Below are 114,966 nucleotides of genomic sequence, written 5' to 3'. Positions count from 1 at the left end.
AACATCGATTCAGCTGCTTCCTGCACACTCCCTACTGGGGATGTGCCCGCAACCAAGATACATGCCCTTGGCCGGAATCGAACCTGGCATCCTTCAGTCCGCAGGCCGACGCTCTATCCTCTGAGCCAAACCGGTCAGGGCAAGGACTTGAAGTTTTTATTCCAGGTGTGATGGGCAGCCTTTTCCAGTGAGGCCTTTCCCAACCTACTAGCATTGTCAGGTACTTTTACATGGTAATTGTGGCTGATTTACCAGGAGAAATAAAGGCAGTGTGCACTCAGAAACCAGTGTGTGGAGTCAGTGATGAAACCTACGGACATCTGTGCCTGGGTAGGCTGAGGTGTTCGCTTCTTCAAAAGATGATTAGCTGTGTACTTGGCTTCCTGTATCTTGCTTCTTTCTTTTCTTTCTCTTTTATTAGAGGCAGTTTTATAGACCAAGGAAATTTATGGCTAGTAATGCAAGCTTTAAAAGAGGGTATTTTAATTGAGGTCATATCAGTGAATCAGCAGAAGATAAAATCTCTTTCCAAAAATTAGACTATTTTGGTGATGTTGTTGAGAGAGGAGTAGATGAGGATCACTTTATAGGTATGTATAGGGTTGGCTCAACCTCAATTAGTAATAGAAGGTAGCCTGGTCTGAATCAAGAAAGCCATTGCAGTGTTTTTGAAGACTTTTGTGAAAACCTTAGCGGGCAGTTAGAATCAGTCCCAAGGAGCCAAAGCAAGTGCATGAGGAACAGTCTTCGCTCTCAACTTCCACAGACTTTTTTTTTTTTTAAACAAGGATTATTTGTTGCTTTTTGAAAGAAAGTTGGCATCATTTGAAAAGAAACCTAAAGCATGTCTAAAGTGGGGTTAGGAAGATCCCACACTCCCCACCCGAAGCCATAAGATTTTCCAAAATAATAAGGACATTTAAAGGATCCAGAAGAAGCTGGGTGTTGCTTAATTTAGAAGCCGCATTTGCTTTTAAAAGTTGATTTTAATGGAATGTTTGGCAAATTATCATACTTTGGGGTGGAATTTTTAACATTGGTCCTTCAAAAACTTCAACTTGTGGGAGCAAAAATGAACCTGAAGAAAAAAACAAGCCTTTATTTTTCAGCTCTGTCTTAGAGTAGTCCTGCCTGGACATACCGTGGCCTCGGGGGCCCCTGGGCCTCTGCTCTTGAACACTCCAGCACGTCCTGTGAATGGATGAGGATTCTGAGTGAGGACGAGGTCCCTGGGGGTGACTTCGTGGCCACAGGCTTGCGGGCATTGAGGGTGGAACCTTGCTCTTAAAAGATTTGAAGGCGTACTTATTAATTTAGGTGAGAAATAAAGCTGTCACAGACGGACAAGACATTAACATTGGAGGCCCATCACTTTCCCCCCCAAGCCTCCACTGTGCAATGGCCTCACCGTGATTATCATATTCTTTTTTGTATATGCGCTAATGTGTTCAGTGAAGCACAGTGCTGTCCTGGCTGGGGAAATGGTGTGTTTATAAGGTGTTTGCATATCTCTGCTTTGGCTTAATCAAAGGAGGCCGATCGATTCCTAAGTTCTTGGAGATGAGGCAGCTCTGTTGCTTCCAGTGACCACTGCACCCTCTTTCTCACATTCTCATTTTCTGAAGGTATGGAACATGCTTTAAGAATTTGTTCTCATGTGCTGAGTAATAAAAAAAAACAAACCCAAAAAACAACAAACTTTTTTAAGCCTATGATCTTCCAAAGTTTTGAGTAACTTAGAATAAGAATAAACACTTTGCTTTTCAAATCCTTTTTTGCAGTGTCTTGTGCGGGAATGTTCTATTCCGTGTTTGAGAATATAATGCTAATAGCTAACACTTCTGTACATACTTTGTTCCAGATTCTGTACTAGGCACTTTACATGCATTAACGCATGCAATCCTTGCAACAACCCCAGGGTTAAGAACTGTTATTACCTCTGTAATACAGATGGGGAAGTAGGCCCAAGGAGGTGGACAAATTTTCCCAGTATCACAAGGCTAGGAAATGGCAAAGCCAGGATTTCATTCCAGGCAGCCTGGCTCCAGGATCCAGCCAGTTAGCCACTGTTTGAAGGCCTCCAAGTCCAAGGATAAATTCAAGGACTTCTAGTATTCTTAAAAAGGACAAGATCTCTCACTGTAATGGTCAATATTATTTTATATTAGTTTAAGGTGTACATCATAGTGGTTAGACAATCATATACTTTACAAAGTGTCCCCGCTGTATTTCCAGTACTCACCTGGCACCAGGGGTTGGCTTTTGACTGGGAAAAACCTGCCATCATGTATCAGTTCTAATTTTTCAGTAATATATCTACCGAAGTGATGCAGCAGTGATATTCTTTCAATATTGTAAACCTCTCTTTTAAAGATGACATTGCTTTATGATCACCACAAATATTTTTGTAAGCATCATGGCTTCATTTTTCTTCAAAGAATTTCATAATCTCTTTGATGCTTCCGAAAGTATTATGCACAATGAATTTTGACCCCTGCCTCTTTTTGCTGATACTATTAATTTTATTTTTAAAATCACACAAGTACTATAGGGTAAATACATTTAAAAGTTATTATTGTTTTTTTTCAAGTAACATTTGGCCTGCTTTTGAAGCATGATAAATTCTGCAAATCTTTGAACTTATTTTTACTCTTTATTTTTTCATCACTAAAGACTTTCAGATATAGAATAAAAAATACTAAGAGGCAGAAAAAATAACAAGATTTATAGATTTTTTCCCCCAGCATTCTGTCATGTGTGACAAATTTCCAAAACATTGTATTAGTAAGGTGTTTTGGAAAATCTATTTTTAATTCAGGTGGATAGTTTTGAACAAGAATATATAATTAAAAAACATATTATATGGTCATATACCTGAATTGGTTGGAAGTACATTTGGCTTATACCATTTAATGATCACATTATTAACTATTAGTCATTTAATGGCAGTTGTCACAATGAAAATATTTGTAGATTTAAATGTGCAATTCAAAGACACCAACCATTCTGTATAATAAACAAACATCAGATCATACAAACTGCAATATGAATGTCAAGTTTAATCAGTGACAGGTTGCCATGGAATGCAGACGGTTTTTGTTCTTCATAGTAGTTATGTTCTATAAAGTTGCTTCAAACACTACTTTAGCAAATCCTGAACGATTGCTGCTGGGGGAGATACAGTGTTTGCCTTTGGTCACAGCATTTTCATTAACTGATCAATATAGAACCTTGTTCTATGTGCATTTCTGTTTAAAGATACTTTAATATTTATTGTAGATTCAATAACGTTGAACTCACAGCCAGCAGCACTAAACCCAGGCCTCAGTGCAGCTTCTCTAACACACTGTTTTCTCCATGACATACATCGCAGCCTTATTATGCTTAGGAACACTAGCCAGAACTTCAGCACTAAGAATGGAGTCATTTTAAACAGTGAAATCACTCCCTCCTGCAGAAAAAGCACAAAAATGCAAAAAAAGAAGTTGCACTTAATAGACCTTGAACCAGACCCTTGTTTACAATAGAAACTGAAACCAGAAGGCAGAGTGTCGCCTTGTGGGACCTCAGCTGGGGACGTGCATGCCAATGACTCAGATCTTTCACCACTCTGTGCATCGGCGATTGACCGAGAAAGCATTGTGAGTATTGGCCTGGGGGTTGCAATTAAATTTCAGTGAGTAGGTGAATTCACAAGTATGGAATTCACAAAGATATGTGCTGATCAGAAAACCATTTTTTTAAAAAAATTTAGAAACTTAAGTTGCTCTATTTTATCAAGTTTTGTTTACTTTTTAATTACAGTTGACATTCTATATTATATTAGTTTCAGGTGTACAGCATAGTGGTTAGACATTTATATAACTTACGAAGTGAACCCCTGATGAGTCTTGCGTTCACCTGGCACCATACATAGTCATTACAATATTAGTGACTATATTTCCTAAGCTGTACTTTACATCCCCATGACTGTTTTGTAACTGCCAATTTGTACTTAATCTTTTCCCCTTTTTCACCCAACCGCTCAACACCTCTCCCATCTGGTGACTGTTAGTTTGTTCTCTGTATCTATGAGTGTGTTTCTGTTTTGTGTGTTTATTTAGATTCCATATGCAACTGAAATCATATGGTTTTTGTCTTTCTCTGTCCGACTTATTTTACTTAGCATAATACCCTTTATGTCCTCCCATGTTGTCGCAAATGATAATATTTCATTCTTTTTATGCTGAGTAATAGTCCATGGTATATATGTAGTACCACAGCTTTTTTAGCCACTCGTCTATTGATGGGCACTTGGGTTGCTTCCATAGCTTGGCTATTATAAATAATGCTACAGTGAACATAGGGAAGCATATATCTTTTTGAATTTGGATTTCTTCGGGTAAATACCCGGAAGCATTTGTTATTGATATTATCACACTGCCAGAGTGTCTCAAACATTGAACTCATCCACTCTGCCGGGTGTGTTACCCTGTGCAATCCCAGAAGTAGGATTGCTGGGTCATATGGCAGTTCTATTTTTAATTTTTTGAGGAACCTCCATACTGTTTCTTATAGTGGCTGCACCAATTTGCAGTCCCACCAATAGTGCACAAAGGTTCCCTTTTCTCCATATCCTTGCCCACTTTTTCCTACTGCATAAATCCAAGCAACTGGTATGTATTGAACCTTTTAGAAAAGACACTTTAGTCATATAAGTTGAAAAAATGTCATAATAAGTGTATAAATCCCACATCTTCGAAAATCAACAAAAGTGTAATAAATATACAAAGAAATTTCAAAATAGCAAAAAGGTCTCTATTGTGAATGGAGGCCTTTGAAATGTAGTGCGCTGTGCAGGGCACCACCTGACCAATCGTATCTGGCAGTCTGGACCAGGGGTGGGCAAACTTTTTGACTCGAGGGCCACAATGGGTTCTTAAACTGGACCGGAGGGCCGGAACAAAAGCATGGATGGAGTGTTTGTGTGAACTAATATGAATTCAAAGTAAACATCATTACATAAAAGGGTACGGTCTTTTTTTTTTTTTTTTAGTTTTATTCATTTCAAACTGGCCGGATCCGGCCCGCGGGCCGTAGTTTGCCCACGGCTGGTCTGGACTGAGCATAGGTTGCACAGGGTAACACACCCGGCAGAGTGGAAGGGTTCAGTTTTTGAGACACTCTGGCAGTGTGATAATTTCAATAACCAAGAACTTGGAGGCCTCACTTGAAAGACCTGTACTGCCATTTATATGGTGTGAACATGAGCGAGCTCCCTCGCTGAACTGTAGTTTTCAATTTGTAATAAGAGGATAATAATGTCCACCCCAAAGAGTTGATTTGAGGAGGAAAAATAATAACCTCTGAAAATTATTTCTTAAAAAAAATGAGGTCTATGATGTTAAGATTTTTCCTCTTTTCCAATAAACAGTGGGGTTTCCTTGAAAGTTTTAGAACAGAAGTAATCTGATCAGGTTTAGAAAAACAATTCTTGCATGGGTTTGAAAATAGATTAGCTAGCTGCGAGGGGATGTGGAGGGGAGAGGAATCAAGGACGACCTTTAGGGCACTTGCTTCACCTCAGACTTTCCATAATCCTCCTGATTAGTGATTTCTTGTTTTTTTTTGTTTCGTTTTTTTTTAAGAGACACATGGGGAGGTGGTGGTTCTGACAGTTTGCCAGAAGGTGTTCTCTCCCCTTGGAATCGAAAAATATTAATATCGATTGTCCAGTTAATCCTTCTAAGTTTTTCCTAAAATATTAAACTATTTTAAACCTGAAAGTTTACAACTGAAAGATCACTTCGGTAAGGCTATGAAGGATGGTATTATGTACAACACATCTTTTTGACTAGTTGAGGAAATGTAGATGAAAACTTGTTGAATTTAAAGTAAAATAAAGTCCAGAAAATATATTTTCATGGATGTTTTTCAGGAAATTATATTTACTCAGCTAAAATATTTTTAAAGTACTTTCAATTTTTGATAAGGATTTTGCTCTTGAAAAGAACAACCTGTAATTTAACAATGAAACCCAAGGTCCTTGAGCTGGTTATTTTCCATGTAGCCAGGTATCAGTGGTTCTCTAAGCTTATTAGCCTATAGGAAAGTTATGAAATGGATCACACTTACTTTAGGTATAAAAACTATTGGAACAGTCATATGTATGGGGAAATAAAAGAAACTAGACTTTAAAAGTAAGTGTCTGTAAATTTATGTAGATTTTTGGAAGTGACACTGGTAAATTGTTTTGCAACTAGCTGTGTTGTCTTATTAGAACAAATAAAGGACTGGATTTGTTGTAGGACGAATTGATAAAACTAAAATCATTGCTAAAGACTCTTTTCTTCAAGAGATCAAATAGAGATCAGCAAAACTCCTGAACCAAGTCCAAGCAAGGGTTGAGAGTGGCTCTGAGGACGCTTCAGTGCTGTGTCAGTTATGGAAGCAGTAGAGTTTGGTGGTCTGTATTTCACCAAAGAATCTTCCGTTAGACAACTGAAGTCGTTGTTTGCTGTCTTTGGCAGCATTTCATTCAGTTGCTAAGGAAAATATGTCAATCAAACATAGTCGTCTAAAACCATCTGTAGACAACTAAAATGTCATAGGAGTGGTTTCAGTGACAGGTTTCTAAATATAAGTAAAAGCCCCAGAGTCGTTGTCATATTGTAAGTTTTCTTATGAGAAACATGTATACTGGCAAGACAAACAAGCAAACAAGAAAGCCCCGAAATAAAAGCCCAAGGGCCAGAAGAGAGATGGTCTTTGCTGCCTCTCCCAGCTACGCAGGAGGCATTTTTATCTGGTCTCTGATATGTTTGTGTAACACACATGTCAGCAAGCCAGCTTCATAAACATATTTCAGGATAAAATTTAACATGGTAGCAGAACGAGCTGGAAATTCTGGTTTCAGCTGGATATGCACAGGGCTCCCTGTTCCCAAACTGTAAAATATGTTTGCTTTCCCCTATCAGCGCCTCAGACTAAATTTGTCCCAAATTGAACTCTCTTCTGTCTCCACTGCTTTATCTCCTCGCTGCCTTTCAGGCCTCAGCAGGCTTCCAGCTGGCTGGGAACCTCAGACCCAGGTTGATTCCACCTCGAAATCATCCCCTTCCCACCATCACCACCGCCACTCCCACCTGTCCCTGCTCTCACCTGGCCTGTGACAGCCCTTCCTGCAGGCCTGCTCGTTCTCCCCGTCTCCTCCAACACCCCCCCCACCAAACCCCACCCCCAAAGGTTGCCCTGCCATCTTCCTTTGGGTCCGCATTCATAATGTTGCTCTTCAAATGCTTGGCCAGCAGAAGAGTTCCTGCACCCCATGATCCAAACTCAGCCTGGCATCCAATGAGGAACATCCCTCTTCCATAAAGAAGTAGTTGGAGGTGTATTTGGTCCTACAGCGGGTAGCTTCCTGAACTGAGGTATTATGGGTCATCATATATTGCCCACATGAGCGGTTTGGGGAGAAATCTGGCTGGAGCATCTTTGTGCATTTTTACTTCCCTCCCCTGCTTAAACTGTCATCATACTCAGGGTTTCCCCCACTGCCAGCCTGTATGCTCTACCATCATAGTGCAGGCTAGTCCCAAATTGTAGTCCCCTCCAGGGTCCACGCAGACATACATCCATAGCCAGAGTGCTCTTTCTCGGCTCTCCAAGGCACACCACCAGTTGCTGCCTTGAAGAGTCACGTGGCTCATGTCTTAACGTCCCAGAAAGTTCAAAGGCATCTGGGCAGGAGTCAGGCCAATCACTTTTTCTGTTGCTACTCAACACGAAAGTACACTGCTTGCACTAGAGAAAAACCTGTTTAGCACCGATTAACATTTTTCTCTATTGTGTGTGTTTTTTCAGCTTTATTGAGGTATAACCGACAAATGAAATGGTAAGATATGTAAAATGTGCATAGTGATGACTTGAGATGCACTGTGGAAGGATTCCTCCCATCCACTTAATAAACACGTCCATCATCAACACCAGTGTTGTAAGCCTGCAAAGTCATATGTTCTGTTGCCATGAAGAAGAGTGATAAGGCTGACCGGAATGACTAGACTTAGACTTTATAAAATTGAATTCTAGAACAGTCGGATGTTGAGTTAACAGAGAAGGGACTTTCTCAGGGTGGTTCTCTTCCAGGGACCTTGAGTTTCACCAGCGGTTGTGATGTGTCTCCTCTAGTGGTGCCATTTCATTGACAATTTAACAAACTCATTGTGATTCTGCTGCAAGGAGAAAGTGCAACCTGGCAACATTTACTACAAACCATACTATTAATAGGAGAGTTACGAAAGTCTTAGTTTCCACTAAGGACTCTTTTCCTTTTTTTTTCTTTTTTTAAGAACTGCGTGAAGTGAAAGCATTGAGGTGATTCTGGCGTGGGTATGTGGCAATGTTGCTGTCAAATCAAAAGCCGTCAAGGCCGAGGAGTTCTCAGACGTACGGTGGACGCTTGTAGGTGATGCTTGGATGGAATCCAAGAAAAGCTGCCTCATGTCTGAGTTTGAACTGGGCAAAGTCAGGTGAATGTGGGTTCCATCTTTAGCTTCTGCTACAAATTGTGGGGTTGCTCACCTTCTCTGTGCTTGAGTTTTATGGTCTGGGGTCTGACCCTTTGTCTCTGCCAAGCTGTACACCCTTGGATAATATATTTTCTTTCTCTGGGACCGGTAATTCATCTGAAAAAGACCCAATCCTAATATCCACTTCATAATCTTGTTTTAGTTGCGGTCAGCCATGGGAAACACAGCACAGCTCTTAAAAGGACGCACGTGTTTCATGAGAGGCTATGGCTCTTACTAACGGTGTTGCGATTAGGTGCATTTCCCGCAGCCTTGCTGGGAAAGTTAAGCGAGAGCACGCCCCCAGGACAGGCCGCACAACCAGGGGAGCCCAAACCCAATGAAAACGCACTGCGCTCGGTTCCCAGATCAGCATGAGCTTAAATCCTTAACCATCGCCCCCCTCCCTACCCCGCAACCGCACAGGCTTCGAGACCACGAAGCTGGCCCTGGAGCTTGGAGCAGAAGCATTTGCACACAGTAAGTGCTGCATAATTGCTCCTTCACCTTTGCGTCAACACGCGCCTCCACCTCGCGCACGCCAGCACCGCTCACACTGGCCACTGGCTGTCACTTGTCCCCCAACACAAGCGGAATCTCCGTGAAGATCACCTCCAACCCCCGCTGTCCCCCAGGCGCTCTGGCAAGTGTCCGTCGCTCAGCCAAGCCTCGGCCTGGCCAGATGGGGCCCTGGAAGCCAGGAGACACCCTCGGGAGGATTGGGGTCGACCCCGGGTGCTCGGGTGCTCGGGCGGAAGGCAGCCGGGGTCACCAGGGCGCCGCCGGCGCCCGGTCTCGCTGTCGCCCGCGTGTTTACCGGTTGCCCCGGGAGACGCGCCACCCGCTCCCCGCGCCGCAGCCTGGCTGTGGAGTCCGGGCGGTGCGCGCCTCGGGCTCGGGTCGGCATGAGCCGGGCAGCATCCTCCGGCCGCCCCAGGCGCCTGGACCCGACCGGCGACGCCTCGTCGCCCGCGCCCGAGGTACGGTCCCAGCCGCGGGTGCGCGCGGGGGTGGCGGGCCGCCTCTCCCTGCGCGGGGAGAGCCCCGGGCGTGGAGGCCCCGCGCGCGAACTTGGCGGGGAGGTCGGAGTCGGTGCGTTCTCGCCCTGCACGTGGACTGGAATTGCCAGCGGGCGGTTCATCTTAGGAAGTTCGGGGCTGGGCCTGAGTCTGTGGAGTGCGTCTGAGTTTAGGTTGTACCAGTTTGCTTCTCTGACCTTTTGTTTGAACAGTGTGTCCCTCTCCTGTAGACCCTCCCAACCCTCCTGCCCCCCCCCCCCCATAGCAAATAATACTTTCATTTACCTTACACTACTTAGCTACTAAGACATGATTTAGAGCAATTTCTTTAAAATCGGATGGGGTAGGGTTAATCTCAGTCCTGAGCAAGGTCTCTGTCCTTTTGGTTGCTAATTACCCCAGGCATGTTGTTAATTCAGTTGTCATTGGATTCATTTACTCGTTAATTTCCCAGGAGGTACTTAGGGTAATTTTCGGGCATCAGGTATGTAATCACACACACACACACACACACACACACACACACACCCATCCCTGGCTCAGCCTGTTATTTCTCTCTCTCTCTCTCTCTCACACGCACACACACACACACACACACACCCATCCCAGGCTCAGCCTATGTAATCACTCTCACACACACACACACACACACACACACACCCATCCCAGGCTCAGCCTATGTAATCACACACACACACACACACACACACACACACACACGCACACACACGCACACACACGGCTGGCTCAGCCTAGGTTAGTCCCCTTCTGGATGTGGCATCAGGATCCCATCAAGCACAGTGTGTGTCGGTGGTGGTTGCTGGAGACCGGGGAGCTGTGTTCAGCTGAATTTCTAACACGGAGATGTTCTCAGCTTAGCCACACTGACCACAAAAATCCCTGGGGACGCTCTTACATTCAAAACATGGAGTGGGTTCTCCAACATGCTACAGGACTGCTAATATTCCGCTGTGAATGTTGCCTTAGTGTCATCTGCCCTATGTGCAGATTTCTCTGATTCTTGGCATGTTTGTGGAAAACTAATACTTGTACAAATGAAAGTATTTTTTCTTCCATTTTATATATGCATATTTTATCCCAGTGTGGTGTCCTCTGTGAGTTAAGAATGTTAGCCCATGCATAATTATGTAATATTTTTTATATTATTTATATTTGTTTGGAGAACCAATTGAAAGTAAATTACAGACATCATGGCGCTTTATCTCTAAATACTCTGTTGCAGTGGTCGGCAAACTGTGGCTCTGCAAATTGCGGCTCACGAGCCACATGCGGCTCTTTGGCCCCTATTTTGTGGCTCTTCCACAAAATACCGACTTCTGCGCATGGGCCACGAAGTTTCAGTCGCACTGTATGTGCGCGCCTGCACGTGATATTTTGTGGAAAAGCCACACTCAAGGGGCCAAAGAGCCGAATGTGGCTCGCGAGCAGCAGTTTGCCGACCACAGTTCTAGTGTATCTTTCTTAAGAACACAATATAATGATCAGATTTAGGATGCTTAACCTTGTTGCAATACTGTTATCTAATGTACATTATCTACTAAAATTTTGCCAATTGTCCCAATAATGCCGTTTACTGCAAATTCTTCTTTTTATTTCAGGATCAGACTTTGTACTTGGTTGTTATGTGTCTTTAGTCTCTGTAACCTGGAGTAGCCAGTCCCTCCACCTTTCTTTGTCTTAGATGATACTGCTGGTTTTGCAGAGTCTGGTCATTCGTTTTGTAGAATAGGCTTACCTGATTGTTTTCCATGTTTAGGTTTTGGGAAGAGCACTGTGTCAGTGATGTGGCTCACTCGGTGCATCCCACCGGGAGGCACGTGCCGTCAGTCTGTCCCACTGTTGGTGATGTTTCTAATGAGTTCTATCTGCCAGAGTTTTCACTGTAAATGTGGAAAAATAAGTTTTAGCAGTAAATAAGTGATCATGTTGCATAATTTTATAGATTCACATTGATATTTTTAGATACATTTTACTGTCTACATAAAGGAAAATATCCACCACACCCAAGATTTCAGTTGACCTGGAAGACCTAAATATTATTGAGAATAAAAGTAGAAGCAGGAAGGCCAGCATTTATTACAATTACTTTTCCAGTTTGGAAAGTAACTTCACCTGAGACAGTCCTGTAAGTCATGTAGGCAAGACAGGAATTTCCCATTATGTAGATGATGAAATTCTTGCTTAATTAGCTAATGATGGAGTGGGGACTTAAAAATCTTTCTTTTGAAAGTTTAGTACTTTTCCTAGCACTCCATGATGCACTGAAAAGCAGAATAAAATTCAAAGCAGGGATAGTATGTAACTATATGAAGATGTAAAGTACTGCAGGGACTTATTCTTGGGTTCAAGCAGTCCTAGTGATATCACTTATCTGCATGACACCTTGGGTAAAAAAAATTTTACTTAATGTCTCAGAACTTTAGTTTCTTCTGAAAATGGGATCATAATATGTATCACTTAGTGTAGTTTTGGGACTTCACAGTTAAATGTAAAGCACCCATAGAGTCACAGAATAAGTGCTTATTAATATTTACTATTATTCTTTTATTGATTTCAGATAGGAAGGGAGAGAATCATTGATTGGCTGCCTCCTGCATACCCCCTACTGGGGATCGAGCCTGTAACCTGGGCATGTGCCCTGACTGGGAATTGAACCCCGACCTCCTAGTTCATAGGTCTTCAGATAGAGTCACTATAATGATACAAATTATATTTCTATTTCATAATAATAAAAAATTTCATTCATAAGAAAGTTGTAACAATTCTAAATGTATATGCATGTAAAAATATAGCCCCAAAATATATAAAATAAAAATTGACAGAAGCAAAAATCTATAAAGAGATATAGGCAAATTCATAATCAGAGCAAAACATTTTTTAACACACTTCTGTTAGTATCTGATAGCCAGATAAAAATTTGTAAAGGGAGACAGTAAAAGAGATAAAAATACAAACTTGGTTAAGCCATTGTGAGGAAGAAAAGTACATGAAAATTGGGAATAAGGCTATAAAACATTGGTTCTCAACCTTCCTAACGCCGCAACTCTTTAATACAGTTCCTCATGTTGTGGTGACCCCCAATTTCCTTGTTACAAATTGAACATAATTAAAGCATAGTGATTAATCACAAAAACAATATGTAATTATATATGTGTTTTCCGATGGTCTTAGGCGACCCCTGTGAAAGGGTTGTTCGACTCCCAAGTTGAGAACCGCTGCTATAAAAGTTACTAGGATGACATTTCCCCCTTGCCCAAGGAGATAAATACCTTTAGACTATGAACTAATAATTACTTGGACAAAATCCTACAAACTGTGCTCTATTGGTCAGGATTGAACTAGAAAAGTAATTAGATGTTTTCCCATTGTTTTAAATAAAAAAGGGCTTTAAGCTATCCAAAATAAATGATGACCATCTAATCATGAGAAAACACTAGACAAACCCACCTTGCAGGATTTTCTACAAATAACTGCACAGTATCAAGGTTGCGATTGGAGGAAACATGACAACTAAGTGCATTGTGGGGGTTTAGATTGACTCCTGGACCAGAAAAAGGACATTAATGGAAAAACTGGTGGAATTTGAATAGGCCTGTAGTTTAGTTAATAGTATTGTACCAATGTTAAATTCCTGGTTTTAATAAATGTACCTTAGTTATGCAAGTTATTAACCTTAGGGGCAGCTGGAAAGGATGCAGAAACTCCTTGTTCTAATTTTGCAACTTTTGTCTGTCAAAAATTATTTCAATTAAAAAGTTAAAAAATTAATAACCAGCTAATTTATTTATACACCCAATCTTATTTAACTGCAACACTTGGTTTCTCTTGGTACCTAATTATTCCTGGACCATCTGGCTTTAGAATGCAGCATGGGAGAAAGCATTAAAAAAAACAGGAAGAAGCAAAGAACTTTTGAACACCAATCAGAGAGCAGGTTTTCCTTTGTGTCTTTTTAAAAGGTTGTGTGTGATTTACTTAATGTTGCTAAGTATAACGTGTAGCCTTTCTGAAACAACTGTGAATGCTCCTTGGTTTGTACTTGCATTAAGTTGACTAAAGACTTACTTTTTCTGTGTTCAAGGACAACTTAAATTTTTTTAATTGAAAAAGAGAGTAACATTTGCTGCACAGGAATTATTTACACTATGTCCTTTACCCAAGGTTTCTTTTTCCTTTGTTTCACTTCCAATTTTTTCCCTTTGAAATTGTTGCTTTGATCTGAGGCAAAGAAGTTCAAATGCATTGCTGAGGTTGACCAGTAGCACCGCTCTCTGACTTACACCAGCTCAACTACTGATTATGGTTCCTATAGCTACATGTGTAGTGTTGAATAAACTATTTTAAATATTGTTTATAAAAATAAATATTTGAATTCTATTTCCAGGTGACTGAAATAACTTCCTTTTCATTGACTGAATTTGCTCTGTGATTTTTCCCTCTTGAACCTCCCTGTCAGCTTTGTAGGGAAATGTATTTTTTAGCATATTCATGTCATCATAGTCTATCTCAATATCTGTGCAAAGGGGAACAATTTAAGACCTTACTATAATGATCACATTTCCCTAAGTCTCTTTTACTTCAGAGTAAATGAAATAGGTAGTAGTGGAGAATTCCAAAGGAAGTCTATTTATTATTTGTGTGTTTATTTATTTACCAATCACAGTTGACATACAATATTATTTTAGTTTCAGGTGTACAACATAGTGATTAGACATTTATATAATGATCACCCCAATAAGTCTAGTACCCATCTGACACCATACATCTTGGAAAAAATTCACTTTAAAGTAATTTATCGCCGAAACCGGTTTGGCTCAGTGGATAGAGCGTCGGCCTGCGGACTGAAGGGTCCCGGGTTCGAGTCCGGTCAAGGGCATGTACCTGGGTTGCGGGCACATCCCCAGTGGGAGATGTGCAGGAGGCAGCTGGTCGATGTTTCTCTCTCATCGATGTTTCTGACTCTCTATCTCTCTCCCTTCCTCTCTGTAAAAAATCAATAAAATATATTTTAAAAAAAAGTAATTTATCAAGTGCTTTATAATTGATGAAGTGGAAAAATCCCATTTGGGAAGAGTTTTAGAATTTCTAACATGTGAAAAGACATGTTAAAGAGGATACTGATGAAGAAAATGTCCAATCTAGTTATCAACAGAGATTTTTGTTTCCACCATTCCTCTCACAGAGCCATTCCATATGTGACAATGTTCCCAAATCTGCATTCATCATTAGCCTTGACAGTCCTACACCCAATACCTCCCATGGAGATATAGCCAATATAAATCCCGAAACACTGCTTATCACTTAAAATAGGACCTGAAGTTAATTAATTTGCCTGTGCCTTTGTTTGCATCCAGCCTAAGAAGTTATCTTGCTAATGTGAACAGATTAAGAAAAATACTTCAAAGATCTTTATATTTAATTAAAATAGAAGCTTCTAATGTGACCCAAGTTGTACAACAGTTATGGACTTATAGAAAACAGGAGGAATCTTCCAAAAAGTGGTTGGAAAGAGATTTATGAATCTTATTGAAGTTAAATTTTTTGAACTTAACATTAGTTATGGAAATTCAACTCATTACAACAGCCAGACTTACAGGCAGCAATATTGAAGGTCATAAAGTAATTCAATTTATGGAGAAATGATAGTTTTAACATTTAACCAGATATATATGGGACAATAACATAGTGAATAAAAAACATGAGAGCCAGACAGGCTTTGGCTTGAATTCTGGCTGTGCCTTTTCTTCCATTCCTTCATTTATTCCAGAGATATTTACTGACACCCAGTTAGTGGGGACACAGTGGTGAACAAAGCAGGCATTTTCCTACCTCTAGGGACATCATAGCTAGTGGGGGATGTACGAAGTATGAATAATCATACAATTAAAAATCATACAATTAAAAAATAGTTACTGTTGGTGATTATATGAAAGATAAGAGTTGGGAACATGAGAGCAAATAACACAAGAACCTAATTTAAATAGATTGAGGGTTTGGGAAGGTCAAGTTAAGGACTGAAAGCAGGCCATGTGATGGCTGGGTAGAGTCAGCCAGAGTAAGAGAGGTTAGCATTGAGATAAGATGAGGGGAGAGGCAAGGAGAGGAGGGAAGGAGAGGGGAGAGGAGGAGAGCCAAAAAACACAGCTGTGAGATTTGATCAAATGCTTATCCTCTTTGAAACAGAATTTCCTTTTTATGCAATGTGGATAGTAACAGCTTCAGGTGGTTGCTCTCAGAATTAAGTGGCATTGCATTTGAATCAGGCTTAATACAGACCTAGCATAATAAGTATTTATTACCTGGTGGCTATAAATAATAATGTCTTTTTGGAGTTTACGTTCTGGTGAGGTGATAATATCTACCTCAAGAAAGGAAATAAGCAAAGAGAGGCTGATAGTTGTTTAAAGAGCATTAGAGAAAAATTCCACATTTATGCTAATTTTAGAAACAGATTATTTACTGCAGTCACAACTGAAGGAAGAGGTAAGACAAAACATCTTAATGTTGCCTGATCAACAAGCAAACTCAAGTGACATATATCAGCAAGGTTACAGAAGAAAGATATGGAGGTTATAGAGTGCGAATTAATGTAATTTTCCATAACATACATCTGGCATGTAAACCTTGAGAACACGATTAGCTGTTAGACAAGGGATGACAAGGACAGGAAGTTTCTAAAGAGAGGATGAGTTAAAGAAACAATTGCAAACTTATTAGCCGAGATATTTTCATAGCAAGATACAGAATAATCTATACAAATAGATAGGAAGGGACCTTTAACGAGGATGAAGGCTTTTAATTTTGGTCCCTTCAAGGTAAATATTTGATAGATGTGTTAAAGTTTTCTCCTTATCTAACAAGACGTGGATGAATCATTCATGGCCTTGCCTCCCCAGTGTATCTGGGCCAACTATCTCCCATCTTCTCCAGCATCTTCTAAAGCTCATATCTACAGTATGTTCTAGGTTGATTTCTAGCCAGGGCTAATTTTAAAAATATGCATTATTTTCTGTTTTTACAAGAGGGGAGTGAAATTCCACCTATACTTGTCCCAACATGCCTTTGTTTAGCAGTAGTAAGGTGTTATTATAATAAAGTAAGTTCAGCCAGGTGTTTTATCTTTGATATGCTAACCCTAAACTGTGACCAGAGGGGAAGAAGCCTTTGCATTCTGTTCATTCATGTACTCATCCATCTGTGTCCACCCATCTATCATCCATCCATCATTCATTAATTTGTTTCACAAACATTGATGGGTATCTATTGAGGAGACATTGATAGGGATGTTCATCATGTGTAGGCAAATGCTTGGTGCTAGGGATACAAATATAATTGATTCTCTGTTTTGCCCTGAAACCCACAACCTTGTAGCTGAATCATTCATCTATTAATATCCAACATGTATTTCATGAGTGCCTACTCTGTGCCAATAAAAACAGACACAGAGCCTGTCCTCAGGGAGCGTACATGGGTGGTAGACATAATCTAGTGTGGAAGGGAAGGGCTGTGCTTTCTAAAATGGGCTTGTGGCTACAGAGGGCATGCACAATGATTAATGAGAGGTTCAGGAAGGAAACACTTGAATTTTTATTTATCTTCATCTCAGCTTACTTCATATTTTTGGTATATTTGATAATGTGCCTAATATATACAGTAGTACATGTGTACCAATTATACATAAATAATAATTGAGTTTATCCCACCAATCCATACTCATAAGGTTCCATAAACAAAAACATTTGCAGACTTCAAGGTAAAAGGATGGACGTGGGATCAGCTAAACTTGTGAGTTTGAGGTTGGTTTCCGTTGCTCCCTGCCTGTGGGCCCTTGGCCAGCTCCTCCTCATCCTTCACAAGAATTGATCTAAGGATTGAGTGCAATAACGTTAGTAAAGTGCTTATGTTGTGTCTGTTATATCAAGTCCTCAAAAATGACTAATGTTAATATTATTATTCATGTGATAAATATTAAAATTAAGGCATCTTCCAGGTTATATAGAAAATATTGAGACGGGACTGATGAAGCAATGACCCTTAATGTCATAAATCATTGGTGGGGATGTAACTTGGTGCTACTTTATGTGTAATATGTACCAAGATCCTTAAAAATTTTAAGTCACTTTAACCCAGTTGTCTCCCTTTCAGGAATTTATTCTAAAGAAAAAATTGTAAATTTCAACACATTTATAATACTGACAAGTTGGAAAAAGAACTAAATGTCCAAAGGTAGAATGGTCAGATTAATTTACAGCTTTATAATGGAATATTGTGCATCTCTTAACGTTTTAGAGACTAGTGGGAACATATCCATATTTCGTGAAGAAGATAGGATACAAAGTTATAGCGTGGCCCCAATTATGTTTTCTTTTCTTTTTTTTTCTTTTTTAAACACACACTGTTGCATCAGTCTACACTTAATTTTGGATGAAGTTTTGGCAGAACCATTTTCAATCCTGATGTGGAAATGCTTTAAAAGTATTAAATCAGCTTAGAATATATGACATTTGAGAGCTTGGTAAGTTGGTTAGATATATGAGGTCGCTGCTCTTGCCTAACAGGACATATTTCACTGGTCTGAGCAGGAAGCTGGGTCCAGATGATGAGGAATGCAGGCTTCAAACCCGGACCAGAGGTCCCAGAAATGTGTTTCTGATATTAACTTAGTTAATGTTGTCAAATAATATTCAGAGGATCGGCCAATGAACAGGCATCAATTCCTTCTGTGCTCTACTTCCAAATTATCCTAGAAAAGCCAGAATCCTGGGGAGATGTCTGCTTGGACTCCATGGTTTTGATCTTGCTACGGAAGTGTTTTTGCTGAACAAGGACTTAGCATTACTCGTTGGATTACATCTCAGGTTTTGAAATATTGTCATGATTTCCTGTAGTGAGTAGGTGTGCTGTTACTGAGACGTTAGTTGGCTTTACCCTGTGGATTGTGTGACCCATGTTGATCTGCTTGGAAGGTCAAACTGCGGCCCGCCTCTAGCAAGAGCTCAGACACTTGCTGCTTCTTATTCTTAGCTCTTAAGTTTTTTTTTTCTTTACTGCCATTTGTTTACTTCCTTTTTGTTGTTCTTGTTTCATTTATTTATTTATATATGTGTGCATTTATTTATTTACTTAGTTGTTTATTTTTTGGTTAATCCTCACCCAAGGATATAATTCCATTGATCTTTTAGAGAGAATGGAAGAGAGAGGGAAAGATAGAGAGAAACACATCGATTGGTTGCCTCCTGCATGTGCCCGGACCAGGGCCCAGTCGGGGAGGAGCCTGCAACCGAGATATGTGCCCTTGACCGGAATCGAACCTGGGACCCTTTGGTCCACAAGCTGACGCTCTGTCTACCGAGCCAGATAGTCTAGGCCTGTTGTTCTTGGTTTGACATAGGATAAGCAATAAACCTTAAACTCTGGATGGACGTTAAAGTCATCCTCTGAAATCTAGATCTTTGGTAGACTGTAAAGATTAAAGGGAACCCTAGCAGGGTGGCGTGGGGACTTACCTTTAGTTTCTGATCCTGCCATGGTAGAGGAAAAGCTATTCAGTTATTGGAAAGGATGTTCCAGAACTCCCACAGAGGCAAAGGGAAGGCAACTCTGTCCTGTGGGGACTGATGGTTATGGGATGTATCCATGGTTGCTGGTTTGTCAGTGCTTCGGGACAGGGGCAGGCTGAGACGGGGCAGAGTGGGAGAACGTGTGGGCTTTCACAGTGGGCAACACATCACAGTGTAGAGGGCCTCAGGAGACATCAGCCAGCGCTAGGGACTGATGGCACTTGATACGACAGATGAGGATGGGATGCGAGCGTGGAGTGGATCAAACGGAGGGCTAAGATAATAGTCAAAAGCGCATCCATCCATCCATTCATCTACAAATGGTTATTTGCATCGTGAGGTCCTGAGAGTGGCTGTGAGGTATGATGTCGTGAACGTCACAGTCTTCTGACGGAGTGAGACATCAAATGCTTAATTACCCATAGACTTTGTTCCTCACCATTGTGTTTGGTGTTGTGCTCTGAGAGGGTATTTGAAAGTTAGCTGGGTGGTCAGTGGGAGTCCTGATTGATCAGGTTCTAAAGGAAACTGGGCTGAGGAAAATGAATTTAGAAGACTTATTAAAAAGGGTTTTTGTTTTTCAATTACAGTTGACATTCAGAATTACATTAGTTAACAGGTATATGGCATAGTGGTTAGACATTCCTATAACTTACAAAGTGATTCCCCTGATAAGCGGATTGGGAAGACTTTTAAACTGTAACTAGAAGAGGGAGAGGGTTACCACTGAGGTGTATACACTGGCTTAGCTGATTTTCTTGTTGGCCTTTGACCCTTCTCTGATCTTCCCCAGATGCCTCCCTCCGTGTTTGTTCTTCATGAGAATGGGATGCAAGTCATGGGGGAAGAGAGAGTGAGCTCTGATGATGAAGGAGCTATGGGTTCTGTCCTTCAAAAGGAAGGGTCGTAAGCAGGAGTCTGCCCACTGGAGTCTGTCCTGTTGAGCGAGCTGAGGGAATTCTTATTGTTTTCCTGTAATGAAAGTTGCTAAGCACTACAGTTTAAAGTTTGAAATCTGCCTTTAATCCTATTTATTCTGGACACAAAGGAGAAACCTTAATTTTTGTTGTCTTCTTGCAAGTATTCTTAGAAGAGTTTGCAAATTATTTGACTTCTTTGTAAAGTGAAACCTCCAGATTACACGTTACTAACGTTTCCTACTGTTTTCTCATTTTTTCTAAGACGGGCCTCTGGGAAGGCGTAGCATCAGCAGTGTGTGGGCTGGATGTCAGGCCTTCCTGCTAATGGAAGACATGCTACCAGATATGATGACTCAGTGTCATTTCTATTGAGTTTTCTTTTTTAAAAATATATTTTATTGATTTCAGAGAAAAAGGGAGAAGGAGAGAAAGAAACATTAATGATGAGAGAGAATCATTGATCGGCTGCCTCCAGCATGTCCCACACTGGGGGTTGAGCCCGCAACCCGGGCATGTGCCCTGACCGAGAATCAAACCGTGACTTCCTGGTCTTGTCAACCACTGAGCCACACCAGCCGGGCTCTATTGAGTTTTCTATGGGCAGAGCTAAGGGCCACGTTGGCAGAGAAAGCAGGGATTTAATGCAACACAGAAGTTACTTAGGTCCTTTCCTCTCTCTCTGGCTTGTCTTTGGATAATTGGAGATCCTTTTTCACAGTTAATAAAGACATTAAAAAATCATTGAATTGTTTTAATTTTTGAAGATTCTTACTATTTTGGCTATAATATTATTTATATTCCTTTTATTTTAATGGTGAACTTTCTGTCCCAAACGTAGTCAAAACGTTGTAGTTGCACAAAAAACACATTCCAAGTATTGCTGAAACTCGGATTCTTTCTGCTTCTGCCTCCCTTGTGATGCTGAGGTTCAAGTTCAGGGTTTCCTGCCGCCTCTGCAGCTAGGAAGGAATTAGAAAACATGGAATTCAGTTTCTTAAGGTGGCACACTAGGAAATGGAAATGGAGAATCTAGTAATTGGACTCTTCAAACATGCTTTCAGTTGTCTTTTGCTTAATTAATTAAAAATTAATTTTAATATTAAGAATAGTCACTTCAGAGGCAATGAAGTTTGGCAGATATCCTTCAGACCATTAAACTTACTTTTTGGCCCTCGCTGATTTGGCTCAGAGATAGAACATTGGCCTGAGGACTGAAGGGTCCCAGGTTCAGTTCCGGTCAAGGGCACATCCCCAGTAGGGGGTGTGCAGAAGGCAGCCGATCAATGATTCTCTTTCACCATTGATGTTTCTATCTCTCTCCCTCTCCCTTCCTCTCTCTGAAGTTAATAAAAATATTTAAAAAACCCCCAAAACATAACAAACATACCTTTTGTGTTCATACTTATGCCTATAGAAAATATATTATTTTGTTTAACATGTATTTTAAGAACATAAATGGTATCATGCTGTTAGTTTTGTTCTGTAATTTACTTTATTTAAAAAAATAGTATATTTATGAGATCTATCCATGTTGCTTCAAACAGTTCAGTTCCTTTACATACTTTCTAGATTCCTCTCTTATGGATGGGACTGTGTGGATATTCAATAGTTGAACAACCAATGGACACTAACAGTCATGAACATCATGCAGAATTAGGAGTGGAATTGGGGGTCATAGGGTATATGCCCAAGTGCCCGTGGCAGTGGAGGTACATAGTACATACCCATTCTTTAAACACACTTAAGCTTACTTTAAACTGATACAGCATAGAAAAGCAATTGTTGTTTTCAGACCCACTACTAGTTGTTTGATATTTGGTAATGTAATTTTTAAAAAATATATTTTATTGATTTTTTATAGAGAGGAAGGGAAAGGGAGAGGGATAGAGTGTTTGAAACATCGATGAGAGGAACATTGACCAGCTACCTCCTGCACATCCCCCACTGGGGATGTGCCCGCAACCAAGGTACATGCCCTTGACCGGAATCGAACCTAGGACCCTTCAGTCCACAGGCTGACACTCTATCCACTGAGCCAAACCGGTTAGGGCTGGTAATGTAATCTTATTTAGGCCTAACTGGTCTCATTTTTTAGTTGAGGAGATAAAAACCATCTCTACTCATAGGATTGTTAATTCCTCCCCACCCAATGAAAAGAACCCTTAATTTCTTTTAGTAGAGCAATTATATTAAGAATCTTTTGGAATGCTGTATTTTTTTTCCAATAGAGATATTGAATCAGAAGGGTTTTTAGGTGAATAAGAGTAATACCCAAGACAAAAGGACTGGGAAAATAGTGTAAAAATAATAGACCAGCTTTCCAACAAAACTTGATTTTATGCTGAAATGTCTTCTTCCAAACCTTTCCCCACAACTGCTAAGATGTAGATGCTTAGATTAATTTTCTGGATCCCACAACCCATCACACATTCCCTGCAGGCATTAGGGAGCCGCTGAAACAAATGCAGATATCAGGGAAAAAAGCAGGAGGGGCCAGGAAAGTCCTTCAAAGCAGGAGAACTGATGAGTAGTCAAAATGGGCTGGAACAGGATGAGGTCGGAGCAGTACATTGTTCAGGAGTTGATTTATGCACTGCAAATTATGGGAGAAACTTTGCTTGGTGGAAAGAAGTTGGAGGCCAGGGAGGAGGTTCTTAGAAGGGATTGCTTACTGGGGCAGCACAGGAAGCCTGAAGAAGGAGGAAGGGAAGGAGAGGGAGAGGAAGAGAGAGGAGGGGAGGATGGGGAAGGGGGAAGACTAGGCAGAGAAGGAAAAGGGGGTGGAGGAGGGAGGCGGGGGAGACGGGGGGGGGGGCGGGGGGGGGTGGGCGGGTGGGGAGAGATTCCATAATGGGAGAGCCTTGGTCATACAATTGTGCACTGCAGTATGGAAAAAGGCTGGAACAAAGGCAAAGTGCTTATAGGATAGAAAGATAGGAGTGGACTTAGGAGATTTTGTGTGCCAGAGGTAGGCAGTCATTTTCTTCTTCTTTTTTTTTGTCCCTGGGATAATAAGACAACCAAATACCGTAGTAGCAAGACTGGCCCCAAGACATTGTCCCTAGGTCAGATAATTGGGCACATTGTGTACTAAATTATGAATACGCTTATCTCTTCTTTCTGCCATTGAGCTTTGAAGCCGTCCTTTATTCTGAAAAGACTATGAGCCACCCAGTGAGACAATTTCCATCATTATCATAATAATATCAGCAGCAGAATCAAATCATGTGTAGCTGGCTTTCTAAAATTAACATAAAATTGCTTTATGGGTTAGCTGAAAGATACCTAATAACTTAGATTGTGCTCATGTGAGGACAAATGGATGAGTTTTTAATCGTGCCACTTTGAAAAGGGTAAAATTAGTTTTTTTAAAAAGTGAAGATTGTTTATTACTTATAGAAAAAGTTGAAGAATTTTCAAAAGATATTACAAATTTCAGGAGGCTTGATTAAGAGAACCGGATGTGTCTGTGCTCACATGCGTTCAAGTCCTCTGTGCTACCTGGGCTGTTTCTTTGTCCACATGTTCTTCATAAAGACATTGCATAGCAGAATTTGTCATTTTTTGTACATTTTAACCTTGTACTTGCTACTCTTCTTTAATTTAAGGGGATAATGTTTATTCTTCTGAATATGAAAGTAATACATGGTCATTGTAAAGGGTTTGGAAAATATAGAAACACATAATAAAGAAGAAAATAAAATCTAGTCCTATAACTAAAAGATAATACAGTTAACATTCTCTTTCCAGTATTTTTTATTTTATTTTTTAAAATATATTTTATTGATTTTTTTACAGAGAGGAAGGGAGAAGGAGAGGAATAGAGAGTTAGAAACATCAATGAGAGAGAAATATCGATTCAGCTGCTTCCTGCACATTCCCTACTGGGGATGTGCCTGCAACCAAGGTATATGCCCTTGACTGGAATCGAACCCGGAACCCTTCAGTCCGCAGGCCAACGCTCTATCCACTGAGCCAAACCGGTCAGGGCGGTATTTTTTATTTTAAATGATATTTAATTTTACAGTTAATGCTAAATATATACTTTAAAAATATTTTTATTGATTTCAGAGAGGAAGGGAGAGGGAGAGAAAGATAGAAACAACAATGATAGAGAATTATTGATTGGCTGTCTCCTGCACGCCCCACACTGGGGATTGATGGAGCCTGCAACCTGGGCATATTCACACTGTGACCTCTGGGTTCAGATTTTTGTTGTTGAGCCTAATTGTTCCTAAGTTTTTGCTATTGCAGATTTTGGGGGAAAATTTTGCTAAAGAATGCCTTTCTGAATATTTTTGTATTTAATCATTGGGTATGTTTTCATTTCCTTAGATAAGTTTATAAGTAGGACAAATAGTGTTAACTTTTAAAGTCTATTAATCCATACTACCAAATTCCTTTCTAGAAATTTTGTACCATGTTCCTTTCTATGAGCACTGTGTTAACATGTCTTTCTCATAGAACTCTCTCTTAATACACTTGATTATTAAGTATACCTCAAATGTTGCTAAGTTTAAAGATCAGAAATACTATTGCACTGATATTATAATTTGTATTTAATTGATGACCAGTGAGGTAGGATACTTTTCACTGTATTAGCCGTTTATAGTACTGCCAATAATTGTTAGTTTTTCTGTATAAATTTTCTTTTCGGGCATGGTTTGTTATTGGTTTGAGTAGATTCTTTGTATATTAAGGTTTTGACTATATTACTTTTGCCAATGTTTTTCCAGTTTGATCTTTCACTTTAATTTCTGTTTACACATTTCTAATATATAGGTTTTACATTTTTGTTGTCTTCTGTGATTTTTTGGACATTTTTCTATTGTTTCTCTGCTTAGAAAATCCTTTTGAGACAAGATAACTATGAATTTATAGTACTTTCTATTATTGCATTTTAAAAGAAACTTCTATTATTAGTTAACCAATTAACTAATTAATTTTGTTAATCCTCACCGGAGGATTTTTCATTGTTTTTTTGTTTGTTTTTTTTGGGGAAAGTAAGGGAATGGGAGAGACACACAGAGAGAAACATTGGTATGAGAGAGACACATTGATTAGTTGTCTCCTGCATGGGCGCTGGATGGAGCCTGCAACCGTAGTACGCACCCTGGATCAGAACTGAACCTGGGATCCTTCAGTCTGGAGGCTGAGGCTCTAACCATGGAGAAAACCGGCCAAGGCTGCATTTTTATAGTCAGTATTTTAAGTCTAAAATTTATTTTGGTTTATAGTGGGTAATGCAGCTCTAATCTTTCTTTTTTCTTTAGAAATTAACTTCACTATTTATTGACCAATATCTTCTTTCCCTACTTTCTGATGCACCTGTTTTTATCCACTAAATTCTGCCGGGGAATAGAGACCAAGGACTCTTCCTGAGGGTCTATTGATCATCTTGTTAATTTCCTGCTGAGCATCACATTGTTTTAATTAGATAGTTTTCAAAATGAGATTTTTTTAAAAAGGGCATTTTAAATGCCTCTCAGCCACCAAAGGGCCATTTAGTTAAAAATAAAAATCTATCTCATTGCTTCTAGTTTAAAATGGCAACAGAGAGTTAGCACTTCTCCCTTCTGTTCTTGGAAACTAGCTACAAGCAACAAAGAAAATGAGAAACAAACTCCATTTTTAAAAATATATATATTTTATTGATTTTTTATAGAGAGCTAGAAACATCCACGAGAGAGAAAGAAACATCGATCAGCTGCCTCCTGCACACCCCGCACTGGGGATGTTGCCCACAACCAAGGTACATGCCCTTGACTGGAATCAAACCTGGGACCTTTCAGTCCGCAGGCCAACGATCTATCCACTGATCCAAAGCGGTTAGGGCCAAACTCCATTTTTTGATGTAACCAAGAGATGGCTGAAATCCTAAGTCACAAAATAAGTGTAAATTCTTCCCAAAGCAGCAGAGGCTGCGTGCATGCCGGGGCTCCCCAGCTGCAGAGAGTGGAAGAAGCCGGGGAAGCTCCTTTTCCCAGTGACAGTGGCAAACCCAGGGAAGCCCAACAGAAATCGCATGTTTGTAAGAGAAGATGGAGGGGTGTGGACTGGCGGTGGGAGCTTTCCTGCACCTCCCCGGTTCCAAAAAAGCAGGAGCAGGAGAGTGAAATAACAATCACTCCGCAAGCCAGATTGGTAGGTCGCTCCGGGGCAGTGGGTTCATGGAAGGTCTGCATTGCGATAAACCCTCCAGTCGCTTCTCTCCATGGGCTGGAATGACATATGGGTCAAATAAAGTTACAAAGCCCCGTGTCTTAGGGAAACTTCTGCTTGGTTGGAACACAAATGACCCTACTTTCTCATCCCTGTTTGCACACACACCTTTTCCACAGCTGGTGCAGCAAAAACTCACCTGCTCAGCAATCTGAAGGAAACAGCACAGGAATTCCTAGTATTTGAGGCTATGACAGCAGCAGTAGCAAAAACACCACCAACAAGAAAGGGATGGGGGGGTAAGGAACAGGACAAATACGACAGGTGAAGAATATCTGCCAGAAACCGTTGCTATGATGCAAGAAGAAATGGTGACCGAACATTTCATTGTGAATAAAATAATTGAAAGAAATCAATGCTTATCTGAAGCATGTTCAGATGGCAGAGACCTAGGACCTCAAGGAAGACATGGCAAGGCAAGAAAAGGAGATGAAATGTGATCTGGCAGAGCTCAGTAAAGAAAGAGACAAAAACAGTGAAACTATCACAGAAATAATAGCAGGATTGTAAGGTACACAGGCAGATAGGCAGGCATAGAGAAGAAATGAGAAGGAGAAAAATGACAGGACAATAAATAATGAAAAAGGAATAGGCAGAAAACAAACGAAATGGAATACATGCAAAAGAGATTAAGCATCTGTGTATTTAGAGCCCCCTGAAGAGAAAACTACTAGCATAAGAGGAAGGAAGGTGAGAGGTAGCATAAGCATTTTTATTTTTCTCATCTAATAATTTACAGCTACAGTTGCAAGGGAAGTACTGAAAATGAAAGTATGAAGATAAAAAATTAGAAGTTGGAAGCGGGGCATAAAAGGGATAAGGAAGAGGAGATATGCCATTGTAGTGAATTAGTGGATATTATCTAAAGAAATAGAGGGATGAAATGTATCCAAAAGGTATTATTTAAAGTTATAGTTATAAAGTTGAAACTAGAAGAAAAATACAGACCTTCCTAATTATCAGATGAAACACAAAACATAGCAGAGCAAACAGACACCGTAGTGAAAGATTTTGAAAGAGCAGTAAAGAAGCATAACATGAAACAATGCAGCAGAACTAAGACCAAGATTATCTGTCATATTAGCAAATGTAATTGTAGTAAAGTCATCCAGTAAGGGAAAAAGAAATTTAGAATGGACCGCAAAGCCAAACCCAACTTTATTTATATACTAGAGACCCAGTGCACGAAATTCGTGCATGGGTAGGGTCCCTAGCGGCTACTGGCTGCCAGCCGGGGCCTTCCTTCGTTCCCCGCTGCCTCCTCGTGGTCAGCGCATGTCATAGTGAGCGATTGAACTCCTGGTCGTCGAACTCCTGAGGGGACACTTTGCATATTACGCTTTTATATATATAGATGAGACTCCTGAAACAAAGTGATATGGAAAAGTTGAAAATAAAAAGATGGGGTTGGCCAGTATGGCTCAGTAGTTGAGCATCATCCCATGCACCAAGAGATCACCAGTTCAAATCCCAGTCAGGGCACATGCCCAGGTTGCTGGCTCGATCCCCAGTAGCGGGTGTGCAGGAGGCAGCCAATTGATGTTCTCTCTCATCGATGTTTGTCTCTCTCTCCCTCTCCCTCCCTCTGTATTTGAAAAATCAATTTAACAAACATACTTAAAAAAAGAAAATAAGAAGATGGAACAAAGGTATACATAGTCAGATGCAACCAAAAAGAAACCAGGGATCATGATCTCAATATCAGAAAAGGTTGAACTCTGAGCAGAAAGGATGAAGCGAGACAAATAAAGGCATGTTCTGATGCTGCATGGTACAATTCACAAGGAAGATGTGGAAGTTCTGAACTGCACCAAGTGAAACAGCACCAGCATGTCTGAGGCAAGAATACAACTGCTATAAGGTGATAGAGAATTATGTAGTAACTAGAGGCCTGGTGCACAAAATTCGTGCACTCAGGGGTTCCCTCAGCCCGGCCTTCATCCTCTGGCAGTCCAGGAGCCTCGGGAGATATCTGACTGATGGCTTAGGCCCATTCCCTGCAGGGAGCAGGCCTAAGCCGGCAGTCGGACATCCTTAAGCACAGAGGCAGGAGAGGTTCCTGCCACCACTACTGCGCTCTCCAGCCATGATCCCGGCTTCTGGCTGAGCGGCGCTTCCCCTGTGGGAGCTCACTGACCACCATGGGGCAGCTCCTGCATTGAGTGTCTGCCCCTTGGTGGTCAGTGCGCATCATAGCAACCAGTCATTCCACTGCTCAGTCAATTTGCATATTAGCCTTTTATTATATAGGATAGGAGACTTGACCTCAGCCCGGAAGACAGAGACTACACCTTCCATTTCAGTGCCCCTGGGGCACTCATAAAATTGAGCATTCATAGAAGCCTCAATAAATTTCCTGAAGTAGGAATAACATAGGAAGGATGACGGTGCAAATACACAATGGCTGGTACCTAAGGGCACTTTCCCGTCTGGGTGGGCCCAGCTCTGCACGGACGGTGGGCAGCCACACTGGTGTACAGCAGTGACTGTCATTCCTGAATGCTGATGGTGTGCTCTGAGCACAGTGCTATGTCACAGAAATCCATAACAGACCCAGAAAACAAAGGGTCACCAGCGCCACAAAGCTCTTAACTCAGGTCCAAGAAGTCCAAGCCAAATTGAAGACTGTCTGGAAGACAGCCACGAAGAAGACTCCGTGAGCCTGTATGGGGTAGAAAGGAAGGGCTACGAGGAAAAGCTCAGCCGTGAATAAATACACTCCTGTGTTCTTTCAGCTTTTTAAAGAAAGAGATTTAGGATAAGGAATTGGCTCCTGCAATAATGGAAGCTGTGAAGTCCTAAGATCTGCCTTTGGTGGGCTGGAGACTTGGGGGAGCCGATGGGTAAGTTCCACCCTGAGTCTGAGTCTAACGTCAGAAAGAGAGAGTGAATTCTCTTGCTCAGCCTTTTTGTCCTATGCAACCTTCAGTGGGTTGGATGAGGCCCACCCCCTGTGGGAAGGGCAATCTGTTTTACTCAGTCAACCATTGCAAATGTCAGTCTCATCCAGAAACACCCTCACAGACACACCCAGAATCATGTTTAACCAAGTATCTGGATACCCTGTGACTCAGTCAAGTATACACATAAAATTAATCATCATAGCTAAGGGACATATAAATCGTGAACAAATGGAAAAAATGATTTTATTTAGAATACTCAACATTTAAAAGATGTCAATTTTCCTTAAATTTATTTATAAAATTAACACAGTCCCAATAAAAAAACGAACAGGGTTTTTGGGAATTTGACAAGCTGACTCTGAATTTCACATGGTAAAATGCACAAGTAGGAGTAGCCAGAATATTCTGAAAAAGAAGCCCTATCGTGTCCTACAATGGATGAATGAGCTCCCAGCAGCCTTAGCAGCCCTGCCCCCACTGTCCTTTATCTGTTTTTGTCCTTCAACCTCACTGCCTTCTCTCAGACCCTTGAGAGTGACACAGGGTATACGTCTGCCACAGGACCGCTGCTTGTACTTTTTGCTGTTGGGATGATGTGTGTTGCTCCTGCTTCAGTACACTTTGCCTTTTTAATTCCTACCTAATCCTCGCTGTTTTAGGGAAATCTTTCCTTTCTACTTCCTGAGCCTTAAGCCACTGTCCTTTGTTATCTGCTTCATGCTTTCCTTCCTTGCATTCATTTCAGTTTGTAATTATTCAGTCAGTAATGTGGTTGTGTGAGGAATGATGTTTTTCTTATGAGACAGGAAGCTCGGTGCCTGACCCAGAGTAGGCCTTCAGTAAATATTTATTGATAGATACTCTCCAGTCTGCTGGTCATTGACGTGGCCATGGTCTTCTAAACCCATTCATCTAGTCTTCTTAATTTAGGTCCTGACCCAGTATCAGCAGCAGTGACATCTCCATGTGTAGTTTCTTTCACCAATGGACATTTGAAGATGTTAATGCTTCTGGTAGTGTCTGCATTAGATTGTAACCTCCTACAATGAAGGGCCATGTCTGAACTGTCTTCTGTGGCTCTCAATATTATGTTCAATGGACACAATATATTTTCATAAGAAGGAAATGTAAAATTTTGGTATACTATTCCATTGCCTGAAAAATGATACTAGTCACTGGAAGAAATAATCATCGCTATTGAAGAACTTACTTTCTTTCTGTTGTTTTTTAAAATACGTTTTTATTGATTTTTAGAGAGACAGAAAGGGAGAGGGAGAGAGAGGAGAAACATTGATGAAAGAGGAACATCATTGATCAGCTGCCTCTTGCACACCCCCTACTGGGGATCAAGCCCGAAGTTGTGGGCATGTGCCCCCGACTGAATTGAACTGGCGACCTCTTGGTTCCTGGGTCGACACTCAACCGCCGAGCCACACTGGTGAGGCTGAACTTATTTTCTTAATGAATTTTATAAATTGTGTGCCAAGCATATTATAGTTCCAGCTTCTCCTCAGTGACCCAGGTCCTTACTACCCATGGCAGATTTCAGAAAATATTGCTGTGGTGGTTAGGGCGGAGAAGTTCCTTCTGAAAGCTGAGTGAGGCTGAACAGGATGTGGTTCTCTTATTAGATGCAGTTAAAAGTTTTATGTCTTCTCCCCAGGAGTACATACCTACCATCTTCTTGGATATGTTGTGATTGGCAAACACTGGCTGTTCCTAAGTGCACTGAAGGTTTTGTTTGGCATTTGGTGGCCTGAAACACACGGGCCATGACAACGCTCGTTGGAAAGTTAAGGGCTTTAGAATGACTTTTGCATTCATGAGTATTTCCAAACAGTAGTCTTTGGCAGTTGAGTGGCTGGGCAGTCATAAACAGGTTTTACTGGTGTGTCCCCTGGGGCCACTTAGATAATTCCAGGAAATCCTCCTTTATGTGACCTCTTTCATATTCCTTCAAAACGAGTGGCTTTCTTGTATGTCTTTCCAAAAGACCACAGGCCCTGGAAACTCCATGGAGGTGGTGTAAGTGTCGGCTCAAGCTGAAGGAAGCAGGTGTTATGGTGTGAGTGACACACAGACCAAACCCATCAGATCTGCTCTGCAGATGTGTTTATTTGGGTCACACGGTGTTTCTTTTTTAAACATTAAAATTAGTTGCCAAGCTGCAAAAACTGCAGATTTTTTACTTCGAAAAGCCTGGATATATGACCTGTCTTGAAAAATTGGGGCAGTTTGGCCAAGTTGGGGTCTGTATTTCTGCACTGGCCCCCATCAACTGTGGGCAGTTCCTTTCTTGATGGGCGAGGACTCCTCAGGTGACCCAAGTCACCTTCATGATCTGGAGAGAAGCTCTGAGATTGAGAACAAAGAGCACAGTGAATAATTACCATGGAAACTGCCTCCTAGTTCCAGGCCATGGCCATGGTGTCTCTTTGACTGTTCTTTGTTGTCTATAGGTTCTGGTCCGAGGCCGAATAGCATTTGGGCTGGGGTGGGGGGTGGGGGTGGGAAGGAAGCCTCTAAAGGGACACAGGCCAATTCTTAATGCCTTCCTGGGGGAGCACATCCGCCTTTCCTGGGCGGCCTCCTGCCTCCCTTAGCATTTTGGGAGTGAGCATGAAATGATGGTAACAAAGCACGTCTCTAGGCAGCATTTGGACACGTGGACAGCCGAAGCCGCGTCTGTGTTTAATCTTGCTCCGCACAGCTGCACAGAAAGGTTGTTGTCACTCTCCTTTCTATTTTGTCTTTTGGGGAACCCTATCAGGAAATTTACGACCATCTCCTGGAAGCCCCAGCCACTCGGGAGCAATTAAACCACTATCGGAATGTGGCCGAAAACGCCCGAAGTGAACTTGCAGCCACTTTGGTCAAATTTGAATGTGCTCAGTCCGAGGTAGGATTATGTATCTTCCTAACTCAGAAACGGGACTCTCAGCTTCTGGTAGAGTAAGGCAGAGCAGAGAGGCGATTACAAACAGAACAGCAGGCCACAGACTTAAACCTTTCGGCAAAGCTGACACTGATTCTCTTCCTGTGTGCCCACCTCCCAGTTGGGGAGGATTCCTAAAAGGTTATGCATGCGTCATGCTGCTCAGCTGCCTTCTCCATCTCAGAGAAGCCCCGCCTCCTTGAGAGACCTGGGCGCCCCTGAGCTCTCTGGGTTGTAGCTGCCTGGGCTTTGGAGGGCCGTCAGCTTCTTCTGGACTATGTCCTTTTAAGGTGGATTGCTTGCAGGCTGGAATCCACAGGAGGGAATTCTCAAGCCCTTTCTTGTGACAGTTCTGATTTCGGGGGAAATTCTAGCAAGAGGACTGGAGTCCCTCTCCCCTCTGGGCTGGATCAGGTCTATTGTGGAATTTCTGAGGGAGTCTCTTTAGACCCATTCTGCTCACAGCCTGGTGGCCTTGAGCTTGAGGAGCCTGGGCATGTCTGTGAGGTAACTATCGGTTTCACCGGGCTGCCAGGACCTTACTAAAACACGAGTTGATAATGTATTTGGGAGATGAGAGAGAGAGAGAGAGAGAGAGAGAGAGGGAGAGAGAGAGAGAGAGAGAGAGAGGAAGAATGAGAATATACATGTATGACGCATGCTCACAGTTCCAAAGAAGTACATGCATTCATAATGGTATCTTATAGGGTGGGCCTGATAGCATGACTTAATAGGGCACATACATTGTGCAGCATTTTGATGCCATAGGCTTCATAGAAGTCAAAATGTTTCCTTTGTATAAATCCTGTAAGGGAAGCGGTTGTGGCCATGAAATTACTAATAGCAGAGCATGTAGGCTCCTTGTTTCATTTTAGCAGCCATAGCAGGAATATGCATTTAAGAAAATGGGTTACCATTGCAAAATGTTTTATTGCCTTTTGCAGAACACACCACACATGTCTCTTGAGTGAGACTAAATTACCACAAGGCATTGCTCAATTGGTTTTGAAAAAAAAAGCAATAAAACAGAACATGAAGTCTATTATTAAGGCATAAGTTCCCATCTGGTAATACAGATACATATATGAAGAAACAAAAGGGAAGGTGGATGAGGTCATGAATAAAAGAGCGCAATTTGCAATTACGGTTTGGGGTTTCTTCAAACTTATGCCATTGAAATCCTTTTGGTCTTTTCATTTCTTTTTCATATTAAGCTTCGAGACCTCCGGTCCAAAATGCTTTCTAAAGAAGCTTCCTGTCAGGAACTGAAAGCCGAGATGGAGAACTACAAAGAGAACAATGCCAGAAAGGCCTCTCTCCTCAGCTCGCTGAGAGACAGGGTCCAAGAGCTGGAAGATGAATCGGCAGCCCTGTCCGCTTCCAAAATGAGGACCGAAATCACGGCCCATGCCGCAATCAAGGACAACCAGGAGCTAAAGAGGAAGGTTGTAGAACTAGACGAGGAATTACAGTAAGGGTACTTTAGTATATTCTTAGTTGAGTTTGTTTAAAATACTAGCTTCTGATAGCAAGATGCGCCTTTGAATGTTCGGAGAGCTCAAATTAGGCTGGAAACTCAATTTGGAAAAAAAAAATATTACTGTCGTCAGGTTCAGAGATGTTTGGAGTCTTGAAATTTCCCCCAAGTTCATTTCTAAATATCACCAAGAGTCTTAACAAACAGCATTGTCCTCAACATGTGTAGGGCTGTGAATGCTTCTATATACAATTTGGAGATTTCCTCTAAGTAGAGGTTTAACCACAGGTGGAGGTGGTGGAGTCGTGCAGAGGGAGACATTAATTCAGAAGCTACGTACAAAAATACCCTGGCAGTCAAACACTCCTCATTCGGTCTTATTGCCAGTTTATGCCAGTTTATGCAGAGCTCATGAAATCTAGGTTCTCCATACACTTTGCTCTGGCGAAAGGTGATAATCAAGAAAAAATTGAGAACTAAATATGCTTTTAAATTCTATGTGTAATAACTTTACTAATAAAATACTTGGTATTTATTTGAATTATTCCATCCTGACAAAAAAACCAACACTTCCAGGTCTAGTCCTTTTTCTCCTTCGCCTTAGTAGAGCAAACTCATTAAAGTGTTTGTATATACTCACTTCCAACTTCTCTCCTCTCTCCTCTCTTGGATCTGCCCCCACTGAATCCACTCACTAAGCTGACCAATGACCACACATTGCAAATGAAATGATTTAGTCCTTATCTTACTTGACCTGTCAGTACTTCAGTCACAATTGGTTTCTCCCTGAAACTCTGTCTTCTTTTGGCTTTGAGGACTACACATGCCCACTCTCTCCCTGACCCTTCTGCCTGCTCTGTCATGGTTTTTGCCCCTTCCTTCTCATCTCCTTGACTTCACAATATTGGAGTGCCCCAGGCTCAGTCCAGGAATCTCTTCATGTTTCTAAGTCCACTCTCTTGGCAATCTCTTCTAGTCTCATGACTTTAAGAATGATGTAAATGCTAGTGACTCCCACATCTCTATATCTAGCCCGGATCTCTCCCCAGAATTCAAGACCCACACATCTCCACGTGGCTATCCAACAGGCAGCTCAGACTTCACGTGTCCAGCACTGAGCTCCTGGTGTTTCCACGGAATACTCCTGTACATTTTCTCATCGCATTTAGTGATAAGTTCATTCTTCTAGTTGATCAAGTCAGAAATCTCACATCATCCTTTGCCTTCTTTCTTTTCCACATTCTGTGTCTGATCCTTCAGTAAATCTCATAATCGATCTCTACCTTCAAAATATATCTAATCTTAGACAGCATCCAACTGACACCCTCATTGCCACGAACCTGGTCCAAGCAAATATCACCTGTCACCTGGATTGTTACAGGAGCCTCCTAAGTGGTTTTCCTGCTTCTGCCTGTGCCCCATGCAGTCAGAGTGATCCTGCAAAAACACAAATTAGATCCTGTCAGTCCTCTGCTCAGAGCTCTCCAATGACTTCTCTTCTCACCCAGGGGAGAGACAGTGTTTTCTATGATCTACTAGGCTCGTCCTGACCTTGTTTTGCTTCCATTCTCTCCTCTATCCTTTCCATTCCAGCTGTCTGGCTTCTTTGCTGACCCTTGAACACACCAGGTGTGAACCTGCCTCAGGACTTTTGCACTTACTGATCCCTTTCCTAGAAAAGCTCTTTCCCCCAGATAGTATCTGGCTGTCTCTGCCAACTTTAGGTCTTCCCTCAAAAGTCACCTTCTCAGGACACATTTGAAATCTTACTTCCTGGCATTGTCATCAGTTTTGGCTCAAATAAACTCTTACAAAACATTTTTTTAAAAGGTCACCTTCCCAGTGACGGCTTCCATGAGTGACCAGGTCTAAAATGTTACCCCACTCCCCCCAAATATATCTTACCTTCTCCTGCTTAATTTTTTCCCCTTCAGTCTTTTTCTAATATACATTCTACACACATTAATATTTTATTTATTGTTCATCTTCCCATTTAGAACATAAGCTTCATGAGGGAAAGTTTCTTTATTTGTTTTGTTTACTACTGTATCTTTAGCACCTTTAATAGATACTCAAAACCGACATGCAATGAGTATTCATGGGCATTCATAATTCCACATTTCTGTGATTATGTCCTTAGGATAGACTCCTGCAACTTTGCTGGCTAAAAGTGAAATGCACATAGAAGTGGAAATACTTTAGAAATCCTTGGAATAGAGAAGTGAGACTGAAATCTCAGGGTTAATGTGTGGAATAGTCTATATAAATCAGTCAGAGCTATAGTATTAATTGTGCCTTTCATGATCCAGGAGACTGGATATATATTACCTTCCATTTGCTGAAAATAAGAACCGAGAGAGATATTGATGTTGGTCTTTGATTTTTATACATTTTTCTAAATAGGAATATGATATGCTTTTGAGTCTATGCAATTACATGCTTTGTTAATCTTTGAATGGAGGGAAAAGAATATGCAGTAAACACTCAACATGGCAGAGAGGGAAAGCAATAATCATGTTTATTATCTAGAGTAGTAAAAAAATGGTACCAAATTACTGAAATGATTTCTAATTTGCCTTTAAAATATGTCTATTTTTTGAGGAGGATCTCTTAGTCTCTAAGAGTTAAAGCATGAGAAATAGACTGTATTATCTCAGCAAACCTACCTGAGATTTGAAATCAAGTATTTGTAGCAGAGCATAAATTGACTGATTTTCCTTGACTGGCCCCTTCCAATATGCTTTAAAAACTCTGGGTATGTGAGAATTAATAATGATCTTTTCCAGAGGTGGGAGCACCCTCTGCTTCTGATGTACTTTTAAATTTTTATTTATTTTAGAGAGGAAGGGAGAAGGAGAGAGGAGAGAGAAACATTAATGATGAGAGAGAATCATTGATCAGCTGCCTCCTGCACACCCCACACTGGGGATCAAGCCCGTAACCCAGGCATGTGTCCTGACTGGGAATTGAACTGGACCTCCTGGTTCATAGGTTGACGCTCAAGCACTGAGCCATGTCAGCCGGGCCCGATGTACTTTTTGGTATAGTTATGCGTGGCCATGAACTAGGGAATGCTGGAAATAACCCTTCTAAAATAAGCCTGGTGCCCTAGAACCAATGTAGCAGCCCTCTCCTGCTTCCCCCTGAGGCCCCAACAGAGACCATGGGGTTGGGCCTGTCACCTGTGCACATCCTAGAAGGTTGGGGACAGCTGACAGAGAATCTGTCTGTCTCCCTTGCTGTTACTAGATCTAAGATGCCATGAAGATTTCCTACATTTCTGCAGAGTGTAGATGCCCCAGAATTGCTTCCATTTTCTCCTTCCTTTACAGGGTTTGCATGGCAATAATGTGCTCTGGGTCTAGGGAACTATTGTGATGAAAGTGATGATTTCCCATAAAGAACTTAAGTTCTGGACTTTGTTTGATGACTTATTTGTTATTTGCCTGATAGAAAGCGTGTAAAGGAAAACGAGGAGAATAAGAATCAAATGTTGAAGAATTGCAAGGAACATGAGGAATTTCTAGCTCGTCTTCGGGACTGCTTAGATCCAGATAAGAAGAATGAAAAGATATCAGATGAAGATTTAATTCTAAAGGTGTTTGTATGCATATGAAAAAGACATTTAGGGGTCATTTTGACATGTGCCGTGAAAAGAAGAGCTGTGGCTGAGTCTGAGGGTGACGAGAGAATGGGACATGGCCCAAATGTAGCATGCATTGAGTGTGTGACCTGGGACAAACCATGTCACCTCTCTGAGGCTCAGTTCCAAGATCCTTTCTAGCATTTTTGGAGATTAATTATTCTCCAGAAAGGATTGATTGTGTTTGTCTAAAATATATTTAGATTGTCAAATACAAAGAGTTATTCATTTTAATGGTGTGTCTTAGGAAAATTTTGTTTGTTTGTTTTGAGTTAAGACAGAAACACACGCCAACAGCAAAAACAGTGTGTGTCATTTTGGGGATATTTCTCGAGTATAAGGTTAAGATGAGTTCCATCTTTGTAAATCTTGCAATCTTACTGATGCTCCCAGTTAACGCAAATGTACAACATAGAGAATGCAATGCCCTGCTAATCCCAGTGATTGCCACAGTTGGAGCACGCAGTTCAGGACTTTGCTATGCTTGCATCAATTTGAAGGATTTGTTTTTAAAAGTCCTGCTTTCTCTCTGCATCCCTCTCCTGTGCCAGGCAGCGCCTTGCATGCTGCTGGTGCCCCTTCCACACACCCATGGTCCTGGCTGCTGTAACCTTGTAGATCATCACCTTCCCCCAGTTACTTAGACGTCAGGGTGCTTGTCCTGTCCGGAGCTTTTAGCTGAGCTCTCATCACCGTTACCCTGGGCCTACCTTTTGATTAATTTTAACTTGGCCACTGGGTCCGCCCATGAGTGTAGAGGCAGCCTTTGCACATGTGACCTTTGAGTGGATGGAGGGGAGAGCTTCCACAATTGGCATATAACAGTGCAGTTGTCAGGGGATAGGGACCGGGTGGCTTGGAGAAAGTGGTGTGAACTTGTTATTCCTGTGGGACAGCTGCTATTGCTTTCTCTTCAGCTCAGGGAGCTGGGCACGGAAAATACGTCTCTGAAAGGACAACTTGTTACTCTTGAAGAGACCGTGAATGTCCATGAGATGGAGGCAAAAGCCAGCCGAGAGACAATCATGAGGCTGGTTTCCCAAGTGAACAGAGAGCAGAAGAGAGCCGCCTCCTGCGCCGAGGAGAGAGACAGGCGGCACCAGGTACAGCAGGAAGCGTGTCTGTGCATCTGTGGGATGTTCTGATATGGGAGCAGAAATTGGAAACTGGATACAGGTGAGCGCACCTGCTGTCCAGACCAGTCTCTGGGGCTGCGAGAGTCGGAGGCTGGGCGGCATGGGACTCGGGGCCCTGAGGGGCCATGTGAGGCGTAGCTAGAAAACTAGGACAAAAAGAAATATGAAACACTTAAAGGGACAGGGTTTGTGGAGAATGTCTGACTTTAAGCATAAGGATTACATTTTGTAAAATTTATGTTTTTGAACAAGATATACAATTCTAAAGGGACACAATAGTATATGGTGAGATAGTATATTTCACCATATACTATTACCCACTGCCTCCAGCCACCCAGTTGTCCTCAGAGGCAACTTCTATTAACAGCTTCTTATATACCTTTCTAGAACCATTCCACGACCATATATGCATATGCTTACTCTTTTTATTTATTTTTAACAAGGACAGCATATTCTGTACACTATGTTTTCCTCTTTATTTAAAAATGGTAATACACTACATGCTATCATAAACAAGGGTGCTATCAATAATCTTGTATCTTGTGTGCGAGAATATATCAGTAAGACAGAATCCTAGAAGCAGACTTGCAGGGTCAAAGAATATGGGTATTATAATTTTGAGACATGTTGCCAAAGGAAACGGACTCTTAATTCTAAACTTTTATTTTTATAGTGAGTTGCTTGATCTTATCAAATAGCTAGAACCTGTTTAAGCATGAGAATTAATACTGTAAATCTTTTAACACTATATAAACCTTTAATTATATTTTTATAAAATTTTGTGGCAAAGAAACCAATTCTGGGATTAATAGTAATGATTTAGGAGGGTGGATGGGCCGGAAGAGATCAAGCTAAGAACTTATATGCATATATGCAGAACCCATGGACACAGACAATAGGGTGGTGAAGGCCTGGGGTGGGGGGTGGGGGCGAGCTACAAGGGGTCAGTGGGAGAAAAAAGGGGTCACCTGTAATACTTTCAACAATAATGAAAAAAAAAGTACTGATCAATTTCCAAAAGCAAAAATGAGCGAGTACAGTTACTAAAATTTAGAGGAAAGGATTAAATAGTAAAGGGGACAGAATTTTGAATTAGATAATGACTAATGCTGAGAAAGAGAGGCTCCGTGAGGGGCCAAGGTCCAGTGGTCTCCCACAAGCTCAAGGGGTTCTGGACTGGGATGCAGTACAAGGAGCCATTCTTGTGGGGTCTCCTTGTGGGCCTTCCATGCCTCCAGTGATTACTGCCAAACTGGATGGGATGGGCGGTTAGAATGTGAAACGATCCACAGTCATGATAATACTTTCCATGCCCGCCCTTCCCAATCCCCTGCATCACAAATCCCTTCTTACCACTGGATTTCTTCTCCTGACACATTAGCTTTGCTGAAAAGAGCAAAGGTTTTGTCATTGTTACCAAGTAGCTTCAATCATTTCAAAGCCCTTGTGTTAGTCAGCTTGGGGCGCCATACCAGATACCACAGACTGTGTGGTGCACGCAATGGACATTTATTTCTCACAGTTCTGGAGGCTGGAAGAGCAAGATGAAGGGTCCTGGTGAGAGTTGTCTTCCTGGCTTGCAGATGGCTGCCTTCTCGCCATGTCCTCACGTGGCAGAGAGGGAGAAAGCTGTCTGATGTCTCTTCTTACAAGGGCACCAATCCCAGCATGAGGACAACACCCTCATGATGTCACCTAAACCTAATTACCTCTCAAGGGTTCCATCTCCAAACACCACCACAATGGACATGAGGGCCTCAACATATGAATTTAGGGGAGACACAATTCAGTCCACAGCAATCCTTTGCTGTGGTTCTAGCTAATTTGAAAAGATCAAGTAAATTACTCCAACATTTTCTTTTTCTCTTTAAAAAAATATATTTTTATTGATTTCAGAGACGAATAGAGAGGGAGAGAGAGATAGAAACATCAATGATGAGAGAGAGTCATTGATTGGCTGTCTCCTACATGCCCCACACTGGGGATCGAGCCTGCAACTGGGCATGTGCCCTGATCAGGAATCAAACCGTGACTTCCTAGTTCATAGGTCGATGCTCAACCACTGAGCCATGCCGGCTGGGCTACTCCAACATTTTCTCATAAAAAAACTTAAAATATATAGAAAGAGTGAAGGAATACAGTGAACACCCATCCACCAAAATGTAACACTTGTTAGCATCTTGATATATTTGTTTTATTACTTTACACACACACACACACACACACACACACACACACACGCATTTGGACAACCACTTGAAAATAGTTTGCAGACGTTATATGTATTGTATCTAGCTATTTCAGCATATGTATCGTACGAGTAAGGACACTACCCTACATCACCACAATGCCATTTTTATATCTCAGAGTTAACAATAAAGCCATGAGATCATCTGTGATGGTTTCAAGCCCACAAGTTTTTTGTCCTCCTCCCCTGAGATGTGGAATTTAATTCCTCTCCCCTTGTGTGTGGGCTGGACTAAGTGACTCACTTCCAGTGACTATAATATGTCAGAAGTGATAGGATGTCACTTTTGAGTTGGCTTATAAACAGACTGACTTCAATCTTAGATGCACTCTTTTCATCTCTCTTGAGTCATTGCTTTGATGGGAGCCAACTGCCATGCGGTGAGGTCCCTCAGCCAGCCTGTGGTAAGGCCCGTGTGGCCAGCAAGTGAGGCCTGTTGGCAACCATGTGAGTGAACGTGGAGGTGAATCTCCTTCAGCAGAGTCTTGAGATGACTGTCACCCTGATCAACAACTTGACTGTAACCCATGAGAAGCCTTCAATCAGAAACACCCAGCTGAGTCATGCCCACACTCCTGACCCCTGGGGACTGTGAGATGATAGACATTTTTTGTATTTAGTCCTAAGTTTGGGGTCATTTGTTACACAACAATAACCAATAACCATCTAGTATTCTACATTCAGCTGTCATCACTCTATAAGAATGTCTTTTATAGCTGTTTTTGTCCCCACATTTGGATCCAGTCTAGGTTTACTCATTGCATTTGTTGGTTATTTTTAGCCTTTTATAGTTTTTTTTTTTTAAATAGCATTGACTTGTTGGGGAGAAGTGCTCTGACTGTATCTTCATGATATTGTTTAACTTGTTTTTCTATACCCTATACACTTAAAGTTGTAGCTAGAGTCTGGATTGGATGCAGAGTAAACCTTTTTGGCAAGACTATTTCAGTGGTAAAGTTGTATGCTTAATATTGCATCACGTTGGGGGCAAATGATTTAGAATGTTCCATTGTTGCTGACGCTAAGTTTATTGCCCATCTCTTTAGTGTAAAGGTATGCTTTTACATAAGGTATCTGTGGGGTGATAATTGGCAGGTGAATTCTGTTCCCATTGACTTTAGCATCCATCGATTCTTGCTTGGATTACACCAAGGGTGGTGGCAAATTGGTAATATTCTTATTTTACCATTCTACTTATTAGCTGGCATTCTTCTGTATAGAAAAGCTTTTAAATTGTTTTCTTTCCTTTTCTTTTCAATTCTATGGACACATGGATTTTTACTTATTTACTGTGTTGAAATCAATTATTTTTTGTGCGTGTGCTCTAAATCTATCACATTTGGCCAGCAGGAGCCCCACGAAGATGGTCTCTGTAGCTTGTAACCTGACTCCTGTCGTTTCTCATCGCTTCCTTGCTTTCTGACAAGCTGCTCCTTAGGTCACTTGCAGTTTTCAGGCTACAGAACTAAAATGAGCCTGTTCGCTAAGGACCTTTGTTTCCTTTTGCTGGTGAACAGTGCTTAGAAACAAGATTTAGGCTTTGTAGGCTCGCTGCTGTTGGGGGTGTTATTGCTTTCCATGGACAGATCTAGAAATACATTTTTAGTAATAAATGTATAGTGGTATTTAATTTATTTTTTTTAAAGAAATTTATCTGGGTGACATTGGTTTATAAAATTATATAGGTATACAGTTCTATGATGACATCATTTGTATATTGCATTGTGAGCTCACCACCCAAAGTCAGATCTTATTCTGTCACTATATATTTGACCCCGTTACCTTTTACTAACCTCCCACCCCTCTTCTCTCTGGTAACCACATACTGTTATCTGTGTCTATCACTCTACATGAAGTAAGTCAGACAGAAAAAGTCAAGAACCATAAGATTTCACTCATGTGGGATCTAAAACTGAAAGCAACAAATGAACAAACAAGGAAAACAAACAAAAACTCATAGTCTTATTAAACATTTTATTTTATTTTGACAGTATTACCTGGTATCCTATATAATAAAGAGCTAATATGCTAATTAGACCAAATAGCAGAATGACCGTCCAGATGACCTTCCGGACAAGCCAGGCCTGCAAGGGCTGAGCCCCTTGCACAAACTTCGTGCATCGGGCCTCTAGTTTTTAATAAAAAGCAATATTCTAGTGTTTTTTTAATGTCCTTTTATTTTGTATCTTTTGGATCCCAACAATATTTACTCATTTGCTCTGTCTTATGATATACATAAAATTATTTCAGAATTACACTCTTAATGTTTTACTTGTGAGTAAACCTTCTGAGTGAGGTTTAAGGCTCTCAGACATTTTACATGAATACTATTGGAATCATTAGTATGGTCACCATTTATCAAGCACTTGCCATTAACGCAGTCATTGTACTAAGTACTCAAAGAGGTTATGTACTTGGCTCAAGTTCACACAGCAATTAAGTAGCAAAGCTGGGATTTTCACTCTGTCATTAAGTTATTATGCTGTCATCAATAATCCCCTTTACTTGTATATTCACAGCTACATTCTACCTACAAGTCTGAGGCCAAAAATTATTTGTTAGTGGAACAACAACCTGTAGCTATGTAAATTTCCTCAGTGAATGAACAACTTTAATCAATTATAAATAGTAGTTATTGAATTATCAGGATTGAGAATTAAGAATTTAATATTTATCTATAAAAATGCATTTCTGAAGATTAGCAGTAGGAAATGAAAATGTGTTATAAGAGCAAATTACAAAAACCAGAACTCATTCCTTTTCTTACATAAGTGTCTTTACTTGTAAACGACTGATGCAATGTTGTTCAGACTTTGGAAACACATTCACTTTGGGATGAGGTTCCTGCCAACATAATAAAAATTGTAAAAAAAAATGTGGGCAATAAAAAATTTGTGGTCTTTAATAAAGTCCTCATTCATAGGGTTACGACTCCAAAGATTTATTACCGAAAAATACTGTCAAGCGGTTTTCCCGACACATTGCTGGTCTCAGGAAGAGTCTTCATAATGCTTTCTAAAGCTCTGTTTTTGAGGTAGGAAACTTACTTTATTAGTGAAGTCCAGAAAGACTGCGGAGGTACAAGCATCCGCGGGGCCGGGGGCTGCTTCCACCAAACTCGGCTTTTCTGGTTTTCTTAACGACTATTCAAGTTACTTTATGAAAATTTCCCCAATAGAAATCCAGGTGGTTCATTGCATGTATGGAAATATATCTTATTTAAAATCTTTAGTAGTGGACATTGAAGTATGTTTTAAAAACTGTCAAAGATTGGCACCTTTTCTCTTGATTATTGTGAAATCATCCAACGTTGAGAGAAGTAGTCACTTTATCCACACAAGCCACACACACATTCCCTACAGACATCAGAAGTTCACATGACTGGATCAGAAATTAAACGTACTTATTGGATTTCAAATGGTTTCTTTTTCCTCCACACTGTCCACATTTCCTTCAGTTCTCATAGTTAGAACTGATGCTAGGAAAGAATACTGGTTTTGGAGTCAGGCAGACTCCAGGGGATGTCTCCTCTGCTTTCTTGGTTTGTCAGCCAGCCGTACTGTTATGTAAGAAGGAAGACGTACAGGAGTCATGGAGAGCAGAGTGGTGTACAGGCTCTTGGGTTTTATCCGGGCTCTAGCATCATTTGGCTCTATGATCGCAGGCATCTGACTTTACCTCTTTGAATCTCAGTTTCTTGTCTGTCAAATAGGAACATTATTTAAGGATTTATCTCTCACAATTATTCTTAGGATTGAATGATATACATAAAGTCCTGAGGACATGCACAGTACATGATTGATGCTCAGTGTTTGATTTTCCCTTCCCATTTATTTTCTTTTATCCAGAGATTAAAAGTACAGGCATATGGAAATAGTTTCTGGAAGTGAGAAATTGCTGGACAGGATAAATTACTAAGGAAACGAAAGATCTCTACAGTCATAGAATCATAATGTCGAAAGTGACCTCAAGGTCTTTTATCATCTATCTATCTATCTATCTATCTATCTATCTATCTATCTATCTAGTATTGATTAAACACTTCATGAATTTGCATGTTGTCTTTGCGCAGGGGCCACACTAATCTTCTCTCTGTCATTCCAATTTTAGTATATGTGCTGCTGAAGGTCTTTTAAGTCCAGGTCATCTAACTGTATATAAGATAAAAAATAAGTACCATCTTTAAAATGTCCCTGTCTAGCTAGGGTCCAGCCTTTCCTTGAATTCCACCAGAGGCGGGGAATTCACCTCCTCTGTGCAGTCCTAATGGTTTGGCAGTTCTTCATTGTAACAAGTCAGGTTCAGAAACCCTATACTAGAACCACATCCTGGTTCTTTCTTAGTGAAATGTCACAGAATAAATGGGAATCCCCTGTCTTATGATTACCCTTCAAGTGTTTAAAGACATTTATCATGGATTTCTAAGTCTCTTCTTCTGGCAAAACAGCCCAGATCTTTCAAACTTTCCTTGCTTGAATCTTCTTATCATCTGTGAGGTTGGGAGAATTCTAGCCTCTGGGAAATGAATTAAAATGAAAATAAACACTAAAATAATAATCTGCTCATGTAATTACAACTAAACATGTTGATAAGATTCCAAAGTAAAATTTCAACTCCTCTCTTCTTCCACTTCTATCTAGCCTCAGTCTTACACTCTTTTTTTTAAACTTCTGATAATTGCCATTAAGATGTTAAAGTAATACATTTCTGTTCTTGATTCAACAATGTGAGATAGTATCTTTAGATTTTCTGATACAGAATATGAGGAACTTAATGCCTCCTACTTTTTACTCCCTTATTTCTACTTTCCATTTAAAAAATATTATGGTATATACATTGTCAAGGTTTGTAATTCATTTCTGCTCTGTAACTGTAAGTCTCCATTCCTTTGCCTTGAGGTTCTGTTCATACATTTAAAATAAATTAAAACAGCATTTAAATAACAGAACTACCTAAATATTTTTATTATGGGTTTAATCTTAGCATATGATGCTGAATCCATTCCATTTGGATGATGTCCCTCTTCGCATTTCCAGCTGGGAACTGTCCATGGTCCTCGGGGCACAGTCCGACCAGGTTAGGGCAGTGTTGACTGCAGGGAAGCCCGGGACATACTGGCTTCATGGGCAGCTACATTCATTGTCAACTTGTATTGATTTTGTCAGTGATGAGAATTTAAAACTTGAGCTGAATTTTCACTATTTCCCAAGGTTGGTGTTGGCTTTGTGATAGCTCAGATTTGGGAAAGGTCTTCCTCATTTCGAAGTGAGATGTTACTATGCAGTGTGCACGCCATTAGATCGTGAGCCCACGCAGAGCAGACCTCATTCTCCTTTTTACCTTCAATTAGATGAAGACATCTACAGGACATATGTCCCAGTTCTCTTCCCATTTCCTCTTTTGTTGTTAATCTTCACCTGGGGAAATTTTTCCATTGATTTTTAGAGAGTGGAAGGGAGGGGGAGAGGCACACAGAGAGAAACATTGATGTGAGAGAGAGACATTGATTCGTGGATAGAGCCTGCAACCGAGGTACATGCCCTTGATCAAACTGAACCTGAGACCTTTCAGTCCTCGGGCTGATGCTTTATCCACTGAACCAAACTGGTGAGGGCTACCATTTCCTCTTAGAACATGGTTTCAAGACTTTCACCCTTCTCCTTTCTGAACTCTGAATGTTCTCTTGTACAGCTTTTCTCAAACTATCTGTGGGAAGGATTAGTTTTTCCTACAGATTTATTTTCAATTTATTGCTAACCAATACTTTTGTAAAAAAATATCAATAAAATGAATTCATGGAAAAATTATTTTTAAAAGACACAAAAAGCATAAGTTTGCATTTTAAGTATCAGAAGCCACAGACATAAAGTTAGTATAAATATAATTTGGATAAATATAATCGGAATAAACGTGGGGAAAAGAATCACATATACTGTGCACTTTCTTTTTTGAAAGTGTGTGTGTGTGCAGGGTTAATGCAGAAAACACTATTGTACTGACAGCTTTTTGTCATTCTGCAATTGTATCTGAACAAGAAGTTAGGACTAAAATTCCCTGTATTGAAGTCCTGTGTGCTCACTTTGAATGAAAGTTTTATTGTGATAACGAGCTAGCTTCCTGCTTGTTAACCTTTGTCATCTTGGTTGGGTTGATGACAATGCTCCTAGCAGGGGCTAATGTATATTAAACTTTTTCTATGTTTTGCTTTTAAAGCACTTACAGTAGAAAACGAATCTCACAAAGGATTGTTGATACTAGAAGAGGTTTTAAAGCAATTTCAGAGAGCTCAAGATATTTATTTGTAACTTGTCTCCAAAGTAAAGTAAGTGTGTTTTCAAAATCCATCTTCAAGTATTCATCGGTAGACAGTTTTATCAATTTATTGTGTAAAGGTATAGTTAGATTTACCATTCTATGAAAATTTAAATTCTTTTGATGAAAGAAATGGACTGTGTTTGATATACTTTATACTTTTGGGTAATGGTTGGCAAAAGAACCTTAAACCATCACATGCAACGTGTTCTTATTTGCACAACAGATATGTAGCTCCTGTGTCCATTCTACAAAACCCGAAGGGTCTATACCTGATTCAAAAATTGATGTCAATGCTCTCATCCTCAGAAAGTTTCACGATAATACCTGAAGTAGAGAGTGTTATATAAGGTTATTAAATGAGTTGTTATAGTAAACAAAAAAAGCCAAACTGCTATAGAAATTACTGCTATTACCCTTAATTTCTGAAATTATCTTATTGGGACTGGAGACAGTTGTAGGAGGTACACTAGAGTTTTATTCACAGTTTGAGTAGCACTGTTCTAGGAGGGTTTTACCTCTATTAAAATTTGTATCCCAGAACCAAATGCAAACTTCAGGCTTGGTTTAGTTCAAGGGTAATAGAAACAGGGAAATAGAAATAGCAGGGCATCATCTCCCTTATTCTAGATACTTTACTTATGCAGCATAAGTTTTGTGTGTGTGTGCATGTGCATGTATGCGTGCATGTGTGCGTGTTCATATCACTATTGACAGAACTTTAATGGGCCCAGATTCCATGGGTGTTCTCAGAGTTGCCACTGTTTGTGTCATTTTCCTTCCACTTCTGCCCACTGGCTACAGTTCCCTTCTCTAGAGATGATAAGAATTGGCAGTCGCCTATGCATATATGTGGAGATTCTCTTTTTATTTAGGTACAAATGGTACTAGACACATGGTTAGGCACTTGACTTTTTTCACTAACTATATCTATCTCAGAGAGCCTTTCATATCAGTGTATAAAAAGTTTCCTCCATTCTTTTTAAGACTACATAATGTTCGGGGGATGGGTGTCTCCTATTTAACCAGTCACATGCCAGTGAATATTCATGTAGTACCTACTCTTTTGCTACCTATGATTGAATAACTTTGCACATGCCTTATTTTCCATATTTAATAATCTCCAGGTATATTTTAAAGACTGGAATTGCAGGGCCACCGGATATGTGCCTATTACATTTTGTTACATATTTTGGTGTAAATATGTACCTAGCATCTCTATTCACACTTCTACCAGCAATGTATGAGAGTGCCTGTTTGGGGAGGATTTCTGAGTTTATTTGTTCACCTTAACTGCAGTAGGTAAAAGCAGCCAACTGGTTTTTAATTTCACAAGATCTGTCTGGGTTTGGATGAATTTAGCCAGAGGTTTGCCACCCGGACATTAGTCATTGTATTTTTTGAGAGGCAGTTTGATCTCACGCATATCCAAATCCATATAATAAATAGCTAGCAACATTATAATAGGAATCAACTGTGTTTTTAAATCACAAACCTTTGGTTTCATTACTCAATGCATTTAATTGGCAATTAATGAAGACGCATTTAATTAAGAAGTTAAATAGAATGCCTAACTCATATCATTTACAATTGTCTTTGTTAAAAGTATTTGCAAAGGTATCATTATTCATTTGTTGCATTAGTAGGACTGAATCTAAAGATTCGTTCATTAAAGTAAATTTAGTACAGGGACCGCTGTCACTGTCTCTATAGGGCCTGACCTTATTTGCAGATGTGGTTCCCCGTGGAGGTCAGCCCCGATTTGCGTGTCAGTGTGGTCTGACAGCAGCCTCAGGTCCTGGCCCGAGATACCCATGTCACATTACTTCAGTGTATCCTTGAGGTAGCCACGCAACCAGACTCCACTCTGGCCGCTGCCTCCTGATAGCTCTGCAGGTAATTGCATTTGCAGTCTGAGGACATCTGTGCCCAGCAGATCAGCCCTGTGCCCCTGAAGTGCTTAATCAGAGCGCCGGGAGAGTGGCTGTCCCCAAGGCCTTGTCACTGGCTCCCCAGTTCTGCATTTCATACGCGAATTGGCAAATTGTTCACTGGCCTGAAACATGACCAGGAAAGAAATTGGACCCGCTGCCCTGTGCCATGGCATCCCACGATCCCAGATGAATTTTCTGATTTTCACTGGACATGTGTTTGTGCTTTGGATTCACTAGTGGACTGTTTTGGTTCTTGTCGCTAAGGCAGTAAGACCACGGTCTGACATTGAGGTGGAAAAATCCCTTGGAGCTGTAATATTTTAACTGTGTTTATTGGTCTCTGGTGTAAGCTGCCAATTGGGTAGTTTACTCCAAACTGATAGTAAGTCTATAGTACTCCAGTGTCTGATATGTTTTTTGGGGACCTTTTGAAAATACTTGGTTAACAGTATATTGGCCATGGAAACTCCCTTATTTTGCATTAAGGGTTTTCTTTCAATATAAAAATTAATATCTAATATTCTATGGGGTTTTAGAACGGAGGAGATTAGAATTTCTATCCATGAGCCTAGCCGGTTTTGCTCAGTGATTAGAGCATTGGCCCTCGGACTGAAGAGTCATGGGTTTGATTCTAGTTGCAGGCTCAATCCTCAGCCTGGTCTGGGCACATGTGGGAGGCTATCACTTGATGTCTCTCTCTCACATTGATGTTTCTCTCTCTTGCTCTCTATCCCTTGTATGTGCTCTGACCAGGTATCAAGTATGTAACCTTGGTATATGGGGACGGCACTCTAATCAATTAAGCTACCTGACCAGGGCATATATCTCTTCTCTTTATTAGACACCTAAATTTACCTGACATAGCCTTTACGATTTAATAACTTTCTGAAGAGATGATTTCGATTTTAAAATGGAATGAGGATTAAACCCCGATTCCTTGAAAACCTAGCGTAGGTGCCTCCCATTGGCTGCTAATGTTTTTGTTCTCACTTTATGTCATTGTCTTAGGACTTGCTCAGTGCTGTAGAGGCAAAGGAAGCTCTGGAAAGGGAAGTTCAGATCTTCCGAGAAAGGCTGCTTGTGGGCCAGCGGGCCTGGGATGCTTCGAAGCAGGAGCTGAGCCTCTTGAAGAAAGACTCATGCGAGTTGGAGAGAAGTTTGAAGGCAGCTCTGGAGGCGGCCGCAGCCTCGCAAAGCCAGCACACCTCGTTTAGGGAGAAAATTGCAGACCTCCTTAGGGGCAGCTTGGGCATGATTGGGTCCACAGAGGAGGCCATTCTGGGGAAGATTCGAGAAATGGACAGCCAGGAAGAGAGCCAGAAAAGGGTGAGTGAGGCCTCTCCAGGACAGTGCCCTCCTTCACTCAGCATCCTCAATAACTGCGTTATCTGAGCGAGTGAAAGGTATCATTTAAATGTGGTTTCAATTTCTTACTTTCAATGATGTATCGTACTTACCAAGCCTGGAGAGTCACTCCCACAACTGCTGACTAGATTGTGGGTCCGGAGTCAGAACCTCCAGGCGGATCCTGTCCCTGTCGCACACTCCCTCCCTCCAGGTGTGACCTGGGGCAGGTTCCCCAGAGACTGGCCTGGGAGCTGTTCACTCACCTTCAGTACAGGCACAGCACAGTCCACACCCCTTATCTGAAGCCCCTGGGGTCCAATGTGTTTTTGAATTCAGAATTTTTCGGAGTTTAGAAAGGCGATAGAGGAGGCAGTCTGCCACAGCCCCCCTAGGTGGGGCCAGGGACAGGCCCCGTAATCTACCACACACATCGTTCTGCATCGAAACCCGTGAGCAGCCCCTCCACGTGCGGCCCTCCCAGCTCATGCAGAGTCTCATGTCACCTCGGGTCAGGGCTTGCTGCCAAATCGGGCTGTCCAAGCTTTATCGGTAAATGAGTTACAGAAAGCCTGCCAGGTTTCAGATCATTTTGGATTTTGGAATTGCAGGGAAGGGTTCCTAGATCTCTAAGGTGGTTGTTTACTGCAAGTGCTTAATGCAAAACAAGTTTTTGTTATGTCCTTCACACGCTGTCTGACAGGTAGCAACAATAAATGTGCACTGTTGCTGCCCCTGCTTCTCCTCCTCTCCCTCCTTCGCTCCTCCTTTTGCTAATGTGGAGGTGCCTAAAACGGTCTTTTAGGGGACCTTTGTAACAAGTGGAGGAAAATGATTTGATTCGCACCTATGACTGGGGCTTATTTAATTTTGTTATCTTGTTTATATTATTAATAAATCTCACGTTCTGTAAAGCTTTGCTTAGTCAACTTCAGCCCAACTCTAATTTATCATCCAGTGCAAATTATTGAAGTTCTAATCACTGAGGTTTAAAGTGAGTCATACCCAAACTCTATGTGTACTTCCATTAGGAACTGTTTCTTCTACTAGTATTTACAGGCATGGTCAAAAGGAGACAATGCGCATGTCCATTTCTTAATGTTCCCGAAAACCTTAGAGTGATCGTTAACTCAGAGTTCATGGCTGCACTTGTCAATCTCCTCTAGCAATATAGCATTTTAAATCCCCTTTAAGAATTCTGCAGCATTCACGTGTGCTCTAGGAGCAACCCTCGTGACCACTTTGTCCAGTATGGGGTTCTTCTCTTTGTGGATATCAAGTGCTCGGCCTTGTAAGAAGTCTGTGAGAAGGACCCCGTTTTCCTTGTGATTCAGTACACAGATAGGCCCTAGATGGGGGAAGGAAGTTATTTACAGAACCGAGAAAGAAGGACTTCATTAGGCTATTTACCTTGAATAGTAATAGATGGACTTCAATAGCTAATGGTTCTTTGCCATTTCATTTTATTGCTTCCCTCTGCTATTTTCCCAAATGTTCTCTGAAGCTATTTTAATTCCAGCATGTGAAATGTGGCACAAAATTGTCAGCATAATGTATATGTTTATTTTGTAAAGCAAAACGGTGTAAATTGGTTAGGCTGGATGGCCTTCCCCCACTTCCCATAACCATTACAATGATTCAGTGTCTCTTAGTGCCTTTGTCTGCCTTTCCCACCCTGTAATTTTTTTTAAGTAGCCGCTCTCCCCATTTAAAAGCCTGAAATCAAGCATATAGCCAGCCTCTTGTGGGACTCATCTTCAAGTAAAATCAGGAGAAAATGGATTTCATATATTGTCTTTGAGATGTTTCTGAAGAACGGGAGCCGTACAAATTGATGAATGTGTTTGCTGAGGAGGCGGCATACTCTGCCAGCTGCCGTGGTTAAATACAGTCAAAAATGGAGTGATCCCCACGTGGAGGTCCAGTGGTGGGTTCAGGCTGGGCTCTCCACTCCGTGTCGCCTCCTACTTACTGAACATCGCTTTCCTTGTTTACCCCTTTGCTCTTCATTTGTCCTCTCCGTTATTGGCAATCCTCATCAGGACACCACCCACGCTTTTTCAAGCAGCCAATTCTATTGTTCCTTGCTTTTGTGCTTATAGCAAAATCTAATATTCTTTTTTGAAAGCTTTACTATATCTTAGAGAGCAGACTTCCTCAGCCTGGGCACTGTTGAAATCTGGGGCTGGGCAGTCATTTGTTTGGGGGCCATTTTGTGCCCTGTAGGGTGGTCAGCAGCAGCTCTGGACTTCTCCCCACTAGATACCACTCACATTCCTTTTCTCCACAGCTTGTGACAACCAAACATGTGTCCAGACATGGCCATGTGCCCCTGGAGGGGGGGTGAATTTACACCCTCTCCCCGCGTTGAAAACCACTCTTTTAAAGAAACGTTTTACTGTCCATTTCCAGGATTTCTACATGAGTATTTAGATGTTATTTAGCCTTGAAATTTCAGGACACTCGTAACTCGTGTTTTTGAAATGACGTCTTGCACAATGACAAAAAGTTGCGACATTTTCAGGTTTTAGTTTAGCATTTTGAGGCCAAATTAAAAAAAAATCTTTATTGTTGAAAGTATTACATAGGTCCTCCCCCCCTCCCATTAACCTCTTCCAGCCCACTCCCCCTCTTCCCCCCGCCAGACCCTCACCACCGCATTATCTGTTTCCACTGGTTATGTATATATGCATACAAGTTCATTGGTTGATCTCTTCCAACCCACCCTTCCCTGCCTCCCCTCTGAGGTTCAACAGTTTGTTCATGCTTCTATGTCTCTGGGTCTATTTTTGATCATCAGTTTATTTGGTTCATTAGATTCCACATATGAGTGAGATCATGTGATACTTATCTTTCTCTGACTGGCTTATTTGGCTTAGCATAATATCCTCCAAGTCCATCCATGCTGTAAATGGTAAGAGTTCTTCCTTTTTTATTGCCACATAGTGTTCCATTAGGTAGCTGTACCATAATTTTTTTTTTTTTATTCGCTCATCTGCTGATGGGCACATAGGCTGTTTCCAAATCTTAGCTATTGTAAATTGTGCTGCTACGGACAGACATAGGGGGAGGCCAAAATTTTTGTCTCCCTTTTAGATGTTGCCTCACTGGTTAATCATTTGCATGAGAATTATGACTGTGATTGATTTCCATGTAATTAAAGATAAATTAATAGATGCTCACAAACATTTATCTAGACCAGGGGTCCTCAAACTTTTTAAACAAGGGGCCAGTTCACTGGCCCTCAGACTGTTGGAGGGCCAGACTATAGTTTTAAAAAAAACTATGAACAAATTCCTATGCACACTGCACATATCTTATTTTGAAGTAAAAAAACAAAATGGGAACAAATACAATATTTGTATTTGCATGTGGCCTGCGGGCCATAGTTTGAGGACCCCTGGTCTAGACCAAGCTCTTCCGTTCTGCTTTATGCACACATAGGGCTCTGTTTTCCCATTGGCGTGCAGCTTGGTCTGACAGCTCTGTGGGAGCTGTGGGGACCCAGCCCGTGCCCTGAAGGACCTGGGGTGTGTCCCACAAGTCACCACGCCCCCTTCTGAGCTCATCATTCTGCTCTGTTCTTAGTCTTCAAATCTCCTAAGCAAACATTTACCAAGAAGCTTCCACAGACTCCCACTGACCTTTCATTGTCCAAAAGTGTGTTACACAGTCACCCCTGGCTACAGGGCACTGGGAAGAGTGAACAGATAGGGATTTTGGCTCTCCCAGCCCTGAGTGTATTAATAACCTAGGATAGGTGTAACAAAGTACCATGAACTGGAGGAGGAAGATCTTAGATAATAGAAGTGTATTGTCTCATAGTCCTGGAGACTAGAAGTCCCAAATCAAGCCGTCAGCAGGATTGGTTTCTTCTGAGGGTGTGATAGGGAATCTGTCCCATGCCTCTCGCCTAGCTTCTGGCAGCCTCAGCTACCACTTGGCTTGTTCTCTCTGTTTTCACATCATTTTCCTTTTATTTGTATGTGTCTCTGTGTCCAAACTTCCCCTTTATATAAGGATATGAGTCACATTGGACTAGGGACCACCCTAATGACCTCATTTTAACTTGATTATCTCTGTAAAGACTCCATTTCCATGGGGGAAAAAGAAGACTCATGTAACACTTTAAACAATAAAAAATTTAAATAAAAAAAGACTCCATTTCAAAATAAAGTCACATTCTGAGGTACTGGGGGACTTGAACATACCTCTTTTTGGGGGACCTAATTTACCCCATAACAAAAGTTGATATGCACACAGGTGGAGAGGGTAGGATTAGCTAGTCAACAGTGTCAGCCACACATACTGACAGGAAGGAAGGAGAATTTGATTGATGTTCCACCTGTTTCCTGATAACTTATTTTATATATTTCTTAAGTGAATAACTTGAATAATCAGAAGAGTCATTTAAGTCCAAAAGGCACTGGTCCTTAAGTGACCCAAGTGGCTCTTTCTCCAGTTTAGAGCTCTCGTGTTTCCATTTGGCTCAAACTTAGTGCAAAAGAACCTCTTTGGTAAAATCAACAACAACCTGTTCTTGGGAAGTGAATTAATTCTTTAGGGCGTTATTACTTCCCTTCCAAAAATCAAGCTGCTTGGGTTTGAAGTGTGGTTTACTTCAGTGCCTTTTTTGTTTAAAAACAATTGAGGTATGTATTCTTTATTACATCTCCCCTTCCTTCCCCCCATTCCCTACCTTTTCTAGTGCCAAAATCCATGGCACATTTTGTCCCATAGACTATCAGGGGTATATGAATAGTCGATACTAAGAAAAAGAGAGAAAGAAATGCTTCGTGATTCTTCAGACTTCTTGGTGTGGAAATCGTACCACCAGTTTCGGTGGGACACCTAGGTTCATCCAGGCACTGGCATCTGATGTTCCCAAGAATGGAGTCAGATTGGAACATTCATTTATTAGGATACTTTAATGTGAATTTAGCTCTGAAAAAACTTGGTGGTGTATCTACTGAGACCTCAGTAAGCTTATGAAGCCGAGTTCTGATGCATAGAGTGTGGGGAGGTTCTCAGCTGGTTGATCCTCTCTGGACACCGGAACCTTGAGAGGGCACTTGGTGGATCTGCACAGTTCACCATTGACATCCTGGTGGTTTTACAAGTTCTATTCTGCTGAGTCTTCAAGGTCCATGGGACACTCTTGGGTTCACACAGGGTGAGGGATCAGCACAGACCCTCTCACCTTTGATTCAACATGCTTGTCCCTTATTTGTCCTTCTCAGAAAGACTTCAGGCTCTGTGGGCTGAAAATAAGTAGAGAAACATGACGTAAGACACAGGACACTTCCCAAAAGGCCCCTTGAACTGTGTATGACAAAAGCATAGAATTGACCGAAACAACATACTGCAGGAGTGATACTGATGATAAAAATGTATGCGGTGTGGTGAACTTCAATTGAGTATAAATACCGTGCTACTCAAATGATCTAAATGATCTCACCTAATTGTCATAACAAAGTCTGTACATTTCAAAGAGGTTAATTACTTGTTTTGGTTAACACACTGGCAAGTAGTAGAGTTGGAATTTGAAACCAGGACGATCGGACACCTAAGTCCCTGTCCCACAGTCTGGTCTACATTAGGATGTCCGCTTCTTCCTTCAGGGTCAGTATTACTTCCTTAGTCTAGCTTCCTGCAGTTGTTCACGGCGTCATCTTCGAACTGGAGTCTTTACGGATTGATTTCTATGGAAGACTTTGCTTTCCCCTGTTCTGTAGTGTGCTGACTGTGGCCAAGTGGTCACTCAGTTTCCCATCTCTCCAGGTGAGGTTCTCTGTGTTTCTGTGGGATAGGAGAAGTGTTGAATGATCTTCAGGTAGAAAGACTCATTTCCCACGTGAAGATAAATGTGGAACCACATTTCCTGCTGCACAGGAATGTGCTGTATAATATGATATCATTAAACAGTCCCCAGGAGGCAGTATCTTGGGGACGATGTTTGATGGCCATTGTTTTGTAGGTTGTACTTGGTATGTTGTACCAAGGCAAGCATACCTTTCTCTTGCATTAAGATCAGATCTATCATTAGTTAGGATGGGAAATATGAAATGATGGTTCTCAGAGTCTCATATTCTGTAATGAAATTTGAAATTTCCTTGGGAAATATAATTCCTTGGATGTGGCATTGAGCAGCTTCCCACAAATATTTGATTTCCAGCACCCTCAGAGGTCTAGAATTAATGGAAATAGCCCTGGGACCTTGAGAACGATAGAAGTACAGGATTAGAGAGTATAGAGGTCAAACAGTCTATCATTTCTGATTAGAGCACTCAACCCACTCCAGCACATTCTTAACTAATGATTGGCCAACTTCTGGCCGCCTCCAGCAACTGGGAGCCTACTGCCTGACATGGAAAGATGCTTAAAATGTGAGGTAACAGCAAAAAGATAAAATGGCAAATATAGTGTCATCTCAGTGATATTTAAACAGTGCATGCAATAAGTTATTTGAAAATATTAATAGTTTCTATCTCTGGGCAGTGAGAACACGGGGATTATTTTTTGGTTGACTTATGTATTTTTTTTGTTCTGAATGGATCTTTAACAATGGGCATGCATTACTTTATAATTATAGGGACCAGGGAAAAATTTTTTTCTTACATTGAAGTGAATTCTTTTTCTGATTTATAATTATTGATCCTCAGCTTAAGCTCTGAGGGTAATTCAGAACAAATCCTATTGTTTTAAAATATTTAACACAGCTTTAATTTCTTCTTGCCTTTAAGCATGGTTGTTTATAGATAGACAAGCAGAAGTTGTTTTTCTTAAACAGAAGCAGTAAATCTGAAACCATCAAGATATTTCAATTTCTGTGAGAATGGTACTATTATGTAAATATCTACTACTTTCCCCCCCTCTCCTTTTTGAAAACAAACCATCAAAACCAAATTTATCACCTCACACTTGGTGTTTTTATTGAATTCAACATTTTATGAAAACTGGATTTGCAAGAATCAGTTTGAGTTTCTCAAAGCATACCTGCGGTCTTTGGTAAACTTATGTTCTTGGTTTAAGGGAAGGTGAGGACAAAGAGCAACTTCACAGAAGGGTGAAAGCATTGGGCCAGTTAGGGATCCTGCGAGTCTTGGGGCATTCAGCAGGGAAGCAGTGACCTTATGTTATAGGAGGGGAGGTAATACTCAGAATGTCCTGCCTGCTTGTACACTGCCATTGATCCTATGCAGAATCACCATATTAAAATAATTTTGACCTTTTACATGTTCAGATGATAACATTGCCCCATAACTGTGTAGCCCAGAGGCAGCACCACTGACGGTTAGTGAAGGAGTAACCATACTCAATAGAAAATGGAGAAGGAGCTTGAAGCAATGCAGGCTGGGGCACAAGTAGGTTTCCAGTTGTGAGTAGATGAAACAGAGTTTATCCTCGTATTATTATTTTCACTAATTGTATTATTTCCCATATGAACACCTGCAAATCTACTTTTGCCCCACCCTGTAGCTTTGTGCTCTTGAATTCACTGATAACTTCTCAAGGTTGCTTATCAAGATGAACTCACTACATAGTCTTTAAACCACTACAGATGGTAGAAGAAGAATGATACTTATATAGTTTTTTTTGACACTTGTATAGGTTTTAAAAGTGCTATCTGTCTGAACTCTTTTTCCAACTAAGCTTTAAGATTCCTAAGTTAATGGCAGTTTTAGGGGTAAGTAAATGTTATCCATAAACATTTATGGAGTAACTTATTTGAGGAATTATATAAAAATTAAAAAGGCCAATCAAAAGTATTTTATTAGGTAATGGATACAGATTTATTTCAAATACATCGATCAATTACCTGTTTCTCAGTCCATTTTTCTGAAGAATCTGGATGTTGTTGTTATAAATAATAGCTGTTTGCACTGAGCACTGGATTTTAACACTTCAGCGCATTGGAAACAAGGCTTATTCTTGTTTTGTTTGTTTCCAGATGGTTTCCCAGCTTGAAGCCCAAATATCTGAGCTTGTTGAACAGTTGGAAAAGGACTCTGGGTTTCACCAGAAAGCCCTGCAGAGAGCCCAGAAAGCTGAGCACAAGCTGGAGGCTCTTCAGGGTCAGCTGACACACCTGGAGGGGGAGCTGGTGTCTGGAGATGTTTTGCGAGACAACCTGAGTTTTGAGAAACAAAAGGTAATAACTGGAGGGCATGTCCATGGGTGGATACATCTGTTGCACTGTAGTATTTCACCGGAAAATTATTCTGAGTTTTGCAGCAATTCCGTAGATGCTTATGCTCTGAATCATGAGTAAATTTCAAGGAACAATGGGTATTGTTTTGAAGTCTCTTCCTATTGTTTGGCACTTCCTTGATTCAAATGAAATCTAACCATTCAATTATATCTAATTAAACTTAATGAATATATTGGACAGCTGTTATATATGAGACGCTGAAGGCTTGGAGGGTAATGTATGAATACGTAACTCACGATTCATCTTAAATGGCTCATCATTCAATAGAGAAGACAGTCATTCAAATAATTTGCTGTACTAAAGGCTGTGAGTGTATAACAGGGGTACTGATTAAGAAAGAGCAACAGGAGCCCAGTGAAAGAGGGATAGCTTCTGTATAAAGGGGTGATTTTACAGGAAGACGATCTTTGAATTGATCATTGAAGGATAAGTAGCATTTTCGTGGGGAGAAGGGGCAGGTTCCGCAGGTGACATATGTGAGGGGCTTTAAAGAACAGGTAAGGATTTGTCTGGCAGAAGAGTGGGGAAGGGATCTGAGGCAGAGGGAACAGCAGGAGGGATGAAGGAAGGGAGGTGTAATAGGACTGTTTAGAAGAGGAATGAGGCACAAAGAGACTGGGCGAGGCCAAAGGTGGGAGGTGGCTCTGGAGGCAGGTAGGGATAATTGAGGTAGGTCAGCTCATTACTGGAGGCTTTATCCTATAGGTAATGGGGAGGCATAGAAGGGTTTTGAGGAAAAGAAAAAAGTTTTCTGAAGGCAGAATGGCTCTGAAGTTCCAGACACTGAAGGTAGGGAGCCCAGTTGGGATTCCTAGAAAGTTCAGATCAGAAGATAATAGGTTGTAGGTTTGATTCTTGCTCAGGGCATGTTTCTTTATCACATTGATGTTTTCCCTCCTTCCCTCCCTCCCTCCTTTCCTCCCTCCCTCTTTCTCTAAAATCAATAAACATATACTTGGGTGAGGATTAAAAAAACAATGGATTGCTTCAGTTGTCAGGAATTTATATTTATTTAAACATGAAATTGCCCGAGTTATTGCCATGAGAAAAAAATCTCAAAGATGGAACCCAAATCATGGAATGATGATACAGAAAGCACATTGATCGATTTGGTTATCCAGCAAGTACTTAGTAGACATTACGCTACATCTGGCATGGCCAGCTGAGCCACAGAAATCAAGTGGAGGAAGGTCCCAGAACAGTTTTGTCACTTTAACCTGTTAAAATGTGAACTTGGACTTTCCTGATAACAACTCTATTTTGCAGTGTTGTTCCTTTAACTATATGATACATTAACAACTCTTCAAGACATTTTCTCTAAAGCAAAAATGTTATCCAAGGTCGTTTGTATAGAGAGTGTTGTGGCAACTGGTTAAGTCCTCATTTTCCACTTTTGAGGCCTGGGCCACAGTGGGTGGGAAAAATCTCCATGGAAGGTATGGATGGGTGGATGCCTGGGGCTGGATTAGCCTAGCAGGGGCGTGGTGGCAGCAGCATGTAGCAAAGCAGAGAGATGGAGAACTAGTTGGGAGCATGCAAATCTGTCATATGGCAAGGTTAAGAAGAGTGTGTAATATTAGATTGAGCATCAAGGTCACTGACCAGGAGAGTCAAGAGAATATGGTCAAGGAGCAGGACATGGAGCTGGCAGGGTGGGTCAGGAATTCATTACCAAACTTTGGTGTTGGGGGGCCGGGCTCCTACTGGGTTTAATGAGAACTACCTGTAAATTTGGGAGAAAGGGGAGGATTGTGTGAGATCGCCTGTTAACTTTATTTTTGTGTCCCATTTTCATTTTTGTTCTTGAGTGTAGTATCTTAAATTTCTGGACCAGCTCTCAGAGAAAATGAAATTGGACCAGATGGCTGCTGAACTTGGTTTTGACATGCGTCTAGATGTAGTTTTAGCTCGTGCAGAGCAGCTGGTACACCTTGAGAGCAATGCCGTCATTGAAAATAAGACCATCGCCCACAATTTACAGAGAAAGGTAGGAGAGGTGGAAACTTGCCAATGTTGAGAGAATGAATATCTGTGAAACTTTAATATTGAAATATAACTTACTGCTACCGTATTACCAATGTGGTCAGGAAACATGATTATAATAATATGTGTTTAGAATCTGTTTTAAGTCTGAGTGATGGCAGGTATCACCTAAGGTTATGTTAGACTATGAGGAATAAAGAACCAAAGTAACAGTGGCTTAAACAAGTAGAAATGTTTGTTTTTCTTCTGTTGCATGAATTCCTGGAAGTAGGCAGCTTAGGGCTAGTGTGACAGCTCAGCTCTGTGAAGTTTTGAAGGAACCCAGCTCATTTAAGCTCATTAGTCACCCATCCCTAGGGTGGTCCTTATCCTCATGGTTAAAAATAGTTTTTAGAAATATTATATCTGTGTTCCAGCAAGGAAGTTGGAGAAGGAAGGGATGCAGGAGAGGGATGCAAATGAGCAGATATGAGCTGTCTTAAAGGAGGTTCCCAGAAATTGCTCCATGAGCTTGTGTTTATGTCCCATGGAATATGTTCTGATGGTTAAAGCTAGCTGCAAGGGAGGCTTGAACCAGTAATCTTTACTCTGGCTAGCCATTTACCTAGCTGAAAAACGTACTGTTTCTATAACTATAGGAGAGGAGAATTGGGGAACAGTTAGCCGTCTCTGCCTTTGTAAAAGCTCTATTAGACTACAAAGTAGAGAGAGAAGAGATTTTCATTCACTCAAAGGGAGAGTTAGAAACAGTTTAGACTAAATAAATGAATGCATGAAGAGGATAAAAATATAATTATTAGTTATGTAATTATTGGCATTGGGGAAGGAAAAAGGAAAACACAAATGTATCCTTTTAATAGTTCTTAGGAGAAAATTCTGTGGTAGAGTTACAGTGTGCAGGCCATGTAATGAGTCCCATCTGGGTTCCCAGTTTGGCTCCGCCAAGCTCTGTGACCTTGGGAAATTGCATTCCTCTCTTCCTCTCCTTATACTGAAGATGGGGATGACACCTCCTTCAGGAGGTTGTACATTTTTAATAAATAACATTTTGAACTCTTGGCTCATAGAAGATGCTCTATTTACATTTGACCTCCTCTCCATGTACTGTATCTTTGGGAATATTTTAAAAAGAAAGGAGACAATCCCTTTTACCATCAGAGACATTAAATGGAGCTACAATTTTTTCTGAAGTTTCCCTCAGATAACTGAATTTTTTGTCAATATCTAATACTATTTTTTCTTAAGTCTTGTGTAATTATTAAAATTACGCGTGCACAGAACTTGCTAGTGTAAATTTGCAATAGAGTGGACTTCAACATGAAGAAGCTCCAGGAAGGGAGGTTAGTTAGAGAAATATGGAAAGGGCCGTGTTACAAAGGGTTCTGGGCAGGGACATTGCTGTCACCATTAGGCAAGATACTCAAGCCCACTTTTCCGTTAGTTCTTCACACCTCTGAACACTTAATAGATGCAGTCAGTAATGGGGGAAAATGTGTCCCAGCTGGTTTGGCTCAGTGGGTAGAGCCTGCGGCCCAAAGGGTCCCCGGTTCAATTCCTGTCAAGGACATGTACTGGCCCGGGCCCTGGTAGGGGCTCATGCAGGAGGCAACCAATCAATGTGTTTCTCTCACATTGATATTTCTCTCTGTCTTTCCCTCTCTCTTCCATTCTTTCTAAAAATCAATGGAAAAATATCCTCAGGTGAGGACTAAAAAAAAATTAGGAAAAATATGACGTTCTATAATTCTACACGATTCTCATTCCTAATTTTTGTAATAGATGAAAGAGGTTTCTGTACTTAATATTCCACTCACTAATTGTGACATGCGAAGCCCACGAGGTTTTTTGTCTCCTCTTAGAGCCCACAATCTTTTTCTAAAAACCACTATAATTTCCTTCATCAAGTTTAATTGTCAATGATAAGTGCTGTTTCAGGACCTGCTTGGTTTGTGGATGGTATAGGCCAGGCATGTAATAAAGACACTGACGAACTCAAACTTCCTTCAAGTCCCTTCTATTTCTAAGATTTTCAATATATAAAAAAAGCTTTAAAAAATGTTACCCTGGTATCACTTATTCTAAACAATGTTCCTTGGTATCGCTTACTTTAAAAATATATGAACTTTAAAGCAAGCTAGACTACTCACACCCTGAGGGATGGAGATGAGTCAGTCTAGGTTTTTGGTGCTAATTCGCACCCTGTCTTCTTTCAGGAAAGACCAGGGCAAGTAGAGTTGCTGTGGGGTGTTGGAGAGGATTTTGTCTCTTTGGTTTACTATACTCTGCCCTTGAAAAGCCCATTTTAGTTGTTTTTTTTTAAAAAAAATATATTTTATTGATTTTTTTACAGAGAGGAAGGGAGAGAAATAGAGAGTTAGAAACATCGATGAGAGAGAAACATCAATCAGCTGCCTCCTGCACATCTCCCACTAGGGATGTGCCCGCAACCAAGGTACATGCCCTTGACCGGAATCGAACCTGGGACCCTTCAGTCCGCAGGCCGACGCTCTATCCACTGAGCCAAATCGGTTTCGGCTGTTTTTTAAAAAAATATATTTTTAGTGATTTCAGAGAGGAAGGGAGAGGGAGAGGGAGAGGGAGATAGAAACATCAATGATGAGAGAGGATCATGGATTGGCTGCTTCCTGCACGCCCCACACTGGGGATCAAGCCCGCAACCCAGGCTTGTGCCCTGAATGGGAACCAAACCTTGACCTCCTTGTTCATAGGTTGACGCTCAACCACTGAGCCGCACCAGCTGGGCTCATTTCCATTGTCTTAAAAGTAATTTTACATTTTTATTAGATGAACATTATGTTGGAGGGAGTCAGGTGTTGAGAGCCTATTTCTCTGTGCATTTTCTCTGGCTGTTTAATCTCATACTTTGCAGCTACAAAATTAATTCTTCAAGAGATAGAAATAAAAATGCAATCAGGAGAAGGAATCTAGTACCATTTTTTAAAATGATTTAGTCACGAGGCTTATTGAAGTGTGGACAAAGATCAACATTATCTGAGTAATTCATTTATGTTTACTGGCTGTTCAATGTAAAACTTCCTGTTTGTGTCAAACCAGCTCAAGACCCAGAAAGACAGACTGGAGAGCAAAGAACTGCACTTGAACCTCCTCCGGCAGAAAATAGCGCAGCTGGAAGAGGAGAAGCGGCTGCGGATGGGCCTGGCTGTGGAGAGGGACGAGGCCAATGTCACCACACGGAAGTTACAGAAGCAGGTGGAGAGGCTGCAGAAGGAGCTGAGCGCGTGCCGGGAATCGAACACTGAGCTCAAAGCCAAACTGGCTGACACCAATGAGCTTAAGGCAAGTGCTCAGCTTCGCTCCCTTGTTGCTTTTTGCTAGTCACCATACACGCTTCTGCGAAAGAGTGCCAGCCTCATCGTGGACATGCCAGAAAAAAAGACGAAACCTTCCTCTGATTTTCTAGAGTTGTGGGAAAAGTGCAAAAATTACACAAGTCAGCATATTAGCTCAGGTTAGTGGCTCTTTCATATTTGAAATAGAGCTGTAGTTGCTGTGGAAAGAGTCACTCAAACAGGGTGGTGTTAAGTCCAGAAAATAAAAACACGTCTTTAAAATGAGGGCGACTATGGTTTTAGGGATCATTTGGGGTTTCATGGTGTAGGAATTTGCGTAGGAAGAAATGAGAAGAGCCAGGCAGGGGCCGGTGTGCAATGTTGGTCTCTGGGAGTTGAATTGTATTAAGTAGCGAGGAGGGTAGATAGATTGGGGCGACGTTCTTCCTGGATTTGAGGTGTCCGATTTCCAGTGAATACAGAGAAGAAAGGAATTAAAACTTGAAAGAATTTGGTCCAGATATTTCGATGGCATGAGTATGTGCACAGATCATATTTTAAATGTTATTACTTGCACGTCACCAATACAGATGTCCGTGATGTCCTGGCTCCTTGCAGGCACGTGCGCCTCACTGGTAAAGTCAGAGACATTTCCCCAGAACAGTGCTGCTGTAGATCTTCCTCACAGCAGTGATGCAGCTTGCCCAGGGGATGAGGGGCGGAGCCTCCTTGTGGTAAAACACTCCCAGTGCGGACATTGTGCCCTTCCTAAAGCTTCCAAACCAGGCGTGACCCATTGGGAGCAGCAAAAAGGGCCAGTTGCTTTTGCCCAGGGAGCTCATGGAATCTGCACATAAGAACCAGCAGACCTCATTTTAATATTCATCTCCAGAGTCACGCTACCTTCCATCTTATCTTATTGATTTTCCAAATAATGGTACTCTGATATGTTGTTTATAAACAATAGCTGTCTTAAGACATGTTCATCCCGCACATGTTTGACAAAATTTATATAAATATTTCATTCTTTACCCATAAAAAAGTTATGAGTTCAGTGAATTCCATTGACCTATGACTTATTTATGCAGTTTTTCTAAGTAAATACACAAGAGACGATCAGCATTCTCTTGTCTTCTTAGATTAAAACTCTGGAGCAGACCAAAGCCATTGAAGACCTCAGTAAATCCAGAGACAAACTGGAGAAGATGAAGGAGAAGGCTGAGAAGAAGCTCATGTCCGTCAGGTCGGAACTGGACACTACCGAGCACGAGGCCCAGGAGGACAAGGAGAGGGCCAGGAACACGATAGAAGTGGTGACCAGCGAATTGAAGACGCTAAGGAAATCTCTGGAGGAAGCAGAAAAGAGAGAAAAGCAGGTGGGTAGACACCTGGTGATGAAACCTTCCTACTTAGGAAAGATAGGACAATTCCAAAGCTTGATTATTGTTCACACATTTCTTCATAAACAATTTACTGAACATTCTTTCTTTTAAAATATATTTTATTGATTTTTTTACAGAGAGGAAGTTAGAAACTTCCTACAGATAGAGAGTTAGAAACATCGATGAGAGAGAAATATCGATCAGCTGCCTCCTGCACACTCCCTACTGGGGAAGTGCCCACAACCAAGGTACATGCCCTTGACCAGAATCGAACCTGGGACCCTTGAGTCCGCAGGCTGACGCTCTATCCACTGAAGGTTAGGGCTGAACATTCTTTTTTTTAAAAAACATATTTTTATTGATTTCAGAGAAGAAAGGAGAGGGAGAGAGAGAGACATTAATGATAAGAATCATTGATTGGTTGCCTCCTGCATGCCCCACACTGGAGACTGATCCCACAATCTGGGCATGTGCCCTGATGGGAAATTGAACTGTGACCTCTGATTCATAGGTTGATGCTCAACCACTGAGCCATGCCAGCCAGGCAATTTACAGAACTTTCTATATCATTTCAACGTCTCTGCCTGCCATCTAGCATCTTTTTTTGGCATTAAAAGAACCATTATGATTTATTCCACTAAGAAAAGTAATTCCTGTTTTCATGGCACGGATTGTAGGAAAGAAAAAGACATTCTTATCAAAGCAACGGAAAGCCTGTGAAAAGCCAGGTTCTGGTTATGGGGAGGTTTTTATGATGCTCTCTGATTGCTTCTGGAGGTTGCATCATCCCACATCTTCTGATGGTCACCAGGGCTTCAGCCCCGGGAGGTCAGGATACACCTCATCTCCATAGAGATCAGCTGCAGGAAATAGTCCCAAATCTCCAACGGTGGCACCCAGACTTGAAGGCCAACCAAACCCAGATGTAAACCATAAAGCAGGTCTTATTTGCTTGCCAGTCCAAGGAGGAGAGTGTTATCTGGTGAGCACATCAAGAGGTCAGGCAGGAAGAAGCATGTACCGGGCAGCCTGACCCCCGAAGCTTTGGCTTTCATCTCACTCTCTGTCTGGTGCTCCAGGGGCCCAGAGTGGACTCTGATCCTAGGATATTTTTCTCTCTGTCTGCCTCTGCTCTGGCTCATGTGTCAGGCAGGGCCGAGGAAGGCCAAATGACGCGTGAGCGCTCTCCGAGTCAAACCACTCCAGAATTTAGAGCTTTGGCCATATTTGAAAGGATGGGGAACTTCAAGGAAACCTTTTCATCAGGGAGACAAGGCTGGAGAAAGCGTTATGTTTCCCAAATTGGACTCAGCGTAGGGAGAAGGCTGGGAAGCGAACAAGCACAGGGTGGGAATGTTTGGAAGGCAGATCTGGATGTAATATCTGTCTTCAGGGTAGATCACAACCCTCCTAAGATGGAAGGCACCTCTAGTGAGGCGTCGCCCAGCTGTCCCTGATTTATCTGCTTCTGCTTCAGCCTGGGATCACCAACCAGTCTATGAGAATTGCAAGGGGTGTGAGGCACATTTCCACCATTGTCTGCAGTCCTCCCCCTACCCGCCTCGAGGTGTGTGTGTGTGTGTGTGTGTGTATGTATGTGAGGGAGTCCCAGAGAGTCCAGTGTTATGGTCATCTGTCTGATGTGATTTGAGTATCATTTAGAAGCCCTTCTATTGTCATGAGCTCATAACTTTCTTGCATTTGTTCCTCCTTTAGTTTGAGAGGTTCATTGCCAGTAACATTAATCTAGAGCAGTGATTCCCAAAGTGGGCGCTACCGCCCCCTGGTGGGCGCTGCAGCGATCCAGGGGGGGCGGTGATGGCCACAGGTGCATTTGTTTTAACTTTTTTTGTATTACCTTTCTATTCTGAGTTCAATAAATAGTTTCATAATTTCAAACTTCAGTGTTTCTAATTTACACCTTTCTTTACTATATTTTACGAAAAAGGTAGAAACATTAATACATATATCTTTCTGTTTAATTGCTATTAAAATTAAAAAAAATTAATTTCCAGGGGGCGCTGAGTAATATTTTTTCTGGAAAGGGGGCAGTAGGCCAAATAAGTTTGGGAACCACTGATCTAGAGTATAAGGACTTATGACCATGGGCATGACCACACTACCATTTGTAAAGCACTTCCTAGTATGCAGAACACATACACAGCCATTGTTTCATTTGGTTCCAGAACAGCCCCAGGAGATAGGTCTGTAGTTATTCCTACCTTGGAAGCGAGAAGTGAAATCTTAGTTAGGTCAGAGTCTTGTTCATGGTTGCTTAATTGGGATTCTTGACTTGGTAGCCAATACCACATGAATTGGCTCATCAGAAAAGTGGTTATGAAATTGCTGAAGGTTGGTGCCTGAAAGGACTTCAGAGGTAATTTAGTAGGCTAGCCTTCTTATTTTATAAATGAGAGAACTAAGATTAGTGAGAGTAAGTCACTTACCTGCCTCATGCACACCTAGATTTTCCATGTTTTTTGTTGTTGCATTTGGCTCAGCAGTAGTTGACACATTTGCTGTCTCAGTTACTGTGTTTCTGTTTGATATTCCAGCTGGTGGACTTTAGGGAGGTGGTTTCCCAGATGCTGGGCTTGAACATGACCAGCCTTGCTCTTCCTGACTATGAAATCATCAAATGTCTTGAAAGACTGATCCATTCCCATCAGCATCACTTTGTCACCTGTGCTGGCCTCAACGATGTGACTACCGGGCAAGACAGGCACCCGCAAAGCCACTTAAAACTTCTTCATTGAACACTGGATCTCTTGAGGAGCTAAGGCATGGGAAACGATGCTCAATTGAACAAATTCTCCAAACCTTTGAAATTTGATCAGTAGGTGAATATTCTATACTTTGGTGATAGAGTGAGAATCCATCATTGACAACAAAGAATCTCAAAGGTAGATAAATGTTCGCCACTAAAAACACCTGGTATTTCATTTGTTGGCACGTTGGGACCCAGAAGAATTCTGCTAGATTGCATATCTAGAATGAAAACTGTCAGTAGAGAATTACTACTTATGGGGTATCGCTTATGACTCAGGGGCTTTAGTACCCAACTTAATTCTCATAACCACCACACAGAGAAGCTTTAATGTTTTTATTTCACAACCTGTCTGGGGCTCTGAGAGGGTGTCACCTACCCAAGACTGCAGTTTGTTGGTGACAGAACCGGGAGGGACTCTACGTTGACTCAAAAGCTGTGTCTTCTCTGTTACTCCACCATCCTCCAGTTTCTCCTGGCTCCCTGTGTTTTGGTGACAATTGCCTGCATATAGTCAAGGCTTGCAGTCCAGAAGTAATTAAGGTTTATGAGTGTAATCCATATGATTTCTTTAAAAAAGAAATGGACCTACTTATTTGGATAAAACATGCATAGTCTGAGGTCCTCTAAGAAACTTATGTGTTTTCAAATGTTGCCGCCAAATTGCATTAGGTGGTAATTTTTTAATGTTTGAACAGGGCTGATCTCAGTACTTTCAAAATGGAGCTGTTAACATGAAACCGATAAGATGAAGACAGCCTACACAGTTTTATTTACCAATATATAAAACACAGTCATAGCGAGCGTACTTTTTCAGAATCCAGATTTTATTATGAGTATCTCTCACTTTCTGCCTTCTTTTTAAATTTCTATTTCACAGATATTTTTCAGGAATTTATATATTTTTTTAATTTCAAAGAGAAAAACGCGTTACTCTTTTGGGTGATTATCATATTTCTGCCACATCAATTTTTTTTTCCAGTCCTTGAGAAAAGCATTGGTGTCTAATTAAAGGAGAGAGAAAAGTAGATTATAACCAAATATTAAGAGAAAATGAAAAGTCTAGCTCAGCTGGCGTGGCTCAGTGGTTGAACATTGATCCATGAACCAGGAGGTTATGGTTCAATTCCTGGTCAGGGCACATGCCCAGGTTTTGGACTTGATCCCCAGTGTGGGGCATGCAGGTGGCAGCCGATCAATGACTCTCATCATTGATGTTTCTGTCTCTCTCCCCCTCTTCCTTCTCTGAAATTAATTTTAAAAATGTATTTAAAAAGTCTGGATGAGAGGAAATGAGTTTGATACTTGCAGGTTGGACGACAGAGGGAGAGTGACCAAGGATGGCCACAGGGGTGGGTCGCCTCTGCCGGCTTCTCCTTCATGAACAAGGACAGTATGAAGTAGTGTTTCACAACTGAGGAAACACACCTGCCCAGCCCCGTGAGCACAGGAGCTAAGTGTGCAGCAGGCAGGAGAGGCAGCCTCGGTTTCCCCGGGGAAGGCCTACGGTCTCTGGAGCTCCCCACATGTAGTCCAGTCCTGTGGCTGCTGCTGTGGGCCCACACTCAGCCACAGTGGAGGTGGCGGCTGCACCTCTGGGTGCCTGGAGGATGGGGATGCTGAGAGGCCCTGCGTGGCCCAGACCACAGGAAGCAGTCACGGTGGTGGTGGTAGGGGCGAGGGTGGGAACATTGATCTTGTACATTCTCCAAATACAATCTTTAATAAACTTTTTATTTTCTCTGTCAATTTATTTCTACACTATTCAAAAAATACATCTAACAATATCACTTTAAAGACATACGCTGTTATAATATTGTTTTACCATGTTTGACTTATCATTACTTATATAGCATGTCTCCAAAAAATGTATACATACTTCAACAGCTGATAGCTTAATTTTGAAAATGAAATGCATTTTAATAAACATGGCCTTTATAATTAGTCAAAGTGTGTGTATATGTTTTTGGGGGACACCCTATATTTCTAGATTTCTATGAGGCTCAGAATGGTCCATCATTACTAGTACTGCACTTTCTCCTTATAAAACACAATTCATTCCATTTATCTGAATATATGTTTATATAACAGTCCCAATATATGAATCAAACATATACACAATAGTCTTTAACATATATATAAAAATTAAAAATGTCTGAACATAACCCTTACAGATTTCTGATAGAAAGCATACCATCATATGGGATAAGAAAAATAGCTTCTGTCCGTGTATATAATCCACGCGCACATTAACTATCTGTCCTTTGGACAAATCGAGAATCGCTTTAATAAAGCCATGTCTTCCTGGTTAAATTGCCTGCTGGCTGTTGGCTTTGCCTTGGTGCATCTGTCCTAGATTGGCAGCCAGCTTCACATTCTTGTGTCAGACTGTGTTCTTCTATAATACTCATGTATATTTTATGTTGTCCAATAAAATGCATTAGGTTGATGTGACTTTTCCAAATAGAGTTTTAAAATATTTAACACAAACTCTTCTACCAAATACACTTGAGCCATAATTGCTACTGAGGCCATTATTCTGGTTATTGTTGAGACATTTAAATAATTTCATGAAGTATCTCAGGGAGAAAAGTTAACCTGATTTATCTAAATTTCAGTTTTACCTCATAGTCTGTCTCATAGATGAATAGTGAGTGATTCAAGGTCAAGGTGTGGTGAGCTTAAAAGCTGTTAAAGAGCCCTAACCGGTTTGGCTCAGTGGATAGAGTGCCGGCCTGTGGACTGAAGGGTCCTGGGTTCGATTCCAGTCAAGGGCATGTACCTTGGTTGTGGGCACATCCCCAGTGTGGGGTGTGCAGGAAGCAGCCGATCAATGTTTCTCTCTATCCCTCCCCCTCTCCCTTTCTGTAAAAAATCAATAAAATATACTTTTTAAAAAAGCTGTTAAAGAAAGTGTGTATTATTGACATGGCAATAATACTTAGGACTTAGAAACAGAAACTGGTTTTCATGGTTACACAACACAACCTTTGATCAGGAAGGCTCTTTCTACTTTATCCACATTTTTGCACATCCCACTTCTCATCAGCAAGAGGGGTCTGCATGCTTCTCTTTTCCCTACGCAGCCCTCATATGGTTATTCCTTTGCCTTATCTTTATTATCATTATTTTTTCTTTTTGTTCTTTTGTTGTTATTTTGCCTTATCTTCAGTTTCTTGGCCTTCTCAGCTCTCGTACCTTTCTGTGCTTTTGTTTCAGCCACTCACACCCTTGCCTGCAGTTTACAGAAATCCAGTTTAGACTACCTTAAGCCAAAGAGAGAATTGGGGGCGGCGGGGAGAGTCATTTGAAAGATGCAGGGGTAGACTAGGTTCAGCATGGCTAGATCCAGGGATTTAGAATTCTCGGGATTCTTTTTGCTTCTGTCCATCTTCCACCTCTGCCTGGTCGGCTTGTCTTTGTACGTTGGTCTCACTTTCTCCTTCTGCAGAGGGGTCCGTGCTGCCAGGAAAGATGCTCACAAGCAGCTACACGGTCTTTCCAGCTCAGGAGCTGAGAAAAAGAGAGACTCTCTGCCTCCAACATCCATGGGAGAAATCTCAAAAAAGAGTCTGACCTCTTCTTGGTCATGTAGCCACCCCTGGACCACGCACTGTAGGTAGCCAGGGGATGAACGCACTGGTCTGCATCCCATGCCAACCCTCACAGTGAGGGTGGGGGTGGGGGTGGGGTGAGGCCCCGGGATGAGCTGTTCACCCAGAAACACACGTAATGACAGACAGAAAGTTCCCCAAAGCAAGAGAAGCTGGGCAGACCCACAGTCCGCATCTGTGACAGATGGTCAAATTCGGGATCATCTAATGACCTAGAACTTCTCTGCCTCTAAAATCTTAAACTCGTATCATCCCAGAGCTCTTTTCTTCCTCCCAAATAGCTCTTCTTTGAGATTCCTTGGTCCTCATATGATGTCCCTACTGGCCTTGCCCATCCCCACTCCATCGGCAGCCCGTGTGGATATTATTGTTCATTTTTTCAATCATGCCCTTCCTAACCCTTAAACTCCCTTTCCCCTTCCCTGTCTACCCTTAAATTTGAATTAATCCCAACTACCAATGTTTCTGCTGCTTTTCCTGCGCACTGAATGAGACTGGAGGAAATCACAAATCACAGCTAAGTTTCATACTAAATTCGTGGCCTTTGATCTCATCGGAGCCCTCTGTACTAAATGGTAGTCATTCACCGTTTTCCCGGTGAGATTTCACTGCCATTTTCCAAAGTGATTATTGCAAATATTCTTCTCTGCCTCGAGGTTCTTCCCCTGTCTCTTTCCTCTTCATTGTCAGCAGATAATCTCATCTCCTATTTCACTCAGAAAATAGAAGCCATTACAGGAAATACCTTTCATATCAGATCCTAATATAGCCTGCTATGTGTCCACACCCAACCTTGCTATCTTCCTTCTTCCTGTCTCAGGTTATTGCCTCTACCTGCTTCTACCTGGCCACTTGCATCCTCAGCAACTTAGTTTCACGGGTTTTTTTCCACTCTCTCAACTGTTTGCAACCTCACCTACGTTAATGGCTTATTTCCACCTGCATTTAAATATGTTTATTGAAACCTATGTAATTTTATTAACCAATGTCACCCCAATAAATTAAATAAAAAATTTAAAATATATTTAAATCTCTCTCACTTAAAAAAACCCCACTCCCTCTACTCCACAAATTCTACTTAGAGCTTCATTTCCCTCTTTATCTTCACAGCAGAATCATGTAAAAGTGTGGTTTATATTTCTGCCTTTCTGGTCTTACCTCCCATTCCTTTATTTTATTTTATTATTATTTTTTTTAATTTTGTTTTATTGCTTAAAGTATTACAAATGTCCCCCCCCCCCCCCCCCTTCCCCCGGCCTCCCCTAACCTTCCATTCCTTTAACCACTCGTTACAACCTGGCTTCTGTCTGTCTCCACTCACTCAGCTCTCCCATTGTTGTTAGCAAATCCCCATTACTTTTAAAGTGCTTATATGACTTATCTTTCTGTAATATTTGATACCATCGACCATTTCCTTCTTGAAGCATTCTGTTCCATTAGCTTCAATGATGCTTTATTCTTGTATCTCTGGGTGTTTGAGTTAGATTATTTTAAGGTTGAAGGAAACAAAACAAAACAAAAAAAAGAGAGATTAATGTAAGGATAAGTGTGGATATAAGTATGGGTGGGAGTGATGACCTCCCAGAACTCAGTGAGAAGGGTCCTCCATCCTGAGAACTGGAGTGCCCAATGCACGGTGCGGTGTGGCTCTCGGCCGGTTCCCTTCCCCTTCCCACAGATGCACGTTTCTTTTGATGTCATGACGACTCACCTTCTCTCTGCCTCTGCTTCTGTGTCTCAGCTGATGCCATCATCACCTCTCCTCTCCTTTCTACGTTTAGTTAGCTTCTCCTTCTGCTCACTCGGGGCTGCCCTGGTGTGTGTGTTCTCCACTACTGCCTGGCTTTCCTGTATGTCTTTCCATTTCTGCTCCCACCACGCTGCTCCTCTCTGTGCTTCTCCTCCAGAGGGGAACCTGGTCAGTGAAGCAGCCACTCTGCAGGGTGAGGTGCGACTGCCTTGCAGGCCAGTGACAAGCCGGCAGATGGGTTTCCCTTAAGTCAGGCACCCATTTGCCGTGCAGTTGACTGAGGTCACAAAAGTGGGGTCTCATGTCTGTCTCCTGGGTGTCAGTGTCCCACAGGGGTCTGTGCTGGGTCCCCTTTTTCTCACACTGTACACACTCCAGTGCATTAACCTTGTGACCTCGCACCTGAGAATGTGTTACTCATCTCCCCGTGTCTGTTTCCTCATCTGTGAAACAGATACCTATTATGGGTTGAATTATTTCCCCCCCAAAAGATGTTGAAGTCTCAACTCTATCTCATTTGGAAACAGGGCCTTTGCTGCTGATCAAGTTATGATAAAGTCATCAGGGTGGGCCCTGTCCAATAGGACCGGTGTCCTTATCAATAGAGGAAATTTGGACACAGACATGCACACAGGGAGAACGCCACATGCAAATGAAGGCAGAGATGGGGTGATGCAGCTCTAAGCCAAGGGCTGCCAAAGACTGTCAGTGTGGCACCAGAGCCAGGAGAGAGGCACGCAGCGGATTCTCCCTGCAGCCCTCGGGGAACCAACCCTGCAGACACCGTGGTCTCAGACTTCTGGCCTCCAGGACTGTGAGGTAATATTTCTGTTGTTGAAGTCACTCAGTTTGTGTAACTTGGTTAACACAGCCCCAGAAAACTATGCACTATCTTAGAAGATTGCTGTGAGGATTAAATAATGTAAAGCATTTGAAAATATCCTGGCACGTAGGTAGTACTCAATGCATGCGAGCTAATATCGTTTGTTGTATCAGTAACCAGTTCCTGCAGGTTTGTTTACTGTATGTCCAGTGCTTGGCCCATAGTTGATGCTCAAAGAGTATTTGTTGAATGTCTGATTGAATCACCAAATGGGATGGGGTTTGCCCTTTATGTATCAAAACTTCCAACTGTATGCAGATTTGAATGGGTTCTCAATGCATAATGATTTGCATGAATAATTAAAAGTGGATGGTTGACTAACAATGATAAAAGGTTAAAGATGTATTATAATTCTTATGGCAATGTTTTCATGTATGTCCATTTAAAAATCTATATAATAGGAAAAGTATAGTTATTTCTAGGAAATAGAGAAAGGCAGGGAGGGAGAGAGAGAAGAGAGGAAAGAGAGAAGAGAAGAGGAGAGGAGAGATATGACAGAACTCAGGACTGAGAATAGACCTCAGGTTTCCTGAGTCTCGGTCTCATGAGTTTTTCTTTTCACAAAGCTGCCTCTTCCACAGTTTTTGTGTGAAACCTTGTGGTTAATTCATGACGTGGTTTAAAGCAGGGAAGAGGATAGGATAAAAAATGTTATTATTCAAAGTGGTAATGGGCAATAAATAAAAGTGGAGAGACTGTAAATTATACCCACTGGTGATCTGGAAATAAAATACATGGGGCAAAGCTTACACTCATGCTTTCTGGCTCAACTCATAAAGTTCTATTTGAAAAACATGCTCAGCTGCACGTATTGCTAAGTGGAAAATGGATTTATTGTTAGTGTCATGCTGAAAGTCGTTTACATACTGAGCACATACCTTTCCTGTTTTCCTATGTGGACTGGGATGAACGTCTTCACAACACATTTAAGAAGCTGTAGGACCGATAAAGACGTCTCTGGGTTCTGAACAGATGCTGTGGTTTACCACCCAGGTCTTGCTTGAGGACTGAGGACTCATTCTTCAGTTGCTTAGAGCTGTTGGCTCCCAACATCCGTAGCTGAGCCTGTCTGGCAAGTACTTGCCTTTGGCTGAAGGAAGCTACCTCATCCCGGGTCACAGACCCTTCCCAAGGGCATGTTGCAACTTGATCAATGTAGGGGTATAAAGACCTTGCTTTTTTCCCTATTTCAGCATCTTTCTAGGAAAGCTGACCTCAGTCATTTATTCATTCTTCTTACAACTAGTTATGAAGGTACCAAACCATTCTGGTATTGTCCATCATGTGCTTTTCTCAATCAATCAAACAGCAGGTATCTATTGATCACTTGGTGGTATAGGACCCAGAAAAACAAAAACTATAAAATAAAATATATGTGCCTAATATGTTATTTAGTTTACTGCTTCTTTTCAGAATTCTCTGTAGTGATTCCAGTATAATGCTGAGTACCAAATTTTTTTTAAAAAAAATTTACTTATTTTTCCATTTCCTGTCAGTTTCAACAAGTTTGAGTACAGAAAAGATGCTACTCCAAGTAAGCAAGAAGGGATTTATTATAGGGTATTAAGTGACTTACAGAAAGAATCATGTGAGGGCGGAAGAAATAGACTTGAGGTTGAACTTTCCAAAGCAATTCCCAAAGGCACACCACAGAACGAAACCACCAAGAGAGCTGCTGTTACTTCTACACTCAGAAAGCCAGTGGGTCTAGAACTGCACTGATACTACTAAGATCTGGTAGCCACCACCTTCGGGGGCCTCCTGCTGCTGACTCCAGAGCCTAACTGTCTTTGCTGCCACCTGCTTCCCAGGACCCAGGGATCTTGTGACCATATGCTGGGTCCTCTGCTAATGATGCTACAGAGGACCGAAAGTGACTGTCACATGCTTGCCAACAGAAACAGGTGGCAGGAGAGGTGTGACCACCGCCATCTTCCAGATCTCACACTTGGACATCTGACTGGCCAACCCCAAAGACATGGGAATCTTTTATCAAGGCATTCCGGGACACATGGCACATAACTTCCCCATTTTTGAGGTATAGAAAGGCATACCGGAACAGTGTTCAAACATTTGGACACGCTCTAGTGCAGCGGTTCTCAACCTGTGGGTCGAGACCCCTTCACAGGGGTCGCCTAAGACCATCGGAAAACACATATATAATTACATATTGTTTTTGTGATTAATTACTATGCTTTAATTATGTTCAATTTGCAACAATGAAATTGGGGGTCACCACAACATGAGGAACTGTATTAAAGGGTCGCGGCATTAGGAAGGTTGAGAACCACTGCTCTACTGTAAAATTTATTTGACTCACACTTACATATAGTCACATGCATGTCTACCTGAAATGAAAGGCTCACAAGGCAACGGGATGCCCCCTCATGGCTTCTGTCCTAGTCTGCTTCTGTCCTAGTATGTGCTGTGCAGTTCTGCTTTATTCTAGGCCACCCCACTCCATTAGGAAACGTTGGTCTTGACCCACCAAGTTGATTTTCTGACTGACTAATGGATGGCAATTGGCATTAAAAAATATTTTTATTGCTCTAGCTGGTTTGGCTCAATGGACAGAGTATCATCTTGCAGACCGAAGGGTCCCAGGTTCGATTCTGGTCATGGGCACACGCCTGGGTTGGGGACTTGATCCCCATTAGGGGGTGTGCAGGAGGCAGCTGATCAATGATTCTCTCTCATCATTGATGTTTCTATCTCTCTCTCCCTCTCCCGTCCTCTTTGAAATCAATATTGGGGATTGAGCCTACAACCCGGGCATGTGCCTTGACTGGAAATTGAACTGTGACTTCCTGGTTCAGAGGCCGATGCTCAACCACTGAGCCACGCTGGCCAGGTGCAACTGGGATTTTGAAAAAGATACTGCGCTACAAGAAGGGAGAGATGGATGGTGAGTGCCAATTCACAGTATCTACCTGTCCCCTCCCCTGCCTCTGAGTTAACAAAAAGGATTTAAGGCTGCTCACAGCAGGGACTTAATAATAAGATATAGTCTATGGAGGATTGAGGATTAGGAGGTTCTAGTCTTGCAACAGCAGGTTTCCGTTGTGTGACAGCATGCTAATGACCCTATTGGCACTCACCTGGGAAAATTGAGAAAAGGGGGATTGGTACCCTGTATTTTTAGTAGAGGATGGATTAAGCTCACAGGCAGTCTTGTTGGCAAATGCCCTTGAGGATCCTCTAAAGAATATTTGTTGTTGTAGTCCTAAAAAATATTAGTTGGCTTTAATTAAGTTCCTGGTTATGCCCGTAGGTGTGAAAGCTAGGGATTCATGCGGAGAGCATGGTGGTGTGTATTGAATGCGAAGTGTGTGATTAGCTCACCGACCCCATGTCTGCAAGGCAATTGTTAATTTCCCCATTAAGGTTTGTAAAGCTTTTAATCCCTTAATGTAGAGCTTTTAAGTAAAAGCTGATTATTATTTTTTTTTTTGTATTTTTCAATCGTGGAGGCTTTTCAGCAGGACTTTTCTCCTAATGTGGTGTAGGTTTGAAGGTAATTGGTTTTGAAAAAGAAAAGCCTATTGGGAAGGCAGGGCAAATAAACACTTAGCAGTTGCTTATCTGTGGCAAGTGGTGTACCAAGCACATTCATCTACAATAACGCACAAACGCCTCACGATTCTGAAAGGAGAATTATGATCCTCATTTTTACAGATGAGGGGAAAAGGTTAACAGGATTAAAAGGGGCTCACCCAGGGTTGCTAAAGCCACGAATGCAAGAGCGTGGAATGTGCACGCAGTCCTGGCAGCCTGACAGCTCTTGCTTTTCCTAATGTAACACAACATCTCTATTGCTTTCCCTGTGTGTTCAAGGTGCATGTAAGTGAAAACATACCCCAAACAGACTTTCTTAGGAAAAGTGAAATGTTCATATTTTAGAAAAAGAGATATTCTCATGGGTACTTACATTGCCCTTTTACTCTGAATTTTTTATTTTTATTGGTTTCAGAGAGGAAGAGAGAGGGAGAGAGAGAGATAGAAACATCAATGATGAGAGGGAATCGCTGATCGGCTGGCTGCCTCCTGCATGCCCCCCACTGGGGACAGAGTCCGAAACCCAGGCATGGTCCCTGATAGGGAATCAAACCATGACCTCCTGGCTCATAGGTTGACGCCCAACCACTGAGCCATGCCGGCCGGCTGATCTGAGTTTCCTTGCTCTTCAGAGGACCTTGTTATATTTGTGGGCATCATTTCACTTCCATATTTTTCAGGATTTCCTTTTGCTCATGATAGTGTTTAAGGGACTGTAAGAATTTGTAAGCAACAGGAAATACTCTCCACGGCATCTCCTTTTTTGCAAGCTGAACAGCCTGGTGTGTGTATGTTGTGTTGTGTATGGTTGTGGCAACGTGAGGAGCAAAGCTTCTAAAACACATGAAAAAAAATCTTCAAAATGTTTTTGCCTCTTTAAACATTCAACTTTTAATTTAATATTTGTTTTTGGACTTTTTCCTCCTTCAGCAAAAACACACAAAATGAAGTAAAATATTTGGTTACAAGGAGCGCACTTCTGTGGGAGTCTCACCCAGGCGAACTGACTTGATTGCCCTCAGTACAGAGATTGGGCTGACGCATAAACGGACAGGATACATAATGGAGGACTTTGGAGGACATGGTTCACGTACTTTTGAGAATCACATTGCTTTCCTCAACTCTTCCCCCCTACCCACCCCCCCCCCCCCCCCCACCAAGTCACATAGCGGATTTAAATTTTTCTTTGATAATTTCTCAGTAAGTCAGCTAATACACTGTGGATGTTGTTCTGCTGATGGCCCTTAGTAGGTCCTCCGCAAAGATGATGAAATCCCTCCACATCAGTGGTTCTCAACCTTCCTAATGCCGCAACCCTTTAATACAGTTCCTCATGTTGTGGTGACCCCCAATTTCATTGTTACAAATGGAACATAATTAAAGCATAGTGATTAATCACAAAAACAATATGTAATTATATATGTGTTTTCCAACGGTCTTAGGTGACCCCTGTGAAGGGTTGGTTGTTCGACCCCCAAAGGGGTCACGACCCACAGGTTGAGCACCGCTGCTCCACATTCTCTCAGTTCCTAAAGAAGCTCTGAGCCCGGCTGGTGTGGCTTAGTGGTTGAGCATCAACCTATAAACCAGGAGGTCACGATTCATTTCCCAGTCAGGGCATGTGCCCAGGTTGTGGGCTCGATCCCCAGGAGGCAGCTGATCAATGATTCTCATCATTGATGTTTCTAACTCTCCCTCTCCCTTCCTCTCTGAAATCAATAAAATATATATATATATATATATATTTTTAAAAAGAAGCTCTGAAAAGCATTTAATCTTCATACGAATAGTTAGCATTTTCGTACCAGAGCATGCAGCTGAGCTCTTTGTACACCTTATCTAATTTAATCTCTCCCTAAACTCTCACAGGCAGATGCTGCTAGAGGCCTCATTTTGGAGCTGAAGAAACAGTCTAAGGGAGTTAGGTGTGTGGTGTTTGATGACAGACAATGCTAGGTGGTCTAGCCAGCGCTTGCCTTCCTGTGCCCTTTTGCCTTCTCCACGATGCCCTGCAGGCGAGGGCCTGGCCAGCATGTGCCCTGTCCTCAGAGGGGGACCTTACCTGTGCATGTGCATTGGCGGTGACTCGGAAGTCCAGGTGAACTGGACACAGAGGCTAGCAGTCTGCTCAAGCATTGCCCTCTGTGTCCACAGGAGCCTACTCCAACTCGCTGGTCTGGGAATTAAGATGACCCACTTCTACTTAATGTAAAAGGTTAATGTTTAAAGACAGGCCGTGGTCACTGTGGTAGGGAGCTCTCTATCATTTGTTTAGAAGTCTGATAACATGGGGATTAAGAGCGTGGACTTTGGAGCTGGACTCACTGGACTCTCACCAGAACCCCACCTCTCCTGTTTGCTTCAGTCTTTGGGCACCAGTTCTCTGATCTATAACATGAGGATTCATAATGGTACCAATCTTCTAGAGTTGGTATGAGAGTTAAGTGAATTAATAAATATGGATTTTTTTTAGTCCAATGCGTGGTATATCATAATGTCAATATATATGAATTATTATGAACATTAAGCCCTGAAAATACCCCATCATCATGTTTTCACATTTAATGCCTTTGTTCCTAGACTACATCACGGCAATCAAATACTAGTGTTAATGCCCTTGTACAAATCTTTCCCACTCTATGGTGACTCTGGGCTTGGCCATGTGACTTGCTTTGGACAATGGGGCATGAGCAGGTGTGATGTAAACAGAAGTTTGGTAAGCACTTGCACTTTGGGGTTTGCCTTCTCGGAACTCAGATGCCATGCAAGAAAGATTAGATCCAGCTAGCATTCTTGGAGAGAGATCCTAAGACCACATGGACAGAGAGGCCCTGCCACCCCAGGGTTCACTTGAGCCCAACCCTGAGCCAATTTTTCAGCCAAAAAGCAACCACATCGGGGATTCCAGTAAGAACAGAAGGACTGCCCATATAGCTCAGAGCATCGTGAAAGAAGAAGTTAGTGTTGTTTTAAGACACTGATTTTGGGGATGGTTTGCTATGCAGCAATAGGTGATTGAAACACCTTCTGCAATTTCTGCATAATTTTGTAACACATAACCTTATACCAAGGCTGTAGTCATAAAAACACGGGGCTAATATTGTACTCCTGGTGGACAATGGACAGCTATGGAGAAAGAGAAGAGTTTTCAGAGTTCAAAGTAGCCCATCTGCATCATGGGCCCATGTCCTGCTGCCAGGAGGCCCGTCGGAAGGCTCCGCGGGAGCTGCCAGGACTCCTGCCTGATGGGAAAGCCATCCCGGTGGCTGTGGGCCTGTAGAAACACAAAACACCCCACAGGCACGCCAACCGCCTTGCCACAATAATTGCAACGCACATTCCCATTTGCCAACAAAACCAGTGTTTACAACAGAGAAATAAGACAATTTATGTTTTCAGAAACAAATGTTTTATTTGGAAAATGTTAGTGCCAGTTGCACCCTAATGGTGTTTTTCCAAAACCTGTGGTTAGTAAGAAGAGTAGAGTAAGGACCTGAGTTATTTTAAGAGAGCTTTAGATGTCGACTAATGGTATTTCAAGGGATATGAGCCTGTTTGCACTGTGGCTGCTGTTTGCTACGTGGGCTGACTTTGTTACATGCACCAAACACGACTGCCTCTCTGCTTCCCTCCCCTGAACTGCTTTTTTTGCAATGCATTAGATGATATGAATTGAGTGGTTTGGACATTGGGGAAGATTATAAATTCCCATTGGGGAAGATTATAAATTAAAAATACATTTAATTCATGAGTAGAAGAGAATAAATAAAATAAAATAAATTTTGAATGAATAGTTCACTGAAAGACAGATTGTACAGAGATTTCCTACACACTCTCTTCTACCCTCCATGCCCCCCTCCCCCACCATCCAAACCCCCCACCAGACAACCCTGCATATACACATCACAATCACTCAAAGTCTGTAGTTTACATTGGGGTCACTCTTGGTGGTGTACTTTCTATGAGTTTTGCCAAATGTATTATGACATGTATCCATCAGTATAGCATCCGACAGAGAATTTCACTGCCCTAAAAACTCTCTGTGTTCTGAGCATGCACCTCTCCTCCCAACCCCTGAAAACAAGTGATCTTTTCTTATTGTCTTCATAGTTTACCTTTTCCAGAATGCCATAATGTAAGAATCATACAGTATATAGTTTTTCCAGATTTCTTTTTTTTACTTAGTAATATCCATGTAACTTTCCTCCATGCCTTTTGATGGCTTGATGGCTTGTTTCTTTTTAGCTCCGAATAATATTCCACTGTCTGGATTGCCACAGTTTATTCATTCACTTCTTTGTAGAAAACGTTAGTTGCTCCAAGTTTGGGCAGTTATGGGTAACGATGCTATAAATATCCATGTGCGGGTTTTTGTGTGGACATGTTTTCAACTCCTTTGGGTAGAAACCAAGAAGCATGATGGCTAGATCATATGTTTAGTTTTTAAAGAAACTGCCAAACCGTCTTCCAAAGGGGTTAAAGCATTTTACATTCCTACTAGTAATGTCTAAGAGTCCTTGTTGTTCCATATTCTTGTCAGCATTTGGTGTTGTCAGTGTTTCAGAGTTTGGCCATTTGAATAGGTGTGTAGCTGCATCTCATTGTTTTTTTTTTTTTTTCCCATTATAAATTTTTTTTTTTCGCTTAAAGTATTACAAAGGGTATTACATAAGTGTCCTTTTTTCCCCCCCACCCTTGACAAACCCCTACCCTCCCTTACCCCCCAGTGTCTTATGTCCATTAGTTATGCTTATATGCATGCATACAAGTCCTTCGGTTGATCTCTTACTCCCCTCCCTCCTGCCCCCCAACTCTCTCTGGCCTTCCCACTGCAGTTTGACAATCAGTTTGAGGCAGCTCTGCCTCTGTATCTATTATTGTTCAAAAGTTTGTAATGGTCTTTATTATCCATGAATGAGTGAGATCATGTGGTATTTTTCCTTCATTGACTGGCTTGTTTCACTTAGCATAATGCTCTCCAGTTCCATCCATGATGTTGCAAATGGTAGGAGTTCCTTCTTTTTAACAGCAGCATAGTATTCCATCGTGTAGATGTACCACAGTTTTCTAATCCATTCATCTACTGATGGGCACTTAGGCTGTTTCCAGATCTTAGCTATGGTGAATTGTGCTGCTATGAACATCTGGGTGCATATATCCTTTCTGATTGGTGTTTCTGGTTTCTTGGGATATATTCCTAGAAGTGGGATCACAGGGTCAAATGGGAGTTCCATTTCCAATTTTTTGAGGAACCTCCATACTGCCTTCCATAGTGGCTGCACCAGTCTGCATTCCCACCAGCAGTGCACAAGTGTTCCTTTTTCTCCACATCCTCTCCAGCACTTGTCGTTTGTTGATTTGTTGATGATGGCCATTCTGACAGGTGTGAGATGGTACCTCATTGTTGTTTTGATTTGCATCTCTCGGATGATTAGTGACTTTGAGCATGTTTTCATATGTCTCTTGGCTTTCTGAATGTCCTCTTTTGAAAGGTGTCTATTTAGATCCTTTGCCCATTTTTTGATTGGATTGTTTATCTTCTTTTTGTTAAGTTGTATGAGTTCCCTATAAATTTTGGAGATTAAGCCCTTATCAGATATGACGTTGGCAAATATGTTTTCCCACGAGGTGGGTTTTCTTGTTGTTTTGTTGATGGTTTCTTTTGCTGTGCAGAAGCTTTTTATTTTGATGTAGTCCCATTTGTTCATTTTCTCTTTAGTTTCAACTGCCCTAGGAGCTGTATCAGTGAAGAAATTGTTTTGGCATATGTCTGAGATTTTGTTGCCTTTGTATTCTTCTAGAATTTTTATGGTTTCCTGTCGTACATTTAAGTCCTTTATCCATTTTGAGTTTATTCTTGTGTATGGTGTAAGTTGGTGGTCTAGTTTCATTTTCTTGCATATGTCTGTCCAATTTTCCCAACACCATTTATTGAAGAGACTATCTTGGCTCCATTGTATGTTCATGCCTCCTTTGTCAAAAATTAATTGAGCATATTGGTTCGGGCTAATTTCTGGACTCTCTATTCTATTCCACTGATCTATATGTCTGTTCTTGTGCCAGTACCAGGCAGTTTTGAGAACAGTGGCTTTGTAATACAGCTTGATATCTGGCATTGAGATCCCACCTACTTTGTTCTTTCTCAGGATCGTTGCAGCTATTCGGGGTCTTTTTTTATTCCAGATGAATTTTTGGAGATTTCGTTCTAGATCTTTGAAGAAGGCCATTGGTATTTTAATGGGAAGTGCGTTGAATGTATAGATTGCTTTGGGTAGTATGGACATTTTAATGATGTTGATTCTACCAATCCAAGAACATGGTATGTTCTTCCATCTGTTTATGTCTTCCTCTATCTCTTTTTTCAACGTCCTGTAGTTTTCTGAGTAGAGGTCTTTAACCTCTTTAGTTAAGTTTATTCCTAGGTATCTTAATTTTTTTGGTGCGATGGTAAATGGGATTGTTTTTCTGATCTCCCTTTCTGAAAGTTCACTATTGGTGTATAGAAATGCCTCAGATTTCTTGGGGTTAATTTTGTATCCTGCTACATTGCCAAATTCATGTATTAAGTCTAGTAGCTTTTTGGTGGAGTCTCTAGGGTTTTGTATGTATAATATCATGTCATCTGCAAATAAGGACAGTTTTACTTCCTCTTTTCCAATTTGGATGCCTTTTATTTCTTCTTCTTGCCTAATTGCAATGGCTAATACTTCCAGTACTATGTTGAACAGGAGTGGTGAGAGTGGGCATCCCTGTCTTGTTCCTGTTCTTAGGGGAAATGGTGTTAGTTTTTGTCCATTGAGTATGATGTTGGCTTTGGGCCTGTCATATATGGCTTTTATTATGTTGAGGTATGATCCTTCTATTCCCACCTTTCTGAGAGTTTTTATCAAAAATGGGTGTTGGATTTTGTCGAATGCTTTTTCTGCATCAATTGATATGACCATGTGGTTTTTTTCTTTCAATTTGTTTATGTGATGTATCACATTTATTGATTTACGGATGTTGTACCATCCTTGCATCTCTGGGATAAATCCTACTTGGTCATGGTGTATGATCCTTCTGGTGTACTGCTGGATCCGATTTGCTAAGATTTTGTTGAGGATTTTGGCATCTATGTTCATGAGGGATATTGGCCTGTAATTCTCTTTCATTGTGATGTCTTTACCTGGTTTTGGTATTAGGGTGATGCTGGCTTCATAGAATGAGCTTGGAAGTGTTCCTTCCTCTTGAATTTTTTGTACTAGTCTGAGGAGGGTAGGTTTTAGTTCTTCCTTGAATGTTTGGTAGAACTCCCCTGTGAAGCCGTCTGGCCCTGGGCTTTTGTTTGCTGGAAGCTTTCTGATGACTGCTTCAATTTCTTCCATAGTTATTGGCCTATTGAGGTTTTTAGATTCTTCCTGATTGAGTTTTGGAATGTTGTATTTTTCTAGGAATTTGTCCATTTCCTCCAGGTTGTCTAGTTTGTTGGAGTAGAGTTGCCCGTAGTATTGTTTAACAATCATTTGTATTTCTGTGGGGTCTGTTGTTATTTCGCCTCTATCATTTCTGATTTGGTTTATTTGGGACCTCTCTCTTTGCTTCTTGGTGAGCCTGGCTAGGGGTTTGTCAATCTTGTTTATCCTTTCAAAGAACCAGCTCTTGGTTTCATTGATTTTCTGTATTGTTTTTTTGGTCTCTATTTCATTGATTTCTGCTCTAATCTTTATTATCTCCTTCCTTCTGCTCACTCTGGGGTTTTCTTGTTGCTCTCTTTCTAATTCTTTGAGTTGTAGAGTTAGATGATTGACTACCATTTTTTCTTGTTTTTTGAGATAGGCCTGTAGAGCTATAAACTTTCCTCTCAGGACTGCTTTCATTGTGTCCCAGAGGTTTTGGATTGTTGTGTTTTCATTGTCATTAGTGTCCAGGATGTTTTTGATTTCTTCTTTGATGTCATCGGTAACCCAATCAATATTTAATAACATGCTATTCAGCTTCCAAGTGTTTGAGTATTTTGGGTTGTTTTTATTGTAGTTTATTTCTAACATTATGCCATCGTGGTCTGCGAAGAAGCTTTTTATGATTTCAATCTTCTTGAATTTGTGGAGACTTTGCTTGTGACCCAATATGTGGTCTATTTTTGAATATGTCCCATGAGCACCTGAGAGGAATGTATATTCCGCAGCTGTGGGGTGAAGTGTTCTGAAGATGTCAATTAAGTCCATCTGATCTAGTGAGTCATTTAGGATTGCTGTTTCTTTGCTGAGTTTTTGTCTAGCGGATTTATCCAGTGATGTCAGTGGTGTATTAAAGTCCCCTACTATGATTGTATTGTTGTCGATCTCTCCCCTGATATCTTCCAGAAGTTTTCTTATGTATGTGGGTGCTCCTGCATTGGGTGCATATATGTTTACCAGGGTTATATCTTCTTGTTGTATTGATCCCTTTAGTATTATGAAGTGGCCTTCCTTATCTCTGGTTATGGCCTTCACTTTGAGATGTATTTTGTCAGATATAAGTATTGCTACCCCAGCTTTCTTTTCCTTTCCATTTGCGTGAAAGATATTTTTCCATCCCTTCACTTTCAGTCTGTGTGAGTCCCTTCTAATGAGGTGGGTCTCTTGTAGACAGCAGATGTATGGGTCATGTTTTTTTATCCATTCAGCCACTCGATGTCTTTTTGTTGGAGCATTTAGTCCATTTACATTTAAAGTTATTATTGAAAGGTACTTGTTTGTAGCCATTTCTTTTTTGTGTGTGTGTGTGGCTGTTTTCTTTCTGAGCTTGATATTTCTTCTTTTTACACCAGTCCCTTTAGCATTTCTTGCATGGCTGGCTTGGTGGTGATAAACTCCCTTAGCCCTTTTTTGTCTGTGAAGCTTCTTATTTCCCCTTCAATTTTGAATGATAGCCTTGCTGGATAGAGTATTCTTGGATTCAGTCCTTTGCTTTGCATCACTTTGTAGATTTCCGTCCATTCTTTTCTGGCCTGATGTGTTTCTGTTGAGAAATCATTTGATAATCTAATGGGAGATCCCTTGTATGTTACTTTCCGTCTCTCTCTTGCAGCCTGTAAGATTCTCTCTTTATCCTGAACATTTGCCATGGTAATTATGATGTGTCTTGGTGTGGGTCTTTTCGGGTTCACCTTGTTTGGGACTCTCTGGGCTTGTGTGACTTTTTTCTTCCCCACCTCAGGGAAGTTTTCTGATATTATTTCTTCGAATAGGTTTTCTAATCCATGTTCATCTTTCTGTTGTTCTGGCACCCCTATTATTCGTATGTTGTTTCGTTTCATGTTGTCCCAAAGCTCCCTTAGGCTCTCCTCCTGTCTTTTAATTTTTTTCTCCATTTGCCGTACAGTTTGAGTGTGTTTTGCTTCCTTGTCTTCTAATTCACTAATTCGGTCCTCCGCTTCTCCCAGTCTACTGTTGATACTTTCAATGGAGTTTTTTATTGAAGCTATGTCGCTCTTCATTTCTTCTTGGGACTTACTTAAGTTGTTGATTTTTTCATCTGTTTCTTCTAGCTTCTTGCATAAGTAGTTGAGTTTTTCATCTGTTTCTTCTTGCTTCTTGAACATCTGGTGCATGTACTCTAGGAACCTTATTCTGAATTCTTTTTCCGTCATGTTGCATATCTCTGTCTCACTTAGCTGCTTTTCTGGCGAGTCCTCCTTTTCTTTCCTTTGGGGGTTTCTTTGCCTACCCATGTTTGATCTCGCTGACATATGTAGATGTTGAGATGTTCAGTGGCTGCTCCCTGGGTGGCAGGGGCTCCTTGGGTTGTGGTTGCTGCTCAGACGGTTGCGGTAGCAGCTGCTTTCCAGTTGGCAGCAGCTCCTCTGGTGGGTGTTGTTCACAGCTGTGTTGGCTCTTCTGGCTGGTGGGGGGAGGCTTCACGTACAGCTGCTGTTCCACAGACAGAGGGTGTGGTGATCAGGAGGCTGTGGTGATCAGGAGGCTGCGGTGATCAGGGGGCTGCTGTTGCTTGGATCTGCTGCGTTGATTTAAAGGCACAAAATACAACAGGGCAAGGCACAACGTACCAGGCACTGAACACAAGTATATTCACAATATTAATAACCCCAAATAAAGGTGACCACCCGAATTAAGAGAATTAGGGGATAAGGGAGAAAGAAGAGAAGAAGATAAAAGAGAGAACAGAAAAGAAAAATAAGAAAAAAACAAACAAAAAAGGAGTGCAAAAATAGAATTGGGAAAAAAGAGGGGGGGGAAAAAAGAGAGCGAAAAAAGAGAATGAAGTAGAAGCGGGGAAGAGACTATTGGTATGAGGAGCAAACTCTAATAGAACTGCCACTAATCTCAACAAATTCCAGCAACAGATCCCTGGAGATGAATGCAAACTACAAACCACCAATAATATCCAGAGGGGTAAGGGAAAACAGAAGCACAAAAATAACCGGGGTGGGGTGGGGGAGGGAAGGGAAAAACCAGCAGAAAAAAAAAAAAAAGAAAAAGAAAAAGAAAAAGAAAAACAACTTCACAACCAGTCCTAAAAAAGAAGAAAAAACACAAAACAAAACAAACAAACAAATAAAAAATAAAAAAAAAGCCCAATATATTCAACAATCAAGAAAACAATAGAAAGATAAGAGAGAAAAAAATGTTTGGAAAGTGAAGAAGGATAAAGAATAGGTGTATAAGGATTTAGAGCAGTAGATTGGAAATAGGATATATAAGTAGGGTGGAATTAGACAGGGGGTAAAAAGAGGGAATTGGGAAAGTCTGGAGCAGGAATAGGGTAAGAGAAACAGGACACCAAAAGGGGAAAAGTAAGGAAGAGGGTTTTAGCAAAGAGGTGAAATTGAGATAGGGAAAATTAATGCTAAAGGAACGATGAAAATAGAATGGAGAACACTAATCCCAAAAAAAATAAAGAGAAAATAAAATGGCATTTTAAAAAATGGTAAAATGGTAGCAGTAATAATACTGGTTAAAAATAAAAATGTGGTAATTGAAAGGGTAAAATCAGGTGATGGAAAAAGAAGAAAAAGAGAAAAAAAATTGGTTTCTTAGTAAAAAGGTGAAAAAATTAAAAAGAAAAAGAAAAAGAAAAAATTTGCAGTAGTGATGGTCTTTTGGTTCTTCTACTCTTCAGCCTGGTTCGCCTTAGTCCTGCCAGGTATTTAGGAGAGTGTTGAATTTGCCTGCATTACACTGTTCCTCCGTGTTGTAAATCACAGTCCTGATTTTAAAGCAGGCCGTATTTGTGATCCAGTCTGCCTTAATTTGTATTCCCCTAAGAGTCAGTTTGTGGCTCAGCCTCTGGGTGGCAGTGTTTTTGGGTTGGCCTCTGAGGCTATACAGCTTCTCTATCCTTTTTTAATCCTTACCCTGCTCTGTGTTGTTGTTGGGACTGAAAATCCCTCTATAGGCCAGACCCTGGTAACTCCCAGGGACTAATCAGCTTGTTTTAATCCTTTATCTCATACAGGGTGGAATCTGGGTGTGGCTGTGCTCCTTGCCTGGGGGGCTGGGGGGAGGAATTCCACCCTCTGGAGGAATGGCTGCCCCAGTCCTGGGCCCCAGGGGTTCTCAGCACTCAATTCGCTGCCACCTCCTCCGGCTCCCCCTCATTCCTCAGCCTCTCCCCAGATTCCCCTCGTCTGCACCTTCATCCTCTCTTCAGCACAGGTGAGTGTCCGTATCCGAACCGTCCTATGAGCAGGGTTCAGTGAAAACAAAGAAACAGACAAACGCCGGCCGGCCGCGGAAACGCTCCTCTCTTACCAGCACTGCATGGTCTGGGAAACGCTCCTCTCTTATGGGCACTGCATGGTCCGGTCAGTTCCTCAGGATGCCCCCTTTAGTCTCAGTTCTCCGCAATCACAAAATCCAAATCTCAAATCTCCTGGCGCCAGCAAACCCGCGGAACTCCTTACCCCGGTCAGGGTCTGTGTCTGTCCCAAGAGACGCGGCTGTCTGCCATGCGGTCTCCCTCCGACCCTCTGGGCTCAGGTCTGGCAAACTTTCCTGCCCAGATCCCTGGTCTTTAACCTTTCCAGGGGAGGTCTGCCCTTCCCGGCTGCAAACCGTCTCACCAGCTGAGTAAATTTGCCAATTCGGGGTGGGTGTTATTAGTTTCAGCTGCTTACTCCGTTTGCTCCGGGACAAGACCTGGGACGCGTCTGCCTATATCGCCGCCATCTTGCTTCCTCCATTGTTGTTTTAATTTATAATTTTCTAATGACATCTCATGTGGAGAATCTTTCCATACACTTATTTTGGTGAGGTTTCTGTTCAGATCTTTTGCCCATTTTCAAATTGGATTGTTTGTTTTCTTATTGTCGATTTATGTGTTCTTTATATTTTGGATAACAGTCCTTTATCAGATATATCTTTTGCAAATATTTTCCCCCCAGAAAGGGTTTTTGTAAGGTCAGCATCTTTGGAAGATTTAAATTAATCTTAGCATTGTGTAAATAAAAAATAAAAAAATTTAAGAACATAAAAATATATTAGCTACCTTGACCAAATTCTTGGGAAAGCAGTGGTAAACTGTTGGTTCTATCACAAACCTGATAATTTTATGTGAAGGAAAGTATAATAAAAATTATTTGTCAGCTGCAAAAATGTAGTTATGAAAATTATCTGAGGAGAGTAATCGAAAGAAGGCTGAGGAATAGGGAAAGTCTGTAGAGAAGAGAGGAATCTGTCAGTACGTTTCCATTGCTTTGCTTCTGTCTCACTGTCCTAGGGTTGTGTGTCTGTTTCCTCTACTAGACTGTGAGTTCCTGAGGCAGAATATCTTCCTGCCATCGGAATCTTTACTGCATCTCAGATGAGGCGTAGCTGACCTTTAGTCGTGTTTCTTGAATCAATGTATGGATGTATCCTAATGTAAAGAGATTCTAAAGTTTCTATGAAATTGGATTAAAAAATAATCTTAAATGTTGTTGGTGACCAGCTTGGGGCACTAACACATTTGGGGACCTTATTACATGGTGGGTAAGGGCTCGAGCTTTGAAATCTGAGAGATCCAGCTCTGAACCCCAATTCACGACATGTAAGCTGTGCGATCTTGGCCCAGATCCTTAGCAGTAAGATGGGACCCAACGGCATGCCTGTCTCATAGCGGTGGTTGTGAGAACTCAGTAAGAACACAGTGAAAAGTGCCTGGCATATGGTAGGGACTTAACAGATGTTAGTAGTTAGTATGTTAAGTAAACCAACATGATGCACAAGCCAACGCCAAGCCTCGCTATGGAGGTGGCAGACACCTGGAATCAGAGGCTGAGGTGCTAGGAGGCAGGTGTGAGCCTTGCCTTGGTACAGGCTGCCCTGGGCTAGTGTGTCTTTCTGCTGGCATTCGTTCTCTATATTGTGGTTGGCCTTAGGCCAAGGACACTTGCGCTTGAGGATCCCTGTGGCACAGACATATTCTGACTGTAGGCAGGGCAGCAGTGGGTAAGGGGACAAGATTGTGGGTGCCCTTCACTTCCAGACGGCCAGCCTGCAGTAAGTCACTCGTCCTTACAAACTGGCCCCTGCAGAACTCTGAGACTCCAACTCCTGGGATTCAGATCCATTCCTAACCACCAGCGATCTCTTAGTTTGCTGTCAACAGGCATAAACCCTAAAGGAAACAGTGTTGCTGCCATGATTACTAAATCCTGCCCCACAGTTTACTGCTCCATGGTCTCACATGGAAGAGAGAGCTAGAGGTGACAAGAAATTAACCGTTAGCATGATTGATGTCTTTGCAGAGGAAGCCAACACACGTGCTCTTGCTTCTGTTAGGAACGGATGCGCATGTTGTGTGGTGTGAAAGGTGCCACTGGAGAGCTGTTAGGAGCAGACGAATAACGATGGACAGATAAGTAAATTATCTCATCTTCAGTAAATGAGTCCCATGAAAGTGAAGGGCTTCAGTGGAGAAGAACTGGCATATGGCCTGGGTAGGGTCTTTGGTTCCAGGCTTGGTCTTGACAAAACGAGTTCTCTAGTTATGAGTCTCAGGACAGAAACATTTACCACATTCAAAGGGTCAGAGCTTGCTTCTGAGAGCTCCTTGTGACCTGTCAGCCCCCTTTGCAAAACCTGCTCTGAAAATACAGCAGGTTTTTCTGCCTGATGCTTAGTCTGAGTCACACTGATTGCAAATTACAAATAATAGTGTAATGTATATTTTGGTATATGTAGGTAATTATTGACTATATGTGTATATTTCTTCGTGTCTGTCTATCTATCTATCTATCTATCTATCTATCTATCTATCTATCATCTATCTATTATCTATGCTGAATTAGTCCTCTCTTAAGTATTAAAACTTTACTGGAAATAGGTGTTCTACAGTTTCTTCTCTGACACCATACAGTGTTTTCCTATTGAATTAGTAGAAACAGAACTCCCTGATAATGTGATTTCTTTGCGACATTGATCTTTGAAGGAGTTTCTAGATCCTACATATGTAATCCATGCTATTATGTGCTGTGTTTACGGAGCCCAGCACCCCATAAGGAGAAAGGAGAAAAGAATTGTTAACACTTGAATTTGTATATATATTCATGAGTAGATTCTCCTTGTAAATATTAACAAAAAATCAGCTAAAGTTAAAATTTCTGTCACTACTCCTAATTCCATTCCTCTACCCAAATATAATCACTGATAACTGATATCAGTTTGTAAATATATGTGTGTGTGTGTGTGTGTGTGTGTGTGTGTGTTTAGGAAGAGAAGGAGGGAAGGAAGGAGGGAGAGAAGGAGGGAGGGAGGGGAGAAAGGGAGGGAAGAAGGGAGGAAAAGAGAGATTTTGGGCTGTATTTAAACAGAAATGGTATTACATAGTATGTATTACTCTACATCTTGCTTTGTATCGCTCAGTAGGATGTCGTGGAGTTCTTTTAATACCATGGATCTATCTCCCTTCCCATGGTATTCTGCATGGTATCTCACAACATAGATCTTTCCAAACTTATTTAATCTCACTGTTGGATAGTCTCAGTTTTTCAGTTATATACAATGTTGCAATGAGACACCTTATTTATGTATCATCTTACACATTATAAGTATTTCTCTAGGACAGTTATGGCGATGCAGGATGGCTGGTTTAAAGAGTGCACTCCCCTCACAAGTTGCTTTCTTACATGGCCAACCCAAGTTACTTTCAGAGGAGTATGAGAATATCTATTTCCTCATCATCACCAACAAATGATATTATCAAATTTAGAAATTTTCCTAATCTGATTGAATGAAAAATGGTGTGTGGCTCTTTTATTTTGCATTTTCCTGGTGCAGCAATAGTCAAGGGTAGGCAGTGGGAGTGCAGGCCCCCTGGGAAGCAGAAACCAAGACTAGATGCATTCAAGAGGCTTATTAGGAGAGATGCCAGTGAGGAGAAAAGGGGAGAGAGGAAACAATGTGTGTGTGTGTGGCGGGGGGGGGGGGGGGGGGGGGGCGGGTGGGGGGGGTGGGGGGGAGCTGTCAGACCCCTGTGCAAGTCTGGGCCCATGAAAGAGAGAGGGGGAGGATGGCGAGGGTAGGGCAGCTGACTCTCACACTATAGTGTGGTTCGAAGAACACCTCACCCTGGCCAACGTGGAGCCCTTTAGCCAAAGTCCCCTGCCTGAGGAGTCCTGTGCTGTTGCCTGGGGAGGGATCCTGTGCTAGAGCCCTGCCCTGCTTAGTCACCGGCTTGGAGCAGCCCGCTGTGGCCTCAGTGTGAACACAGCGGTGGATTCAGCCACAGCAGCCAGTAATTAAATATCTACCCACACCTTGGGAGACGTGCGGGATACTCTACCACAAAAGAGAAACAAATAGAGACCTTAGAAAACACAAAGGTGATGCTGGGAAGCAAAAGGCTTCAATAGAAGAGATGACTAGCAGGAGCCAAGAGCAGCTGAGGAGTAAGTTAGAGAGCTCGAGGATCAGGTCACAAAATGGTCTCAGATCACAGACCAAAGCTCATTAAAAAAAAAAAGAAAGAAAGAAAGTAGGAGCTGGATCTCACCTCTTTTTTCTTCTCCTTTGTAGGGCTGTGGAGTTGGGACGAGGTGCTTCCGCCTAATTTAAAACCCTGCCCTGGTGCGCATAGAGATTTTCCTTGAGATCAAAAGAGAATTCTTCACAATTACCCATGTATGTGAATAATGGGAACAAGATTTCTTCTATTTCATTCTGACTACAAAATTTCCCAAACTGACATTTTTTCTTTATTTTTAATTTTTATTTTTTTAATTTTTTTTATTTTTATTGATTTTAGAGAGGAAGGAAGAGGGAGAGAAAGTTAGAAACATCAATGATGAGAGAGAATCACTGATTGGCTGCCTCCTGCACACCCCCCACTGGGGATCGAGCCTGCAACCCGGGCATGTGCCCTTGACCGGAATCGAACCTGGGACCCTTTAGTCTGCAGACCGACGCTCTATCCATCGAGCCAAACCGGCTAGGGCAATTTTGTTTTTTGTTTTTTTTTAATATAGTTCACACACCATGTTCTTTAAAAGCATAATAAAAGTGGGTGTTTTCCCCTCTGCTGTGGTAAATGGAAGCTCATGCTGATTACTGTCAAATGTTAGGTTTTGATTTTCTTTAAAGTATAGTGAATGAGATTTTTAATTTGTCTCTCATGTAAAAGGCAAGGACGTCATGTTTATATGAGTGTCACATTATAAGCCGTTTTAGTTTTTTAAAAAAATTTAAATTCTTTATTGTTGAAAGTATTACATATGTCTCCTTTTCCCCCCATTGACCTCTCCCTGGCCACTCCCATCCCTCAGCACATGTCCTCCCCCCCCCTATTGTCTGTATCCATTGGTTATGCTTATATGCATGCATACAAGTCCTCCCCTGCCTTCCCTCTGAGGTTTGATGGCCTGTTCGATGCTTCTCTGTCTCTGGATCTATTTTTGTTCATCAGTTTATGTTGCTCATTATATTCCACAAATGAGTGAGATCATGTGATATTTATCTTTCTCTGACTGGCTTATTTCACTTAGCATAATGGTCTCCAGTTCCATCCATGCTACTGCAAATGGTAAGAGTTCTTTTTTTTTTTTTTTTTTTTTTACAGCAGCGTAGTATTCCATTGTGTAGATGTACCACAGTTTTTAATCCTCCTCATCTGCTGATGGGCACTTAGGCTGTTAGCTATTGTAAATTGTGCTGCTATGAACATAGGGGTGCATATATTCTTTCTGATTAGTGTTTCTGATTTCTTGGGATATATTCCTAGAAGTGGGATTACTGGATCAAATGGGAGCTCCATTTTTAACTTTTTGAAGAAACTCCATACTGTTCTCCACAGTGGCTGCACCAGTCTGCATTCCCACCAGCAGTGCACGAGGGTTCCTTTTTCTCTACATCCTCACCAGCGCTTGTCGTTTGTTGATTTGTTGATGATAGCCATTCTGACAGGTGTGAGATGGTACCTCATTGTCATTCTGATTTGCATCTCTCAGATGAGTAGTGACTTTGAGCATGTTTTCATATGTCTCTTTGCTTTCTGTATGTCTTCTTTCAAAAAGTGTCTATTTAGGTCCTTTGCCCATTTTTTGCTTGGATTGTTTATCTTCCTTTTGTTAAGTTGTATGAGTTCCCTATAAATTTTGGAGATTAAACCCTTATTGGGCATAACGTTGGCAAATATGTTCTCCCATGCAGTGGGCTCTCTTGTTGTTTTATTGATGGTTTCATTTGCTGTGCAGAAGCTTTTTATTTTGATGTAGTCCCATTTGTTTATTTTCTCCTTAGTTTCCATTGTCCTAGGAGCTGTATCAGTAAACATATCACTATGACATATGTCTGATATTTTGCTGCCGATGGACCAAACTGACACATTGCTTTTACAAATATTTGTTGACTGCCTTCTATTTGCCAGGCACTGTGATGGGTTTTGAGAATACAGTGATGAATAAGACAACACTGCTTATTTAGGAACTTTTGGTGGAATCCAGCAGTTTGAGAAAACAGTAAGAAATTTCTATCACTCAGTGTCTTTTACTAATAACCAAAATTTGTATAGACATTTACATTACAAAGTGCTTTTTAATACAAAGGGCATTTTGGTTCATTTTCATTGCAATTTAAATGTAGGTATTATTTTTATTTTTTAATCATTATACCATTTTACTAAGAGAAGACAGTAGGACTAGTTTTCCTCAAAGTGCAAAGATGTCAATTATTATAGATTATTAAATAACACAAGAAAGTTGATTAAAGAAACACAACTCTAATTCCAGATTACAGATCTTTTCCGACAATCTTAATTTTTTTTGTCTGTTATCTTGGAAAGTTACTTAATATCTCTGATCTTCAGATCTAAAAATGGAGGTAGGAGATGATAGATAAAATAATAATTTCTAATGTCCCTTAAAATCTAATATTTTGTGAGTCTACCTTGAATTGAACCTCCATTTATAGATTAAACATTTTGATAAATTCATCATAGGCACTTAATTGTATTATTGAAATTGTGATGAGGCTTAGCTATTATTCTGTGGTAAAATGTATTTGGTTCCTTTCATTGCTGTACTTGATTGCAATGATACATTTGCTAGAGCTATTTGCTCTTCCTACCCCAAATGGCTTATTATTGATCACAAAATACAAAATATGGGGAGGTGATTTTTTTACGAGGCCATCTTTTCTCTCACAGAGGAGCTATAAGAAGTCAGATTTCATCTTGGCCTGATCCTGTCCACAGTCATATGCCTGTGTTGATTTCATAGCAGATGCTGCCCAGAACAATGCGACATATAACGGGCAGTCCCTGTTGGGTATCATTGCAGCCTATGTCTATTAGGTAACGTAATCTAAAATATTTTGTGTATAGCTGCCCTAATTTTATGACTATACCAGGGGACAATTTTAGTGTCTATTCTTTTCATGCACATATAAAACTTCATTTTGCACGCATAGCCAAAGAGATTTTTCACGTTATAATACCAGTGACAGTCATATCCTGACTTTGGCATGGGAGGGAGATATTTCTGAACTAGACAGTTGTAGGTATCATTAATAAATGTTCTACAGAATGTGTACCAGGCACAGGAAATCACAGAGGCTGGGTCAGAGCTTGGTTCTGGGGCTGGCTCTGCCCCTAAGTCAGCACGATGCCCCAGTTTCTCCTTATTACTGTGGGGAAACAAATACTTGCTTTATATGTTTCATGTGTCTGTGGTGAGGATACACAAGTTAATGTATATAAAGTAATATGAAAACATAAAGCATTTTAAGTTCTGTCTTTATTTTTTAAATATATTTTTATTGATTTCAGAGAGGAAGGAGAGGGAGAGAGAGATGAAAACATCAATGATGAGAGAGAATCACTGATCGGCTACCTCCTGCATGTCTCACACCAGGGATTGAGCCCACACCCTGGGCATGTGTCCTGACTGGAATTGAACTGTGTCCTCCTGGTTCATGGGTCGATGCTCAATCACTGAGCCATGCTGGTCGGGCTGAGTTCTATCTTTATAGAGAGGAAGGAGCACACTTTCTCTCTTTTCATCCTTTCTTTTCCTTTTCCTCTTCTCCTTCCTCTTTTTCTTTTTAAAATTTTATTTTTTAATTACAGCTTACATTCAATATTATTATGTATTAGTTTCAGGTGCACAGCATAGTGGTTAGACAATTATATGCTTTACAAAGTGATCCCCCGATATTTCCAGTGCCTACCTGGCACCATTTATAGTTAGTACAACATTATTGACTATACTAAGAGGCCCAGTGCACGAATTTGTGCACGGGTGGGATCTGGCTGGCCCACCCTGATGGGGGCCCATTGGGCTGGGCCAGCAGGAGAGGGTGCGGTCAGGGGCGGGGCTGGCCAGGGAGAGGGGCCATGGGTGGTTGGCCGGCTGGCCCCGCCCCCGATTGGGTGGTTAGGGGCCAATTAGGGCCCAGAGCAGGCTAGTTGGCTACCACAGTGCACATCATAGCCACTGTTTGTTCCGGTTGTTCTGGCCGGTCTGCTGTTCTGGTCACTGGGCTTTTTTTTTTAAATCTTTATTGTTCAGATTATTACATTTGTTCCTCTTTTTCTCCCCCCATAACTCCCCTCCTTCCAGCTCCCACCCCACCCTCCGCCCTCACTCCCCACCCACTGTCCTCATCCATAGGTGCACCATTTTTGTCCAGTCTCTTCCCGCATCTCCCACACCCCTTTCCCCCCCAAGAATAGTCAGTCCATTCCCTTTCTATGTCCCTGATTCTATTATAATCACCAGTTCATTCTGTACATCAGGTTATTTATTCACTTGATTCTTAGATTCACATGTTGATAATTTGTATCTTTACCTTTTTCTTCTTCTTCCTCTTCTTAAAGAATACCTTTCAGCATTTCATATAATACTGGTTTGGTGGTGATGAACTCCTTTAGCTTTTCCTTATCTGTGAAGCTCTTTATCTGACCTTCAATTCTGAATGATAGCTTTGCTGGATAAAGTAATCTTGGTTGTAGGTTCTTGGTATTCAGCACTTTGAATATTTCTTGCCACTCCCTTCTGGCCTGCAAAGTTTCTGTTGAGAAATCAGCTTACAGTCATATGGGTGTTCCCTTGTAGGTAACTGAGTTTCTTTCTCTTGCTGCTTTTAAGATTCTCTCTTTGTCTTTTGCTCTTGGCATTTTAATTATGATGTGTCTTGGTATGGTCCTCTTTGGATTCCTTTTGTTTGGGGTTCTCTGTGCTTCCTGGACCTGTAAGTCTATTTCTTTCACCAGGTGGGGGAAGTTTTCTGTCATTATTTCTTCAAATAGGTTTTCAATATCTTGCTCTCTCTCATCTTCTGGCACCCCTATAATTCTGATGTTGGTACGTTTGAAGCTGTCCCAGAGGCTCCTTACACTATCTTCATATTTTTGGGTTCTTTTTTCATTTTGCTTTTCCGGTTGGGTGTTTCTCACTTCTTCGCATTTCAAATCTTTGACTTGATTCTTGCGCTCCTCTGGTCTGCTGTTGGGAGTCTGTATAATATTCTTTATTTCAGTCAGTGTATGCTTACTTTCTAGATGGTCCTTTATCACACCATTGAGGGTCTCATTAGATTTCCTGTACATCTCATCAAGTTTATCGACAGACTCTAGAAGCCTCTTGAGAGACCTCAAAAGTGTGGTTCTGAACTCAATATCCTCCCTTGATAGTTTTGTCCTGTTTCTTTGTCTCCGCATTTTTTATGCTTTCTTGGTACACCCCCTAGTGGTCTTTGTGCGCAGTCTTGTTGTAGTTAAGCCTTGATTGTTGTAGTTAATACTAGAGGGATTTGACCTCCAGGTCGACTGGCTGTGATAATCAGCTGTGTCTGCAGTGGAAGAACTTGTGTCCTCTAGGGAGGTGCTAATCTAGCCTTTGCCTGAGGCTATCTGGCAAATGCCTCTGTGCAGGGCTTGGGCGGGGTGGGTCCCACAGGATCAACAGGGTGGAGGAGGGAGCTGTTATGGCTGCTCTCAGTCCGTCCCCAGGGGCTCTGCCTCTCTGTCCCAGCAACCGCTGCAAACTTCGGAGGGACCGTAGCCAGACAGTCCTGCTTCTCCCGTTTGAGTCTGGGTCCCTAGAGACTCGCCCGGATCTGGAGCTCAGAGTCTGAGGCTCCCTCCGGATTGAAACAGTCAACCGCGCCCTCAGCCACCAGCCCTCGCCATGCTCACTCCCCACCTTAGTATTTTACTTCAGCACTGCGCCTCCTCTGATTCTCGGTTCCTCCTAGTTGTAGAACTTCCACTCAGCGAGCCTTCCTGTGGTTCTGGATGATGTCCATTCCGTCTTTTAGTTGTATTTTTGAAGTGGTTGTTCGAGGCAGCAAACTCCGGCGTTAACCTATGCCGCCATCTTGGTTTCTCCTGGGCTTTTATATATATAGATTCCCTATGTCTTCTTTTTTGAGTTGCCTGAGGCATGGCCAAAAGTTTAATGAATATCTGCTTTGTGCCTGACAGTTTCAGGAGCAATACACAAAGTCTCATTTAATACCCCAGATAATCTACAAGGTTGACAATACCTTTTGCTTTTGCAGGAGATAAACAGAAGCTGGAGGAAGTCAGGTAAGTTGCACAAACCTGAGTTTCAGCTGCAGCAAAGACCAGTCTCCAACAGGGTGGATCTAATTCCAAAGTCTATAGTCTTTCCTACCTGTAATTGATTTATTGATGTTCCTGCTTAAATAAAGTGTCAGAGCAGAAGTTCCTGAGTTTTGATAGAGCGTTATCCTGACGTCAACTGCTCCCTAGGGTAGTTTGAACAATGTATATTTCCACCAGCAGAGTTCCAGAGTGTCTATTTCCTACATCATCAGCACCAGGAATATTATTTTAAAACTGGTAGCATACAGTGTTTAAATTTTGTAAATCTTTGATTATGAGGGGGGTTGAAATTTTAAAAAATTATGTCTCTTGCCCTCAAGTCTTTTGTAAAATTTTTGCTAGTTTTTCTATGTACATGTTCTATTTTCCAAATAGATGGTTAAGAGTTCTTTGTGTATTAAGAATATTAACCTTTGTTTGTTATAATTTGTATTCTGCAAGATCTCTTTTCTAGTTATAGTTGTTCAGCTCTGAGGCTAAGAATCCAAGGTTGTTCCTTGCCGCCCCCTTTTCCCTGTTTTGTGGCGTGTCTGCCACGAGCACCAGCGGCAGAAGAATTTCCCTTCACCGTGACCACTGTCTCTGCATCTTTTGGAGAAATTTTTGGTGGTTTTGAGACAGTTGTTCTGTGCTTCCTTTAAACAAAATTTATTTGAAAGCAGAAGTGACTCTTCCAGGTATGCTATCATTGCCTAAACCAACTGTGTTAACTTTGTCCAAAAGCAATATTTGGTTAATAGATTTTATTTGGGTCAAGTCTAAGGTTTTGATCAGTCAGATAAATGGACATGTGGCTTTGAATATCTTCAGAATATGATACCACCCCATTTGACTAGGAATTATTTTCTCTAGCTCTCAAAGAAGGTAAGTTTTATTTTTTTTCCTGCTCCATTCAATTTGCCTCAGATACTTTAATAGTGTAATTGCTAGGAAAATATGGAATCAGACCAAGCCTCACATAATGGGTTAAAAATCATATAAGGCGAAAGAGTATTTGTGTCTTATAAGCTGATGCCAAGACGTAGGGGTGGGATACGTGTGGGCACAGTGGTTGATGTCTACAAGGACATAATACATGGTTCTGAGGTTTTCAGATCTAGATTATGATGACAACCTTTCACAGGAGGAGAAATTTTTGATGATCAAAGAATGAGAGCGGAACAACTCTTCAACTATATTAAAGTAGTTTATGGCCTATCTACAGGAAGCACATGGTATTCGTTTGCTTGTTTAAATTTTCCTCTGTCTATTGAGGTAAGGTTACCCCACGTCTTTCTTCTTAAAAACTTCTTTGACTTATGGTTGTAAATAAGCTTAATGTTTGTGTGGGAATTTAGAATTGTTTGGAAAATACATAATGAAATATAGGTGAATTTCAAATTCAAAGATAATATGCACCATAGAAAAATGACCTTCAGTCTAATCTTTAAAAATAAAACTTTATCCTTTTTTAGTACATTGGCACCATTGACAGTGTGTTGTGAAGTTAAATATTCTGGATGGCAATTATATTTTCTAATATTTTATTCAAAACCAGTCCTTTTGTGGGGGAAATTATTCTTAAATTTGACTGTTAGATAATATCACTGCATGAACACAGCTTGCTGGAGTGGATCCGACATTCATGTAAGTCTTGTTCTTTATGAAATATGTTGGTGAAATTTTCTGCAGCACTGATTAACATTTTGTGCTAGATTTAAAAAACTGGATTTAAACATTATGTATACTTTCTACCCAAATTTACCTCAAATGTGAAAAGGCCCTAAAAAAAATAAGCAAGATTTTAGAGTAGGTCAAATATGTGTTACACATAGACTAATATGTTTTCCATTTTAAAAAAATGGCTCAATGAAATTAAGGTTGAACTCTATAAAATTTCTGGGTTTGCATGTAAAAAAGGTTGAATACTGACATTTTCATGTCATGCAATCTAAAATCCTTCTTTTGTTAGGTTATTGGCAAAACAATTTGTCATGAGTGAAAAACTGGTTATTTTTCTCTCATCTTAAAGTTTATGTTTTAAAATATTCATTTCAATATTAGAGTAATATAGGCATTTTCCAAAAAATATTAGAAAATGTCATAGGCCAGTTTTTTTTTTTCCACAAAATTTTTCAGGTTTATTTTTATTCTATGAGCTGTCTCCCCAATTAGATTTTAATCATCCAGGACAGGTACCTGATTGCATAGTTTTTGCTAATGCTCCATGTCACTTAAACATAAATGTGACCCCTGTGTGTTGAGTACAGAGGCCCCTCAGTCAATATTCGTGGATGGCCCTGATCCCAGTGTGATGAAATTTTCTGAAGGTAACTTAAACTGTTGTCAATGACATTGGGTTTCAGATTAATTTGACCTTTTTAGTTTCTCATTTATTTTCTTGCATGTAGATGAAATGACTTACAAAAGCACTTTTGAATCTGAAATCTCTTTTTTCCTTCTGCATTTCTGAATTTAAGGAGTATTTTATGACCCTCACAACACAATCAATGCTGTCATTCGTTGGCTGCTTTTATTGAACTTGGCCCATTAATACTCCTTATTTAATAAAAACAGTTGATCCCCAGTATGCATAAAGCACTATCTAGAGACTATTGTCCGTTGCAATGAGTCAATAACATTATTTTCTTTCCCCTCCATGAAAAAGTCAGATTCCAATATCAAATACATATTTATGAATAATATGTATCTTTAACATTGTTATTTAAAAACAGTAGTAGATATATTAAGCACCTACTGTGTGGTGGGCACGGTTCTAAGTGCGTTAAAGTTATTATCTCATTTAATCCTCACACAATCCTGAGGGGAAGGAGTATTATTCTTGTTTTTCAAATAAGGAATCCCAGGCTTGGAGATTGTATTTGTCTAGCTAAGATAACAGAGCTTGGTAAAGCAGCCAGGTCTGGAACTAAATCCAGCTTTTCAATAATATAGTCCATATATGCATAGATGAGCACCTAGGTCGCCATCATGGGAAAAATCACAACTTCATTGGACTTCCTTACAAAGACTTTGCAGTTTAGTGTTGTTTCTATTTTGAGGTGCACATTGGGGGGGTTGGGGTGGGCAGAGGAGAGGTAGACCATGTTGCACAACGGGGTGTCCGGATGAGCAGTGAGTGGAGGCTGGAGGCCGGCCGGCACTCTCTCCTCACAGTCTACTGGCGAAGGGTTGTTTCCAATGGGAGGAAGAAGTGCTTTTCCCCAATTAGCACAAAAGTTCCCAAAGTGCTCACCTTGGTCCGATAGGCATGGCTTTCACTTTGGTGCTTAAGGACTACTGAATGTCACAAAATATTTTTTTCAAACATAAACACATATTCAAAGTGGTCACGGGCACAGCCTGCATAGTATGGGAGCCAACCAATTGGAAGGGATGCCAACCAATGGCACGGGGCAGGGTCCTTCCTGGGCGTCTCCCTAAGACTCTCCTACTACCCTGCCAGGGGCTCTCTCTTTAGCAGTTGGGTGGAGCGAGGTGGAGGTGGCAGACCTGGGGGAGGGGCCGAGACAGGGGGTGACTGTAGAGACTCAGTTCAGTGGCTATTGAACAACAGGTGTGGAATTAATATTTTAACCATCAATCTGGCCTTGCTGGTTGGTTATGTGTACAGGGTGGTTATTAGTTCTGCCCGCCCCCTATCACACAAAGTCTCATCTTTTCTTTCTCCCTTTCCTTAGCTGTCAGCATAGAGTTTAAGGGCAACAACACAGCTTAACTTCCGGTTCTGGGAGATAAGGGTCATGATTAATACTTACTGAGAATTGAGTATTGCATCTTCCCACCAATCTTTGGGATGAGCACCATTTCAAAGGGGGAGGACATAGAGGTTAAAGAACTTCCCCCCGGTCAGCAGCTGGGAAGTGAAAGAACAGGCTTCCAACCCAGGTCTGCCTGGATCTTGGGCAATATTGCCCGGGACTCCTGCCGCCAGTCCTCCCTCATCCCTCCTCATCCCTCAGGTCTGCATCGCAAATCCCTGGGTCAGGACGTGAGAAGCAGAGAATCCACAGGCAGGTGGCAGCCCCAGAGGGGCGGGACCACAGGGAGGTGCTCAGAGATGCTGCTCCCTCTGCTTCCCTGGGCCCCAGGCTCCAGGAAGTAGACAGAAATGAGCACCAACAGCATCACTTTCCGGTTTCAGTTCCGAATGAGTGATGAACAAGGGTTTTTAAGGTTTTTAATATGTACTTGGAGAACGATGGCTTTGTTTATAAGAAAAAATGTGAAGCATTCCCGTGTTTCTCTGAGAGATTCTTGTTAAACTTTTGTGCAGCTAGTAAATGAAGTCATTGTTTGTTCTCTGGAATGGAAAGCACGCCTAAAGTGTTGCTCGGGCCCTGGGTCTAGGGATGCGACTGGGTCCACGGTCACTTTGGCCTCATCTCTTCAACTCCCTGAGTGTCATGATTCTTGGGTCTTAAACAGAGGGTTGGGCTAGTTCTCTGGGAAGGTCGGATTTGGCTGCACGCTCTTGGATACATTTTCTCCCCTATTTGAACCTCAGTTTTTGTATTGTTGTTGGTGTGTGTGTGTGTGTGTGTGTGTGTGTGTGATTATTCAGTTACTTATAAGAAAAGGAGAGGGTTTTATACAGTGCCTGGGACACATGGTGTCAGAATTGTGTCTCCGCTACAGTAAGGAGTTGGTTTAGAAATTAGTTAATTAGTTAATGCAGGGCTTGTAGATCTCCAAGTGGGCTGAGTTCTTTAAAATCCCATTCCTACTTATGAACTCATCACTTTTGGTTCAAGATCTGTTCTGCTGTGCCTCAAACTTCTGGACAGTGGTCTGTGTTGGCACTTTGCTCAGTGCATTTAGTAAGAACTTTGCTAGTGTAGACTCAGACTTAGTTCCCTTAAAAGCCTGGGTGCCTTTGGTTTCATTTTTTTCACATTAATTGCTCCTCCTAATTGAAGCCTTAGTGACGTTTCTTTGGGTTATTAATCACTGACATGAGAATTTGGTGTGATCTCCTTCTTTGCTCAGGTCTATTCATTTCCTGTTGGAGCTTTCACTGTGTGCCCAGAACTGTGTGAGGTGCTAACAGTGGCCCCCAAAAGTATAATTTTATGTTCAATGAGGTGATAATCTTATTGGCGCAAAAAGCCTTACACATGGAACAATTAGGGAACAAGCAAGAACAATCCATGGTGGAAGTTTTGATTGCATTTGTTTTATGGCTATCATCTAAAACAAAGGGCTGGATGAAAAAAGGTGAAGGGATTAGTCAAGGAACATATATACATAACCCATAATCACAGACAGCAGTGTGGTGATGGCCAGAGGAAAGGGGGGCTGGGGCTGGGAGGAGGTGGGCAGAGGAGGTTGTAAATGGGGACATCTGTATTAATGTCAACAATAAAAATAAAGTTAAAGACAAATAAAACAAAGCACGGATTCTTCCAGGTAGTGAAGAAGTAAGACTATGAAAGATAAGCAACCTAAAGGTGAAACGAATGGGCTCAGAAGGGAATGTGGGGCATGTGGGTTTCACGGAAGCCCTATGGTTTGGCGCGGGCTTCTCTCTGTGGTGGGTTTTGACTCTTTCTGCCTCAGACCCTGTCCTTTCTATGCAGGACCCTGGATGCATTTGAGCAGTTTCCCACTGCCCTTTGGTGTCCTCTGATGCCACCACCGTTACATCACCCTCTTGCTAAGTGATTAAAGGGAACCACAATTTGAAATAAAAACAAAAGATGAAAATGGTGACTTAGATGTGAGGAAGGAAGGAAGAGTCTCTGTAGAAAACCATATTTAGATTGGAAGACATATACCTCCAGATGGAAGGGGACCCTGCTTTTAGGGGTTGCTAGGAGAAGGTCAACCTTCTGTCAGAGCAAATAAACAAGGCCACCATCACCATATGTCCAAGTACGTTAACTTAGAGGGAATTTAAGCAACACTGATATTGACATCTTAACCCAGTAGGGTATTGAAGGATGAATACTCTAGAATAACTATTAAAAAGGTTCAGTTATAAGGTTGAAACCGAAGATACCACGAGAAGATAATTGTTCTTTCGGCAGAAAATTTCCAGGCACAGATTTATCTTTGACGGCGTGACCTGCCAAAATCCCTGCTCTGCGGCCCATCTGATAAAGGTCAGCGGTGGAAGACCCAAACAAGTTCACGTACACAGCACCTGCGTGGCAAACACAACCAAACTGTTTTTCCAACCCAAACTGCACCGTTTTCTTAAAGTTTGAAAAGCACTAAGCAACATTTCCCTGTCCTGTGTATAAAGTTCTATTTTCTCTTTTTTTTTCTCCCACTGGGGACCCATTAGTGTTGTTGGTGAAAACCAGTTAAGATCAATGTGATGTGTCTGTGTCTGTTTTTTTTTTCTTTCTGTCTTTGACCCTTTCTTTTAAACACCTCTAACAAAATTCTCCCACTTCTGAACTGAGAAGGAAACAGGAAAGGGAGACTGTGAATTGTCTTTAAAATGGTCTTAGTGAAAAAGGAGATAACTCAGAACCACTTTATGATGATGGTGAGTTTGGGTTTACAAAGTCATAAGTATTTTCCCAATGACTGCCTTCAACTGTAAAATAGGTGAAAACATGCCAAATCTAACTGCCCCAAATGTGTAGGCCTCCAAATCTTTTTTGGTAGCATTATTATGATTATGAACAGAAATAGCAGTGATAAAGATCAAACCCATTGGTGGGGGCAGTTGTTTAGAATGAGCAGAATTAATGTTCCTCCTCGCTCGCTCGCAGCTGTGTCCAGCCCTGTTATTTTTATGCTCTCATTTTCCTGGCTGGGGGCCCCCTTCATTAAATAAGAAAACGAGGTGGGGTGGGTCAGAGAAGGAGCAGGCTGACAGGGAGATGGGCTTGCCTCCAAGCATCATCCACTCCGCTGATGTTTTAAAGTAGTTTGGTTTTTACAAGTGCCTGTCCTGACATATAAATCATTGTTAATTTCACCATGAAACTGGCCAGAGAGAGATTTTGTTTGAAAGAGACAATGCATTTGGAGAATCATGAGCTCTGGGCTGGGAAGCACGGTGCTCCAGAGCTGGCCGGCCAGACCTGAGCGAGCCACGCTCTTCCGTGGCCACAGCGCCAGGTTGTCACTGCTGTTGGCGTGGCCGATGCTTCCTCTGCATGGGCATTTGCTCATGGCTGTGGTCTCCTTGTCCCACTCTTCTCTCAGGCCACCCCCGGCTGAGTGGCATTAACATTGCCAGTCTGTTTTACACTCAGGGTGAACTTTGTCTTGGACAAACATTGAGCTAGTGCTTCCCTCACTTTATTGATTTCCTAACTGAAGGGGAGAGGGCTGGGAAGGGGGCCCAACCAGCTGGTCACAGTGGGGGAGATGCCTAGCCCCACCGCCATCCCCCTAGACCAGCACTGTGCTTCCCACCATTCCACACGGCCCTCTTCTTTGTGTGTGTGTGTGTTTTGTTAATTCTCACACGAGGATATTTTTAGAAAGAGTGTAGTGAGGGAGAGGGAGTGGGAGAGGGAGAGAGAGAGAGAGAAACATCGATGTGAGAGAGACACATCAATTGGTTGCCTCCTGCATGCACCCTGACTTGGGGCAGGGATCAAACCTGCAACCCAGGTACATGCCCTGGACCTGGAATCACTGCGCAGGCTAACACTCTAATCACTGAACAACACTGGCCAGGGCCCCATGAAGCCTTCTTTTCCTTCTTCTTTTTAAAAATGTATCTTCCCTCCCTTTCCCCATGCCAAGACTTAAAAGTTTCAAAGACTTCAAAAATAAAGTCTAAATCACTCCAGACTACTAACATAAAATGTTTCATCACATTTTCTGAAAGCAGAATGGCATATTAAGAAATGATTTTATTCTCATCCATAGTCTCTTTTAGGGATATAGAGACATTATCTCAAATTATTACCCCAAAGAGACACAGACAAGGGTTTTGTGCCATTCTAGCTCTGATATCATTTTAGTTATTTTATTTCAATTCCCTTAAATTTCTTGGACAGTCATTTCCTTCTATATTTTCTTGTATCACTTAAAAATTACATTTTACTTTGTCAGGGTCCAAAGAATTGCATTGAAAAACTAAGAACTCATTGAAAAAAAAAATCCCATTAGCACAACTATAGTGATCAGAAGAAATTGGCTAATTTCAGTGTCTTTCTTTGGGCTCTTCATAGAAAATTGTTAAAATGTGTCTGCCATAAGTAACTGGCATTCTGAAATTGATTTAAAGCTGTGGTGAGAAAGAAAAACTATGTTCAGAAAAATTAAATCTTAGGTTTGGAGATATTAAAAAAAAAAAGCCCCATGCCCAAAGGGATCTCCATTACTGGCCCTCTTGTTCAGCTGTTAGAAGTAATGGGAAGAAGTAGCATAGCTGGTGTGGCGGGAGGGACACATGCTACCTTTAGCCATGATCATACTTGAAAGAGAAATTTTTCGTTACAATCTCAACTATTTATATGGGAAAACTATGTGTTCCCGCTCTCCTGTGGAAGCAGGTTCCCACTGGATGAGTTTGACAAAAATACCCACAAGCTCCTGGGCCACTTGTCTCCTCCATCTGACCTCTACTGACCTTGCCAGACCCACTGCAGTCTTCTCCTTCATTTGGCTCTATGATCTCTTAGTTCCTTGAAAGTATTGGGGCTCATGGCCTTCACACATCTATTTCTGTGGCTGGAAGCATGTCCAATGTGAAGCAGGCCTTCCTTTTCTTGGCTGATTCTTACCTAACCCAAGAAGACAGAGATGTTGTCTGTATAGACCCCCAATATCTTGTAATGCAAACTGGAGACTGTTTATAAAGGACCTTGGGTTGGCCTAGGCAGGATGGTAGGGCAGGATAGTAGAGATGGTAGAGAGAGAGCAACAAGCCATTTCTATGGAAAGACGGAGTTGCCCATATATTGATCATGGACATGAAGATCTGATAAATTGCTATAAGGGTGTTTCAGAGATAAGCTTGATCCTTCAGAGTGATAAGGAGGTATGATCCAGAAATGAGAGAGTGATGAATTATGTCTATATGTATATATTGCAGCATATATCTACTCATTTAATCAGCAAATATTATTAAACTAGAGGCCTGGCGCACAAAATTCATGCACGGGTAAGGTCCCTAGGCCTGGCCTGTGATCAGGGCCAATCTTCCCCGGCTGCTGGCAGCCGGCCCTGCCCCTGCTGCCACTGCCACCAGTCATCCTCTGTGTGTGAGATGACCGACATGGTGATTGGGGCGATTGGGGCCCCGGTGCTGCCTGCATCAGCTGCCACCCATCCCGGGTTCCCAGTTCCCCATCGGCGATTGTAGCCTGCCGACTGCGGGGAAAAGACAGAGGTTGGCCAGCAGGCCTTTGATCGGGTGATCGGGGCCTGCAGGCTGGGGGCAGCTTCTGTGTTGAGCATCTGCCCCCTTGTGGTCAGTGCATGTCATAGCCAACCGGTCATTCCACTGTCTGATCGATTTGCATAGTAAGCTTTTATATATATAGAAGAATTTTTGGGAAAAGTGTTAAGGGATAAAAAGATAAATCAGACCTCAAGTATCAGGAAACTTGGTTGGAGAAGAAAGATGAAAACAGCAAAGAAGACATTAAGTGGGATAAGATAGGTAGTCCACTTCTTGTCACTCCTCCCTGCTTGGTTTTCCTATTTATTAATGATTTTAAAGGAAAGCAATATTACTTTCTGCTGCATCCTTACAGAAGTGGTATTTGAGTTTGGACTTAATGAATGGCAGGATTTGGAGATCAGAGGTGGCATCCAGGTGGAGAGAAGAGCAAGGAGAATGGAAGAGTACTTGGCATTGATGGAAAGAGGGAGAGTTTAGTTCGGCTATAGCAGGTGACATGAAGCTGACTGTGGCAAATTCATTTTTTTAAAAAAAATCTTTATTGTTGAAATTACAGATGTCCCTCTTTTTTTTCTCCCCCATTGTCCCCTTCCACCCTGTTCCTGCCCTGTCCCAGGCCTTTGCCACCCTACTGTCTGTGTCCATAGGTAATGTATATCTCTATATATAAAAGGCTAAGTGACTGACCATCTGTCCATCCAACTGTCCAACTGACCAACCGGCTGGTACATATAATGCACACTGGCAATTTAAAAATAAACGTTGAATAGCGATATTAAAATATTTTGTATTTTAATTTTATAATACTATATTATATATGCGATTTTGACCTGTAATTTTTTGCAGTAATGTAATCACCATACGAATCTTTCTTCTAATTAATTTCCTTTCAATGTGCACAAATCCGTGCATGGGGCCACTAGTATGCATATAAGATTTTTGTTTAATCTTTTCCTGCCCCCACCCCCCTTCCCTCTGAGAATCATCAGTCTGTTCCATTCCCATGCCTCTGATTCTATTTTATTCACCAGTTATTCTGTTCATTAGATTTCTTATTTGTTTATTTTGATTTTTAGGTACAATTGTTGATAGGTATGTATTTGTTGCCATTTTGTTGTTCATATTTTTTATCTTTTTCTTTTTCTTCTTTCTCTTTCTAAAGAATACCATTCAACATTTCATATAATATTGGTTTGATGGTGATAAACTCCTTTAGCTTTTTCTTGTCTGTGAAGCTCTTTATCTGACCTTCAATTCTAAATGATAGTTTTTGGTAATCTTGGTTGTAGGTCCTTGCTATTCATCACTTTGAATATTTCTTGCCACTCCATTCTGGCCTGCATAGTTTCTGTTGAGAAATCAACTGACAGTCATGTGGGTATTCCCTTGTATGTAACTAATTGCTTTTCTCTTGCTGCTTTTAAGATTCTGTCTTTGTCTTTTGCTCTTGGCATTTTAATTATGATGTGTCTTGGTGTGGTCCTCTTTGGGTTCTTCTTGTTTGAGCCTCTCTGTGCTTCCTGGACTTGTAAGTCTATTTTTTTCACCATGTAGGGGAAGTTTTCTGTCTTTATTTCTTCAAATAGGGTTTTTTTTTTTTAAAAAAATATATATATTTTTATTTATTTTAGAGAGGAATGGAGAGGGGGAGAGAGATAGAAATAACAATGATGAGAGAGAATCATTGATAGGCTGCCTCCTGCACATCCCCTACTGGGGATTGAGCCTACAACCCAGGCATGTGCCTTTGACTGGAATCGAACCTGGGACCTTTCAGTCTGCAGGCCGATGCTCTATCCACTGAGCCAAACTGGCTAGGGCCTTCAAATAGGTTTTCAATATCTTGTGCTCTCTCTTCTTCCGGCACCCCCATAATATGAATTTTTGTATGCTTGAGGTTGTCCCAGAGGCTCCTTACACTATCTTCATATTTTGAGATTCTTTTTCCTTTTTGCTCATCTGATTGGGTGTTTTTTGCTTCCTCATATTTCAAAAAGTTGATTTGAATCTCAGAATCCTCTACTCTACTGTTGAATCCCTGTATATTATTCTTTATTTCAGTCAGTGTATGTTTAATTTCTAACTGATCTTTTATAAGATTCTTGAGTAACCTTATAACCATGGTTTTGAACTCTATATTCAGTAGTTTGCTTTCTTACATTTCTTTCTTCCATGTCTTTCATTTGTGACATGTTTCTTTGTCTCTGCATTTTGGCTGCTTCCCTGTGTTTGTTTCTATGTATTGGGCAGAGTGACTATATCTCCTTGAGTTTGCAGAGTAGCCTTGTGTAGTAGGTGTCCTATAGGCCCAGTGGCTCAGCCTCCTGTCACCTGAGCTGGGCACTCTAGGTGCACCCCTTTGTGGGCTGTGAGCCCTATTGTGGTTGAGACTTGATTACTGTTGGTGTCCCTGGGAGGAATTGACCTCCAGGCCTATTGGCTGTGAGGATCAGTTGCGACTACAGTGGGAGAGCTGCTGTACAAGAGATACCCCTATGGACCAGGACTTGTTTTAATGGGACTTTGGTGCTGAGTCTGCCTCTTGAGTGTGTCGCTTATGGATGTGTAGAGTTGTAATCTGGTATGGTCTGACACTGACCTCTGGGTACACTGGCTCTTGGGTCTCCAGGGAGGTGCAAAGTCAGCCACTGGGTGGGGCCACCCAGCAGGAGCTACAGAGAGATCTTCAGATTCTTCCTCTTTGTATGGGGTTTAGAAGTGCTCAGATGAGACCCAGCTCTGAAGCAAGGCTGGTTGGTGCTGGTGCCAGGTCTTGGGCACTTTATTGATAGGTTTGGGGCTCCCTGGCTCAGCTGCAGCTTGTTGAGATTTAGGCCCGAGTAAGGATAGTCCATTCATATGCAAAAGCTGCTGCACACAGCTTGGGTGGGGTTGTAAATTGGATGAGGTGGGGGTCTCAGGGAATCACCAGGGTGGAGCAAACAGAAATGGCTGCCAGTCAGCCCTGCGACCTAGTAAGTCCCAGCATAGGAACAATGATCCATGTGAGCACCTCCGTCTGGGAGAAAGCTGCCCCTGAGTTCCTGCCCCGATGCCAGACAGTCCAATTCCTCCTCTGTGTCCACCAGAGCCTCGCCCAGCACTGGAGCTCAGAGGAAGTTGGAGCTTGTAAGTTCAGTTCCTGGTGAGGGCCTTCTAAGAGGAATAGCTGTGTCTCCAGCAGCCTGTGTGTCACTGAGCCCCAATCCCCACTGGTTTTTACAACCCGTAGTTCTCACTGCCCGTAGGGACTTTTTTTCTCAACTCTGGGACCCTGGGCTGGGGGTCTGGTGTGGGGCTGGGACCCCTTGCTCCTCTGCGAGGCCTCTGCAGAGGCGATCTCCCTCCCGATTAAAAAAGCAGCACACGTGGGTGCTGGACCAACCCGTTCCACGTCTCTGCACCTCCTACTAGTCTCAGTTGCTTTCTTCTTCTCTAGTTGTAGAACTTCCATTTAGCCAGCTTTCTAGTAGTTCTGAAAGACGGTTTTTCTGTATTTTAGTTGTAATTTTGATGTGGTTGTGGGAGGTGGTGAGTACACTCGTTTCCCTATGCTGCCATCTTCAAATCTTGGCAAATTTGTGTTAAAAGCAGCTAGTGGCCAGAGAAAAGGTTTGGAATACCATTTGGACTTTGGTATTTAGGACATGTGGAACCATAGCAGACATCAAAGCAGGATGCTGGCTAAGGCTGGGCTTCAGAGAGACTCACTGCAGTGGGGGGAAGCAACTGAGAGCTGGGAAGCCTGGACCAAGCAGGACCAAGGAGGAAGCGATGAGCTCCAGGTGAGGGGCTGATTCTGGAAATGGGGGCATGTCAGAGAGGAAGGAGAGGGGTTAATTGTGACCTGCAGAGGAACCACAGGAGGAGGGGGCCCACCACAGAGAAGGTATTCAACAAGATAAAACCTACAGAGAATTTGAGGAAGGTGGAGGAAGAAAGGACAATGATACCCTTGGGACAACTGCTTGAGGGACCCAAGGAGGCAAAAGTCTGATTCCAAAGAGAGAAGGTGCCCTCGGCACCAAGTCCAGACTCAGCATGAAGCCTCTGGCACTAGAATGTCTGGGTTTTGATCTTGGGGCTGCCACTTGCTAGCTGGGTGACCTTGGACAAGTTATTAACTGCTTTTGCCTCAGTTTCTTCATCCATAAAATGGAGATAATGATAGTAACCACCTGATAGGGCTGTTGTGAGGATGAAGTGAGTTAGTAACATAAAGCTCTCAGAACAGAGCCTGGCAGTATATGTGTTTGCTATCATTAGGATGCTTTTAAAGAAGTTTCCTGAAGACAAGTATAAATGGGACTGGTTGGAACGAGTAGCAGAATCCAGGGAAGTTTATTTCTTTTAATTAATGGGAAATCTTTAAGCATGTTTGCAGTTGAGGGGAAGGACACATGGGAGAGGGGAAAAAGGAAAGATGTAGAAGAGGGTTTGTTGGAGGTAAATTTAGACTCAGGCCGGAGGGTATAGGAATGAATGCATGGTGGAAACTTAATCTTGGAGGGAGGAATAAAGGCATCACTTTGTAATTGGAATCAAATCTAGGCTCTTTCCTCGGGGCTTCAAAGCCCCCAGGACCTGGCTCCTATCTGCCTCTCTAGTTATTACTCCTTCCATTCTTCCTACTGCCTTTTATACTTGTGTTTTTGATGCACTGCCAGAATTGTTCTCACCTGGGCCTTTGCTCCAGCTGTTCCTACAGCGCCCGATGCTCAGATGCTTACTTGGCTGGCCCCTTTGTATCATCTAGCTCTCATTTCAAATCCGTGAAAACTGCCCAGCTAGCATGGCTCAGTGTTTGACCATCGACCTAAGAACCAGGAGGTCAGGGTTCCGGTCAGGCACATGCCTGGGTTGTGGGCTCGATCCCTTGTAGGGAGTGTGCAGGAGGCAGCCAATCGATGCTTCTCTCATTGATGTTTCTGTCTCTCTCTCTCCTTTTCCCTTCTGTTCTGAAATCAGTAACAATATATTAAAAACATTTGTGAAAGCCTTCCCACCCGCCATCCAATCTAACGCAGCCATCCAGTGTTTATCCCGTTACCCACTTGTCCATCTCTTCGTTGCATTTATCACCACTTGATGCTTTCTTGTTTATTGGTTCGTTGTCAGCCTCTCTTCACTAGCATACAAGCTCCATCGGGGCAGAGACCTCTTCTGTTTGGTGGTCAGTTTCCTTCACTCCTGACACATGGTAGGAGCTCAATGCAATGTTTGTTGAATGAATGAATGAATGAATGAATGTATCTTTCTCTAATATGTGAGGAAAATGGAAGGCAAATCTAGGTGAATAAGGTATGTTTTGAAGTGAAGAGGAAGGAGTTGAGGAAATAGAGCCATATTACTTTTCTTTTTCTGTAACCCATGAAGTAAAATAGGTAGAAACTCAGGCGGGTGGGACTGGTGCTCTGGGCTCAGAATGGATCTCAGAGGAATGTCTTAAGGAAGAAAAAGGAAGCGGAATATTGAAAGAAGAGGAGACTGTGGTGTAGTTATGCCCCAGGGAATGGGGAAGACAGTTCTTGGAGAGGAGGCCTGAGAATTCCAGGACAAGGTGGGTGGGCAGGACTCAGAAGTTCTTGCTCTTGATGGTAGCTGTTCTCTTTTTTTTTTTGCTTTCTGTTCTCCTTTATCTTTTTTTTTGTAGATTTATTGGCCTACTAGAAATAACAGTGATGAACACGTTTGAACATCTACCATGTGCTGGGCACAGTGGTAAATTTGGCGTGTATTTATTGCTCATTTTATCCACATGGTAACCCCTGAAGTGGGTGCCAGTAACAGTCCCACTTACAGCTGAGAAAATGGGGGCTTGGAGTGGTCAAGTCACTACCAGCGTGAGTGCCAAGAACCAATTCACTGTAGCACAGTGTCTTTTTTTTTTTTTTTTAAATTTTTTATTATTTTTTCTTTATTGATTAAGGTATTACTGTGTCCT

The 114,966-nt window shown here is 41.6% G+C and overlaps 1 protein-coding gene and 1 non-coding gene across 3 annotated transcripts; one reads left to right on the top strand and one right to left on the bottom strand.

Moving 5' to 3' along the window:
• Nucleotides 1-9,435: 9,435 nt before the first annotated feature.
• CCDC170 (coiled-coil domain containing 170) lies at nt 9,436-70,727 on the top strand. Of its 2 annotated transcripts, XM_070417454.1 has the most exons (11): nt 9,436-9,526; nt 31,962-32,090; nt 33,341-33,597; nt 37,057-37,201; nt 38,164-38,349; nt 49,885-50,202; nt 58,172-58,372; nt 60,246-60,419; nt 63,491-63,733; nt 64,866-65,102; nt 67,664-70,727. In XM_070417454.1, the coding sequence occupies exons 1-11, from the start codon at nt 9,452-9,454 to the stop codon at nt 67,862-67,864; spliced, it is 2,166 nt and encodes a 721-aa protein (XP_070273555.1). In that variant the 5' UTR covers nt 9,436-9,451; the 3' UTR covers nt 67,865-70,727. The 2 variants fall into 2 exon arrangements, with proteins under 2 accessions (XP_070273555.1, XP_070273556.1); XM_070417455.1 differs by lacking the exon at nt 49,885-50,202.
• LOC139013328 (U6 spliceosomal RNA) lies at nt 44,658-44,760 on the bottom strand. Its single transcript, XR_011471986.1, has one exon. It is a non-coding gene; the product is annotated as a U6 spliceosomal RNA (small nuclear RNA).
• Nucleotides 70,728-114,966: the final 44,239 nt, after the last annotated feature.

Source organism: Myotis yumanensis, unplaced genomic scaffold (assembly GCF_028538775.1).
Source record: "Myotis yumanensis isolate MYYU_CA2020_CCGP unplaced genomic scaffold, mMyoYum1.0.hap1 SCAF_6, whole genome shotgun sequence".
Lineage (NCBI taxonomy): Eukaryota > Metazoa > Chordata > Mammalia > Chiroptera > Vespertilionidae > Myotis > Myotis yumanensis.
The sequence above is the reverse complement of the archived record's forward strand: the minus strand, read 5'-3'. Positions and strand labels throughout refer to the sequence as shown.

Bases quoted from the DNA above. Each gene is read 5' to 3' on its own strand.
- CCDC170 (XM_070417454.1), top strand. From the start codon at position 9,452: ATGAGCCGGGCAGCATCCTCCGGCCGCCCCAGGCGCCTGGACCCGACC. The intron at 33,598-37,056 runs GTAAGGGTACTT...TTTGCCTGATAG, and splicing joins GAACTAGACGAGGAATTACA to AAAGCGTGTAAAGGAAAACG. The intron at 63,734-64,865 runs GCAAGTGCTCAG...TTGTCTTCTTAG, and splicing joins CTGACACCAATGAGCTTAAG to ATTAAAACTCTGGAGCAGAC.